Raw genomic sequence first — 144,179 nt, forward strand, 5'->3', positions numbered from 1 at the left:
TTGTGTTTGGGAAAGGGAGGAAAGTTATTTTAAGAAATGCTGAGGTAAGTTTTAAAGTTTAATTTTTTTTTTTAAAAACGGGTTTTCAGTACTGTAGGTAGAAGGAGCAATTGTGGCTGTGTGAATTGAATTTGCTGTGTTTATTAAATGTGAAAATGACTGTTCTAAAATGAATAATGTAACATTTCCAACATTTTTAAGAAAGAAACTTTTCATCAGTAATATATTCTTTTAAGTAATTATGTATGTATGTCCGTATATATTCCTTTACGTATATGTATATATTCCTTTACTTGTGTATGAATATATGTATTTAATTATGATTTTCCAATAAGTTACTTTCTCTGAAAGTCATAATTAAATACATACATACATACACATAAGTAAAGGAATATATACAGACATACATACATAATTACTTAAATGAATATATTACTGATGAAAAGTTTCTCTTAAAAATGTTGGAGTCATTTTCACATTTAATAAACACAGCAAATTCAATTCACAGCCACAATTGCTCCTTCTACCTACAGTACTGAAAACCCGTTTTAAAAAACAAAAATAAACTTTAAAACTTACCTCAGCATTTCTTAAAATAACTTTCCTCCCTTTCCCAAACAAAAATATTGCCTTTCAGAAGCTCCACGATAAAATATATCTTCCTCCGCAGCCTCTGGAGCAACTGTACTCATGTGTAAGTTGTAAGGACTTAACCTCACTGAAAGCGTGAATGAAACCGGCGAATTTTACTATGCACGCGCTGCCTGTGCAGTCGCACGCGTTCTGCCTCTGAACCCCTTCGTTCAGAGGACAGGAAATGCCGGTTTTCCCCGCATGCGCTGTGCATGCTGAAAACCGGCATTTCCTCCGGCCAGACGTGCGAGTACCCCGACCGTACTCACGCGTTTGGAACGGAATTACTGGGTCAACATTTCACATGTCAATAAAATGAAAAATTTAACAATTGCACGATTTGCCCCCTCGCATCTGCGACTGAGGGTCCAAGGAGGTGCATTGCGCAAGAGGTCATCGTCATACGTATCCTCACACTGTTCCCTTTCGGGAACTGTATGAAGTGGTGGAAGGATTTCTGGCCACGTTAACGCTCCTTCCGTGACCATAACCATCTTCATACCAGCCATTAGGGTGGTTAGTCCTATGGCGTGAGGGTTTTACGGGCTCCCACAACCCATCTGAGGGGGGGGCCACCCACACCCGCGGACGCAAGTATCCCGCTGGATGTCCACCCAGAATTTATAGTTGGAGCTCTGTGGTAAACCACTGTTTGTATTCCTGTTTGTCCTGTTTGTATTCCACTGTGTACATGCCTGGACATGCCTCGGCTGACTCCTCCCACAGGTCCTAGTATAAAGGTGACTGCTCCCCAGCCCTTAGTATCATGGACTTCTGTGGCCAGGCAAAACACCCCAGAGCGCGCTGCCCGGCGAAAAACGCGATCTACTCGGGCTGCGGGAAGAAGGGACACTACGCTAGCGTCTGCAGGGCCAAAGCCACCCCGAACCCCAGCAGCGCCGCGTGTGGGCCATGCGGGCCGCCATCTTGGACCTCCCCGGCCATGTGCGAATCACCGGTACAGCAGCCATTTTGGACGCCTCCAGCCACATGGGGATCATGGACGCCGCCATCTTGGACGACAGCCGGGACGCAGCAGGCCCCGACACCGCCTCATCTGATACCCGCAGCGACACACTGACCCCTACGCTGGCATCCGTTACACTGGACCAAGCGAGACCGCACCAACTGGCCAGTTCCACAATGGACATTAAGGTAAATGGTCACGATACAATCTGCCTTTTTGACTCTGGGAGCACGGAGAGCTTCATCCACCCCGACACGGTGCGGCGTTGCTCTCTCCCAGTCCTGCCTGCACAACAGCGGATTTCTATGGCCTCCGAGTCCCAGTCGGCGGACATCGGCGGCTACTGCGTGGTGACACTCGTAGTAGACGGGACCGTGTACGATCATTTTAAACTTCTGGTCCTGCCTGACCTCTGCGCTGCCGTCCTGCTGGGGTTAGATTTTCAGTGCCACCTTAAAAGTGTTACGATGGCGTACGGTGGACCCCTACCCCCACTCTCAGTCCGCAGCCAGCAGCTTCCAAATTGCCCGCCGCGCACCAGGTGCAACCTCTCCACACTCAGAGTCACCCCCCCACCACTGTTTGCTAACCTCACCCCCGACTGTAAGCCCATCGCCACAAAGAGCAGGCGATACAGTGCCGGGGACAGGGGTTTCATTAAAACCGAAGTGGAGCGGCTCCTGAAAGAAGGGATTATTGAGGGCAGCACCAGCCCCTGGCGAGCCCAGGTTGTGGTCGTTAAGACCGGCGAGAAGCAGCGCCTGGTCATCGACTACAGCCAGACAATAAATCGCTACACCCTGCTGGACGCCTACCCACTCCCCCGTATAGCTGATATGGTCAACCAGATCGCGCAGTACCGCGTCTTCTCGACCATTGACCTGAAATCAGCGTACCACCAGCTCCCCATCCGCCCTGAGGACCGCCAGTACACTGCCTTTGAGGCAAACGGCCGCCTCTATCACTTCCTTAGGGTTCCCTTTGGCGTCACCAACGGGGTCTCCGTCTTCCAAAGGGAGATGGACCGGATGGTAGATCAAAATGCGTTGCAGGCCACTTTCCCATATCTGGACAATGTGACCATCTGCGGCCGTGACTTGCAGGACCATGACGCAAACCTCGAAAAATTCCTCCGCACCGCCCAACTCCTAAACCTGACATATAACAAGGAGAAGTGCATATTCCGCACAAACCGCCTCGCCATCCTTGGCTGTGTTGTGGAACACGGAGTCATCGGCCCCGACCCCGAGCGGATGCGTCCCCTTATGGAACTTCCACTGCCCCACTGCCTCAAGGCCCTGAAGAGGTGCCTAGGGTTTTTCTCCTATTACGCCCAGTGGGTCCCCTACTATGCGGACAAGGCCCGTCCGCTGATCAAGTCCACCTCTTTTCCCTTGACGGCAGAGGCCCGCTTAGCCTTCCACCGTATCAAGGAGGACATTGCCAAAGCCACCATGCACGCAGTGGACGAATCCATCCCCTTCCAGGTGGAAAGCGACGCGTCTGACTTTGCCCTGGCCGCTACCCTCAATCAGGCAGGGAGACCCGTGGCCTTCTTTTCACGAACCCTCCAAGGCCCGGAGACCAGACACTCCGCTGTTGAGAAGGAGGCCCAGGCGATTGTGGAGGCTGTGCGTCATTGGAGGCACCACCTGGCCGGAAAACGATTTACCCTGCTCACTGACCAGCGTTCAGTTGCTTTTATGTTTAACAACAAGCAGAGGGGCAAAATCAAAAATGACAAGACCTTGAGGTGGAGAATCGAACTTTCCACCTACAACTACGAGATCTTGTACCGGCCCGGGAAGCTAAATGAACCCCCGGATGCGCTATCGCGTGGCACCTGCGCCAGCGCGCAGATCGATAGACTGCGGGCCCTCCACAATGACCTCTGCCACCCGGGGGTCACCAGGTTCTTCCACTTCATCAAGGCCCGCAACCTGCCTTACTCTATTGAGGTCAGGACCATGACCAGGAACTGCCAAGTCTGCGCTGAGTGCAAACCGCACTTTTATAGACCAGACAGGGCCCACCTGATAAAAGCCACTCGCCCCTTCGCGTCGATTTTAAAGGGCCTCTCCCCTCCTCCGACCGCAATGTGTACTTCCTCAATATTATTGATGAGTACTCCCGTTTCCCGTTCGCCTTCCCCTGCCCGGACATGACCAGTGCCACGGTCATTAAATGTCTGAACAACCTCTTCACCCTGTTCGGCTTCCCCAGCTATATCCATAGCGACCGGGGCTCATCGTTTATGAGCGACGAACTCCGTCAGTACCTGCTAACTAGGGGTATTGCCACAAGCAGGACCACCAGTTACAGCCCCCGGGGGAACGGACAGGTGGAAAGAGAAAATGCGACAGTTTGGAAGGCCGTCCTGCTAGCCTTAAAGTCTAGGGGCCTTCCAACCTCCCGCTGGCAGGATGTGCTTCCCGATGCGCTCCACTCTATTCGGTCACTGCTCTGCACTGCCACTAACGCCACCCCTCATGAGAAAATGTTTGTCTTCCCAAGGAAGTCCACATCGGGGACATCGCTACCGCCATGGCTGACGTCCCCAGGGCCGGTCCTACTGAGAAGACACGCGAGGACCCATAAAACGGACCCCCTGGTCGAGAGGGTCGACCTCCTCCACGCCAACCCCCAGTATGCTTACATCGCATACCCGGACGGGCGGGAGGACGCAGTCTCCATAAGAGACCTTGCACCCTCGGGGGCCGCAGTAACCCACTACCCACTACCACCCCCCCCCCACGATCCGATATCCAGCCCCAGCAGACGGCAGGCCTGGGCCCCGCGACCCGCTCGACATCTACGAGGACGACACGCCTGTGCCACAGCCTACGCTGGACTCGACGCCGGAAACTTCACTACCCCTGCCGTCGCCACGCAGATCACAGCGGCAGACAAGACCTCCGGAGAGACTCCAATACACTAACTTTTAATACACTTCACCCCGCCGGACTCAATTTTAAACAAGGGGTGAATGTGGTAAACCACTGTTTGTATTCCTGTTTGTCCTGTTTGTATTCCACTGTGTACATGCCTGGACATGCCTCGGCTGACTCCTCCCACAGGTCCTAGTATAAAGGTGACTGCTCCCCAGCCCTTAGTATCATGGACCGGTCGACCACGCGAGGCAGACCTCCATTCTGTTGTTAATAAAAGCCTTTAGTTACTCTTCTAACTCTCAGTCTTTTATGAGTAATTGATAGCGCATCACCACCCAGAATTTATAGTTGGAGCTCCGACTCCACTTGCCGGGACTGTCTGGAGCGGGGTTCGAAACCCTACTCCTTCTGGCCCAGCGGCGGGGATGCTTACCGCTACGCAAAAGGCCCACTCCGCGCAAAAGGTGACACCCATACGTTTCCTGCGCCTTTTCCCTCCCCGTGACTGGAGCCCTATGCTGCCACTTGAAAGACCAAGCTATCATCTGTCTTTTTTGCAGCGCCTTGGACTTCTCATTACCAATGATGAGCAGGCGCTGCGCCTCCACCCCGTTGAGGAGATTGCTGAAGTCATCATCAGTTCAATTGTGAGTTCTTTTAATGCCGTGAATTGTGCTCATTCCAGCCATTTCACGTTGCTAATCGGAGTGGGCCTTTGGCGTAGCGGTAGGATCCCCGCCGCTGGGCCAGACGGGGTAGGGTTTCAAACCCCGCTCCAGACAGTCCCGGCAAGTGGAGTCGGAGCTCCGGCTCTAAATTCTGGGTTGACATCCAGTGGGGTATTTGCGTCCGTGGGTGTGGGTGGCACCCCCCCTCCTCGTATAGCTTGTGGGAGCCCGTAAAACCCTCCCGCCATAGGACTAACCACCCTAATGGCTGGTACAAAGATGGTTACGGTCACGGAAGGAGCGTTAATCACGGCCATAAATCCTTCCACCACTTCATACAGTTCCCCAAAGGGAACAGTGTGAAGACACGTATGACGACGACGTTGCTAAATAAATAAATGGAATGAAAAAAATTCTCAGGGCTTTTAAAAGTCTTTAAATTGCTTTAATTCTGTTTAAAACTACTTCAGATTCTTCAAAATAATGTAAACGTTTTTAAAAGTTTATAAAAGTTACCAAAAGCTTCATAAAAATACCAAAAACCTATTTAAACTGCTGCTCGCCATGTAAAAATGCTTTGCAGCTTGTGAGAAACATTGGGGGCGTGTCCTATTAAACTGAGACCTCAAGGGGCGTGTCTCACTTGTACTGCGCGCTCCAGGCTTCGTGCTGGCTGCACTCCTGGGCGGCGTGGCGTCAGATGCTGCCCGGGATTCTTCTCTTTCAAAAAGGAATTCCAGGCGTCCCTGGAGGTGAACGGCAGGCGTGTCGGGTAAGTGCAGATCGGGGGCTTGCACGCGCGGCACGCCCCCGATCCGAATTTCTGCCCCATTGCTTTCTAACTGTGCACGAAGAAATACAGGACTATGGATCCATTTGACTTATTGAATTTTTCCCCCTCTCCTCCCATGGGACTAAAGCAGCTCACATTTTCTCAGCAACCCTTCTCCTTCCTTTAGACCAATTAGGCTAAACTCAGAAAATCATACGGTTCTTCCTACTACAACCAATAGACTGCTATGCTTTCAACTTAAAAAAAAAGTTAGTGATACCTCTCTCTCACTGATCCATGTGTGGTCATCTTGCCCAAGTGGTCGTTCTTCACGTGAGCCCGGACAGTGGAGGTCAGCAGGCTCTTTGACCACTGGGAGCACCAAAGCCGAGATGGATGTTGTCCTCACCGGTCAGATTCCCCCCCCCTCACAATTTCCAGCTGGCATTACTGCACAGCGATTAGTGGCGCGAACCCTGGCTGATTATCTACCCTCACCTCAGCCCACGGACACTCAAAGATATACGTTTATACAGCACCTTTCATAACCTCAGGACGCCCCAAAGCACTTCACAGCCAATGAAGCAGCTTAGAAGTGTAGTCAATGTTGTAGTGTAGGAAACGCGGCAGCCAATTTGCGCACAGCAAGGTCCCACAAACATCAATGCGATAATGACCAGCTTATCTGTTTTAGCGGTGTGGGTCGAGGGATAAATATTGGCCAGGCCACTGAGGAGAACTCGCCTGCTCCTCTTTGAAATATTGTCATACGATCTTTTGCGTTCACCCGAGAAAGGAGACAAGAGCCTCAGTTTAACGTCTCATCTGAAAGACGGCATCTCCTGACAGTGCAGCAGTCCCGCAGCCTAGATTTTTGTACTCAAGTCTCTGGAGCAGGACTTGAACTCACATCCTTCCAACACCGAGGCGAGAGCGCTACCAACTAAGCCACGGCTGACGGGAGAATTGTAGTGTCCTTGGAAAGATTAGATAACACAGCACAGCCTGGGAATCAAACCTGGGACTTTCTGGTCTTGAGACTGGGCTACATATGGCTTTTACGAAGCAAACCTTCAGGATATCTACAGATCTAAACATTAATGGTCACTTTCATTGCCTACCCAATGGAGGGACCAAAATACAATCCCAAAAGCCGGTTGAGGGCAGGAGGAGAAATCGGTCATAACTTCAGGAGAGCAAAACAAAATGGAAACACAATCAGATGTTATACAATATGTGGGTTTATTATGATTAAAATTCATTACAGTGATTAACTCTTTACAGTTCAGTACATGATTTGTAAATATTAACAAAGCTCTAGTCACAATTGACAGGTTATGTTACAGAAGGAAGATCTAATGAATTGGCAAGAACAGCAATCCCCTCTAACAAAATAAAAAATGTAAAGTATTAGCCTCCGTTCATTTTTAACACCAGCTCTACCATGTAAAATATTCTGTACACTTCCCATCCAGTGATTTTCCAACAAGGTTGTTTATATTTCTGGAATAGCTAACTTCATTGTTGCCAAATTCCTGACACAGATACTGCACTGCACGTTAGTGTACAGATATGCTGCATAGCAAGGCTCAGGATTAAGTGAATCTCATAAAATGATACAACACAGAAGGAGGCCTCCATTTGGCCCATCGTCCCTGTGCTGGCGCTTTGAAAGCTATCCCATTAGTCCCATTGCCCCCGCTCTTTACCCAGAGCCCTGCAAATGTTTCCTTTTCAAGTATTTATCCAATTCCCTTTTGAAAGTTACTACTGAATCTGCTTCCACCGCCCTTTCAGGCAGCGCATTCCAGATCACAACGTGATGAGGATAGTAGCAGACTTCAGGGAGGACATGGACTGACTGGTGAAGTGGGCAGATGAAATTTAAGGCAGTGAAGTCTGAAGTGACGCATTTGGAAAGAAGAACGCGGAGAGGCAATATAAACGAAATGGTACAATTTTAAAGGGTGTGCAGGAATCTAGGGGCTTGCAAACCTAGGGGTCAGTCGTGGCTCAGTCGGGAGCACTGTCGCCTCAGCGCTTTCCTGCTCACAGCTGGGCTAACTGCGAGAGGTAGCAGGTAAAAAGCAAACCTGAAAAATCGGAAATATAAACAAAACGCTGGAAACCAACAGCAAGTCAGACAGCATCTGAAGGAGAGAAAGAGGTGTCAATGTCAGATGGGACCCTTTAAGACACTTCACTTCAGCAGAGCTGGTGAAGGGTCTTGAAAGGTTCCACGTAACTTCATTTTCGCTTTCAGACACTGACTAATTGTGCATTTCCGACATTTTCTGTCCGTACCAGACAGAGGCTGGGATTGTTCTCCTTAAAGCATAAGGGGAGAGTTAATAGAGGTGTTGAAAATTATGAGTCAATTGGGAGAAACTGTTTCCACTGGCTCGAGGGTCAGTAATCAGATGAGACAGATTTAAGATCATTGGCAAAAGAACCAGAGGGGAGACGAGGAGAATTTATTTAACACGAGTTATGATGATCTGGAATGCGCTGCCTGAAAGGGCGGTGGAAGCAGATTCAACAGTAACTTTCAAAAAGGGAATTGGATAAATACTTGAAGGGGAAAAATGTGCAAAGCTACGGTGTGGGAATAATTGGATAGTTCTCTCAAAGGGCCGGCACAGGCACAATGGGCCAAATGGCCTCCTCTGTGCTGCATGATTCTATAAGTTCCCCTGTACCACATGTGCAACTGCTGCTGGGTGGCAACAGACTGGCATTCACAGGGGTCCGGGCGCAGGTCAATCAGCCGCCCTTTGGTTCTCCCATGAGGAAAACTAAAGAGGGAAGAAAGGGGGGGGGGGGGTTTGAAAACAAATTAAAATCAGTCAAAAAACATTGAATTTGCTTTGAGAAAAAAGAACTTGCATTCATATAGCGCCTTTCACAACCTCACAACTATCGACGTGCTTTACAGCCAAAGTACTTTTGAAGTGTAGTCACTGTTGTAATGTAGAAAACACAGCAGTCAATCTGCGCACAGAAAGCACCCACAAAAAGCAGAGACAAATTACCACAATCTGTTTTACTGATGTCAGTAGAGGGATAACTATTGTCCAGGACACTCCTGCTCTTCTTCGAAATGGCGCCATGCGATCTTTTACGCCCACCTGAGGGGGCAGACGGGGCCTCACAGTTTAACGTCTCACGCGAAAGACAGCTCCTCCGACAGTGCAGCACTCCCTCAGCACTGCGCTGGAGTGTCAGCCTAGACTATGAGCTCAAGTCCCTGGAGTGGGACTTGAACCCACAACCTTCTGACTCGGAGGCGAGTGTGCTACCCACTGAGCCACGGCCGACACTGTGTAGCGCATTACATTAGAAAATGAAGCACAAATGACTTTGAAAAGTTAATTGCAACTTTGTGGAATGACTAGTTAAAGGTACGGTGAATGAGATGGTAAAATGCACTTTTAAGGAGTCCATTTGGCAGTGGTAGAGGCGCACCAACATCAGTGTTCTCGCTCAGGCCAACATCGAAGCTTTGACCACGCTCGATCAGCTCCAATGGACGGATCACATCGTCCACATGCCCGATACGAGACTCCCAAAACAAGCGTTCTACTCGGAGCTCCGACATGGCAAGAGAGCCCCAGGTGGGCAGAGGAAACGCTTCAAGGACACACTCAAAGCCTCCTTGAAAAAGTGTAATATCCCCACCGACACCTGGGAATCCCTGGCCCAAGACCGCTCAAAGTGGAGGAGAAGCATCCGGGAAGGCGCTGAACACCTAGAGTCTCTTCGCTGGGAGCAAGCGGAAGCCAAGCGCAAACAGCGGAAGGAGCGTACGTCAATCCAAGCACCCCGCCCGCCCGCCCCTTCAACCACCGTCTGTCCCACCTGTGACAGAGACTGTAGGTCCTGCATTGGACTCATCAGTCACCTGAGAACTTATTTTTAATGTGGAAGCAAGTCATCCTCGGTTCCGAGGGACTGCCTAAGAAGATATTTGCCCTCAGTATCTCTGAGGCGGGGTGGAAGAGGGGAATAAACAGTCAAGATTCCCATTCCTATCACCACCCAGTGACCCCTGCGAGAAATTTTCTGCACGAGGGGCCAGAAAGAATTAGCTGTGATGCCCCACCACAGTTGAATGGCCTGCTAGTACTCACCATCTAGGACGGCATGAAGAACAGCCACTTGGCGTACCAGAGGCCTGCGGACACCTGTGGAACCATATACCAGCGGACAATGGTCCGAGCCAGGCCAGTAAATGGCAGGAGGGATAAAGCAGCAAATTGGCTAAGAGCAGCCGTCCCCACTCCATCGCATGTGCTTCAGGTGAACCAGTACGAAAAAGCAGCGACGAGTCGTAGAAAAATCTGCACCCACACCATCAGCATGTGACTTAAAAGGGAGGTCACAAATGAAACGAAGACTGGGGGGGGATGGGGAAAAAAAAAAAGAAAAACACAAATGTGTCCATTTCACTCGCATATGATGGAGTTTTTAGGGCAGTTAGTGCAATGTCGCTACCCAAACATATCCTCGATACTATTAAATATGAAGTTTTATTCTTGGGTGTGGTGGAAGGGTATTGACTTAGGAGTCCCTTCGGTTATCATTAGGCGCAAAGTGTAAAAGCCTTCTACTGACGCACATCTACGTCAACTAAACTATTATAAAAATATATACAGATACACACGCTTATGTTGCATGAGGTTTCACAGAAAATACTTCATAATTTATACGCATTTGAAAAATACAATTTATAACATTAGTTAACATGATATAGGAATTTCCTGGCAGCACTGATTTTGAGACAAACCTGCAGCGAAACTGCCACAATCCTGGCCGCCATGATTAAAAGCTCAGAGTGCACAGGCAGTCGGTGTCCACACTGCGGCTGCAAAACATCTTGAGATCTGAACTCACACACAGATATGTATTTCACCTCCGGATTTCATCTCCAATAATTAATTTAAACCACATTGATATAATTAAAAACATTAAACACCTCCAAACCTGTAATCTATTCTGAGAGTCTGGGTGAAGATTTTAACTCAATCTATTCTTGTTTTGTCAATTCTGGTTTTCAAATCCCTCCATGGCCTCGCCCCTCCCCATCTCTAATCTCTTCCAGCCCCACAATCCTCCGAGATCTCTGTACTCTTCCAATTCTGGCCTCTTGAGCATCCCCGATTATAAATCGCTCCACCATTGGTGGCCGTGCCTTCAGCTGCCTGGGCTCCAAGCTCTGGAATTCCCTCCCTAAACACCTCTCTCCTCCTTTAAGACGCTCCTTAAAACCTACTTCTTTGACCAAGCTTTTGGTCATCTACCCGAATATGTGGCTCGGTGTCAAATTTTGTTCTATAACGCTCCTGTGAAGCGCCTTGGGACGCGTTACTACATTAAAGGCGCTATATAAATACAAGTTGTTGTTGTGAATCAAGACACCAGACGCCTTCAATTACATTGCAATCACTCTCAGGTATTCTCTGTGCAAACCATCTGAACCCCTTGATTCAACAGCTTTCAAATTAATCTCCTTGATTCTATCGCCTGTGATCATTCCCAGACATCTCTCATTCCCTGTATAAACCAGCCAAACCCCTCGATTCGACAGCATCCGATTACGCGGGCTCGGTGTGAGAAGAGAAGTGACTCCGACTTTGTGGGAAAGTACGGAGCCCCTACGCAGTAAGAAAGAAAGACTTGCATTTATATAGCACCTCTCACAACCACCAGACGTCCCAGAACGCTTTACAGCCAACGAAGTAATATTATGATGGGGCTGTGGAAGTTGGAAAGTAATGCATAGGCGCAAAATGTGCCTCATCCACAATACATGATCACGCTACCCAAGATAAACAATTTTTTATTTGAGCTGTGCAAAAAAGGGAATTCTTCCTCAAAAGTGTATCCACTCAACAGACCGAGAAGCAAAACTTACCCTGCTGAAAACTGAGCAATCTTTGCCAGGTCCGAAACTGGACTGGAGATTTGGTTAATAAAAAAAGGTCATATGGCAAAACAATCCATAAACCTTATACTCACATTAGGTTTCCTGCTATACATAACAAAGGGAACGGGAGCACAGTGGCTACATTACTGGACTAGCGATCCAGAGGCCTGGACTGATGACCCAGAGACACGAGTTCTCAAATCCTACCACAACAGCAGCTGGGGAATTTAAATCTGGAATAACTACCAGATTGTCGTAAAAACCCATCTGGCTCACCAATGTCCTTTGGGGAAGGAAATCTGACCTATACACATGACTCTAGACCCACAGCAATGTAGCTGACTCTTAACAGCCCTCTGAAATGGCCAAGCAGGCCACTCAGTTAAGGGAATTAGAGATCGGCAATAAATGCTGGCTTTGCCAGTGACACCCACATCCCGTGAATTAATATTTTATTTTTATTTTTTTAAATGCAACGGAGTACAACTGTAAGAAGGATCAATATATTGAGCTTGGCCCGGCTGGATGCTGCAGAGAGAGAGAGAGAGAGAGAGAGAGAGAGAGAGACAGAGAGAGACAGAGAGAGACAGAGAGAGAGAGAGAGCATTCCTACATCAGCCTTTCCACCATCTGCAAGGCACAAGTCAGGAGTGTGATGGAATACTCTCCACTCGCCTGGATGAGTGCAGCTCCAACAACACTCAAGAAGCTCGACACCATCCAGGACAAAGCAGCCCGCTGATTGGCACCCCATTGACCACCTTAAACATGCACGCCCTCCACCACCGGCGTACCGTGGCTGCAGTGTGTGCCATCTACAAGATGCACTGCAGCAACTCGCCAAGGCTTCTTCGGCAGCACCTCCCCAACCCGCGACCTCTACCACCTAGAAGGACAAGGGCAGCAGGCACATGGGGAACACCACCACCTCCAAGTTCCCCTCCAAGTCACACACCACCCTGACTTGGAACTATATCGCCGGTCCTTCATCGTCGCTGGGTCAAAATCCTGGAACTCCCTCCCTAACAGCACTATGGGAGCACCTTCACCACACGGACTGCAGCGGTTCAAGAAGGTGGCTCGCCACCACCTTCGAGGGCAATTAGGGATGGGCAATACATGCTGGCCTTGCCAACGACGCCCAGATCCCACAAGTGAATTAAAAAAAAAAAAAAAAAATCTATATCTGCACCAGCAAATCAAGATTAACCCGGAAATAAAAACAGAAAATGATGGAAAACGCTCAGCGAGTCAGGCAGCGTCTGTGGAGAGAGAAGCAGAGTTAACATTTCAGGTCGTCACGTTTCTCTCTCCACAGACGCTGCTTGAGCTGCAAAGACGCCTTTCTGCCTCCCAAAAACTCGCTCACTAAAGCCTGGCAGCTGTACCTATCAATGAAGTTGCAAAGCTTGGCATTAACTTTTCTCTCTCCACAGATGCTGCTCGAGCACCTGCCTGAGCATTTTCTGTTTTCTAATCGGTATTAACTTATAGATTCTTTTAGTGCCGTCACAGTACAAACCTCTGGTGTGGTGATGTATTGGAGCTTCTGTGTACAGGGACACAGTTGCCGGCAACAGCATCTGGGAGAGTTCACAGGCAGAGTAAGGAGTTTCATTGCTGAGGACTGTTTGGATCAGGACAGAAAGTTACTGGGGCTATTCTCTCTCACAAACCTGACCACCCCCACACGCGCCCCCCCCCCCCCCCTTCAGTATCCGGTGCCCTTCGATCTCCTCCCCAATATGAACGATGGACATAATGGACGCACAGAATGTCCCAGGTTCAATTCCTAGTCGGTACTAAGTTAGCAAGTCTGAGCCAGGCCAGCAGTTGGCCTCAGCAACCCCGACTCAGTGTGGAGGGACAGAAAGAAACGACAGTATCATAGAATAGTACAGCACGGAAGGCAGCCATTCGGCTCATCGAGACTGCCCCGGCTCGTTCAAAGAGCAATCCACTTAGTCCCATTCCTCCCCACCGTCCCGCTCTTTCCCTATATCCCTGCAAATTTCTCTTTCAAGTTTTTCTTCAATCGCCCTTTGAAGGCTACTATTGAATCTGTTTCCACCACCCTAATCAATCAGGCAGAACACTCCAAATCCAACCACTCGTTGCGTAAAAAAGTTTTTCCTCATGTCGTCTCTGGGTCAGCCAGGGTTCCTGCTCCTAATTGCACCCCTGCTGCTGTGATGCCCTTTGAAGAGCCTGCGACAATTAATGACCAGGCAGCATGATGCGCTGTAGGGCTGCCAGCACAGCGTTACTGTACCCCAGCATGATTTATCCCCACCTTCAGGAGAGGAAGGGCAAATAATTACAATCAACCATTTCCAGGTAAACAGCTAAAAAAAAGTGCAAGTATTTAGTTTTAGTGTTTTTAGTGGTTAGAGTTTCAGTATATCCCCTGGCTGGAGAGAGTCTACAACCAGGGGGCATAATCTCAGGATAAGGGGCCGGCCATTGACCGAGGTGAGGAGAAATTTCTTCACTCGGATGGTTGTGAATCTTTGGAATTCTCTACCCCAGAGGGCTGTGGATGCTGAATCGTTGAGTATTTTCAAGGCCGAGATTGACAGATTTTTGGACTGTGAGGGAATCAAGGGATATGGGGATAGGGCGGGAAAGTGGAGTTGAGGTTGAAGATCAGCCATGATCTTATTGAATGGCAGAGCAGGCTTGACGGGCCGAATGGCCGACTCCTGCTCCTATTTCTTAGGTTCCTATGTAAACAGTTGAACAGCCTTAAAGCGGGAATAAAAGTTTGAAATAACGGTTAGCTAACACGGCAGGACAGCTGGGGCCTGTAACATGCGCATCCTGTGCCATGTGGGAACGCCCGAACATTCCGAGAGTCCCAGAAAGCCACATGTGCAAGACGTGCCGCCAACTGCTCAAGCTCACGGATAGCGCGTTTCAGGAGGTGGTCACCCTGCAGCTACACAGAGTGTTCAGGGGGAGAGGGAGTAGGTGACCGAGGAACAGGCAGGCAGTGCAGGAGCCCCGTGGGAGTGTGGAACTCACAAACAGGTATTCAGTGTTGACTACCAGCGAGGGTGGCGACACCTCAGGGGGGGGGTGCAGTCAGAAGCAAATCCACAGCACTGTGGGCGACTCGGCTGCACGAGAGAGCATCAGAAAGTGTAGAAATGCAGCTGGTAGAGGGGATTCGTTGGTCAGGGGGTTGGGGGGTGGGGAAGATAGTCAGTTGTTGCTGCAACCGTAGATACGAGTCCCAAATGGTGTGTTGCCTCCCTGGTGCCAGGGTAAAGGATATTTTTGAACGGCTGCAGGACATTCTCAGAGGGGAACGGAAACAGCCAGATCGTGGTCCATGTTGGAACCAATGAGTAAATGGGGAGAATCAGTTTCCTCTGGCAAGTGGGTCGATAACCAGAGGTCATAGATTTAAACTAACTGGCAAACGAACTAGAGGGGTAATGAGGAGAAATTATTTAACACAAGAGGGTTATGATGATCTGGAACGCACTACCTGAAAGGGGAGTGGGATCAGATTCCGCAGGAACTTTCAAAAAGGCAATTGGCCATGCATCTGAAGAGGACTAATTTGGAGGGTTATGGGGGAGAAAGCTGGGGTGTGGGAATAAATTGGACAGTGACATGAATCAGTCATTCATGAAAGAAAGACTTATGAAATTATACTGAGCGGCCTACAGGTGGCGCTGTCCAGGGAGAGTATAAATACTCGGGCACAGGCCCAGCTTGCACAGGTCATTCTTAACAGGAACTAGTGAAGGACACAACTAGATCTCCATGTTGTAAAACAGTTGATTAAAGCTTTGTTAACGCTTAGACCAAGTGCCCAGTAGTTTTCTTACGTCAGACAGTTCTTTCAAAGAGCCGGCACAGGCATGACAGGCCGAATGGCCTTCTGTGCTGTAAGGTTCTATGACTGCTTGGAATGAATATGTCACTCAGGTTATTAAGATCACAGCACATGTTCCCATTGTTGTATCTCACCACTTCAGGCCATTTTCTCTCTCTCTATTCTGCTCATTTTTCTTGCTTTAAAAAAATAAATAAATTGGCAACCAGTCCCAATTTATCAGAATTTTAAAGATCCACATGAGTTAGTATTTTCACACCTGGCTTAGGTTTCAGTTTCACAGAGTAAAATAATGAATTGGTCTCAAATCATACCACACAAAAAAAATCCAGGAATACAGCAAGGCTTCTAAAAATAGAGGAGCGTCACCTCGTACACCTCATCCCTTAAACTCTGATCTTTTGGGTAATCTTTTTAACTTCTTTTTGTAACCCAACCACCTCACTCACACCCTTGAGTTTTGCCCGTCAAAATATGGTTAAGGTGCAAAATAAATATATGCAACTCTGCTCCCCCTCCATGATCCAGTCAGCAAGGGTCTGGTGGACTATATCGAGCGATACAAGTTAATGCAGTTGCATTTATTAATGCACCAGACCTGGGATCCCCAAGGTTCGATCACTGCTTTATGCAGAGTTGGCCGATTTCAGCCAGGGCAGCAGCTCTAGGTTCCCTCAAATGCTGTCCGCACCACTGGGACAAGGAGGGGTAAGTAAATCCACCAGGGGCCCTGCCCCAATTGCTATCTAGCCGCACGTTGCTGCAAGGGGTGCGCGAGTGGATGGCGGGGGAGAAAACAATCTGCCTCGACTGCGCTGCCAACAAAGACTCGACAAAACAAATCATTCAGATGGCCAGCAATAAGAAAGAAAAAAAGGACTTGGATTTATACAACGCCTTTCACAACCACTGGACGTCCCAAAGCGTTTTACAGCCAATTAAGTACTTAAAAAAAAAAAAAAGTAGTCACTGTTGTAATATAGGAAACGCAGCAGCCAATTTGCACACAGCAAGCTCCCACAAACAGCAATGTGATAATGACCAGATAATCTGTTTTTAGTGATGTTGATTGAGGGATAAATATTGGCCCCAGGGCACTGGGGAGAACTTCCATGCTCTTCTTCGAAATAGTGCCACGGGGTCTTTTATGTTCACTTGAGCGCGCAAACGGGGCCTCAGTTTAACGTCGTATCTGAAAGACAGCACCTCTGATAGTGCAGCACTCCCTCAGCACTGCACGAGTGTCAGTCTAGATTTTTGTGCTCAAGTCTCTGGAGTGGGACTTGAAACCACAACCTTCTGACTCAGAGGCGAGAGCGCTGCTCACTGAGCCACAGGCGACACATGCAAAGGATGGGTAAAGGATGGTACGGGGAAAAAATGAGAGAGAGATTCCTGCTACTGACCACAAACAGTGGCACCACCTGGAATCTGCACTGCAGGGACAGTGGATGAGGCTGGGCTGCACCTTCAATTGCTCCTCTCTCCACCCCCCCACCCCACACAAGGTTAAATGGCCTGTCTCCACCCACATACAAAGAATGGCCACTTGGGTGTGATAGTGGGCAACAAGGGCCCATGAATCAGCACCTTCAAGAACGGAGGAAATCTCAGCTTAAATGCTATACAAGGGTTGTAAAATCAGCTGAAAGGAGACAGTGTTTTAACTGGATAATATACCAATGTTTTACAGAAATGCGACCCTCCCATACAGACTGTACTTTCTAAAACACATTCATAGGCCTCCTTCAGTCACTATATTTCTACCGGGCTCATTACTGCAGAACTCTTCTTACTGATTAATAAATCATAACTGTTTTTTTGGCAGGCTGGAATTAGTAACAAAAGAGCCCCACTGTATAATGCTGCTGTCGGCAGAATTCAGTCCCAGCCAAGTTTAACCCAGTCTGATCCACTCGACTGAGCTGCAGGTCTGGAGCTCCCAGCTGCAGTTTTCCTCCTCCAACACCAGTCCACAGACAGGGACACTTACAGGAGATCCAGAATTAGCCCGTTCACACTGCTGCCGGTGTCGAGGAGGGTGCCGGACTCGCTCAGTCCTCCAGTTCCTGTTTGATGTTTTCTACGGGGATCAGCAGGTTGCTGGGGTCCAGTGGCGTCGATAAGTCGACGGTCTCCTCCTTCACTTGCACTGCAATGACTGAGATAGAATTTGAAACAGAAAAAAATCCTTTTAATTGGGACCACATCCGTTAAAACCGTTGGACTGCCGTGTATCATTTTTTAAAATTAAAAAGCGGCTAAGGAAGAGGATCCCAGCCCACCCGCGCTCGCTCTCGACTCCCAGGGTTGCAGACAAATCTTCGACAGCACTGCTCCAGACAGGCAATGCAGCAGCAGAGCCAGGACATGTTGCTGTGATATTGGGAGCTGGAACAGCTGCCGAGAGACTTGCAAGCTATTTCAGTATTCTAGAAAGAGCTGCCCATTGGACAAGTTCCCTTGCCGTAACTGATGAGTTAAAAAAAAAAAATCTTATCCTTATATTCAAATCCCTCCATGGCCTCGCCCCCACCCTATCTCTGTAACCTCCAAGAGCTCTGCGTCGCTCCAACTCTGGCCTCTTGTGCACCGCACCCCCAGTTCCTTCGCCCCAACATTGGCGGCCGTGCCTTCAGCCATCTAGGTCCTAAGCTCTGGAATTCTCTCCCGAAACCTCCCCACCCTCCTTTAAGATGCTGCTTCAAATCTAAACTCTGACCAAGCATTTGATCACTTGTCCAAATGCCTCCTGGCCTTGGCTCGGCGTCAATTTTTTGTCCGATGACGTTCCGGTGAAGCGCCTTGTGGGGTGTTTTTGCCCTAGTTAAAAGGCGCTATACGAATGCAAGCTATTGTTGTTGTGCCCAAGTTCTCAACTGTGCTGCTAACATGCAGGTGGCAACATACTCCATTTGTGGGGGGGGCGGGGAAGAAAGGTGAAAGGACAGACAAAATGCCCATCTTCTGCAGCAGCACAGGCACCAGCCGCCAGGAAGCCATGGCCCAGAGCCACCTGCTGTACCTGCAGGATGACCACACAGGTCGGTGAGCAGTCTGGGAGGCAAGTAAAAAGAACCCCAGCCCCCAAAATGAAACAGAACGGAAGAAAATACAAAAACAATAAATTTGCAGACAAACCTATTTACAGGAAACTGAGATATCCGGCACCGACGGGACCGGCATGTTGCCGATCTATCAAAACTGTTAATGTTGAAGCATACGGAGGTTTTCATCTCCGTATCTGACAACAAACACTGTTGCTTAGCAACAGCTTCTAAAGAGTCGGCTGCAGCTGCAAACGCCTCTAGCTGAAGCTGTTGCTATAGCTACAGACCTTGTAGTGCCTGACTGGGGGGAAAAAAAAGAACGAGAACTAAAAAAACGGCTCCTGATTTTTGCCGTTAGATCGCGTATTCCGGACATACAACCTCCGGATAAACCAAAGTATCCTGTAAGTGGTTTAAGCAACAGAGTTTTTTTAAAAAACATTTTTATAACATTCTTCTTTTTGTGTTTGTCAATCTTTCAACTTCACAGCTGGAAGGACAGACAGAAAGATAAGACTTGCATTTCTATAGCATCTTTCATGACCATCGGATGTCCCAAAGCGCTTTACAGCCAGCGAAGTACTGTTCTTTGTTTGAAGTGTAGTCACTGTTGTAATGTAGGGAAACGCGGCAGCCAATTTGCGCACAGCAAGCTCCACCAAGCAGCAATGTGATAATGACCTGATAATCTGTTTTTTGTTATGTTGGTTGAGGGATTAAATATTGGCCCCAGGACACCAAGCAAAACTCACCTGCTCTTCTTCAAAATAGTGCCATGGGATCTTTTACGTTCACCTGAGAGGGCAGAAGGGGCCTCGGTTTAACGTCTCATCCGAAAGGCGGCACCTCCGACAGTGCAGCACTCCCCTGGAGTGTCAGCCTAGATTTTTGTGCTCAAGTCTCTGGAGTGAAATTTGAACCCACAACCTTCTGTCTTCTCATTAGGAGTACTTGTAAATGTACTCTTTATTTAGTTGTTGGGATGTGGGAGACGCTGACAAGTGCAGTGTTTATTATCCAGCTCTAGTTTCCCTAAGGATAATAAAGATTCAACCAGGTACTGTGGGACTGGAATCCCATGTAGGTCAGACCAGGTAGGGGATATTAGTGAACTAGTTGGATTTTTACAACAATCTGGCAACTTTCAGTCATTTTTCTGGTACCAGCCCATAAATTGCCAGATTTATTGAATTCAATTTCATAACTTGCACTGGTGGGATTTGAACTCAACCTCTGCACTGTTAGTCCAGTACCATAATCACTAGGCTACCATATCCTTAGCCAAGTAATAGCCAACAGCCGCAGCAATGTAGCAGGGAACAGAGGACAGCCAGGTTGCATTTGAAGATATTAAAAAACGTCGGGGCAGTGTGTGAGCTAACATCCTTGGCATGGTACAGGGGGAAGGCTACTATTAACATCCATTCAATCACAGCTACGGCCTGGCTTTCAGGTAACTTTCCCACTTACAAAGTGGTTATCCAAGTTCAACTCCAAGTGCAGAGCTCTCCGTGGTCACAGACGTCATTTTGTTTTTGGTGAGGGGCCGGGTGAGGTACCCAGTCAGTCGACACCCAGTTCCTTGTCACATCATCTAATGAGCGTGTTCTCCAATTCTGGCCGTACGCCATTTTCAATGCTGCACCATTGGCGGCCGTGCCTTCACAGAATCACAGGATCCCCACAGTGCAGATAGAGGCCATTTCGGCCCATCGAGCCTGCACCGACACATATCCCACCCTAGCCCCGTAACCCCACGTATTTAATCCCCTAACACTAATGGTCAATTTATCATGGCCAATCAACCTAACCCGCACATCTTTGGACTGTGGGAGGAAACCGGAGCACCAGGAGGAAACCCACGCAGACACAGGGAGAATGTGCAAACTCCACACAGACAGTCGCCCGAGGCCAGATTTGAACCCGGGTCCCTGGCACTGTGAGGCAACAGTGCTAACCACTATGCCACCGTGCCTTCAGCTGCATAGGCCCTAAACTCTGAAATTCCCTCCCTACACCTCTCCGTCTCCTTCAAGACGCTCCTTAAAACCTACCTCTCTGACCCCCAACTTTTGGTCACCTGACCCAATATCTCATGTGGCTCGTTGTCAAATTTTGTTCGATAACGCTCCCGTGGGACGTTTTGCTACGTTGAAGGCGCTGTCTAAATGCAAGTTGTTGTTGTTACATACTTCTAGCAGCTATTGGTGGAGAAGAGTCAGAAGCAGGAACTCTGGCTAATCCTTTCCCACCTCAATAACCAGTATCGCTGAGGCCAATTGTAGGACCCCCAACCATCGGTCCAGCTGCAATCTACGAACCCAAGTGCAGACTGGGGATTGAAGCCATGACATTCCTCGTCTTCATGGCTGGAGAAACTCATTGGGACAATGGGTTAGACCGGATGATCACAGAATCACAGAAACCCCACAGTGCAGATAGAGGCCATTTCGGCCCATCGAGCCTGCACCGACACATATCCCACCCGATCCCCGTAACCCCGACACCAACACATATCCCACCCTATCCCTGTAACCCCACGTATTTAATCCCCCTAACACTAAGGGTCAATTTTATCATAGCCAATCAACCTAACCCGCACATCTTTGGACTGTGGGAGGAAACCGGAGCACCCGGAGGAAACCCACGCAAACACGGGGAGAATGTGCAAACTCCACACAGACAGTCGCCCGAGGCCGGATTCGAACCCGGGTCCCTGGCGCTGTGAGGCAACAGTGCTAACCACTATGCCACCGATGATGCAGGCTGTACTGCGTCATGAGAAAGGCAAGGTCCTGTTGGTCTCACTACAACACGCAGTCAAAACAAAACCAGAGATCAAAACCAGATACACAAACACAGAAGTAGCCAACTACAAAGAACTCTCAGAAACAGCAACTCTCAGAAGATCCTTCTGGTATCATAACTTCTGATGTTTGTCAGGGCATTCACCACAGCACCGTTATAAACAATTATCAAGAAAAAAAAAAAATACAGGAACATAGATTCCGCTCCCACTCTGACTTCGGTCTCCTACACTGATCTAATGAAGCTCAACGTAAGCTCGAGGAACAGCACCTCATCTTTCGATTAGGCACTTTACAGCCTTCAACACCGAGTTCAACAATTTAAAATCATAACTCCTGCCCCCATTTTTTCGGAAAACAGCTGTTGGTAATGATTCTGCTGTTGCCATTTCCAGCTCCTCCAGACCCATCTCGTTTCTTTCCTTGTCCCATTAACATCCCCTTTTGCCTTGCCCCATAATCTCTCCTGCCTTCCACCCTATCACAGACCTTCGCTTTTGTTCTTTCCTTCCCTCTCCTTTGTACTTGCTTAAAACCTGTTACATCTCTAACTTTTTCCAGTTCTGATGAAAGGTCATCGACCTGAAACGTTAACTCTGTTCCTCTCTCCACAGGCGCTGCCTGACCTGCGGAGTATTTCCAGCATTTTCTGTTTTTATTTCCGATTCCCAGCATCCGCAAAATTTTGCTTTTGTATTCCGCTTATATATTCCGCTGGGGGTCAATTGAAAATCTATCAATCCCTGTTTAGAAATTTGTGTTAGGCAAGGGTATTGAGGGTTATAAAACCAAGACGGATAGTAAGAGTTAAGGTGCAGATCAGCCATGATCTAATTGAATGGCAGAACAGACTCAAGTGGCTGAGCGGTCTTCTCCTGTTCCTAGATCCCTTCAACCCTTCTTCCTTCATCCAGCTATCCAATCTAATCTTCAATGTTGATATAGTTCCAGGGTTCATGGTCGAGGTAGGAAGTGAATTCTGCATCCTCACAACTCTGTGTAAAGACGTTTCTCTTGCCCTCCGATCTAAAACTTACATTTAATCTTCTATCTACATCCCCACGTTCTTGACCCTTCACTGGAAACATTCCACTTCTATCTACCCTGTCCCATCATTTTAGAAACTTCTATCGCCCCATAATCTGCATTGTTCCAACGAAAAGAGACCCAAATTTTTCCATGTCGGTTTTTTTTGTATTTGTATTTTCTTATACCGGGCAACAGCCTAGGTGAAGGCAGTAGTGGTAAGAGACACACTTTGGACCGGATCTGAATCCCTCGGTCTATTCTGACTTGCAACTCCGCATCTACGTTGCAATATGGAGCATTTATAAAAGAGAGAGAATTAACCCTTAAATGACTGGCTATTCGCTAAGTTTGATAGAAAGGTATGCATGATGCATCTACTTTATTCATTATTAGTGAACAGCCGAAAACATGCCATAAAGTCTACAAACTCAGCTGTGTTTTGGTTTCCTTCCAAACAATAAGAAAACGAACTTCAATTGTTGTACAATCGCTGCAGCAAATCTTCTCACCTCCTTACAATCTTCCCCATCCTGCCCGTTATATGGGCCTTGTAGTGCGGTCACAGTATAGTGGCACGTGCCGAAAAGTTATCATAGAATAGTACAGCACAGAAGGAGGCCATTCGGCCCAGAGTCTGCGCCTTTTGAAGAGCAATCCAGTTAGTCCCACTCCCCTGAAATCCCTGCAATTTTTTCTCCTTCAAGTATTTATTCAATTCCCTTTTGAAGGCTACTATTGAATCTGTATCCACTACCCTATCAGGCAGTACATCCCAAATCCTAACCACTCATTGCGTAAAAAAGTTCTTCCTCACGTCATCTCTGGGTCGTTTGCCAATCACCTTAAATCTGTGCCCTCTGCTTATCGACCCTTCAGCCACTGGAAACAGTTTCTCTTTATTTACTCGATCTAAACCCTTCATGATTTTAAACACCTCGATCAAATCTCCTCAGCCTTCTCTGCTCCAAGGAGAACAACCCCAGCTTCTCCGGCCTATCCACGCAACTGTAACCCCTCATCCCAGGAACCATTCTAGTAAATCTCTTCTGCACCCTCTCCAAAGCCTTCTTCGTCCTTCCTAAAGTGCGGTGCCCAGAACTGGACAAAATACTCCAAGCTTTGTCTTTTCTATTCAGGTGCTGACTAACCTGCGGTGTGCTTCCAGCTGTTTTTATATCAGAATACATCATTAAGATCCTTCTTACTTTCATCTTTAGGTGGGTCCTCCTTTTTCTTCAGAGCGAGTAACGCTTCGGCTTTGCCTTTCGTTCCACGTTTTGCCAGCAGCAGTTTTTTCCCTGCAAGGTTTAAAATCAAACGCATGATTTTTGTTTGTTGCCCCACTTTGTAACGGGCAGTTTTTACACAATTGCAGGGCCAGCTAATCCCGATACATGGTCTTGCACAGTTCACAGCCAGTATCAAATATAAACCGACCTCTTGGTACTCAGTCACCTCGTTCTGGACACGCAGTTCCTGGGTTCCTGGAGCTACCTCGGGTGCTGAGCTCCCCTCGGTGACCTCGTTACAACATGGAGTCGCTTACATCGTGCTGCAACGTAGCCTTCTTACAAGTACTTGGCTGGCTCGGCACCCGTTAATCTTTTTTAAATTGAAGGATTTTTTTCATCCAGGAGGTATATGTTGTTCGGTATTTCTGCTTTCCTAAAGGCCATTGGAGGAGGCTTAGTCTAAAAATTAGAGCCAGGCCTTTCAGGAGTGAAATTAGGAAACACTTCTAAAGGGTGGTAGAAGTTTGGAACTCTCTTCCGCAAACGGCAATTGATGCTGGATCAACTCTTAATTTTAAATTGGAGATCGATAGGTTTTTGTTAACCAAAGGTATTAAGGAATATGGGGTTAGGTTGCAGATCAGCCATGATCTCACTGAATGGCGGGACAGACTCGAGGGGCTGAATGGCCTCCTCCTCTTCCTATGCTTCTACTCAGAAGAGAGAGCCAGTCCTCCAAATGTATGGAAAGACTCCATCTTCTGAAGTGACTTATAGCAGAGCAGAGACATTAGATAATATATAACATGGATCTACAGGATAGCACATAAACACATGTCTACAAGAGCTGAGGCATGGGACAGTATATAAATGAGAGACTGGAACATAGATCCCGGAAGGCAGCAGGACAGGTAGATAAGGTGGTTAAAAAGTCATATGGGATACTTATATTCTATGCCTCGGCTAATGAAGGCAAGAGCAGGGAGGTTATGATGGAGCTGTACAAAACGCTAGTTAGGCCACAGCTGGAATACTGTGTGCAGTTCTGGTCGCCACACTATAGGAAGGATGTGATTGCATTGGAGAGGGTGCAGAGGAGATTCACCAGGATGTTACCTGGGCTGGAGCGCTTCAGCTATGAAGAGAGACTGGACAGGCTGGGGTTGTTTTCCTTGGAGCAGAGAAGGCGGAGTGGGGACCTGATTGAGGTGTACAAAATTATGAGGGGCATAGATAGGGTAGATAGAAAGGAACTTTTCCCCTTAGTAGAGGGGTCAATAACCAGGGGGCATAGTTTCAAGGTAAGGGGCAGGAGGTTTAGAGGGGATTTGAGGAAAAACTTTTTCACCCAGAGGGTGGTTGGAATCTGAAACTCACTGCCTGAAAGGGTGGTAGAGGCAGGAACCCTCAACATTCAAGAAGCATTTAGATGAGCACTTGAAACGCCATAGCATACAAGGCTACGGACCAAGTGCTGGAAAATAGGATTAGGCTAGACAGGGCTTGATGGCCGGCACGGACACGATGGTCCGAAGGGCCTCTTTCTGTGCTGTATAGCTATGAGTCTATGGAGGCACCAGTTCGTACATAAAACACAGGACAGCAATGCATGGGGTCTGAAGTTGCCCTCCCAAATCCCAGGGAAAGTATAAAAGGTGTCTTTACTTTGACAGAGACCTACTCCATGCCCCAGATTACATTTTCTAAGCTATCCCTTTATATGGCTTCCCTTATGCTACTTGTCATCATCCTCCAAAACAACAAATGGGCAACCGATACCTGGATTTTCCCTCTCTGTTTCTCATGGCGAAGATCAGTAACTGTGGTCGGAGGACCCAAGGTGCTTCTCATGGCGAAGATCAGTAACTGTGGTTGGAGGACCGTAGGTGTTTCTCATGGCGAAGATCAGTAACTGTGGTCGGAGGACCCTAGGTGTTTCGCATGGCGAAGATCAGTAACCGTGGTCTGAAGACCGTAGGCAGGAACCCACGTCCTGCCACTTCATGATTCAGCACGTTGGGACTCCAACACACTGCAGAACTGTGCCACACACTACAACCACACAATCTTAAGAGGCAACTTCTTGCACAGCTCAATTAAAATACTAGCGGATTTCCTGTGGTGTTATTCACAGTAAATCAGATGACACATTGTTTTATAAGGACAGGAGCTTTATACCATGTAAAACACAATGTATTATTCTGCTACGGTGGAGCTGGGCCCCTTTAAACTCACAAAGTCTAATTGTTAAGTAAACACAAGTTCGGGGCATTTGGACTTTTCTGTTTGGTATGGGAATTTTGCAGGCTGGAATAGGAACAGGTGGAGGCCATTCAGCCCTTCGAGCTCGTTCCGCCATTCTATCAGATCATGGCTGATCTGTACCTTAACTCCGTTTACCCACCTTGGTTCCGTAACCCTTAACACCCTTGCCGAACAAAAATCTATCAGCTCATCGGTTTCAGGCTGTAGGTCAGAAGCGCCCAGCATGTTAAGGTTATTTTGCGTTTGCAAGAGTGCAACATCTGAAGTGAAATATCTGGATGGCCTAGACAAACCACTTTTTATATATTCATATAATATTTATCAATCAATGCCTTGTAGGCCAACAGTCACCAGCTGTTCAACAGTTCCACTGAAGTTACTCCATGCCCTGTAAACAGCGGGGACACTTGCTTTACTTCTTTTGCCGGGGTGGGGGCAGAAATCGGAAGCACAAAGTTAGTCCTTCTCGGAGAGCAGCCTGCAGCCCAGCAGTGGAAAAAGCGGTTTTATGGCCAGAAGCAAAGAATCTAAAAGCACCCAGGTGTATAGATGCTGAAGAACATTACGCCTGGAAGTATCGGATAATGACACTGATAGCTCCCCAAAGGAGGCTTAGAAATGAAGGTATGACTGGTGGTAAACAGCGAGAGACAGTTCCACTCCATAAAGCTCCAGGAACAGCTGACAGGTCAAAGCACAGATAAATAAAGACAACAACTTGCCGTTAAACATAGAAAAACATCCCAAGATGTATCACAGAAGCGTAATCAGACACAAATTGACAGAGTCAAAGGGGAGGTATTAGGAGAGGCAATCAAATGTTTGTTCAAAGAGGTAGATTTTAAGGAGGGTTTTAAAGGAGGCGAGAGAGGTAGAGGTGGAGAGGTTTAGGGAGGGAATTCCAGAGCTTGGGGCCAGATGGCTGAAAGCACAGCCGCCAACAGTGAGGCAAATAAACCAGCAGGGCCTCGGGGATAGAGCGGGGGGGGGGGGGGGGGGGATGGGACTGACTGGATTGCTCTAGAGAGCCGGCACAGACTCGATGGGCCGAATGGCCTCCTTCTGTGCTGTTATGACTCTGTGGGGGAAAAATTCAGTTGGTTGCACCTTCCGTTAGCGCCTTAAGAGGGCGCCAACGGGACGCAAACCAACTAGCGCCCAGGCGCGGCACTGCCCACGCCTCCCGCAAAATTCAGCAGGAGGTTAGTGGTGGCACTAACCAGTAACACCCTGCGGCGCTGGCGATGAAGTCATTGGCGTGCGCAGCGCCCCAGCCACGATCTTCGGGAGTGCCTCCTGACATACCGCCGGACGCTATGTCCAACAGGGTCAGGGGGGCGTAATTCAAAGGCGAGGTGCGGGGCGGCCATTTTTGTTGCTGGCCGCCTGCCAGCACCTGCCTGCGCCCCCGTCCCAGACCTCCTGAAACGCCCCCCACCGCGGAGTGCTGGCTGCGCTCCTAGAGCCCAGCACTTCCCTCGAGTGCCGGGCTCTTTTGCCTGCACTCCAGATCCCCGGGGGCCCAGCTGGGCCCCAGGTCGCGCTGCACAAGGCCCCTCCCCTTTAAGAAGGGGAGGAAGGCTTGCAACACCGCAGCGCGACGTGCGGCGCTGTGGCACATAACGCCGCAATATTGACTCACAGCACCCCAAGAGGGATGCGGGGTGCTTCCAGTAGCACCCCACTTCCCTCTTGGGGCGCAACCACTCATTTTCCGGCGTGGAAACGCTAATTTTTCTGCCCAGCGAAGTTAGCGCCCCAATTGGGGCACTGCTCAATTTTTAGCCCTATGACTCAAAGGAATTTTAGGATGCACAAGAGGCCAGAGATGGAGGAACGCAGAGTTCTCCGAGGGTTGTAGGACTGGAAAGTTTTGGATAAGAGGACGTTTAGAGGGTGGAAGATGGGAGGCTGACCAGGAGAGCATTGGAATAGTTCACTCTGGGAGGTGACAAAGGCACGGATAAAGGTTTTGGCAGCAGATGGGTTGAGGCAGGGGCAGGGGCAGAGGTGGGCAATGTTATGGAAGTGGAAGTAGGTGGTCTTTGTGACGGAGAGGATAGGGGAATCAGAAGCTCACCTTAGGGTCAACTAGGACGCCGAGGTTGCGAACAGTCGGCACCAACCTGAAACAGTGGCCGGGGAGGGGGGGGGGGATGGAATCGGTGGCGAGGATACAGAGTTTTTGGCAGGGACCAAAGATGATGGCTTCAGTTTTCCTAATGTTTAATTGTAGATTACAGAGCAACTGTTGTTGTAGGGGATTCCTGACTCTGGAACATAGATATTGATGTTGCTGGAAAGACCCACAGGATGGAGAGCTGTCTACCTGGAGCTAGAGCAGTAACACACTGAGAAAAGATTAGAAGGGATGCTGAAAGGGTTAGGACCAGGCCTTGTGGCGGTAGCCCACACAGGGGTAAACAACACAAAGCTAAATAATATCAAAGAGTCTTATAATACATGACATAAACAAAGATGGCCTCAAAACTGAGATAGGGGATACAAAGTAGTGTTCTCCAGTATACTTCCAGTATTTAGGAGAGTTCACTAATTAAATGAAGGATGCAAATGAATAGCTAGCAACCTGGCGTCAAAAGCAACAATTACTAAAAGAAAGACTTGCATTTATATAGCGCCTTTCATGACCACCAGACGTCTCAAAGCGCTTTACAGCCAATGAGGTACTTTTTGAAGTGTAGTCACTGTTGTAAGGTGGGAAACGCGGCAGCCAATTTGCGCACAGCAAGCTCCCACAAACAGCAATGTGATAATGACCAGATAATCTGTTTTTGTTATGTTGGTTGAGGGATAAATATTGGCCCCAGGACACCGGGGAGAACACCCCTGCTCTTCTTCGAAATAGTGCTATGGGATATTTTACGTCCACCTGAGAGAGCAGACAAGGCCTTGGTTTAACATCTCATCTGAAAGACGGCACCTCCGACAGTGCAGTGCTCCCTCAGCACTGCACTCAGTACTACCTGCCTAGCTTGCTGCACAAAGGGATACAAAGGGTCTGCGTGAACAGGAAAGTTATTTTAATGGGAGTTTCAATCAACCCAATATAAATTGGGAAAAAAACCCGAGTGGGCTAGCGTCAAGAGTTGGCAAATGACTGCTTCATGATTCATAGCGTGAGGAAAGCTACGAGACGCAGTGACCTGGCATTCGTAAATGACCTAGATAATGTACAGGAAATGGAAGTCATTGCACCCCTGGGTGGATAGTGACCACAGAATGATCAAGGTTAACATGATCTGGGATCCAATTAAACCCAAGACCAAGAGCAAGCTTTATAAACTTTAAACGGGCTAAATTCAAAGATGAGAGAAGATTTAAAACAAATGGATTATAAGACAATGTTTAGTAACATTTCAGTAGAAGACAAGTTGAACACGGTTTTAAAAATGTGTACAGACACGACAAAAGATCAGAAAGCTTAAACTTTTAAAATATTAACTCGAGATTTTTTGGAGTGATTGAGGCGAATAGCATAGATGCATTTACAGGGAAACTAGATAAGTACATGAGGGAGAAAGTAATAGAAAAGATAAGGATATGTTGAAGGGGTTCGATGAAGTAGGGTGGGAGGAGGCTCGTGTAGAGCATAAACACTGGCAGGGACCAGTTGGGCCGAATGGCCTGTTTCGGTGCCGTCTCTATGCAGCACCTGCAGGAAGGTGAGAAAACAAAAGAAAATAGATTCCAATAAAGCAAGACTACCTCCAGCCCGATTTTGTTTCTCCGCCCGAGCCCTGTTCTGCAGGGGCTAGTTGTGGCACCTCAACATGCAATCAAACTCCAAGAACCTCCAGGCCTGGATGGCTCATCTACCCAACGTAGGGAAGCTACCTCAATCTATTTCTGTTGATATTTAATGATTGCAGCTTCCCTCTACCCCATGTAGGGAAGCTTACTTCACAGTTACAGAATCCAGTTTATTAATGATCACACCCCACCCCCCCCCTGCCAATGTTCACTCAGCTCATCTGCACTGTATATAAAGTCCAATGCTTGTAACTTTTTAAAAATTCATTGGATGTGGGCGTCGTGGGCAAGGCCAGCATTTATTGCCCAAACCTAATTGTGGTGGTGGTGAGTGGCTCGCTGGCCATTTCAGAGGGCAGTTAAGAGTTAACCACATTGCTGTGGGTCTGGAGTCCCATATAGGCCAGACCGGGTAAGGGCGGCAGATTTCCTTCCCTAAAAGGACATTAGTGGATCTGATGGGTTTTACGACAATCTGATAGTAATAGTGACCATAAAACTGATACTGGCTTTTTATTCCAGATTTATTTAATTAACTGAATTTAAATTCACCAGCAGTCGTGGTGGGATTTGAACTCATATCTCCAGATCATTAGTCCAGGTCTCTTGATTACTAATCCAGTAACATAACCTGTAATCTAGCCAAGATGCTGGCTTTCTTTGAGTTGGAAGAGTAGCTTCGCGAACACGAGATACTGCAGAATCTTACTAGTTCAGTAACAAATACTATGCTATCGTACCCCATGTTTAAATTATAAAATACAACAGTCAAAGTTGCCAAACTAATTTCATTATGGGAAAATGTCTGTATGAAAAAAGGGAAAGGTTCGTTATTAACAGCGCCAGTGTGTGGCCTGGGACACCAGGAAAGGTTGGGATGAGAGGGTTGTCCTATGAGGAGGTGGCGTGGATTGGGCCGATACTCTCTGGAGTTTAGAAGAATCAGCGGTGATTTCATTGAAGCATACAGGATTCTGAGGGGGATTGACAGGGTAGATGCTGAGAGGTTGTTTCCCCTGGTTGGAGAGTCTAGAACTAGGAGGCATAGTCTCAGGATAAGGGGTCGGCCATTTAAGACTGAAATGAGGAGGAAGAGGGTTGTGAATCTTTGGAATTCTCTACCTCAAAGGGCTGTGGATGCTGAATCGTTGAGTATATTTAAGGATGAGACAGAGAGATTTCTGGACTGATGGGGAAATCAAAGGATATGGAGATCGGGTGGGAAAGTGGAGTCGAGGTCAAAGATCAGCCATGATCTTATTGAATGGCTCGAGAGGCCGTATGGCCTACTCCTGCTTCTCATGTTCAGTATTAGCAGAGTGTGACCTGGGACACAGGGAAAGGTTCATTATTAGCAGTGTCAGTGTGTCACCTATCGGCACAAGGGGGGAAAATAATTCAGGCAGAAATTTGCAGGGCTACAGGGAAAGGGCGGGGGAGTGAGACGAGCTGAAGTGCTCTTGCAAAGAGCCGGCATGGGCTCGACGGGCCGAATGGCCTCCTTCTGTGCTGTAACCATTCTATGATTCTATAAAAAATAGACCTTGCAAAACAATTAACCCTCATCACCAAACTAATATTCCTTGAAGTGCTAAGCTAGAGACGCCGATGTCATTGTAGCCACCTTGACCGCGATCAGCGAACTCAGCACGGACCGGGGATTGCACCTGGGTTTTATGGCTCATTTTCGGAGCCATTAGCGAAGCCCAGGTGAGGCAGGGTCTTCTGGTCTCCGAGCAACATGCAGGCCCTCGATGATGTAATCTTAAATATGGCGACGTCCGGTTACATACTTCGACACAAAGAAAAATGCATTTCACGAGAAAAATGCAGACGACAATTTCAACACAACAGGGGTAATTTTCTGGAGGACTCACTGGCGCGGGGAACCTCAACCCCCTGGCAATGCAAGGTGGGAAATCGCGGATGCGCTACTGCCTGCAATTGATAATCCCAGGGCTCAAACGTTGAACATCAACATTAAGGGAATCAAGGGATATGGGGATAGCGCAGTAAATGAGGTCGAAGATCAGCCACGATCTTATTGAATGGCGGAGCAGGTTAGAGGGGCCGAATGGCCGATTCCTGCTCCTATTTCTTATGTTTGAGTTTCTCCTTTGCCGTCTAAGGTATAGTTAGAAATCCCTTCAAATGGACTATCTGACCTGTGTTACCTCGAGGATTGAGAGCTGTTTAATTCGCCACCATAACCAGATATTGCACATGGTTCTACGTCACATCCATTAGTGGTGAATCATAGAAAGTTACAGCACGGAAGGAGGCCATTTCGGCCCATCGTGTCCGCGCCGACCAACAAAGAGCTATCCAGCCTAATCCCACTTCCCAGCTCTTGGTCCGTAGCCCTGCAGGTTACAGCATCCCAAGTGCACATCCAAGTACTTTTTAAATGTGGTTAGGGTTCCTGCCACTACCACCCTTTCAGGCAGTGAGTTCCAGACCCCCACAACCCTCTGGGTGAAGAAATATCCCCTCAAATCCCCTCTAAACCTTCCACCAATTACTTTAAATCTGTGCCCCCTGGTTTTTGACCCCTCTGCTAAGGGAAATAGGTCCTTTCTATCCACTTTATCTAGGCCCCTCATAATTTTATACACCTCAATAAGGTCTCCCTTCAGCCTCCTCTGTTCCAAGGAAAACAGACCCAGCCTATCCAGTCTTTCCTCATAGCCAAGATTCTCTATATTCAAGGTTAGATCATTGATATATACCACAAAAAGCAAGGAACCTAGTACTGAGCCCTGCAGAACCCCACTGGAAACAGCCTTCCAGTCACAAAAACACCCATCAACCATTACCCTCTGCTTCCTGCTTCCGAGCCAGTTTTGAATCCAACTTGACACTTTGCCCTGGGTCCCATGGGCTTTTAACTTCGTGACCAGTCTGCCGTGTGGAACCTTATCAAAAGCCTTGCTAGAGGAATAACCGCAATTACAACAAACGAGCATATTTTTTGAAAACACATTCAGATGGGTCAGGATTAACACCATAACCTTAAAGCTCAGTTAACAAATAAAACAGTAACGCACGAGCCCCTTTAATTTGAAAGATGTCTTAAAAAACATGCTGCATTATACTGGATATCCTCCTATCCAGGCTATTATACGGAATGATCGGAGGGTAAAGGTGGTTTGATAACTTAGCTGTTCATTTCTGATCCCCTTATTTGAGGGGGTGCGGAAATGGAGGCTCATATTTCTGGTCAACTCTATGCACCTAAAGGAGCACTCAATTTTGCTCCTTCATTCTGGAAAAAAACCCCACCATGTTAGGACTTACTTTTCTTCCCAAAGGGCTTTCTCTTTGGCTTGGTGGCTTCTGTCGGTTTACTGACGGGTTTTTCAGGAGCTGTGGACAAAGTAAAACAGAAAGAAATATTGATATGCTATGAATGAGATAAACACACACCTAATCCAAAGCAACATAACAAAAACAGTTTTCTCTGGTCATTGTCACATTGCTGTTTGAGAGAGTTTGCTGTGCGCAAATTGGCTGCCGAGTTTCCCACATTGCAACAGTGACTACATTCCAAAAATACTTCATTGGCTGTAAAGCACATTGAGACGTCCGGTGGTCGTGAAAGGCGCTATAGAAATGCAAGTCTTTTTTTTTTCTTTCAATCTGAGATGACAGTACATGCCCATTAGGACTACTAGTAAAAGAAAAAAAGGACAAGAGCTTTCGTTCCTCTACTCATGTCCATTGGTGTACAGCAGCCAATGGACCATATACAGAAAACTTTTTTTTAATCCGGCACCGACGGGACCGACGTGGTGCCGGTTCATCAACAATTCCGGATAACCGAAAGCTATAGTAAAAGATACGGAGCTGAGGGCTCCGTATAAAGCAACAAACCCTGTTGCTTAGCAACAGGTTCAGAACAATGGCCACAAGTTCCAAGCGTCTCTGTAGCTTAGCAACAGCCACACCCTTGCACAGCAACAGATGGAGGAAGGTAAGTAATAAAACTTACCTGAACCTACTCCTGAATTTTGCCGGTTAACCGAGATTTCCGGTTATTTTAGGTGCCGGTAAATCGAAAGTTTCCTGTACAAGGTTAGCATTATTTATCCATGATCGGTTCACACTTAAGACTCTTTTGCTTGAAAGTTTGACTTGCTCTTTTCAGGCATTTCCCCCCCACCTCCGTCCCACCAAGAGGGTGGTTGATGACTTGCATTGGGTTTCTGCTGCAGTCGGTAATGGCACGATTCAGAGTGCAATCACGTGGCGTTTTTATTCCGTTCTTCTTTTCCTTGCACTGCTCGCCACTCAGGATAGTGAGCAGGCAACATGCGCCCTGTGTTCGAGAAGTGGTGTTCTGCTGATATTTCGGAGTGATCCATGGCTGATTTTACCTATGGATCCAGTGTGCTTTACCAAAAATCTCAACTTGTCATGCCATACATGCACCCCCAGGTGTCTCTGCTCCTGCACCCCCCCTTTAAAATTGTACCGTTTAGTTCGTATTGCCTCTCCCCATTCTTCCTATCAGAATGCCTCACCTCACACTTCTCTGCGTTAAATTTCACCTGCCAAGTGTCTGCCCATTTTACCAGTCTTTTGAAGTTAATAATTTGAAATTATGCCCTGTATACCCAAGTACAGGTCATTAATATACAGGTACATCAAAAAGAGCAGTGGTCCTAATATCGACCTGTGGGGACCACCACTGTATACCTCCCTCCAGTTTGAAAAGCAACCGCTCACCACTACTCTCTGCTTTCTATTCCTCAGTCAATTTTGTATCCACGGTGCCAGTGTCCCTTTAATCCCATGGAATTTTGCTAACAAATCTATTATGTGGTACTTTGTCAAACGCCTTTTGAAAGTCCATATACACAACATCAACCGCACTACCCTCATCAACCCTCTCCGTTACTTCATCCAAGAACTCGATCAAGTTAGTCAAACACTATTTGCCTTTAGCAAATCCATGCTGACTTTCATTTATCAGCCTATACTTTTCCAAATGCCAATTAATTTTGTCCCGGATTATTGCCTCTGAAAATTTCCCCACCACCGACGTTAGGCTGACTGGCCTGCAGTTGCCGGGTTTATCCCTCTCCCCTTTTTTGAACAGGGGTGTAACATTTACAATCCTCCAGTCCTCTGGCACCACCCCCATATCCAAGGAGGATTGGAAGATTGTGGCCAGAGGCTCCGCAATTTCCACCCTTACTTCCCTCAGTAACCTAGGATGCATCCCATCCGGACCGGGTGACTTTTCTACTTTGAGAACTGCCAACCTTTTAAGTATATCCTCTTTATTTTTATCCTATGTAATATCGCTACTGCCGCCTGCTTTACTGCGACATTGCATCTGTCTTCACTTGAGAAGAGGATGCTGCCAAAGTAATTTAGTATCTCAGTCTCCACAAGATCATCCCTTTTTTGGTCTCCAATCAGCCCCAGGCTTCCTTTAACTATTTATATGTTCATAAAAGACATTCGGGTTCTCTTTTATATAAGCCGTTAATCTATTCTCATACTCACTCTTTGCCCCTGTTTAGATCGCCTCTAGCTCCTATATCCAGCTTGGTTCACTACTACATTATGAACTTTACAATTGTCATAAGTCTCCTCTTACTGTCTCATTTTAACCTCTATACCTTTAGTCACCCAGGGAGCTCTAGATTTTGGAGGCCCTTCCTTTCCCGCTCATAGGAATGCGTCTACTCTGTACCCAAACCATCTCCTCTTTAACAGCCTCCCATTGTGCAATTCCTACAAACAAATGGGCCCAGAAATTCGGCTCTCCACGGATGAGTCCGCACGGGGTACTCACCCGTAGGTCCAACGGAAGTGCCGGTTTCGTGCATGCACTGCGCATGCGCGGGAAACCGGAACTTCCATTCCCTTAAAGGAAGGGGTTCAGAGGTCGAATTTCTGGGCCATGATTGCAATCCACCTGAGCCAGATCCCTTTTCAACTCACTGACGTTAGCCCTCCTCCAATTAAGTATTTTTACACTTGATTGGTTATGGACAAGGTACATTCTAAACCTGATATTATGATCACAGTTCCCCAACTGGAGGCACTTCCTGCACGTGGGCCATGGAGAGCCAATGGTAGCAGGGAATGCCCATTCATAAAATTGAGAGGCAGCGCATACGCCTGGAACTTCTGTTTTTTTCCCCAGGTTTCTACGGGAGGGTAAGTCTCCAGGAGTTACACATGTAAAAAGCAGGCACAAGGTACTGTAAGTGGTGAATTAATTAAAATTAAAACTTTTTTTCCCCCACAGGTTTATTATTTTTAAATACTTTAAAGAAAGGTAAGTTTATTTTTAACCCTGTTAGAAAATGTAATTAATTTTTTCAAAAATTTAAATTGTTTAAAAGTTATTTTATGTAATTTATAGTTATTTTAAAAATGTGATAAAAAAATTATTTGAAGTTTTAGTGATGTTTTGGGGCTTATAGTATTTATAGTTTAGACAGCTCTTCCTGTCAATTTTATGAATGGGCATTCCCTGCTACCATTGGCTCTCCATGGCCCACGTGATCCCAGGGGACGCATCGAACTAACTGCGCCCCTGGGATACGCAAGCACTGCGCACTGGCAGTTGGAGCAGGCCCAGGATCGGAATTCCACGCGGGCCCACAGCACAACGGCCGGCGCACTAGTTAAGTGCAGGTCGGAGGCTTGCACCCGCGGGAAGCTCCCGACCCGAATTTCTGGGCCATGATTGCAATCCACCTGAGCCAGATCCCTTTTCAACTCACTGACGTTAGCCCTCCTCCAATTAAGTATTTTTACACTTGATTGGTTATGGACAAGGTACATTCTAAACCTGATATTATGATCACAGTTCCCCAACTGGAGGCACTTCCTGCACATGTGGTTATCCAGGACACATAAGCAATGTTCCCTATAAGCTGCACAGCCAAACGGCTCTCTGCTGGTCCCGTGCAGCCCGGGACCAGCTCTTTCAATGTTAAGTTTCGTGCATACGCGAAACTATGAATGGGCCGCGCACCCAAGAAAAATAAGAAGGAACATTGCACACAAGTGTCCCGAAGTTCCCACATGGTGCAGGAATTGCAGGCAATGGGTCTCAGCTGTCCCATCATTTTTCTTTAAAAAAAAAAAAAATTCCTTTAGATCCAATTAATTACTGACCATTTATATATTTACTGTTGCCCCTTGGTTTAAAATATTTCCTGTAACGGCTTCTCTTCCCTCCCCTGCATAACTATCTATGGTTCCATCCTTGGCCTCCTCGTCTTCTTTTCTGGCCACCAAGGGACAGCAGGTAGACATCATCTGTAGAAATGGGGTCAGCTTTCACACACATGCTGATCGCATCCAACTCTACCTCTCTGTCCCCTTGACCCCTCAATCACCAGTGCGTTGACCAACTGCTTTGGTGACATCAAGTCCTGCATGACCAAGAACTATATCAGCATAATAACCAGCTAGACTGAACCCACTCTGTTTGGCTCCCATCAAAAACTGCACATCAACTCCCAATTCCATCCCTCTCCCTAGCAGATCACTCCTGACCTGACTGGACGTGCATTGTGCAGTGGTTAGGAGCGACAACCCTGGATGATTTCTCTCATCCCTAGTCACGTGGCACTGAAAACAGTTTAGTGCGCTAACTGCTCGCTCAGCTAGGGTCAGCAGAATCCGGGGGGGGTCAAGCATGGGACCTTCTGGTTTGCCTAATTCAAACCACTTTACATCGTGCCTTTAACTTAAAGAACAGTGCAAGACTCTTCACAAATAAAAGGAAAGAACGACTTAAGAGGTGATTTTTAATCGAGGTTTATAAGACGATAAAGGGATTAGATTGTGTTTGTGAACACAGTTTAATTAGGTTAACAGGTTAAGGTGGACCAGGGGGTCACAATCTCATGTTTTAGAAGATCAGATCTCATTAAGATGTCAGATGATTCTTTTCCCAGAGAATAGTGGACCTGTGGAACAGGCTGCCGGCTCGTGCAATGGACACCAATTCGCTAAATTCCTTTAAGCGAGAGCTGAACCTGTTTCTGGCTGGGGCCGAGCTCACCTCATACAAGAAAGGTGGGTCAGAGATGGGTTTTGAGGAGGTTTTTCTTATATAAAAAGATATAGGTGGAGAGCCTGAAATTCGCAGTAGTTCCAAAGAGCAGGATGGAGGCAGCGGAAAGCTGGATTACCAATCGTGGGCCGAAGGGAGGCGGGCTACACAGATAGCCGGAATCAAAGTAACAGAGCTTTGCGCAGAGCACATAGGGCTGAAGGAGACTGCAGAGAATGGTGGGTCAAGGCTATGGAGATATTTAGAGGTGAGAAAGATTTTGATTTTAATGCATGGGACAGACTGGGAGCCAGTTGTAGGTTGGAAAGGACCACGAGGAATGGGCAAGCAGGACAAAATGTGGAAGAGTTTATATGTGGCAGAGTTTTGAACAGGTTGTACTTTATGGAGGGTGGAAGTCAGCAGGCCAGCAAGGAACACATTAGAGTAATTCAGTCTGGAGGTAATGAAAGCAAAGTATAGTGGTTTTAGTAGCAGAAGGGTGGAGGGGAGTCTGAGACGTTCAACTAGCACATTTTTTATGGCGAAGCCAACCCCATGGAGGCGGCATTCTTCTTCAGGTTTGCCTTTCCAGAAGGTGGTGTAACCACCGCCTTGCTCCTTGAGCTGGCCTTCCCCTGCCCGTCGGATCGCACTTAGGGCGGCGATATCTATGTCGAAACGTCTGAGCTCCCGGGCAACGATAGCAGTATGGTGTTCCGGCCTGTCGCTGTTGGGTTTGTCCATGAGGGTCCTGACGTTCCAGGTCCCGAACTTCATTTTAAAAAGAGAGTGGAAGATGCCTGTGCGTGAATTCTTTTAACGTGGGGTGGCCGTTGCACACCAGCCATCACACGGGCTTGACAGAGCAAGGTCTTGGTCCAATGGCAAGGGGATCCAAGACGATTGGAGACCAGGCTCTGCTACATCGGCCTAGCACACACACACACACAAACATACTGCTACGGTCCTCCTCCCTCCTTCCCGCAGGTCCTCTCTGCCTGGGTTTCATAGGCTGCAGTGTGGTCCTCTCGACCCCGCTGCTGGTCCACGCTGCGCCACTCCTGTGCCTCGACCTCGCTGCTGGGCTCGTCCTCACTCCTGGGCGCCGTCCTCGCTCCTGGGTACTCTGTCATCGAATTACAGTATGCAGACGATGCTTGCGTCTGCGCACACTGAGGCCGAACTCCAAACCATCGTCAACACCTTCACCGAAGCGTACAAGAGCATGGGCCTTACATTAAACATCCGTAAGACAAAGGTCAGCTACCAACCGGTCCCCGCCACACAGTACTGCTCCCCGATTATCAAAATCCACGACGAGGCCTTGGACAACGTGGACCACTTTCCATACCTCGGGAGCCTACTGTCAACAAGGGCAGACGTCGATGATGAAGTCCAATACCACCTTCAGTGTGCCAGTGCAGCCTTCGGTCGCCTGAGGAAGAGAGTGTTTGAAGACCAGGACCTCAAACCCAGCACCAAGCTCATGGTCTACAGAGCAGTAGTGATACCCGCCCTCCTGTATGCTTCAGAGATATGGACATTGTACAGCAGGCACCTCAAAAGCACTGGAGAGGTACCAACGCTGCCTCCGCAAGATCCTGCAAATCCATTGGCAGGATAGGCGCACCAACGTTAGTGTTCTTGCTCAGGCCAACATCCCCAGCATCGAAGCTCTGACCACGGTCAATCAGCTCCGATGGACGGGTCACATCATCTGCATGCCCGATACGAGACTCCCAAAACAAACGCTCTACTCGGAGCTCCGGCACGGCAAGAGAGCCCCAGGTGGGTAGAGGAAACGCTTCAAGGACATCCTCAAAGCCTCCTTGAAAAGGTGCAACATCCCCACCGACACCTGGGAATTCCTGGCCCAAGACCGCACAAAAAGTGGAGCAGAAGCATCCAGGAAGGCGGCGAACACAGTCTCTTCGCTGGGAGCAAGCGGAAGCAGCGCACGTCAACCCAAGCGGCGGCGGCGGAGGCGGAGAAGGGTGGAGGTAGGGGCAGAGGAAGGCAATGTTTCAGAAGTAGGAAGGAGATCTTGGTGAAGGATAGGATGTGGGTTTAAAGCTTAGTTCAGTGTCAAGCCAAGATTACAAACTGCCTGGTTTAATCTGAAGGAGTAGCTAGGGATGGGTATGGAAACAGTGGCAAAGGAGCAGAATTTGCAGTGGAGGTTTTGAAGATGATTTTGATGGTAGTGAGAAGTCACAAAATGTGGTGGAGAGGCCAAGCTGGGTATCATCAGCACACATGAAAGCTGACCCCATGTCTGTGGATGACATTGCTCAGGATCAGCAGATAGATAAGGTGCTCTCCTTGGGAGATCCCAGAGGTGACAGCATGGGGAAAAGAAGACTGCCTTGCATTTATGTAGCGCCTTTCACGAACACAGGATGTCCCAAAGTGCTTTACAGCCAATGAGCTACTTTTGAAGTGCAGTCACTGTTGTAATCTAGAAAACGCAGCTGCCAATTTGCGCACAGCAAGCTCCCACAAACAGCAATGTGATAATGGTCAGACAATCTTTTTTTTTTTTTTTTTTTTTAAAAAGTGATGCTGATTGAGGGATAAATATTGAGCCAGGACACCAGGGGTAACTCCCCTGCTCTTCTTCGAAATGGTGCCATGGGATCGTTTACGCCCAGCTGAGAGAGCAGACACATCTCATCTGAAAGACAGCACGTCCAACAGTGCAGCACTCCCTCAATACTGTATTGGAATGTCAGCCTGGATTTTTGTGGTCAAGTCTCTGGAGTGGGACTTGAAACCACAACCTTCTGACTCAGAGGCGAGAGCGCTGCTCACTGAGCCCACAGCTGGAAAAGATGGGAAACCAATGCTGACGATGCGTTGGCTGCATTTAGATAGGTAGCAATGGAACCACACAAGAGGAGTCCCGTGAAGCTAGACACCACTATTAACTTAAGTTACCATGGGAGTAACAAAAATAATTCTTAAAATAAAACATATTCTTCCCTTCTCTGAACGGCACAAGTGGCAATTTTTAAAATCTTACCTGGAACGACAGGTGCTTGGAGCTGATAGCCAGTCAGTTCACACCAGCCCACTGGATAGATATCTGGTGACTCGCAGTCTACCCACTGATCATACTCGTCGTCCCACCCATCGAAATGGATCCGCAACAGACGGTTCACCACACGCGTCACTGTGGCAGCGCAGATTAGACGAGGCTCCATCAGGTCGACAGCCTCGAGTTTCATTCCAGATTCAAAACCATGATATGGAATGTCCTGAGAATCAATCAGAGCTCTTTATATCCATATACTGCAGGTCTCTTAACATTACCTTCCCTTTTGCAAATCAGGTCACATGTATCCTCTCCTTTTGCTCTGTAGCACTTTAGCCTATCTCGCAAACTATAAACCCCAAGAAGCAAGGTGGGCAATTTGACACATCAAGCCTGCTCCGCCATTTTGATAGCTATGGCAATTCTACCGTTTAAAATCCTAATTTCTCATCATTTCTCCGTATCCTTTAATACTTCTAACTCTCAAAGCAAGTACCTTTTGTTCAATTTATTCTGCCTTGAGGCAGTGCATTCCACATAACCCTAACCATTCGTTTGAAGAATATTTCCCTCGATTCACTTTTAACCGTCTTAGTTCTCACTTAGTGTCAGCTGTGGCTCAGTGGGCGGCACACTCTCCTCCGAGTCAGAAGGTTGTGGGTTCAAGTCCCACTCCAGGGACTTGAGCATATAAATCTAGGCCGACACTCCAGTGCAGTGCTGAGGGAGTGCTGCCGTCTTTCGGATGAGACGTTAAACCGAGGCCCCGTCTGCTCTCAGGTGGACGTAAAAGATCCCATGGCACTATTTCAAAGAAGAGCAGGGGAGTTATCCCCGGTGTCCTGGCCAATATTTATCTCTCAATCAACATTTAAAAAAAAAAAACCAGATTATCTGGTCATTATCACATTGCTGTTTGTGGGAGCTTGCTGTGTGCAAATTGGCTGCCGCGTTTCCCACATTACAACGGTGACTACACTCCAAAAAAGTACTTCATTGGCTGTAAAGCGCTTTGAGACGTCCGGTGGTCGTGAAAGGCGCTATATAAATGCAAGTCTTTCTTTTCACTAAGATTACGTCCCTTGTTCTGGATAACCCATTAGTGGAAAGTTATTCCCCATCAGCCTCATCAATTCCCTTCATTATTTTAAACACCTCAATCAGATCATCCTTTAACCTCCTGGGGCTAGAAATCCATTATAGCCCAAGAATGCACGGCGTCAGTAGAAAAGTTGGAGAATTAGCGCCAGGCGCAAATGCTTTAGACTGCACGAAAAATTCGTGCTCACTGCTCAATAAAATGATTGGAGCCCTAAATCAAGTCTTAAAACCCAAGCTCATTGGCGTTAGACTTAAAGGGTGGACCAATATGGGGTGCAGTCCAATCGCAACTCATCATTGCCACAGGCTTTTTTCACTACTTAAAAGGGGAGGTTCATTGATGCTGCAGCACCTCATTCGCAGCATTGCTGGCTGTGCAGCTGCCTCAGCAAGCAGAAGCAGAACAAGGAGGAGCCGGAGGACTGAACCAAGCTGTGCTCATGGCAGGTCCACGCCCCAGGGAGAGAGCCCGCAGATTTTCCGATAAAGCACTGCAGGCATTGGTTTTCACTGTGGAGAGATGGAGGGCGGTGCTCTACTCAACAAGTGGCAGGAGGCCCTCGCCACAAGTCTTCCACACCCTGTGGAGGGAGGGAACGCAGCACGTCTCAGGCAACACTGTGGTGCCGAGGACCCACACACAGTGCAGGAAGAAATTTAACGACCTCACTCAGGTGGTCAGGATGAGTGAATGCTTCAACAAATGCTACATACCACCATCTGCACACACTGCCCAAAGCACCACACCCCCAGCACTCACCCACCAACAATCTCTACCTACCAACACACACACACATCTCACACATTGCACACAATGACAGTTATTCAACTATGGCAGGCACAAGGGTCATTAGTTATTAGAATTCATGTGATATGTTTATAGGTAAAATTATTAATGGTCTTTGGAATATTTTGTGATCTCTCTCATTTCACCTTTGCACCCAGGAGGAGGCTGTGATACACCATGAGACAGGCAATGTATGATGGGGATGTGGTGAGCAATGGGGATCTGGGGTTTCATTCATGTGAATCGGAGTCTGATGAGCCGGTCACAGACAGCCCGTCAGAAGGCCAATTGTCTCGCTGCCTCCTCCCTCCCTCCTGTTCCTCCTCCTCTTCGCCCTCTGCCTCGTCCTCCTCCTGAGGTGGTCCTACAATCCATGCTGGCAAGGGCTGCGCCCTCATGATGGCTAAGTTGTGGAGCATACAGCAGACCACCACGAAATGGGACACCCGCTCAGCCGAGTACTGGAGGGCTCCTTCAGAGCAGTCAAGGCAGTGGAACCGTTGCTTCAATAAGTCGATGGTCTGCTTGATGATGTTCCTGGTGGCGGCATGGCTCTCATTATATATGAGTGCTGGGCAGGAGTGTTGGGGTTGCGGAGGGGAGTCATGAGCCAGGTGGAGAGCCGATAGCCCTCGTTTCTGAGCAGCCACCCTCGAGCTTGACGTGGTGGCTGGAAGAGTGCTGGCACACCGGTCTGGCACAGGATGAAGGCATCATGGCTGCTGCCAGGATAGTGGGCATTGACATTAAGGATTCGCTGTCTGTGGTCTCATACCAACTGCACATTAAGGGAGTGGTGGCCTTTGTGGTTACGGAAGATTACAGGATTGTTATGCGGTGCCCGCAAAGCCACATGGGTGCAGTCGATGGCGCCCTGCACCATGGGGAAGCCCGCTATCCTGGCAAAGCCACATGCACACTCATCCTGCTTCTCTCTGGTGAGCGGGAAGCCAACGTAGTCCCTTTTCCTGCTGTAGAGAGCCTCAGTGACCTCCCGGATGCAGCGATGGATGGCGAACTGTGAAATATTAGCTATGTCTCCTGCTGCTGGCAAAGAAATTGAGGGCCACAGTGACCTTGACTGCCACTGGGAGAGCTGTGGTCGCCCTGGTCTGAGGCTGGAGGTCAGGTTGCAGGAGGTGGTAGAGTTGTATGACCACCTCCTTGGTGAAACAGAGCCTTCCAATACACAGCTCCTCACTTAATTGAAGGTAGGAGAAGTGCTCTCTGAATACCCTCTGAGGGTAAGGCCTCCTGTCGAGAGCCCTGATGGCCCTCCTCCTCCCTCTGCACACATGTTCCCATATTTCTCGCTGCCTACGCTCCCGTAGATCCTGGAGGGCAAGGTGGCATTCCAGTACAGCCCCCATTAATGTTAACAAGTGTAGCAGTTTGAATCTTTGAAGAATAAATGTAGCTACTTTTTAGTTGCCACAAGACTCCTCATACAAAATAACTTTGAAATTAAATGAATGAAACTGTTGCAGTGGGTGAAACTAACAAAAAAACACTAACTGCACTAACCTGACAGCTGCGAGTGATTACTAATGATCCCTTTAGATAACATCCCTGGAGCCGGCTTCCTGGTGCTGCACACCAGCTCTCCCCGTCGGTGTTTACTCCAGGCGGTAAGGTAAGTGGCAAGAATCAATTTTGCAAATCAGGCGGTCAGTGAGCGTTGCACACTGATGCCACGATCTACCTGGTGTTGACGTACCCGGCGATACCTCCGTGCTACGGCAGGGGGCAGGATTTGGCGTGCGCCGCTGGATTTGTCTTGCCCTGGTGATACTTGTCTAGCACCCCATTAGTGCCATCTACTGGCGCTAAAGGGAGGTGCTAAGGGGGCAAATTTAACCCCCCCCGATCTCTAGAGAATACAACCCAAGTTTGCTTAGTATTATGTCCGTGTGTAATTGAGACACGGACTGCAGGAGTTGGTTACAACAGGTCTTTACTGAGTGGAGACAAAACTGGAACTACTATGCAAAGTTACTACACAGGCTTATATACAAGGGTGGTCACTACCGGTACGGCAGTATACAGGGGCTGCAGAATATAGTTCCTTCTGCAAAGCACATACACTACAATTCCTCCCCTTTTAGCTAAACAGTACATAACATTCGATTAATAACTAAATAACATATTTACAATTACAGTCGCTATACATTAGCTGAAGTTAAGCAATTATAAGTTCAGTCTTTAAGGAGGCTTCCTGATTCTGTCTGGATAACGCCTCTTTGGGGTATCAGGTTCTTCTGGCAAAGTTGATTCGGAATCAACGTCGTTGTTTGGTTCGTCTGCTTCCAATATCACCGATTCCGAGGTAGATGCAATTGGTACTTCGGTTTCATCACCAGGTGTATAGGATCGTGGTGTGGAATTGACTTTTTCCAGCGACTCTAGAATCTGGTCAGCGTGGCGTCTTACAATGCTCTCTCCAACGTCCACGGTATACATTAGAGGTCCTTGCCGTGTGCAGATCGTTCCTGGCTGCCATTTCTCTGTGCGGTAGTCCCGGGCCAAAACTGGTTGACCTATCTTAAAACTCCTGGTCGGCCTTTCATTCATATTCTGAAACTGCCTGTTCTCCACATCTCTTCGGACGTTTCGCTTAACCAAATCCAAGCGGCATCGTAGTCTTCGATTGAAGAACATCATGGCTGGAGTTTGGTTGGTAACCGCATGTGTCGCATTCCGGTAGGCAAACAAGAAGTTATCCACCTTGTGTTGTAGGGGTATGTCTTCATTACACATTGCCTTGATAGCCTTCTTGAATGTTTGAACGAACCGCTCAGCCAATCCATTGGTGGCTGGATGATATGGGGCGGATGTGTAATGCTGAACACCATTGTTCTTTAAGAACCTCCGGAACTCTTCAGACACAAACTGTGGTCCATTGTCGGAGCAAATCTGTTCAGGCAGCCCATTCCTGGCGAATATGGTTCGTAAGACTGTGATAGTTTTTTCTGTGGTGGTTGAGGACATTTTTATTACCTCTGGCCACTTTGAATGTGCATCCACCGCAATTAAAAACATCGAGTCCATAAATGGACCAGCAAAATCAATGTGCACCCTTTGCCATGGAGATGAGGGCCACTCCCATGGCTGTAGAGGGGCTTGTGGTGGGGCGTTTTGGACCTTCTGGCATCCTGTACAGCTCTTGGTCATCTCGTCACTGTTAAATCATAGACCCTGGAGTGTGTCGGGTCATTTCGTGTTTCCTTTTCTATGTTTGCATTCGTCACAGGTAGACATTCGACTATGGTCGAGTGGAATATCTCCACAGGATCCACTGCAGGCGCTTCTTCCACCGTCGGCAACGGTAGGCGCGACAATCCATCAGCATTCCCATGCTAATAACAACAGAAAATGCTGGAAAAACTCAGCAAGTCAGGCAACATCCGTGGAGAGAAATTTGAGTTGACGTTTCGGGTTTGACCCTTCTTCAAAACTGGAGAGAAAAGGAACTAGATCGAAGGCAGGGCTGTTTAGTTCCTTTGTACTCGATGTCATATTGGTGTGCCCCTAGGAAAAGGGACCACCTCTGTAGCCATTGTGCTGTCATTATCGGGACCCTTCTGAGGGTTGAAAATGGAGACAAGAGGTTGATGATCAGTTAGTAAAGTAAATTTCTGACCATGCAGGTAGTGATTGAACTTCTTCACCCCCCACACCAGGCTGAGGGCCTCTGTCAATCTGGGCGTAATTACGCTCGGCTGAAGTTAACGAGCGTGACGCAAAAGCTATCGGCCTCTCTGAACCATCAAGGAATTTATGTGACAGTACCGCTCCAATGCCTTAGGGAGACGCATCACACGCCAGTCTGATCGGTAGTGATGGGTTGTAGTGAGCCAATACTTCTCTTGAAGTGATTAGGTCCTTACTCTTCTGAAAGGCCCGCTTACATTCATCGCTCCATTTCCATGCTACTCCAGTTTGTAGTAGGGCATTCAGTGGGTGCAGAATTGTGGACAAATTCGGCAAAAACTTATGGTAGTAATTCACCAATCCGAGGAATGACCTCAGTTGCGACACATTTTCAGGCGCTGGAGCCTTAACTACCGCTTCAATTTTGTCAGGGGACTTACGTAACCCCGCTTCATCAATCACGTGGCCACAATACGATATCTGTTTCTTAAAAAACTCGCACTTGGGGCGATTGGCTCGTAGCCCATGTTCTCTTAGTCTAGTGAGCACCTGCTCTAGGTTGGCAAGGTGTTCACTGTCATCTTCACCTGTCACTAGGATGTCGTCCAAGTAACACTGAGTCCCCGGAATCCCTTGCAGGACTTGTTCCATCGCTCTTTGCCATATCGCCGGAGCTGATGCTACTCCGAATACCAGTCGATTATACTGGTAAAGTCCTTTGTGAGTGTTTATCGTGAGATACTTCCTAGAGGATTCTTCAACCTCCATCTGCAAATATGCTTGTGCTAGGTCAATTTTTGTAAAACGCTTCCCTCCAGATAGGGAGGCGAAAATATCTTCTATCCTTGGGAGAGGATACTGTACTGTGTGAAGGACTGGGTTCACCGTCACCTTGAAGTCCCCACAAATGCGAACCTTCCTTGGTTCCTCAGGCTTATTGTTTAACGTTTTCTTCATGACAGGAACGATGGGTGTCGCCCACTCGCTCCAGTCCACCTTAGATAACACGCCTGCATTCTCCAGATTCTCTAGCTCTGCCTCGACGGCTGGGCGAATTGCATACAGTACCGGTCTTGCTTTGAAAAACTTGGGAATTGCATTCTCTTCTATTTTTATCGAGGCGGTTACGCCTTTAAGAGTTCCCAGTTCTTGTTGAAATGCCTCTTTGGCGTTAGCTAAGATTTTTGACAATCGTCCAGGTGCGACGTCGTCATCCTTTCATTCAGGCACTGACTGTGGCTGGTAAGAGTGCCAGTCTAAACTTATCTTTCTGATCCATTCACGTCCCAATAACGGTGGTCCACCATCTTGCAGTATGTACAGATACAATTTCTGTATTTCCTTGCCGTTGTATTCGACAGGCACCCTTATTTTCCCTCTGGGGTATACTTTCTGCCCCGTATATGTCTTCAAGACAATGGATGTCTCTTTCAAGGGTATGCTTGAGAATAGCCGCTCGCAGTCTCGTCGATTCATGACGGTCAGGGCTGATCCTGTATCCAATTCCATTTTGACTTGGAACCCTGCTATCGTGAGGGTGACCCAAATGGTTCGGTGATCCTCTTTTGCGATTACGTTGTGAAGTTTGAGACAGCTTAGTCTCTTGTTCCCGGATTCACTATTGCTCTTCTGGTCTTCGGAACTACTATCCGTCATCTTTTGTACTTTCCTGTACTGTTCCTTAGTAGCCTTTTTGTTGTCGTTAGTCTTCTTTCCAGACCTGCAAACTCGTGCAATGTGTCCCATCTTTCCGCATTGCCTGCATATTTTGTCCTTGGACCAGCAGTCCTTCTGGTCATGGGTTGTTCTGCCGCAGCGATAACATTTTTCAAATTCCCGTGTCATTTCATGGGTACCGTATTCCTGTGGCTTTTGCTGTATTTCCGCAGCTCCCCTTTGTGGTGTATGTAACCTGTTCCACCTTAAGAGAACTACCTTAAGAGATGTACTACTTTCTCTTGGCTGCTGTATACTGTAATACTGTAATACCGGTGGTGACCACACCGGTATATAAGTGTTGTGCAAGGATTTGCTGGGCAGTTCAGCCCTGACCTTCGAATAGTAAAGACCTGTTAAAAGTTATTCTTGTTGTCTGTGTCCAGTGATTGATCCTAAACCTAACTGGGACATACAGACTCAACACCCTTGCTGCTGCTTCGTACGATACTGCCACGCTGAAAGCCTTATCTAGCGTCAGCTCTTTCTCTGAGAGTAACCTCTTCTGGGTTCCTTCACTCAGGAGTCCACAGACAAATTTGTCCCGTAGGGTATCTGCCAGTCCTGCTCCGAACTGGCAGTGCTTTGATAGCTTGCGTAGTTCCATAAGGTAATCAGCATTGCTCTCATCTTTATGCTGATTTCTCCTGTGGAATTTAAATCTTTCTGCTATCAGCAGCGGTGTAGGATTTAGATGTTCCTGTAGGATATCAACAATTTCGTTAAAACTCTTCGCCATCGGTTTGGCTGGAGTAATCAGGTTCCGCAATAGGCCGTACGTTCTTGCGCCCATTAAGTTTAGTAGTACCAATGCCTTTTTCTCTTCGGCTACTTCGGTTGCCTCGCAATATACTTCGACTCTTTCCACATACGTGGTCCAGTCTTCTATTGCATTATCAAAGGCAGTGATATTGCCAGTCTTCGGCATCTTGGAAATCTAAGATGGCGCCTCCCGCGCTTTGCCTTCTTCCCCGATTGAACAAAATGGCGCCTCCCGCGCTTTGCCTTCTTCCCCGCTGGATTAAGATGGCGCCTCCCGCACTCTGTCTTCTCCGCTGCTGCTGGCGTTTTTATGCCTTGATGGAGACGCCCTATGGTCTTCCACCCCCCCCCCCCCCACACGCTGCTGCTAACGCTGCTCTCCGCGGTCCCCGTGGCAAACTGCAGCTCCTCGTGGCTTTCTGCGCTTCTAATTTCTTTTATTTTCCCGTCGTCAGAGCAAACCCTACGGGACACTTTCCTCCCTCTTCTCGGGTCTGTACGCTGCCCGGCTTCGTAGCACCGGCCGCGCCCTGTGTGCTCCACCCTCTCTCTCTCTCTCTCTCTCTCTCTCTCCTCTTCCCGACAATGCTGCTCGGCCCCGTTGAAAAGCCACCCAATCGAGCTCTAGCCCGCCGCAGCCCAGGAAGGATCAGTGTACTACCTGCCACCAGCCCGATTAGCTGTAACACCATAGACAGGATAACCAAGCCCCGCTCTCGACAGCCTCTCCTGCAATCTTCAAATCCGATGAATCAGAGGCGGTTGCCCACGGTCGACACCCGTTTCTTCTGTTTTTTGTTGTTGTTTTTTTTCCCTTTCTTCCTTCTGGCCTCGACCTCTAACAACTTCGCTTCAGGGATGGATCCCCATGAGGTGGTGCAGAACTGTAGGTAAGTTCGGATCTGCTCGTCACCAGTATTATGTCCATGTGTAATTGAGACACGGACTGCAGGAGTTGGTTACAACAGGTCTTTACTGAGTGGAGAGAAAACTGGAAGTACTATGTAAAGTTACTACACAGGCTTATATACAGGGGTGGTCACTACCGGTACTGCAGTATACAGGGGCTGCAGAATATAGTTCCTTCTGCAAAGCACATGCACTACACTTAGCATCTCTTTGGCACCAGAAATGAGGGGGGAAAAACAGACAGGCAACCTGCTCCCAAAACTCTGACAATGTTGCTCTGTAACCAGCCACAAAAGGAGGTAGGTAACAGGCCCCGACGATCTCATCCTCCATTTTACCTCCTTCCTTCCCTAGCAGAAAGAAACTGTCCGGCTGAGATAGGGGCCTTGAAGATAATTAGCATGAGAACCTACAACCTCCACATTCTCAAAATTTTCCACTTAGAATGATATAGCACAGAGGGAGGCCATTTGGCCCATCATGCCTGTGCCGGCTCTTTGAAGGAGCTCTCCAATTAGTCCAACTACCCCGCTCTTTCCCACAGCCTTGCAAATTGTTCCTTTTTTTGTACCCCTGTGGGTAGCGGAGCGGGCCCAGGGGCCGTGTAGCCTGATCCTGCTCCTATTTCGTGTGTCTAATTCTGTTAGATTCAGGAGATGGTTCTGTGATAGTGGATTGGCGGTTAGGATCAGATCAGCCATGATCTTATTGAATGGCGGAGCAGGCTCGAGGGGCCGATTGGCCTACTCCTGCTCCTATTTCTTATGTTCTTATGTATAAATCCAATTCCCTTTTGAAAGTTACTATTGAATCTGCTCCCACCACCCTTTCAGGCAGTGCTTTCCAGATCATAACAGATGGTTAAAATTCTCAGCTCTCCTGTTTTTGTTGCCAATTATTTTAAATCTGTGTCCTCTGGTGACCGACCCTCCCGCCAAAGGAAACAGTTTCTCCCCAGCTACTCCATCAAAACTCAATTTTGAACACCTCTATTAAATCTCCCCTCAACTTTCTCTGCTCCAAAAAGAACAACCCCAGCTTCTCCAGTCTCCCCAGATAAGTAAAACCCCTCATCCCAGGTACCATGCTGGTAAACCTACTCTGCACCCTCTCCAAGGCCCTGTAAAGATAAAATTGGTCGCCGTTAAAATTTTGCAAATGCTCATTTTGGTATGCAATTAAAATTGCCACAGCACCATCAAACACCTTCTGGTGGCATGGCGAGAGGAGAGTCTACAGACTGTTGCACCATGTCACTGGCAGCAGGGGCAGTAAGAGAGAGTTACTATTCACTCGGTTTCCCCACAAGAGAAGTTTGCTTCCTCCAATGCTTCGGTCAAAATGGCAATGTGGAGAGATAGGAAGAAAGACTTGCATTTATGTAGCGCCTTTCACGTCTTCAGGACGGCTCAAAACACTTTACAGCCTCTGAAGTACTTTTTGAAGCATAGTCACTGTTGTAATGTAGGAAACGCAGCAGCCAATTTGCGCACAGCAAGCTCCCACAAACAGCAATGTGATCATTACCAAATAATCTGATTTAGTGATGTTGGTTCTCACTCAGAGGTGAGTGCTACCCACTGAACCACGGCTGGGAAGGATAAGTGCATGTTCAGCATGGGGATGGGGCGGGGAACACAGGTGAAGGGAATGTCAACCCTACCTTTAGCCGCCTCCTAGCGGCCTCTTTCATAGCACAATTAACAAAAAGCAGGGATTAATTTGCCTACCCACTTTCATTGGGCAGGTAACAGTATATGGCACAAGAAAATCTCAAAGGGAGACAAAAAAGTCATTCAATAATGATATAATCACAATATATAGCAAAAAGTACAATAGGTCATTGACAGCATTCCCTTTTCCAATGTCATTCTTTCTTCTCCTGAAGGCAATAACTAATGTGGGTTTGCATACGTGCTAACCATCCTCTGACACTTCTCCAAGTGGCCATTCTTCAGGTGCAAGTCGGCTATTCAACCATAGAGAGAATCACATGCCTGATCTTGCCCGCATCCAACATTCACACACATGCCAGGAGTCACAGTATAGCAATCGGACTGGGAAGCCTGAAAGATTTCGCCCTCCACCCCACAAAACCATGACTGAGTTCGACTGTAGTATCCCCACCACTGCCCTATCGGAGATCAGGACATAGGAACAGGAGTAGGCAATTCACCACTCAAGTCTCTTCCACTATTCAATGAGCTCATGGCTGAGCTCAACTCCTTTTATCTGTCATTTCTCCATATCTCTTATAGGCCTTCCCTAACAAAAATCTATTGATCACAGTCTTGAAAATGTCAATTGGCCCAGCATCCACAGCTTATTGGGGGGGTGAGAGTTCCAGATTCCGACTATGCTTTGTATGAAAAAGTGCTTCCTGATTTCACTCCTAACTAGCCTAGCTCTAATTTTAAGATTATCCCTCTTATTCTCCATTCCCGCAAAGAAATCGTTTCTCTGTATCTACCAACAACATCTTGCATTTATATAGCAAAATGTCCCAAGGCGCTTCACAGGGGCTTTGTCAACACCGAGCCGCATAGAGATATTGGGACAGGCGAAGAGAAAGGTTTTAAGGAGCGTCTTAAAGGAGGAGAGGTAGAGAAGTAGAGAGGAGGAGATTTTAGGGAGGGAATCCCAGAGTTTAGGGCCTCGGTAGCTGAAGGCACGGTCGCCAGTGGTGGAGCGATTAAAATCGGGCGATGCGCAAGAGGCCAGAACTGGAGGAGCGCAGAGATCCAAGAGGGTTGTCGGAGGTTAAAAAGATAGTGAGGGGCGAGGCCATGAAGGGATTTGAAAACAAGGGAGAACATTTTTAAAATCAAGGCATTGCCGGACCGGTATCCAATGATGGTCAGCAAGCACAGGGGTGATGGGTAAATGGGACTTGGTGCGAGTTAGGGCACGGGTAGCAGAGTTTTGGATGTACCCTACTAAACACCTCAATTAGATTTGGTTTACAGCGCATGAGTTTGGCATGCCTGAAACTGGCATTTTCAATGTTCCTACGGGTGTGCACACAGCGCGTACACACCAGTAGGGATCGGAATCGGAATGTACGGCCCTAAAAATCTATATTAGTGGGGAAATGTGGTACTGAACCATCCTAATCAGGAGGATCTCAGTTTTCATGTCGGGTGCATGTGGAGCTAACCGATTTCAGCCAGTGCGGTAGCGATGCAGGTACGACAATTATCCCTGGGCTCGGGAGACAGAGAACAATATATCAACTAGGGTCCTCAATGGTATTCCATAGCCAGTGGCCACTGCTATAAAATCATGGAGGAAAAAAATCCTTGTTACTCACCCTAATGAATAGACTTGCAGGGGCCGCCATGGAACCAGTCTCAGTTAAATACATCTCCCAGTCAAAGGACTTCTCAGAACCTGGAAGCAGAAAATACAAAAGCTCCCATGAGCAGGAACCAACTCTTGCAGAAAACTTGACGCGAGGATAATATGGTACGATTGAGCCACTTGAACAAGGTGCTCATTTATCGATGCCTTTACAACAAGGTGCCCATTAAATGATGTCCCTTCATGGAGGCTCTGCTAGCATTAGAGCAGCAGGTTTTCAAAGCTCCAATGGAAGAGGGGGTTGAAGATGAAGTAGGAACATGGGAACAGGAGTAGGTCATTCAGCCCCTCGAGCCGGTTCCGCCAGTCAGAGATCACGGCTGATCTGTATCCTAACTACATCCACCCACCTTGGCTCCATATCCCATAATATCCTTGGCTAACAAAAAGCTATCATTCTCAGTATGCAGACGATGCTTGCGTCTCCGCTCACTCGGAGATCGAACTCCAAACCATCGTCAACACCTTCACCGAAGCGTACAAGAGCTTGGGCCTTACACTAAACATCCGTAAGACAAAGGTCCTCTACCAACCTGCCCCCTGATTATCAAAATCCACAACAAGGCCTTGGACAACGTGGACCACTTTCCATACCTCGGGAGCCTACTGTCAACAAGGGCAGACGTCGACGACGAAGTCCAACACTGTCTTCAGTGTGCCAGTGCAGCCTTCGGTCGCCTGAGGGAGAGAGATTTTGAAGACCAGGACCTCAAACCCAACACTAAGCTCATGGTCTACAGAGCAGGAGTGATACCCGCCCTACTGTATGCCTCAGAGACATGGCCCATGTACAACAGGCACCTCAAAGCACTGGAGAGGTACTGACGTAAGAAAACTACTAGGCACTTGGTCTACGCGATAAACAAAGCTTTAATCAACTGTTTACAACATGGAGGTCTAGTTGTGTCCTTCACTAGTTCCTGTTAAGAATGTCCTGCGCAAGCTGGGCCCGTGCCAAAGTATTTATACTCTCCCTGGACAGCGCCACCCGCAGGCCGCTCAGTATTATTTCATAAGTCTCTCTTTCATGAATGACCGATTCATGTTAGGTACCACCAACGCTGCCTCCGCAAAATCCTGCAAATCCATTGGCAGGATAGGCGCACCAACGTCAGTGTTCTTGCTCAGGCCAACATCGAAGCTCTGACCACGCTCAATCAGCTCCGATGGACGGGTCACATACGATACTCCCAAAACAAGCGCTCTACTCGGAGCTCCAGCACGGCAAGAGAGCCCCAGGTGGGCAGAGGAAACACTTCAAGGACACCCTCAAAGCCTCCTTGAAAAAGGTGTAACATCCCCATCGACACCTGGGAATCCCTGGCGCAAGACCGCGCAAAGTGGAAGAGAAGCATCCGGGAAGGCGCCGAACGCCTCGAGTCTTTTCGCTGGGAGCAAGCGGAAGCCAAGTGCAGGCAGTGCAAGGAGCGCACGTCAACCCAAGCACCCCACCCACCCGCCCCTTCAACCACTGTCTGCCCAACCTGTGACAGAGACTGTCGGCCCCACATTGGACTCATCAGTCACCTGCAAACTCATTTTTAATGTGGAAGCAAGTCATCCTCGGTTCCGAGGGACTGCCCAAGAAGAAGTCACTCAGATTTAAAATTATTAATTGAGCTAGCATATACTGCGTTTTGAAAGAGAACGCTCCAGACTTCTACCACCATTTGTGTGAAGAAGTGTTTCCTAACTTCTCTCCTGAATGGCTTGGCTCGGATTTTAAGATTTTGTCCCCTTGCCCTAGACTCCCCAACCAGCAGAAAAAGTTCCTCTCTAGCTACCCTATCAATTCCGTTCAAAATCCTAAAAAGTTCAATCACATAACCCCTTAACCTTCTACATTCCAGGAAATACAAGCCTAGTTTATGTAATTTCTACTTATAATCTAACCTTTGGAGTCCCGATAACTTTCTGGTGAATCTGCACTGCACTCCTTCCAAGGCCAATATATACTTCCTAAGGTGCGGTGCCCAGAACTGCAGAAAGTACTTGAAGTGTGGATAACCAGGGCTTTGTATAGCTGTAGCAAAACTTCCTTCCCTTTATATTCCAGTCCTCTAGTTATTCAGGCTAACAATCCATACATTTTTTTGATTATTCTTCGTACCTGACTACTACATTTCAGTGATCTGTGTACTTGAGCCCCTTAATCTCTCTGGGCTTCCACTGTTCCTAGCTTTTCACCATTTAAAAAATACTCAGATCTATCCTTTTTTTGGTCCAAAATGGATGACCTCACACAGACCTGCATGGAAATCCATCTACCACACTTCTGTCCACTCATTTAATGTTTCAATGTCTCTTTATAATTTTATGCTCCTGTCTACACTACTATGTCACCAATCTTTGGGTCATCAGCAAACTTGGATATGGCCCAATATTAAGTTATCTAAATCATTAATAAATATAGTGACTAGTTGAGGTCCCAGCACAGATCCTTGTGGGACACCACTAGTCACTTCCTTCCAATTATAATGCAAACCCATGCTTCCTTACTCTCTGGCCGCAATTTTATCAGCGGTGTCGGGAGAGCTGGTTTCCGGGTTCCAGTCACGATCCTGGCTGCAGCCGCTCTGTCAAAGGGATTTTCCCTTGATTGGCCTTGTTAAGCCCGCCCTGTGAACCTGGCACATCACTTGACGCTGTAAACCCTGGCTGCCACATGAAGTAAATCTGGCCATGGTGATGCCATCGCTGGTCTCCCGGGCAGCAATGTTGTCAGGGGATGATGCAGTGTCCCCGGTGCAGCATCAGGTGATGGCGGAGAAGGTTGGTGATATTGGTGTGCCTGGTGATGTTGGTGTTGGGGCTGACCGTGGAAGGATTCGGAGGACCAAGGTCTGATTTTTTCAAGGGCACCGATGTTGCCGCAATAGATGGCAGCTGCAGGTGAGATGACAGATCTAGTGATCTGTCATTGGTGAGAGGTTGTTCCAATGAGGTGGCACTGGACATACAGTTGCCTCTAAACACTTGCAAGCCAAAGAAATCTCTATATGTATAACAAATGAAGTAACCAACAGTTTCTGTGCTCTGAAACTGACCATCTGCAACATGGCATCCTTTACACCACTTCTGCAGCTGTCAGCTTATCAGAAACATCAGAGCAGACTCAAATCACGCCAGGGTGAGCTGGCATGTTCCCCGAACAGCGGGTAACTTGTGGGGGAGAACGTAAAATTGGAAGGAAGCCTCAAAATTGTATTAAAATGGCTGTTAACAAGTCATTTAATGAGCTCAATTGTATCCCCCACTGCTTGGTGTTGGGTCAGCTCTCCGCTGACAGACTCGACACCCGGGTGACTCGCGTGGAGGCGGGTTGACAGCGGGTTTCCTACCCGCCGTCAACCTTTGCTATTTTGACAGCAGACCCGCCTCCAAACCCACCTTCTGAGCACCGGCAAAATTACGGCCTCTAGCTTCTACCACCTAACCAATCTCTTTAACAGGGCAATAATTTGCCTTCAATTCCATGAGCTTTAATTTTAGCCAACAGCCTCTTATGTGGAACCTTATCAAATGCCTTCTGGAAGTCCATATAAAACTACATCCACAGACATCCCCCTGGCTACTTTAGTTACTTCCTCAAAAAATTCAAATAGGTTCGTTAGATATGGCCTACCCTTTACAAATCCATGTTGGCTCTCTCTATTCAGCTCAAATTTCTCTAAGTGCTCAGACACTCTGTCCTTAATTATAGATTCCAATAACTTCCCACAACAGATGTTGGACTAACAGGTCTATGATTTCCTGGTTTCGCTCACTCACCTCAAATATTGGAATTACATTTGCAATTTTCCAATCTAAAAAAAGGGATAATTCCTGAACCGAGAGCGCTTTAGAAAATTATGACTAACGCATCTAGCTTTAGTAGGCAGCGGCAAAAGAAAAAGAAATAAAGTTAGCGAATGGTAATAATTAGCTTGCTGTATACCAGTTAATGGAAGATAGCAGACAGATGAGTTTAACTGCCCCCCTCTCCCCAGTAAACAACAGGCTGCTGTCAACACTGGACAATATTCAGTCAAAATAAAAAGGAAAGTGCAGTTTGAACAGAGTGCTGAGAGTTGGGTGAGTCAGGGAGTTAGGTGAGGCAAGGCCTCAGAGCTTCGGCGGGTGCTTCAGCGGTAGAGCGGGCCTACAAAGGGCTCCAGAGACCAGGTAAGGCTTACTTTACTGGTGGTATTGAATTAATTAATTTAAATTGATTAAAGGGGTAGGTCATGCCAGGAGAGCCCAGCCCCGTGATATGCTCTTCTTGCTCTATGTGGGAATTCAGGGACGCTGCCAGTGTCCCTGACCAACACGTGTGCCAGAAATGCATCCAGCTGCAGCTACTAACGGGCCGTCTTGGGGCGCTGGAGCTACGGGTGGATGGGTTGTGGAGCATTCACGATGCCGAGAGGGTCGCGAATTACTCGTACAGCGAGTTGGTCACACCGCAGGGTAGGGCTGCACAGGCAGAAGGGAAATGGGTGACCACCAGGCAGAACAATAGAAGCAGGCAGGTAGTGCAGGAGACCCCTGTGGCCATCCCCCTTTCAACCAGGTATACCGCTTTGGATACTGTTGGGGGGCATGACTTACCAGGGGAAGGCAACAGCAGCCAACTTCCTGGCACTGGGGATGCTCCTGCTGCCCAGGAAGGGAGGAAAAAGAGTGGGAGAGCAATAGTGGTAGGGGATTCTATAGTAAGGGGGAACAGATAGGCGTTTCTGTGGCCGTAGACATGAATCCAGGATGGTTTGTTGCCTCCCTGGTGCCAGGGTCAAGGATGTTACTGAGCGGCTGCAGGGCATTCTGGAGGGGGAGGGCGAACAGCCAGAGGTCGTGGTCCACATTGGTACCAACGACATAGGTAAAAAGAGGGATGAGGTCCTGCAGCAAGAATTTAGGGAGCTAGGTAGAAGATTAAAGAGCAGGACCTCAAAGGTTGTAATCTCTGGATTACTCCCAGTGCCACGTGCTAGAGAGTATAGGAATAGGAAGATAGAACAGATGAATGCGTGGCTAAAGGGATGGTGCAGGAGGGAGGGCTTTAGTTTCCTGGATCACTGGGTCTGCTTCTGGGAAAGGTGGGACTTGTACAAGTCGGACGGTTTACACCTGAACCAGAGGGGGACCAATATCCTTGCGGGGAGGTTTGCTAGCACTGTTGGGGGGGGGGGGGGGGGGGGGGGGGGGGGGGGTTTAAACTAACTTGGCAGGGGGATGGGATACAGAGTGGAGCTATAGTAGGGGGTGATTTACAGCCAAATACGGAGGGAAAAAAAAAGTCAGCTGGGAAGGCAAAAGGGAATATGGCAAGGCTGGAAAGCATTTATTTTAATGCAAGGAGTCTTGCAAATAAGGTGGATGAACTGAAGTTGTTGTTGAACACATGGGAGTACGATATTGTTGCTATCACAGAGACATGGCTGAGGGAGGGTCAGGACTGGCAGCTCAATATTCCGGGGTATAGAATCTTCAGGCGAGACAGAGGGGGGTGTAAAAGGGGAGGGGGTGTTGCAATATTAATTAAGGAGTCAATTACTGCTGTAAGGAGGGATGATATATTAGCGGGTTCCTCTAATGAGGCCATATGGGTAGAACTTAAAAACAAAAAGGGGGCAAGCACTTTGCTGGGAGTGTACTATAGGCCCCCAAAGAGTCAGGGGGAGATAGAGGAACAGATATGTAGGCAAATCTCAGAAAAGTGCGAAAATAATAGGGTAATAATAGTGGGGGATTTCAACTTCCCCAATATTAATTGGGATAGTCAGAGTGTGAAAGGCTTAGAGGGTGGAGAATTCTTAAAGTGCATCCAGGAGAGCTTTTTGAGCCAACATGTAGAAAGTCCTACAAGAGAGGGGGCGGTACTGGACCTAATTCTAGGGAATGTAGCCAGGCAAGTGGTGGAAGTGTCAGTAGGAGAGCATTTTGGCGACAGTGACCATAATTCGGTGAGATTTAAGGTGGTCATGGAAAAAGACAAAGACGGCCCGGAAATAAGGGTTCTAAATTGGGGGAAGGCCGATTTTAATATGATAAGGCAGGATCTGGCCAAAGTGGACTGGGAGCAGCTACTTATAGGAAAATCCACATCAAAGCAGTGGGAGACTTTCAGAAGGGAAATAGAGAGAGTACAACGCCAACATGTTCCCGTAAAGGTCAAGGGTGGGACCAACAAGCAAAGGGAACCTTGGATGACAAGGGATATACAAAAATGCATTAGGGAAAAAAAGGGGGGCTTTTGGCAGTTACAGAAGACTAAAGACAGAGGAAGCCCTAGAGGAGTATAAAAAGTGCAGGGACATACTTAAAAAAGAAATTAGGAGAGCGAGGAGGGGCCATGAAATAACACTGGCGAGCAAAATAAAAGGAAAATCCGAAGATGTTTTATAAGTATATTAAGGGCAAGAGGATAGCCAGGGAAAGGGTAGGGCCCATTAGGGACCAAAGTGGCAATCTGTGTGTAGAGCCAGATGATGTAGGCGGGGTTTTAAATGAATTTTTTGCATCTGTGTTCACTATGGAGAAAGACGATGTAGACATAGAAATCGGGCAAGGGGACTGTGATATACTTGAACATATTAGCATCGAGAGGGAGGAGGTACTAGCGGTTTTAGCAGGCCAAAAAGTGGATAAATCCCCAGGCCCGGACGAGATGTATCCCAGGCTGCTGTGTGAGGCAAAGGAGGAGATTGCAGGGGCTCTGACACAAATTTTCAGAACCTCTCTGGCCACAGGGAATGTACCAGAGGACTGGAGAACAGCTAACATAGTACCATTATTCAAGAAGGGTAGCAGGGATAAACCAGGGAATTACAGGCCAGTGAGCCTAACATCTGTGGTAAGGAAATTATTGGAAAAAATTCTGAGGGACAGAATTAGTCTCCACTTGGAGAGGCAAGGATTAATCGGGGATAGTCAGCATGGCTTTGTCAAGGGTAAATCATGTCTGACCAATCCGATTGAATTTTTCGAGGGGGTGACTAGGTGTGTGGATGAGGGAAATGCTGTGGATGTGGTATACATGGACTTCAGTAAGGCTTTTGACAAAGTCCCACATAGGAGACTGGTCAAGAAGGTAAGAGCCCATGGGATCCAGGGTGCCTTGGCACGTTGGATCCTAAACTGGCTGAGTGGCAGGAGGCAGAGGGTGATGGTCGAAGGTTGCTTTTGTGACTGGAAGCCTGTGTCCAGTGGGGTACCTCAGGGATTGGTGCTGGGTCCCTTGCTGTTTGTGATCTACATAAATGATTTGGATGAGAATGTAAAAGGTATGATCAGTAAGTTCGCAGATGACACGAAAATTGGTGGGGTGGTAAATTGCGAGGAGGAAAGCCTCAGGCTACAGGACGATATAAACGGGTTGGTCAGATGGGCGGAAAAGTGGCAAATGGAATTTAACCCTGAAAAGTGCGAGGTGATGCATTTTGGACGGACAAATAAGGCAAGGGAATACACAATGAGTGGTAGGACCCTAGGAAGTACAGAGGGACCTTGGTGTACATGTACATAGATCCCTGAAGGCAGCAGAACAGGTAGATAAGGTGGTTAAAAAGGCATATGGGATACTTGCCTTCATTAGCCGAGGCATAGAATATAAGAGCAGGGAGGTTATGATGGAGCTGTACAAAACGCTGGTAAGGCCACAGCTGGAGTACTGTGCGCAGTTCTGGTCGCCTCACTACAGGAAGGATGTGATTGCTTTGGAGAGGGTGCAGAGAAGATTCACCAGGATGTTACCTGGGATGGAGCACCTCAGCTATGAAGAAAGACTAAACAGGCTGGGGTTGTTTTCCTTGGAGCAAAGAAGGCTGAGGGGGGACCTGATTGAGGTGTACAAAATGATGAGGGGCATAGATAGGGTAGACAAAGAGGAACTTTTCCCCTTAGTAGGGGGGTCAATAACAAGGGGGCATAGATTCAAGGTAAGGGGCAGGAGGTTTAGAGGGGATTTGAGGAGGAACTTTTTCACCCAGAGGGTGGTTGGAGTCTGGAACTCACTGCCTGAAAGGGTGGTAGAGGCAGGAACCCTCACAACATTCAAGAAGCATTTGGATGAGCACTTGAAATGCCATTGCATACAAGGCTATGGACCAAATGCTGGAAAATGGGATTAGATTGGACAGGGCTTGATGGACGGCGCAGACACGATGGGCCGAAGGGCCTCTTTCTGTGCTGTATGACTCTATGAAAGGCCAAATAATTCAGCTTCACAACGCGTATGAGAATGATCCAACATGTAGTCCTGGATTTGGCCCCCAATCTATGCTGATTTAAGCTGAGGGTTGGGGCACTATGATTGACCTCCGCAACCCCCGAACTAGTGAGGGGATGCTTTGGGGGTTTCCACTCCTGATCACTATCCAGGGTCTCCTCTTGGGGCGAGTCAGGAGCACGAGGGGCGAGTGTGCACATGCATGGAATCGCCAGGCGATACGCCAGACCTCTGGGGTCAAATAGCCCGCTGACGCTCACCATCTAGGTTTGCACATTCAGAATGACAACTCGGGTGAGATAGCGGAAGGCTGCTGACACTAATGGAACTATGTCTCGGCCAACATTCTTGGGGGGTCGGAACAAACTCTCACTTTTTATCCCAAGTTCTGAACCCAGTTAACACACACTCTTCTCAATTAAAGATAAGTGCATGGCACTCCCACTCAGGAGGTTGAATCAACGTTGGCACCCATGGTATCATTGTGGGCACTGCCTTTGTTAGATTTGAAAACGTATTCACAATCAAAGCAATTTAGTTCCAACAGGTAACTTACCTCGAGGAAGCGTTAATTCAATGTCATTCTTCTTGCAGAATCCCACAGGAAAGATGCAATAGGAGGAAGCATGGTAACAGAACCAGTCTGTGCCATCGGCCGCCTCAGACCCATCAATTCCAATCATCAGATATCCATCCAACAACACCTGTCATTCCACAGGATACAAAAACAATGCATCACATCTGCTGCTCTTGTGCAACGGCTGGTGTCTGTTTCAACGTACGCTGCTCGTCCGGCATCCCGTATTGGATAAGCAGACATTTCCTCCAATTAAATATTGGACTGGTTCGCAAAATTGAAGCCCTTGGGATACGAAATTGGCTAAGAGACAGAAAGCAGAGCAAGTAGCGGTGAACGGTTATTTTTCCACAGACTGGAGGGAAGTGTGCAGTGGTGTCCCCCGAGGTTCAGTGTTGAGACCACTGCTCTTTTTGATGCATATTAATGACCTAGACTTGGGTATACAGGGCATAATTTCAAAGTTTGCAGAAGACGCGAAACTTGGAAATGTAGAGCATAGCAACAGACTCTAGGAAGCCACAGACTGGTGAAATGGGCAGACGGAATTTAACACAGATGTGTGAAGTGATTCATTTTGGTAGGAAGAATGAGGAGAGGCAATATAAACTGAATGGTACAATTTTAAAGTGGGGTGCAGGAACAGAGGTGTACATACATTCTGAAGGTGCCAGGACAAGTTGAGAAAGCTGTTAAAAAGGCATATGGGAACTTTGGCTTTTATAAATTGATGCAGAGTGTACAAAAGCAAGGAAGTTATGCTAAATCTTCACAAAACACTGGTTTGGCCCCAGCTGGCGCATTCTGGGCAACACATTTTAGGAGGATGTCGAGGTCTTAGACAAGGTGCAGAGATTATTTACCAGGGATGAAAGACTTCAGTTACGTGAAGAGACTAGAATTGTTCCCTTAGAGCAGAGAAGGTTAAGGGGAGTTTTTAAAATAGAGTCCAAAATCTTGGAAGGGTTTTGATAAAGTAAATAAGGAGAAACTGTTTCCAGAGGCAGAAGGATCAGTATCCAGGGGGACATCGATTTAAAGTTAATTGGCAAAAGAACCAAAGGCGACAAGAAAAAATATATATATAATCATAGAATGGTAAATGTTTACGCAGCGAGTCATTGTGATCTGGAATGCACTGCCTGAAATAGTAACTTAAAAACGGAATTGGATAAATACTTGAAAATGAAAAATTTGCTGGGATATGGGGAAAGAACAGGGGAGTGAGACAAATTGGATGTTCTTTCAAAGGGCTGGCACAGGCACAATGGGCTGAATGACCACCATCTGTGCTGTATCATTCTATGAAGACCAAAGCCATCATCTTCAGACCCTGCCACAAACTCCGTTCCCTAGCCACCGACTCCATCCCCCTCCACAGCCACAGTCTGAGGCTGAACCAGATGCTCGCAACCTCAGTGTCGTATTTGATGCGGAGCTCAGTTTCCATCCATTCCATCGCCAAGACCAGCTACTTCGACCTCCGCTTATCGCCCGTCTCCACCCTGCCTCAGTTCATCTGCTGCTGAAACCCTCATCCATGTTTTTGTTACCGCCAGGCTCAACTATTCCAACATTCTCCTGGCTGGCCTACCACCTACCACCCTCCGTCAACTTGAGCTCATCTGGAACTCTGCTGCCCGTATCCTCACTCGCACCAAATCCCATTCACTATTCACCCGTGTTCACTGTCCTACATTGGCTCCCGGTCCAGCAACGCCTCAATTTTAAAATTCTCATCTGTGTGTTCAAGTCCCTCTATGGCCTCGCCTCGCCCCTCCCCATCGCTAACCTCCTCCAGCCCTACAACCCTCCAGGAACTCTTGCCACCAATTCTGGCCTCTAACGCATCATCGATTTCCATCTCCCCACCATTGGCGGCCGTGCCTTCAGCTGCCTAGGCGCGAAGCTCTGGAATTCCCTCCCAACTTCTCTGCCCTCCTTTAAGATGTTCCTTAAAACCAAGCTTTTGGTCACCTGTCCTCATTTCTCCCTATGTGGCTTGGCGTCAAGTTTAGTTTGATAACGTTACTATGAAGCGCCTTGGGATGTTTTACTATGTTAAAAGGCGCTGTATAAATGCAAGTTGTTGTTATTTTACTGCTGAAAGAGAAGAGGTGGAGACCTCTCGGACTTGTACCAATATACTCCCTTAGACAGTCGGCAGACGACATGAAGTACCACCCAAGAATCAAGAAACACCCGGGCAATATGCCTCTGTCCAATTTTCCCCCAGCAATGAGACAACACAGCTTCCCTTCAACATTGGAGCTCAGATTTATAATCAGTGGGGGAACTTGAACCTGCAAAGAGCACCATTCCACTGACCACTACAGCACCAGCTGTCAAGTGGGAAGTATTTTGGTCAGGGCAGTCTGATTAGATTTATCCGTCACTTATTGCAAAGCTCTGTGGAAATCTAGAAAGATTTCTTGGGCAGGCATGCAATGGAATACTCCTGGAATGGGGCAGCCTCGACAAAACTCAACAGTCAACACTATCCAGGACAGAGCAGTTCACTTGATCTACACCCCTGCCACTGGATCAACATCTACCCACTCCACCAGTGGCACACCATGACTGCCACATATGCCATCTACAGGATGCACTGCAGTAACTCGGTGACCCCCTCCCTGCAACTTCTAACAAAATGGACAAGAGCAGCAATGTTGAGGAAACACACCATCCTGACTTGGACACATATCGCTGTTCCTTCATTGTCACTGGGTCGATATCCTGGCAATCACTACCAAACAACATTTTGGAGCACCATTGCTACAACGTCTGCAGTGGTTCAAGGCCCAGCACCACCTATGCAGGGCAAAGAAATACGGCCTTATCATCACCCACATCCCAAGAACATAAGAATTAGGAGCAGGAGTCGGCCATTCGGCCCCTCGAGCCTGCTCCGCCATTCAATAAGATCATGGCTGATCTTCGACCTCAACTCCACTTTCCTGCACAATCCCCATATCTCTTCATTCCCAGAGTGCAAAAATCTATCTATCTCAGCCTTGAATACACTCAACGACTCAGCATCCACAGCCCTCTGGGGTAGAAAATGCCAAAGAATCACAACTCTCCGAGAACAAATAAAATAATAAAAACTAAAACCCCTTGCTCTTTATAATTTCATCTTAACACAAAGAATAGTACAAACAACCACTGCCACTCCCATCACCTATACAACGTGCAGTAATATGGTGCCCATTCAACAACAAGAGTTGACCCAAAGCTTCTATATGGAGCTGGATAAAGAAAGTTCAGAACTGGATCTGAACTCAATTCCTCAGATGGGAGTTGATCTCACAACCTTCCGATTCAGAGGTAAACAGAACACCCCGAAATTTTGATAAATCAAAATCCTTATACAGATGGTTTTAAAAAAAAAGTATCCATCTTGAAAGCCGGTTCCAATTTGATTTAAGTTTATTTTGGGAGTAAAGCGGTTTGCATCAGCAACTCGCTGTGGACCAATCCCGATCTCAGTCATTTTGCCCGAGGAAGTACTGTAGCAAGCAGAGGCGAGACATTTCTCTGCAAGGCGGCAGAGAAAAATCAGAAGGAAAGTTAACAACGGTCACTCTTGTGCAATTCCTTGCAGCAATTTAGGAGCAATGTTGTCGGAGAGCAGGATGCTTTAACTGGGAATGGTACAGGAGACACGGGAAGGCAAGAAACCCCATACTATTCCTATTCAAGATTATTGTTCCTTTGTCAATACCGTCCTGACCTGACCACCACAGCAGGACTGCCATCACTTCACAGTTAAAGATTTAATTTTTATTTTAAATGATGTTAGGAAAGATTACTGAACCCCCCCCCCCACCTCCTGCTGAATAAGGGAGCAATCCTATCATCCGCGCGGGTTAGTTCTGGATGTTTTGGTTTTCTTTATTACTGAGAAATGCGGATGAAGAGCTGAGCCTATAGTGCAGGGCCCCACCAAGGCTGAGAAGAATTTTAAAATGATGATAAATCAGGAGGTAGTGATTAAGTGACAAAAGTTCGAGACACTGATTATAATGGGACAGGAATCAGAGGCCAGGGAAGTGCCAAATTGGTTGATCTCAGCAGGGGGAGCATTAGGGTCGATACATTGGCCTCAGTGTCCCTACTTTACAGAGGAGAAAAATCAGCCAGGATTCGAGCTTCTGACTGCTATGCAGATGCACGAGTAGAAGCTGGTCAAGGACAAGCATTGGGTGGATCTGTGCTCAAATTACCTATGTGTGAACAATGGCAATACGGGCAATGTACAGGAAATTCTTTTTTATCCGGCACCGACGAGATCGGCGTGGTGCCGGTTTATCAAAAAGTCCGGATTACAGAGAGGCATAGTTAAAAGGTACGAGAGCTCCGTACACAGCAACAAATACAGGCTTCCCAACAAGTGCAGGAACCCCGGCCACAGACCAAGCGTCCCTGTTGCTTAGCAACAAGTGCAGGAACCCCGATTACACAGCCACAGATCCAGGAACGGCCACTAATATGAAGTAAAACTTACCTGAACCTACTCCTGAATTTTGCCGGTTAACAGAGATTTCCGGTCATTTAGGTGCCGGTAAATCGAGAGTTTCCTGTACTGGAAGGTACGCAGCACTTATGACACCAGACCCCAAAAGGAGGGAAGGCTATTGATACAAAGAGGGGAAAAATCCATCCATTTAAAAAAAAAAAGAGACAGGGATAGACAGAGGGAAAGATTGCAAAATGAAATGCTGTGTTTTCAGCTGTATATCTTAAATTAATTAAGCCAATATATCCAATGATGTTGTCAACCCCATTTAAAATTACATTACAAGAATCATAGAATGGTTACAGCACAGAAGGAGGCCATTTGGCCCGTCGAGCCCGTGCCGGCTCTCTGCAAGAGCACTTCAGTTAGTCCCACTCCACCACCCTTTTCCCATAGCCCTGCAAATTGTTTTCCTTCAGGTTCTTATCCAACTCCCTTTTGAAAGCCACGATTGAGTCTGCCTCCATCACCCCCTCAGGCAGTGCATTCCAGATCCTAACCACTCGCTGCGTAAAAAAGTTTTTCCTCATGTTGCCTTTGGTTCTTCTGCCAATCACTTTAAATCTGTGTCCTCTGGTTCTCGACCCTTCCGCCAATGGGAACAGTTTCTCTCAATCTACTCTGTCTAGACCCCTTATGATTTTGAACACCTCGATCAAATCTCCTCTCAACCTTCTCTGCTCCAAGGAGAACAACCCCAGCTTCTCCAGTCTATCCGCTAAGGGGATAAAAGGCACAGTTAGTTATAGTTAATCTTATTTAAAAGGATGATGGGGAAACTAAACTCCCTCTTTAACGGCTAAATCTCCGAGGATTGCTTAACCACATTGATCAAAGTGAAACAGTGAAGTAACATTTATCTGCCCTCGCTCTCACCTTTTCTCTGTTCCTTGCACAAAGATACCAAATTGCACTGGGCAGTTCACTGGTGCTGCTGCTCTTCAGTACCTCACCTACATGGCCATACTTCACATGAGCTATGAGACCATCACAGCCAAAATGAATCCCGCTCTGACCTGGCTCATGTAGTTTCCAGCAGGAGTCATTGAGTATAACAACAATAACTTGCATTTATATAGTGCCTTTAGTGTAGTGAAAATGTCCCAAGGCGCTTCACAGGAGCACTCCTCTCAGCAAGAAAGGAGCAGGTGGTTTGGTTGGTTCGTTCCCTCCCAAGCCCAGGAGCACCAAGGCCAACAGAAGAGCTTGTCCGTCTGCCCGCGCTGAGATTTGGTAACTCAAGTGTAGATTGAGAATTAAAGTAGGGACAATCTGCCAGTGTTCTGTACACCTCAGCACCACAGTGGGCAGTACAGTTAACCACTAAGCCATTGGGAGAGCTGCACATGATTTAGGAGCATAGGAACAGGAGTGGGCCATTAAGCCCCTCGAGCCTGTTCCGCCACTCAATGAGATCATGGCTGATCTGTGACCTAACTCCATATACCCGCCTCTGCCCCATATCCCTTAATACCTTTGGTTAACAGAAATCTATCAATCTCCGATTTAAAATTAACAATTGATCTAGCATCAATTGCCATTTGCAGAAGAGAGTTCCAAACTTCTACCACGCTGTGTGTGTAGATGTGTTTCCTAATTTCACTCCTGAAAGGTCTGGCTCTAATTTTTAGACTCTGCCCCCTAGTCCTAGACTCCCCAACCAGTGGAAACAGTGTCACTCCATCTACCCTATCTGTTCCCCTTAATATCTTGAAAACTTTGAAGATTTCTTTCCTCTATGCCTCCTTTTCTCCAGTTGCAGATTGCTTCCCACTAAGCATCCGCCTTAAACTCGGAGGAAAGGTGGTCCAGTCCGGATTTACTGTCAACTCCCATCAAGGTCTTTCTGTAATTAACAGAACAATGGCATAGTGATGGTTTTCCTTCTGACAGCCAACCCATCTTAGCAGTGCCAGGTGGCACCCTGTGTGCACGTGATATAGAGCTAAGACTATGATTGCAACAGTACCTCAAGTCCCAATTTAACCACAAAAAAATATTCACCTTACCTTTCGGACACTAGCAACACAAATGGTGGATAAATTCAGTGGATCGATGGCCTCCAGTTTCATCCCCTCTTCAAACCAATCATCATTAGTATAAACTGCTCGTACCTAGGAATCAGGAGGGTTTTCAAAAGAAATGAAGTTTAGTAAACACTAATTTCTTACAACAAAAAACAGCAGACGCTGGAAATCTGCAAGAACAGAAAATATTTAAACCACTCAGCAAGTCCGTCAATACCGGTGGAGAAAACAGATGCGTCAGCGTTTCAGATAGAAACACTGTCCTGACAAAAGGCCCGTCTCTGCAATGTTAACATAACTACAGATGCTGACTAGCCTACCAAGTGTTTCCGACACTTTGTTTCTGTTACCAAATTCTTACACCAAGCCGACTTCTGCACTACATCCAAATATTCTCAACTTGTGCGTCAGTTTGGCTCAGTGATAGCACTCTACAAGCCATTGTACTTTGCTTGTGCATTATCGCTGTAGATTGCTTGCTGTGTTTGTGAATGTATTCAAATAGAGACTCAAAGACATCGCGGTTGGCCTCTAGCTCAGATCATAAGAACATAATTAGGAGCAAGATTAGGGCATACGGCCCTTCGAGCCTGCTCCGCCATTCAATAAGATCATGACTGATCTTCGACCTCAACTCCACTTTCCCGCTTGATCTTCCCCAATTCCCCTAGAGTCCAAAAATCTATCCATCTCAGCCTTGAATATATTCAATGACTCAGCATCCACAGCCCTCTGGGGTAAAGGATTTCATAGATTCACAACCCTCAGTGAAGAAATTCCTCATCTCAGCCTTAAATGGCCGACCTCTTATCCTGAGACTATGCCCCCTAGTTCGAGACTCTCCAGCCAGGGGAAACAACCTCTCAGCATCTACCCTGTCAATCCCCCTCAAAATCTGGTATGTTTCAATGAGATCACCTCTCATTCTTCTAAACGCCAGAGTGTATCGGCCCAGTCTGCTCAATTTCTCCTCATAGGAGAACCCTCTCATCCCAGATCGACAGTGATATGGAGTCAACATGCTCCACGCAGGTGCATTTGTCTAATACTCCAGCACATTCGCTCATGGAGGCTCCACCAAGGAACCCTATAAGGAGATTTGGAAGAACAAAGAGAAAATTTAAAAAGAGAGCGAAAGAGATTATTTGTATGACCCTTGCAATCCTGCCCCAATGATTTAGGGTGCAAATTAATTAAACCCTCTGGACCAGGAAGGTGACAAATTTGGTTCCTGATTTGTTCCGAGTTAGTTGATCTCGATTAGGGCTGCAGTAGACATTACGGTAACCAGATAGTAGTAGGTGCAAGAGTCGGAGGTGTTTCTGTCTATGGAGAAATGATTGGCATTTAATTGATCTCTCCTCAGTGTTCTATCAGAGTTTGGAAACCCCACCATTTTGGGGAAATTATGGGCATGAATTTGCATGCTGCCAATCCAAGGCAGAGTTTGTTGGGAGTTTTAATACAGTGCCAGAGTATTGCCCCATAAAAGCAAAATATTTTAAAACAGAGGACGAAACCAGTTTGCAGTATCACCGCAAGACATTCATCAATTCCAGGTATGTTGGAGGTGCCATTTTTTAGATAATTTACATCAAGTCCTGGATTGCCTGTTCCAAGTCTTTGGAATTCTCGGCACCAGAGGGCTGTGGATGCTCAGTCGTTGAGTATCTTCAAGGCGGAGAGCGATAGATTTTTGGACACCAAGGAAATCGAGGGATATGGGGATCGGGCAGGAAAGTGGAATTGAGGTCGAAAATCAGCCATGATCTTATTGAATGGTGGAGCAGGCTCGAGGGGCCGTATGGCCCACTCCTGCTCCTATCACTGTATGGTATGGCAGCTGTAGCTACTATGACCGGAAAGCCCTGCAGCGGGTAGTCAAAACTGCCCAACGCATTACCGGCACCCGGCTACCAACCATAGAGCACATATACCAGAAACGCTGTTTACGGAGGTCACGGACCATCATCAAAGACCCTACCCACCCCAGCCACAGTCTGTTCGCCCCCCTGCCATCTGGGAGACGCTACAGATGCATTCGCACCCGAACGACCAGATTTAGGAACAGCTTCTTTCCCAGGGCTGTCATCCTACTGAACTCCACAAATAAACTCTAAAGCCTACACATCTGCCAATGCACTTTATTATGTTTATGTATTACAAGCCAAATGAATGTTGAATGTTTAAATGTCTTAATCTAAATGTACACTCTCAGGAGCCGCAAGCCTACATTTCGTTGTACTGCACTTGTGCACTAACAATGACAATAAAGTTGATTATGATTATGATTTCTCACTGTCTTGTGTTCTTATGAGTGGACGCAAGAGATCTTACGACAGGAAAGTTCTCCCGGTGCCCTAGCCAATATTTATCCCTCAACCAACACCTACAGTACAGATCGATTGGCCATTTACCTCACTGCTGTTTGTGGGACTTGCTATGCACAAATTGGCTGTGAAGGTTTTGGGATGTCCCGAGGAAGTGAGAGGTGTGATATAAATGCCAAGATTTTTCCCTCTTTTTTTCTTACTTGCCGCCAGAGCACTCCTGACCTAGCTGCCCTTACTCCCAACAAGGATGTCTGCACTTGCACTACTAAAGAAACTGCCCATTTTTAGCTGCACCACACTAGTACAGAACAGTATTAGTAATCAGCACCATCAGTGGTAAACTGCCTTACATTTATTTTTGGTTCCTTCCAGTAAGGAAGTTATAACTAATATGGCGTATGATAGTGCAGTAATACTCGTGACTCCTGGCCGGCCTCCTTAGTTCTACCCTCCGTAAACTTGAGGTCATCCAAAACTCTACTGCCCGGGTCCCAAATTCAGAATAAGGGAGCACCCATTTAAAACGGAAATGAGGAGGAATTTCTTCTCTCAGAGGGTCGTGAATCTTTGGAATTCTCTTCCCCAGAGAGCTGTGGAGGCTGGGTCATTGAATATATTGAAGGTGGAGATAGACAGATTTTTGAATGGTAAGGGAGTCAAGGGTTATGGGGAGCGGGCAGGGATGTGGAGTTGAGGCCATGATCTTATTGAATGGTGGAGCAGGCTCGAGGGGCCAAATGACCGACTCCTGCGTCTTGTGTTCTTATGTTCTAACTCGCACCAAGTCCTGCTCACCCGTCTCCCCTGTGCTCGCTAACCTACATGGGCTCCCGGTTAAGCAACGCATCGATTTTAAAATTCTCATCCTTGTTTTCAAATCACTCCAAGGTCTCGCCCCTCTCTAGCTTTAATCTCCTCCAGCACTACATCCCCCCCCACCCCGGGATCTCTACTTTCCGCCAATTCTGGTCTTTTGAGCATCCCCGATTTTAATCGCTCCACCACTGGCGGTGGCGCCTTCAGCTGCCTAGGTCCTAAGCTCTGGAATTTCCTCCCTAAACCTCTCCGCCTCTCTACCTCCATTAAGACGCTCCTTAAAACTCACCTCTTTGACCAAGCTTTTGGTCATCTGTCCTAATATCGCATGTGGCTCGCTGGCAAATTTTGTTTGATAACGCTCCTGTGAAAGGTGCTATATAAATGCAAGATGTTGTTGTTAACTGCCCTCTGAAGAGGCCTAGCAAGCCACTCAGTTGTATCAAACCGCTATTTGAGCAACTAGGGATGGTCATTGAATGCCAGCCTTACTAGCGACGCCCACAACCTGAGAATGAAGGAAAAAAATGTAAAATATTATCCCTTACCTTTTTGAAGAGATGGGGTACAGCATCACAGTAGATTTTCCTGAATGTTGGGTGCGAGCTCAAGTCTGCTCGAATTCCTTCTTGGGAAAAGAGGGATAAAATTTTAGTTTCAAGTCACACAGACCAAGCTTAGATCTCGGTTACAAACGTCCGGTCTGCACCATTCATTTTGCTGCTACTCACGGTGGCAAGTTAACAATTCACATGCCGAAATGAAACTATCGATTATCATCTTCCTCTTTAAAACTTGGAATCAGATTTGACCATTCAAAATTATGGGCTAAGCGTTCCACAGCTTCACTTCCCCGACTCACTGTGGGTGCAACCCTTCAGTCAGTTCAAGAGCGCGATGACATTCTCTCGTTCTTGGGTGGTGTTCCCCTCTTTTCTTCCCATCTACACGGCGATTCTCCCTGCTTACCCTGGCCGTTTCTCGGCTTCTAATTTCAACATTTCTAACCCAACGTCCTTTCTTTGTCTTTCATCCGCAGCTAATCAAGCCAACTCAAAACTTCTTTGTCTGCCTCTTTTGATCTTGTTGATTTTTTTTTTTTTTTTGGGAGTCGCCGTTTCTGTTCAGTCCAATGGTTTTAACTCTCCTTCATGGCACCAGTGCCAGCCAGTATCCCAGGCAGCTGCCACCAATTGTTAAACTTTTTTTGGGGGCCAGCACTAGATATTCTCAGGTGCCAACGCGAGTGGTCTCTGCTGCAAGCAGACTGCAAACCCTCGGGCGTTTACCTTTACTGCTCAATATCTAGTCATACAATAGCTTGACCCAGCAAGCCTCAACAATGAGACTCCTCGTCGTGCTGACCAGATACTGTAATCTTCCCTGCTCGCGATGTGGTCTCCTCTACATTGGGGAGACCAAACGCAGATTGGGTGACTGCTTTGTGGAACACCTCCGTTCGATCCGTAAGGGTGACCCCGAGCTTCCGGTCGCCTGTCATTTTAATTCACCGCCCCATTCCCACTCAGACCTCACCGCCCTCGGGCTCTTGCACTGTTCCACGGAAGCTCAGCCTAAGCTCGAGGAACAGCACCTCATCTTCCGATTAGGCACTTTACAGCCTTCCGGACTCAATATCGAGTTCAACAATTTCAGATCATAACCTCGGCCCCGATTACATTTTTACTTATTTTTTATCCACACCTTTGTTTTGGCCCTTTCCACCCCCCCCCTCCTTTTTTTCTCCCACATGGCAGCTGTCTCCCATTCTGCCAGCGCATTTCACACCTAATCTAGAGCCGTCTTTTGTCTCCACTAGTCCTATCACCATCTCGTCTCGTTTTGAATACCTCTTAATGTCTCTTCACTTCTCTTTTGTTCTCTCCCAGCCTGGCCTCAATCTATTTCATTTCCTGTGCTTTTTCAGTCTTGACAAAGGGTTTGACCTGAAATGTTGACTTTATTTTCTCTCCACGGATGTTGCCTGGCCTGCTGAGTTTTTCCAGCATTTTCTGTTGTTATTTCGGATTTCCAGCATCTGCAGTATTTTGCCATCGTACTGTAACCTTCCCTATGGGTTCCTAGCTATCTTCTAGAAGGCGAACTGATTAAATTACTAGAGAGACTAGTACAAATTTTTTTCTTAATTCAACCACGAGAAGTGGGCATCACCGGCTCTAGGTGTCCAGAGAAGGTGGTGGTGAGCCACTGCCTTGAACCGCTGTAGTCCATGTGGTGAAGGTACTCCCACAGTGCTGTTTGGTAAAGTAAAAAGACTTGCATTTATACAGCACCTTTCATAACCACCGGACCTCAAAGCACTTTACAGCCAATGAAGTACTTTTGAAGTGGAGTCACTGCTGTAATGTAGGAAACGCGGCAGCCAATTTGCGCACAGCAAGCTCCCACAAACAGCAATGTGCTAATGACCAGATAATCTGTTTTTGTAATGTTGATTGAGATAGGGAATTGTAAACCAATAAGCTGGTCTATTTTACTTAGACTACATGGACAAACAGAATACAAATTTTCAGTGAAATGCCACCTATTCCTTATTGCTCCTTGCAATGCCAACATTGTGCAAACTTAGCCCCTCATACGGGCCTGCCTTCACTTTTATAATTCAGCATTTACTGAACTGACTGGTTGTAATCTCCAGCAGAGAGAGTTCTTTCCCCGGTGTCTGTTTCTAAACTGCCTCCATCCCATCTAGATAGGAAGCCAAACACTTCACCTCTGACCCACCTCTAGCTCCATGTCGGGGATCAGTTAGTTAGAATCATAAAATCAGACAGCAAATAGGATGCCATGAGCCTGCTCTTTGGTAGAGCTATCCAATTAGTCCCATCCCCCTGCTCTTTCCCCATAGACCAGCAAATGTTTTCCCCTTCAAGTATACTTCCAATTCCCTTTTGAAAGTTACTATTGAATCTGCTTCCACCACCCTTTCAGGCAGCGCATTCCAGATCATAACAACTCACTGTCTACCACTTTTTGGGTGTAGGTATCTGGCAGCTGCCTCCCACTGGGCTCAAATGAATGAGGTCATTCCAACATCCTAGGCGTGACCATCACTAGGATATACTAATGACCCTCCCCCCTCGTCTCAAACTGATACGGTATGCGGACCGGTGTGGGAAGCAGAGGCCGCGGCGGAGCGGCTATAAAAGCGACCCCGAGGACCAGGTAGGCCCCAGAGCGGAGTCGGACCTGTGTGGGAAGCAGAGGCGACGGCGGAGCGGCTATAAAAGCGACCCCGAGGGCCAGGTAGGCTTACCAATCTCCAATCTCAGAGCTCCGAGAGCGGGAGAGAGGTAAAAAGTCATTGAAGTGCGACGTCACCAGAAAGCAGGTAAGTGATTGGTTGGTGAGTATTTTCTCTCTTTTTTTTTAAACAAGCTTAAATTCTGCGGTTTATATTTTCTAGGGTCTCTGTGGTGTAGTGGGGACAGTTGGTAAATAAGCGCCCTAGAGTATATCTTTAATTGGTGGTATTGATTTAATTAAATTAATTGGTAAGTCATGTCAGGACAGCCCAGCCCCGTGTTATGCTCCTCGTGGGAATTCAGGGATGCTGCCCCTGACGACCATGTGTGCCAGAAATGCATCCAGCTGCAGCTACTAGCGGACTGTATTGAGGCGCTGGAGCTGCAGATGGATGAGTTTTGGAGCATTCGCGATGCTGAGAGGGTCGTGGATTACACGTTTAGTGAGTTGGTCACACTGCAGGTTAGGGCTGCACAGGCAGAAGGGAAATGGGTGACCATCAGGCAGAGCAGTAGAGGCAGGCAGGTAGTGCAGGGGACCCCTGTGGCCATCCCCCTTTCAAACAGGTATACCGCTTTGGATACTGTTGAGGGGGATGACTTACCAGGGGAAGGCAGCAGCAGCCAACTTCCTGGCACCAGGGGTACTTCTGCTGCTCAGGAAGGGAGGAAAAAGAGTGGGAGAGCAATAGTGGTAGGGGATTCTATCGTAAGGGGAACAGATAGGCGTTTCTGTGGCCGTAGACGTGACTCCAGGATGGTTTGTTGCCTCCCTGGTGCCAGGGTCAAGGATGTCACTGAACGGCTGCAGGGCATTCTGAAGGGGGAGGGTGAACAGTCAGAGGTCGTGGTTCACATTGGGACCAATGACATGGGTAAGAAGAGGGATGAGGTCCTGCAGCAAGAATTTAGGGAGCTAGGTAGCAGATTAAAGAGCAGGACCTCAAAGGTTGAAATCTCTGGATTACTCCCGGTGCTACGTGCTAGTGAGTATAGGAATAGGAGGATAGAGCAGATGAATGCGCGGCTAAAGAGTTGGTGCAGGAGGGAGGGCTTTAGTTTCCTGGATCACTGGGCCTGCTTCTGGGGAAGGTGGGACTTGTACAAGTCAGACGGGTTGCACTTGAACCAGAGCGGGACAAATATCCTTGCGGGGAGGTTTGCTAGCACTGTTCGGGGGGGTTTAAACTAAAATGGCAGGGGGTTGGGAACCTGAGCAGGGAGACAGAGGAAAGGGAAACAGGGATAAAAGCAAAAGATAGGAAGGAGAAAAACAAAAGTGGCAGTCAGAGAAATCAACGGTTTAAATCAAACGTGGCCACAGTAAATAATAATTCTAATAGGTCTAAGAGCGTTAAAAAAACAAGCCTGAAGGCTTTGTGTCTAAATGCGAGGAGCATTTGTAATAAGGTGGACGAATTGGCTGCGCAGAGGTAAACGAATATGATTTGGTTGGGATTACGGAAACGTGGCTCAAGGATGGCCAAGACTGGGAACTCAACATCCAGGGGTATTCGATATTCAGGAAAGATAGGCAAAAAGGAAAGGGAGGTGCGGTAGCATTACTGGTTAAAGAAGGGATTAATACAATTGTAATGAAGGATATTAGCTCTGATGATGTGGAATCTGTATGGGTAGAATTGAGAAATACTAAGGGGAAAAAAACATTAGTGGGAGTGGTATATAGACCTCCAAACAGTAAGGTGGAGGTTGGGGATGGCATTAAAAGGGAAATTAAAGAAGCGTGCAATAAGGACACAGCAGTCATCATGGGTGACTTTAATCTACATATAGATTGGGCCAACCAAATTAGTAACAATATTGTGGAGGAATTATTTCTGGAGTGTTTACGGGATGGTTTCCTGGACCAATATGTCGAGGAACCAACCAGAGATCAGGCCATCTTAGACTGGGTATTATGTAACGAGAAAGGATTCATTAGCAATCTTGTTGTACGAGGCCCCTTGGGTCGGAGCGATCATAATATGATCGAATTCTTCATTAAGATGGAGAATGAAGTAGTTGACTCAGACAAGGGTCTTCAATTTAAATAAAGGAAACTACGATGGTCTGAGGAGCGAGTTGGGTAGGATTGATTGGGGAATGGCACTCAAAGGGTTGATGGTGGATAGGCAATGGCAAACATTCAAAGATCGCATGGATGAGCTACAGAATTTGTTCATCCCAGTTTGGCATAAAAATAAAACAAAAAAGGTGACTCAACCGTGGCTAATAAGGGAAATTAGGGATAGCATAAGATCCAAGGAGAGGACATATAAATTGGCCAGAAAAAGCAATAATCCTGAGGATTGGGAGCAGTTTAGGATTCAACAAAGGAGGACAAAGGGATTAATTAAGAAAAGGGAAAATAGAATATGAGTGTAAGCTAGCAGGGAACATAAAAACTGACTGTAAAAGCTTTTATAGATATGTGAAGAGAAAGAGATTGGTGAAGTCAAGCGTAGGTCCCTTGCAGTCAGAATCAGGGGAATTTATAATGGGAAACAGAGAAATGGCAGACCAACTAAATTCATACTTTGGTTCTGTCTTCACAAAGGAGGACACAAATAACCTCCCAGAGATGCCGGGGGACATAGGGTCTGATGAAAGGGTGGAACTGAAAGAAATCAGTATTTGTAGGGAAATGGTGTTAGGAAAATTGATGGGACTGAAGGCCGATAAATCCCCAGGGCCTGATAATCTACATCCCAGGGTACTTAAGGAAGTGGCCCTAGAAATAGTAGATGCATTGCTGGTCATCTTCCAGAACTCGATAGACTCTGGAACAGTACCCATGGATTGGAGGGTAGCTAATGTTACCCCACTATTCAAAAAAGGTGGTAGAGAAAAAGCGGGGAATTATAGACCGGTAAGCCCGACATCGGTAGTGGGGAAAATGCTAGAGTCTATTATAAAAGATGTAATAGAGCACTTGGAAAGCAGCGACAGGATCGGACAAAGTCAACATGGATTTACAAAAGGTAAATCATGCTTGACTAATCTACTGGAATTTTTTGAGGATGTAACTGGTAAAATAGATAAGGGAGAACCAGTGGATGTGGTGTATTTGGACTTTCAGAAGGCTTTCGATAAGGTCCCGCATAAGAGATTAGCGTGCAAAATTAAGGCACATGGGATTGGGGGCAAGGTATTGACTTGGATAGAGAACTGGTTGGCGGACAGAAAGCAAAGAGTTGGAATAAATGGGTCGTTTTCCGAGTGGCAGGCAGTGACTAGTGGGGTACCGCAAGGATCGGTCCTAGGACCCCAGCTGTTCACAATATATATTAATGATCTGGACGAGGGAATTGGATGTAATATCTCCAAATTTGCAGACGACACAAAGCTGGGTGGGAGGGTAAGCTGTGAGGAGGATGTCGTGAAACTCCAGTACGATTTGGACAGGTTGGGTGATTATAGTGCATTTGCCATGTTTCTGCCCAATGTGGATAAATGTGAGGTTATCCACTTTGGTGGCAAAAACAGGAAGGCAGATTATTATTTGAATGGCAATAGATTGGGAGAAGGGGAAGTGCAAAGAGACCTGGGTGTTCTTGTGCACCAGTCGCTGAAGGTAAGCATGCAGGTGCAGCAGGCGGTTAAGAAGGCAAATGGTATGTTGGCCTTCGTAGCAAGAGGGTTCGAGTACAGGAACAAGGATGTCTTGCTACAGTTGTACAGGGCCTTGGTGAGACCGCACCTTGAGTATTGTGTGCAGTTTTGGTCGCCTTACCTGGGGAAGGACGTTCTTGCCATGGAAGGAGTGCAGCGAAGATTCACCAGGCTGATACCTGGGATGGCAGGAATGACGTATGAGGAGAGATTGTGTCGATTGGGCTTATACTCGCTGGAGTTTAGAAGATTGAGAGGGGATCTCATCGAAACCTATAAAATTCTGGTCAGGCCTGGACAGACTAGATGCAGGAAGGATGTTTCTGATGGCCGGGGATAAGGGGTAAGCCATTTAGGACTGAAATGAGGAGGAATTTCTTCACCCAGAGAGTGGTGAACCTGTGGAATTCTCTGCCACAGAGGGCGGTGGAGGCCAGTTCATTAAATATATTCAAGAAAGAGTTGGATATATTTCTTAAGGCTAAAGGGATCAAGGGATATGGGGAGAAGGCAGGGACAGGGTACTGAATTTGGATGATCAGCCATGATCTCATTGAATGGCGGAGCAGGCTCAAAGGGCCTACTCCTGCTCCTATCTTCTATGTTTCTAAGTTTCTACCAGACACTTCAACTAATGACAGCTACTGGTTCAAAAATGCTTTCCCAGATAGCTTGCGTGTTGTGTGGACATAACCCGCTATGCATTGAATTTAACTTAATAGCAACAGCTTGATGTCAATTAAACTGAAATTCCTCCTGGGCCAGTGTCATAAATTTCAATACTTGGCAGCCTGGAGGTGGCGGTCTTCAGTAGGCTGGCCTCCAGTCAAGCCGCAGTTAGTGTGTTAGAACTCTTTAGGCAGTCCCTCGGAACTGAGGATGACTTGCTTCCACATTAAAAAATGAGTTCTCAGGTGACTGAGGAGTCCAATGCGGGTCCTACAATCTCGGTCACAGGTGGGGCAGACAGTGGTTTAAGGGGCGGGTGGGTGGGTTGACATGCGCGCCTTCCGCTGTTTGCGCTTGGCTTCCGCTTGCTCCCGGCGAAGAGACTCGAGGTGTTCGCTGCCTTCCCGGATGCTTCTCCTCCACTTTGGTGCGGTCTTGGGCCAGGGATTCCCAGGTGTCGGTGGGGATGGTGCACTTTTTCAAAAGGAGGCTTTGAGGGTGTCCTTGAAGCGTTTGCTCTGCCCACCTGGGGCTCTCTTGCCATGTCGGAGCTCCGAGTAGAGCGCTTGTTTTGGGAGTCTTGTATCGGGCATGCGGACGACGTGACCCGTCGATTGGAGCTGATCGAGTGTGGTCAAAGCTTTGACGTTGGCCTGAGCGAGAACACAGACGTTGGTGCGCCTATCCTGCCAATGGATTTGCAGGATCTTGCGGAGGCAGCGTTGGTGGTACCTCTCCAGTGTTAGGCTAGTTTTAACAGCCTCTGGACTAGGGATGGGATCTTTTAAAAATGAAGTCAGCCAGGTTTCCAACTCTAAATTCCCAGTGCCATTGCTTTACACTAACTGATCAAGGCAACTTGCATTCTTAATCACAAGGTGATGTAAGAAAACTACTAAGCACTTGGTCGGAGTATAAAACAAGGCTTTAATCAACTGTTTCACAACCATGAGTTCTAGTTACATCACTAGTTCCTGGTTACAGAAACATCCTGAGCAAGCTGGGCCCACGCACGAGTATTTATACTTACCCTGGACGGCGCCACCAGCTGGCCGCCCAGTGTTATCTCATGAGTCATTTCTACATGAATGGTAAGATTCATGACACAGGGGATTCTTATCCATAGTTCAGAAGGATCACTTTCCAAATAAATGAAAACCAGTGGCCTTGTCAATTGCTATCTAGCGAGTTATACTGGATAGGGAGCGGGAGGAAGAATGAAAGAGGAGGGGAAATAGGCTTGGTTGTTGTGATGCCTTCCATGGAAAATATCCCACCTGTTGAGTCTGTGTTTTCAAATGCAGTTATACTGAATAACAGGACACAGACTACAGAAGTAAGTAAACAGGTCTTTAGTGATTGAGGGTCAGGGCTGAACTGAGATACACTTTGCTCCGCAGGGTTTATATACCGGTGTGGTCACCACCGGTACTACAATGTACAGGAGCCATCAAAAAGTAGCCCATCACCTTAAGGTATCCTCTTAAGGTAGTACAGGTTACATACACTACACCACCAACACTCATGAAGAATGGCACTTGGGTGAGAGTCAGCATATTCAGGAGAGGAGAAAAGAGGAGTAAAGAAAGACACCTCCGTTTAAGATTTAAAGGAGCCCATCAGAAAGCTGGCTCACAGATTGGGATATTTTGGATTCAGTTCCTCAAGTCACGCAATATTTCCAGACTGACGAGTAAGCTATCTGCTTCCAGAATTGTGTTAACGGTCCTACATAAAGCAACCACTAAAAAGGTGAAGCTCAGGTGATCTTATCTTCCATTTTGTATACCCTCTACTCTTGTACAAAACTGCCTTGCTTCTTTTCAGCAGCTCCATGTAAAAAGGAACTTGCCGCATGGGGAGTGTCATGGAGCTCAAATTCTATCCATGCTGTGTTCACTCATCTTATTCAGGCAGCTGATGGGATGCTACGATTCACTTCAGCACCGCTGGGAAAGACATGAACACCACCTGCTGGGTTACACTCCCACTCACTACTTGGTGCCCCTTACTGGAAAATACTTGGCATGGAGATCAAATAAGGACAGGATCTGGCTCAATTATCCACAGTCAAATAACTCCAGGCAGTCACAACTGAGTGAGTGAGTGAGTGAGTGAGGTGCCAAAGGCCTGCCAGGACCTCTGGAACTGGGCAAGAGTCAGAGCAAATAAGAGAGTGGCAACTCAGTAGAGTAGGAAAACTGAAGACAGGGATACACATCTTAAAATTCTATGGTTTATCAGTATGTTAGAGTTCTAACATGTCACTGGCAGTATCATGCGCGCTTGTATAGAACAAGTGGGAACATAGGAACAGGAGTAGACCATTCAGCCCCTCGAGCCTGTTCCGCCATTCAATCAGATCATGGCTGATCTGTACCTTAACTCCATCTGCCCGCCTTAGTGTCAGCTGTGGCTCAGTTGGTAGCACTTTCGCCTGAGTCAGAAGGTCGTGGGCTCAAGTTCCACTCCGGAGACCTATGCACAAAAATCCAGGCCGACAATCCAGTGCAGTACTGAAGGAGTGCTGCACTGTCGGAGGTGCCGTCTTTCGGACGAGACGTTAAACCAAGGCCCCGTCTGCTCTCTCGGGTGGACGGAAAAGATCCGATGGCACTATTTTGAGTTCTCCCTGGTGCCCTGGCCAATATTTATCCCTCAATCAACGTCTAAAGTAGATACAATAGCAAAATATTGAGGTTGCTGGAAATCTGAAATAACAACAGAAAATGCTGGAAGCACTCAGCAGGCCAGGCAGCATCCGTGGAGAGGGAAACAGAGTTAACGATTCAGGTCTGGGACCCTTCATCAGAACTGGAAAAGGCTGGAGGTGTAACAGATATTAAGCAGGTGCAGAGGCAGGGAAAGGGTGAGGGGAGGAACATTCTGTGCTAGGGTAGGAGGCACGAGAGATTAAATGTTGCAAATGGGGATGGCAGAATCATAAACAGCCTGAAAAATGGGGGCAGGGGTTATAGTCTGAAATTGCTGAAACTCTATGTTGAGTCCAGAAGGCTGTAAAGTGCTTAATCGAAAGATGAGGTGCTGTTCCTCGAGCTTACGTCGAGCTTCATTGGAACAGTGCAAGAGGCCGAGGGCGGAGAGATCAGAGTGGGAGTGGAGAGGAAAATTAAAGTGACGGGCGACCGGCAGCTCGGGGGTCACCCTTACAGACTGAACGGAGGTGTTCCGCAAAGCGGTCGCCCAATCTGCGTTTGGTCGCCCCAATGATTATCTGGCAATTATCACATCGCTGTTTGTGGGATCTTGCTGTGCGCAAATTGGCTGCCGCGTTGCCCACATTACAACAGTAACTACACTTCAAGATGTACTTCATTGGCTGTAAAGCGCTTTGGGACATCCAGTGGTTGTGAAAGGTGCTATATAAATGCAAGTCTTTCTTTCTTTAGTTCCGTAACAAAGAGGAACTGTTTCCTCTGGTGATGTCCGGAAGCACTTATTCACACAAAGGTTAGTGGAAATCTGGAACTCTCGCTTCTGAAATTTTCTGAAACACTCTGCCTCAAAAAAGCTGTTGAGGCTGGTGGTCAATTGAAAATGTCAAAACGGAGAGAGTTCCAGATTTCCACTACCCTTTGTGTGAAGAAGTGCTTCCTGACATCACCCCGAACAGCTTAGCTCTAATTTTAAGGTTACGGCCCCTTATTCTGGATTCCCCAACCAGAGGAAACAGATTCTCTCTATCTACCCTATTACAGGAAACTGTGCGCTATCCGGCACCGACGGGACCGAGCTGTTGCCGTCCCATCAAAACTGCCGGACAAACCAGCGCTAATGTTGAAACATACGGAGATTTTGAGCTCCGTATCTGGCAATAAACCCTGTTGCTTCTAAACAGTCGGCCGTACCTTGCAAGCGTCTCTGTAGCTTAGCAACAGCTTCAGCGAGACCTTGCAGAGCCTGACTGGTGGAAAAAAAGCAACGAAAAGAAAAAAAAACTAACGAAACAGCTCCTGATTTTTGCCGGTGGCTCGAGCATTCCGGACAGTTAACCTCCGGATAAACCAAAGTTTCCTGTAACTCCTTTAATCAGCTTCAGGGGTGCCTCGATTAGATCACCCCTTAATCTTCTATACACAAGGGAATGACCAAGGGCTCACCTGTGCGTTTCAGTTTGTGGCCCACCCGCTTGGACCAGCCCACCGAATGGATGAGGGGACTCCACATGTGGCACCAGAAATCATCATCTTCCTCACAATCTTCATACAACAGCCGCAGGCGCCCGCCAATCACGCTATCAACAACGGCGGTCCTTGTACGCGAGATCTGCGTCTTATCGACGACCTCCACCCGCATTCCTGGTCGGAAAGGGTATTTCATGCTCTCCACCATCTGGGCAGGAAACACACAAAATAAAAACCAACTTTCTTCTCAAACATAAGCATCATCTGAAGAAAGGGAAAATACCCCCTCCTCCCACCACCCCCATTTCTTTTGAAGGAGACGTCGCTTGCCGACTTGCAATTCCACAGTTATCCAGTAGTTCTTGCAGTGGCCTTTCTTTATGTGCGAGTTTAAACATTGAATGTTGGCAACAACAACAGAGAACACTGGAAAAACTCAGCAGGCCAGGGCAGCATCCGTGGAGAGAGAAACGGAGTTCACGTTTCAGGTCGATGACCCACCAGTTCTGACCAGGCACTGAGGACAATTACAGCACCCCAACTGCTGCTGGAATCAGCCAGCTCAGCAATCAAAGATTGGGATCTTTCTGGTCTACTTCAGGCTAAAGAAAATCCACATTTTAAAAACAATACAACTCTCAGGGCTGGAAAACGCTACTGCCAAGCAACCAAAAATGGGTTATTTTCCAGCTGCACTAATATCTCTGTGCATCCTACCTCTCCGTGTTTCTTCCTTACCCCTCTTTCTGCCTCCAATACTCTTTTGCCCCATTGCAGCTCTACCCTACACCCCTGACTAGTTCTTCAGCTATACCAAGATCGGTCCTTTTAAAAACTGTGGCAACAAGAGGTCAGGGGCTGGGTATTCTGCGGCGAGTTTCTCACCTCCTGACTCCCCAAAACCTATCCACCATCTACAAGGCACAAGTCAGGAGTGTGATGGAATACTCTCCACTTGCCTGGATGAGTGCAGCTCCAACAACACTCAAGAAGCTCGACACCATCCAGGACAAAGCAGCCCACTTGATTGGCACCCCATCCACCACCTTAAACATTCGCTCCCTCCACCACCGGCACACTGTGTCTGCAGTGTGTACCATCTACAAGATGCACTGCAGCAACTCGCCAAGACTTCTTCGGCAGCACCTCCCAAACCCGCAACCTCTTCCACCTGAAGGACAAGGGCAGCAGGCGCATCACCACCGCCTCCAAGTCACTTAGAAGTATTTCGCTGATCCTTCATCGTTGCTGGGTCAAAATCCTGGAACTCCCACCCTAACAGCACTGTGGGAGTACCTTCACCACACGGACTGCAGCGGTTCAAGGCGGCGGCTTACCACCACCTTCGAGGGCAACTAGGGATGGGCAATAAATGCTGGCCTTGCTAGTGACGCCCACATCCCATGAACGAATAAAAAAAAAAATCCACAACTGCTGTCTAGATACATTTCAAACAGTTTGGGGTGAATAAATGTAGGATAAACTTCCCTCCCTCGCTACGGAAAACACCAGCAGAAGCCGGGTCCTGCACCAACAGTGGTGCGGAGATCAGCACTCTCCCACCAAGCACCACCTGGGAGAAACAACCTTACAGTACAAGGCTGTTTGCAAATAGTACCAGCCTAGTAAACCAGCCTCCTTATGCTTAGTTCAGGAAACCATCCCAAGAGCGACCTGGTAGGACAGCCAGCTAGTGCACCAACTCACTTCACCTGGACCCATGCTGATCCCAAGATTATCCTAAATATGGAGTTTCTCATTGGAGTTGGAGTCATCTTGGGAGCCTGAAAGTGAGGAAAGTGTCGCTATTGGGGGGAAGTGGTAATGGTGTTAACAAAATTGAAGGACAAACACAGATTTAGAATTTACTGACTCTCGAGAAAAGAAAACACTCTTCAGAGGTAGGAGGGCTTGGTGTCTCGCACACATGGTCATGGACTTGCGAGTACATAAGAAGTTACATGTGCCCTCTGTCCTCGCTTACACAATATACCAAGCTACACAGATCAGGAGGGATCTAGGTTCTGTTGCTAGTCTGAGTTACCTGATCGTAGCCAGGACAGCCACTGGGCTGGTTCACCAGGCCTCGGAGTCCTGGAGTTAGGGAGGGAAAAATATCAGACAGGGTTCCTGCTATTGAACACTGTCGGGTGACCCCTGCTGGACAGGGTCGGGCTGGGCGATGATGAGCCCACCCCCCTTTAGTCAAATCGCTCAATGCTCAGGCTCACACGTTAAGAATGGTCACTTGGTGAGGTATCGGACGCTCATGGAATCAAACTCTAGAAGCTGTCCTCAGATAGCGATGAGAAGCAGGAACCCGCGCTGATTTTTCCTCTCCCTGGCTCAGGTTCACTGCATTGCTAAGATCAACTAATTCAGCACAGACGAGGGGATCAAAGCTGGGACATTCCTGGTTGGTACGACTGTGCCATAAAGAAGAAAGACTTGCACTTATACAGCACCTTTCATGACCACCAAACATTCCAAAGCGCTTTACAGCCAATTAAGTACTTTTTGAAGTGTAGTCACTGCTGTAATGGAAGAAACGCAATGACCAGATAATCTGTTTTAATGATGTTGGTTGAGGGATAAATATTGGCCAGGACACCAGGAGTAACACCCTTGCTCTTCATCGAAGTAGCACCATAGGATCTTTTACGTCCACCCAAGAAAGCTGACGGGGCCTCGGTTTAACGTCTCATTCGAAAGACGGCACCTCCGACAGTGCAGCGCTCCCTCAGCACTGCACTGGAGTGTCAGCCTAGATTTTTGTGCTCAAGTCTCTGGAGCGGGACTTGAACCCACAACCTTCTGACTCAGTGGTGAGAGTGCTTCCCACTGAGCCACGGCTGACACCTGTTGCAACGTGTAATGGTTGTAGACCTCAGGCGCTTTCATTTGGACTTCATCATCTGATTAGCTCTGCCTCTGGGCTGGACAGAAACTTGGAGTGGGAGGGGGAGGATCCAGTTGTCGTGGTCCATGTTGGTACCAACGACATAGATAGGACAAGGAAGGAGGTTCTGCTGAGGGAGTTTGAGCAGCTAGGGGCCAAATTAAAAAGCAGAACCACAAGGGTAATAATCTCTGGATTATTACCTGAGCCACGAGCAAATTTGGCTAGGACAAATAAAATAAGAGAGTTAAATGCGTGGCTCAAAGACTGGTGTGGGAGAAATGGGTTTTGCTTCCTGGGACACTGGCACCAGTACTGGGACAGGAGGGAGCTGTTCCGTTGGGACGGGCTTCACTTGGCCAGTGCTGGGACTAGAGTCCTGGCGGATCATATAACTAGGGCTGTAGAGAGGGCTTTAAACTAACTAGTGGGGGGGGGGGGAGGTTCCCAGAGAGCAAATAATACAAATGACAACAGAGAAGGTCATAGACTTAGGTAGCAGTGGGGAAATTAAAAACCAGAGCATGTCAGGAAGGGGTAGAAGGTGTGGAGTAAAAGGTAAAGTAATAAAAAGGGCAATAGCAGGAACTAAGTGTCACAAAACATATTTGAAAGTTCTCTATCTAAATGCACATAGCATTCGTAACAAAATAGATGAGTTAAAGGCACAAATAGCTACATATGGGTATGATCTTGTGGCCATTACAGAAACATGGCTGCAGGGTGACAATGCCTGGGAATTAAACATACCAGGTTATTTAACAATCAGGAAGGACAGGCAGGAAGGAAGGGGAGGTGGGGTGGCTATGTTAATAAAGGAAGGAATCACTGTAATACAGAGAAATGATATTGGGTCAAAGGATCAGGATAATGAAACAGTTTGGGTGGAGATAAGGAATAATAAGGGGAAAAAAACACTAGTGGGTGTAGTATATAGGCCTCCGAACAGTCGCAACTCGGTTGGACGGAGTATCAATCAGGAAATAGTTGAGGCTTGTAATAAGGGAACATCTATAATTATGGGGGATTTTAACTATCATATAAATTGGACGAATCAAATTGGGCTGGGCTGCCTTGAGGATGAGTTCATTGAGTGTATTAGGGATGGGTTTCTTGAGCAGTATGTAACTGAACCAACCAGGGGGCAAGCAACCTTAGATCTGGTCCTGTGTAACGAGACACAATTAATTAAAAATGTCCTAGTAAAGGATCCCCTTGGAATGAGTGACCATAACATGGTTGAATTCCATATTCAGTTAGAGGGTGAGGAGGCTGTATCTCAAACAAGCGTGCTAAGCTTGAATAAAGGAGACTATGAAGGTATGAGAGCGGAATTGAGTAAAGTGGATTGGGAAAATAGGTTAAAGGATAAGACGATACATGATCAGTGGTGTACATTTAAGGAGTTATTTTACAAATTCCAAAAAAAGTATATTCCACTGAGAAAAAAAGGGTGTAAAAGAAAAGACAGCCATCCGTGGCTAAGTAAAGAAATTAAGGATAGTATTCGACTAAAAACAAGGGCATATAAGGTAGCCAAATCTAGTGGGAGGATAGAGGATTGGGAAAACTTTAAAAGACAGCAAAAAATAACAAAAAGATTGATTAAGAAAGGGAAGATACATTATGAAAGTAAATTAGCAAAAAATATAAAGACAGATAGTAAGAGTTTTTATAGTTATATAAAAAGAAAAAGGGTGGCTAAAGTAAATGTTGGTCCCTTAGAGGATGAGACCGGGAAATTAATGGTGGGAAATATGGAGATGGCAAAAACACTGAATGAATATTTTACATCAGTCTTTACAGTAGAGGACACCAAGAATATCCCAACACTTGACAAGCAGGGGGCTATAGGGGGGGGGGGGGGAGGAGCTAAATACGATTAAAATCACTAAGGAAGTAGTACTTGGTAAAATAATGGGACTCAAGGCGGATAAATCACCTGGACCTGATGGCTTACATCCCAGGGTCTTGAGGGAAGTGGCGGTAGGGATTGTGGATGCATTGGTAATAATCTTCCAAAACTCACTGGACTCAGCAAAGGTCCCGGCAGACTGGAAAACTGCTAATGTAACACCCTTATTTAAAAAGGGCAGTAGACAGAAGGCTGGAAACTATAGACCGGTTAGCCTAACATCTGTGGTAGGTAAAATTTTGGAGTCCATTATTAAGGAGACAGTAACAGGACATTTGGATAATCATAATTTAATAAGACAAAGTCAGCATGGTTTTATGAAGGGGAAGTCATGTTTGACAAATTTGCTGGAGTTCTTTGAGGAAGTAACATATAGGGTGGATAAAGGTGAACCAGTGGACGTAGTGTATTTAGACTTCCAAAAGGCATTTGACAAGGTGCCACACAAAAGATTATTGCTTAAGATAAAAAATCACGGGATTGGGGGTAATATTCTGGCATGGATAGAGGATTGGCTATCTAACAGAAGGCAGAGAGTTGGGATAAATGGTTCATATTCAGACTGGCAATCAGTAACCAGTGGTGTTCCGCAGGGGTCAGTGCTGGGTCCCCAACTCTTTACAATCTATATTAACGATTTGGAGGAGGGGACCGAGTGTAACATATCAAAGTTTGCAGATGATACTAAGATGGGAGGGAAAGTAGTGAGTGAGGAGGACATAAAAAACCTGCAAGGGGACATAGACAGGCTAAGTAAGTGGGCAGAGATTTGGCAGATGGAATACAATACTGGAAAGTGTGAGGTTATGCACTTTGGCAGGAAAAATCGTAGAGCAAGTTATTATCTTAATGGCAAGAAACTGGAAAGTACTGAAGTACAAAGGGATCTGGGGGTCCTGGTGCACGAAACTCAAAAGGTTAGTATGCAGGTGCAGCAAGTGATTAAGAAGGCCAATGGAATGTTGGCTTTCATTGCTAGGGGGATAGAATATAAAAATAGGGAGGTATTGCTTCAGTTGTACAAGGTATTGGTGAGACCGCACCTGGAATACTGCATACAGTTTTGGTGTCCATACTTAAGAAAAGACATACTTGCTCTCGAGTCAGTACAAAGAAGGTTCACTCGGTTAATCCCGGGGATGAGGGGATGGACATATGAGGAGAGGTTGAGTAGATTGGGACTCTACTCATTGGAGTTCAGGAGAATGAGAGGCGATCTTATTGAAACATATAAGATTATGAAGGGGTTGGATCGGGTGGATGCAGGGAGGATGTTCCAGATGATGGGTGAAACTAGAACTAGGGGGCATAGTCTTAGAATAAGGGGCTGCTCTTTCAAAACTGAGATGAGGAGGAACTACTTCACTCAGAGGGTGGTAGGTCCATGGAATATGCTGCCCCAAAAAGCTGTCGAAGTTACATCATTACATAAATTTAAAACAGAAATAGACAGTTTCCTAGTAGAAAAGGGAATTAAGGGTTACGGGGAGCGGGCAGGAATTTGGACATGAGTCTAGGTTCGGATAGGTCATGGCCCTGTGGGTAGCGGAGCGGGCCCAGGGGCCGTGTAGCCTGATCCTGCTCCTGTTTTCGTGTGCCTAATGCTGTTAGATTCAGGAGATAGTCCTGTCATAGTGGATTGGCGGTTAGGATCAGATCAGCCATGATCTTATTGAATGGCGGAGCAGGCTCGAGGGGCCAATTGGCCTACTCCTGCTCCTATTTCTTATGTTCTTATGTTCTTATGTAAGATGCAACCATTTACCCTGGGCTAGGCTGTAGATTGGTTCCCATACCTTATAATGGAAGTCGGCCGGTAGGGTCTTTGATCCAATTAGTTTCCTTAACAGATAGGCTCTCCAGTCAGTGGTCTTAGTTTGCACAGCTGCACAGAGAGCATCATGAATTAGCACAAAATGACTTCACAACTGCATACATTTCTATCAAATCCTTAACACATTATGCAGTCTGTCTACACTCAATGTTAGTCTGTCTGCGATGGAGACTGGTCGATGGAACATCAAACTAATAAATTTGCCGCTGCAAGATCAGATGTTGTAGCAGTGACTGCAAGGAGAACAACAACAACTTGCATTTATGTTGCACCTTTAATGTTGTTCGGAGATTATGGAACTATTTACTAATCACAACGAAATTCTCCGCTTAGAAATACAGCAAAAGAAATAATGATGTTAAAATTTTCATTCATTGTATTGTTTTATTGCAGGTTTTTCAGCAAACAGCCGGGGAAGAGTTAAACTTAGGGACTACAACTTTGTGGGCTGTAACAGGGCTATTTAAGAATATAAGAAATAGGAGCAGGAGTGGTCCATATGGCCCCTCGAGCCAGCTCCGCTATTCAATAAGATCATGGCTGAACTTCTACATCAACTCCACTTCCCACCCCATCCCCATATCCCTTGATTCAGACCAGTTAGCCCGACATCAGTAGCAGGGGAAATCCCAGAATTTATTATTAAGGACATGGCAACAGAGCACTTAGAAAATAATAATAGAATTGGGCAGAGTCAACACAGATTTATGAAAGGGAAATCGTGTTTGACAAATCTATTAGAGTGTTTTGAGGTTGTAACAAGCAGAATAGATAAGGGGGAACCAGTGGATGTGGTGCCTTTGGATTTTCAGAAGACATTCGATAAGGTGCCACACAAGAGGTTATTAAACAAGATTAGGGCTCATGGGATTGGGAGTAATATACTAGCATGGATTGAGGATTGGTTAACGGACAGAAAACAGAGAGTAGGAATAAATGGGTCATTTTCAGGTTGGCAGGCTGTAAGTAGTGGGGTACCACAAGGATCAGTGCTTGGGCCTCAGCTATTCACAATCTACATCAATGATTTGGATGAGGGGACCAAATGTAATGGCCCAGAAATTCAGGTCCCCACAAGTGAGTACGCACGGGGTACTCACCCGTAGGCCCAACGAAAGTGCCGGTTTCGTGCATGCACTGCGCATGCGCAGGAAACCGGAACTTCCGTTCCCTTAAAGGAAGGGGTTCCGAGGTCGAATGCGTGCGCCGGAGAGGCAGTGCGTGCGCATCGAACTTACGTTTTTTTTGCAGGTTTCTCCGGGAGGATAAGTCTCCAGAAGCTACACATGTAAAAAGCAGGCGCAAGGTCTGCTTTTAACAAGGTAAGTGGTGAATTAATTAAAATAAAAACATTTTTTCCACAGGTTTATTATTTTTAAATACTTTAAAGAAAGGTAAGTTTATTTTTAACCCTGTTAGAAAATGTAATTAATTTTTTCAAAAATTTAAATTGTTTAAAATAGTTATGTAATTTATAGTTATTTTAAAAATGTGATTTTTTTATTTTTTTATTTATTTGAAATTTGTGATTTTTGGGGCTTATAGTATTTATAGTTTTGACAGCTCTTCCTGCCAATTTTATGAATGAAGCATTTCCTGCTACCATTGGCTCTCCATGGCCCACGTGATACTGATGGGGGGGGGATGGCTTACCAGGGGAAGGCAGCAGCAGCCAACTTCCTGGCACCAGGGGTGGTTCTGCTGCACAGGACGGGAGGAAAAAAAAGAGGGGGAGAGCTATAGTAATAGGGGATTCTATCGCAAGGGGAAGAGATAGGCGTTTCTGCAGCCGCAAACGAGACTCCAGGATGGTGTGTTGCCTCCCTGGTGCAAGGGTCAAGGATGTCTCAGAGCGGCTGCAGAACATTTTGGAAGGGGAGGGTGAACAGCCAGTTGTCGTGGTGCATATAGGTACCAATGATATAGGTACCAATGATATAGGTACCAATGATATAGGTAAAAACCGGGATGAGGTCCTAAAAGCTGAATATAGGGAATTAGGAGGTAAATTAAAAAATAGGACCTCAAAAAAGGTAGTAATCTCAGGATTGCTACCAGTGCCACGTGCTAGTCAGAGTAGAAATAGAAAGATATTTCAGATGAATACGTGGCTAGAGGAATGGTGCAAGGGGGAGGGATTCAAATTCCTGGGACATTGGAACCGGTTCTGGGGAAGGTGGGACCAGTACAAAACAGACGGTTTGCACCTGGGCAGGGCTGGGACCGATGTCCTAGGGGGAGTGTTTGCTTATGCTCTGGGGGAGGGTTTAAACTAAAATGGCAGGGGGTTGGGAACCTGAGCAGGGAGACAGAGGAAAGGGAAACAAGGATAAAAGCAAAAGACAGGAAGGAGAAAAACCAAAAGTGGCAGTCAGAGAAATCAAGGGTTTAAATCAAACATGGCCACAGTAAATAATAATTCTAAAAGATCTAAGAGCGTTAAAAAAAGCCTGAAGGCTTTGTGTCTTAATGCGAGGAGCATTCGTAATAAGGTAGATGAATTAGCTGCGCAAACAGAGGTAAACGAATATGATATGATTGGGATTACGGAAACATGGCTCCAGGATGGCCAAGGCTGGGAACTCAACATCCAGGGGTATTCAATATTCAGGAAAGATAGGCAAAAAGGGAAAGGGGGTGGGGTAGCATTGCTGGTTAAAGAGGGGATTAACACAATTGAAAGGAAGGATATTAGCTCTGATGATGTAGAATCTGTATGGGTAGAACTGAGAAATACCAAGGGGCAAAAAACGTTAGTGGGAGTGGTATATAGACCTCCAAACAGCAATGCGGAGGTCGGGGATGGCATTAAATGGGAAATTAGAGAAGCGTGCAATAAGGGCACTGCAGTTATCATGGGTGACTAATCTACATATAGATTGGGCTAACCAAATTAGTAACAATACTGTGGGAGGAGGAATTCCTGGTGTGTATACGGGATGGTTTCCTGGACCAATATGTCGAGGAACCAACTAGAGATCAGGCCATCTTAGACTGGGTATTATGTAATGAGAAAGGATTAATTAGCAATCTTGTTGTGCGAGGCCCCTTGGGTCAGAGCGATCATAATATGATCGAATTCTGCATTAAGATGGAGAGTGAAATAGTTGACTCAGAGACTAGGGTCCTGAATTTAAATAAAGGAGACTACGATGGTATGAGGTGCGAGTTGGGTAGGATTGATTGGAGAATGTCACTCAAAGGGTTGACAGTGGATGGGCAATGACAAACATTCAAAGGTCGCATGGATGAACTACAGAATTTGTTCATCACAGTTTGGCATAAAAATAAAACAAAAAAGGTGACTCAACCGTAGCTAACAAGGGAAATTAGGAATAGCATAAGATCCAAGGAGAGGACATATAAATTGGCCAGAAAAAGCAGTAAACCTGAGGATTGGGAGCAGTTTAGGATTCAACAAAGGAGGACAAAGGGATTAATTAAGAGGGGGGAAATAGAGTATGAGAGTAAGCTTGCAGGGAACATAAAAACTGACTGTAAAAGCTTTTATAGATATGTGAAGAGAAAAAGATTGGTGAAGTCAAGCGTAGGTCCCTTGCAGTCAGAATCAGGGGAATTTATAATGGGGAACAAAGAAATGGCAGACCAATTAAATACATACTTTGGTTCTGTCTTCACAAAGGAGGACACAAATAACCTCCCAAAAATGCCAGGGAACATAGGGTCTAATGAAAGGGAGGAACTGATAGAAATCAGTATTTGTAGGGAAATGGTGTTAGGGAAATTGATGGGATTGAGGGCCGATAAATCCCCAGGGCCTGATAATCTACATCCAAGGGCACTTAAGGAAGTGGCCCTAGAAATAGTAGATGCATTGCTGATCATCTTCCAAAATTCGATAGACTCTGGAACAGTACCCATGTATTGGCGGGTAGCTAATGTTACCCCACTGTTCAAAAAGGGTGGTAGAGAGAAAACGGGGAATTACAGACCGGTAAGCCTGACATCGGTAGTGGGGAAAATGCTAGAGTCCATTATAAAAGGATGTAAAAGCAGAGCACTTGGAAAACAGTGACAGGATCGGACAAAGTCAACATGGATTTACAAAAGGTAAATCGTGCTTGACTAATCTACTGGAATTTTGAGGATGTAACTGGTAAAATAGATAAGGGAGAACCAGTGGATGTGGTGTATTTGGATTTTCAAAAGGCTTTCGATAAGGTCCTGCATAAGAGATTAGCGTGTAAAATTAAGGCAGGTGGGATTGGGGGCAAGGTATTGACTTGGATAGAGAACTGGTTGGCAGACAGAAAGCAAAGAGTTGGAATAAACGGCTCTTTTTCCGAGTGGCAGGCAGTGACTAGTGGGGTACTGCAGGGATCGGTCCTTGGACCCTAGCTATTCACAATATATATTCATGATCTGGATGAGGGAACTAGAGGTAATGGCCCAGAAATTCGGGTCCCAACGCATGAGTACGGACGGAGTACTCACGTGTGGACCCGATGGAAGTGCCGGTTTCTTGCAAGCACTACGCATGCGCGGGAAACCAGCATTTCTGATCCTCTGAACCAAGGGGTTCAGAGGTCAAACGCGTGCGCGCAGGAGTCTGCGCGTGCGCGTTGAACTTCCTCTTTTTTAAATTTTTTTTATTACAGGTTTGCCCGTGCATGAAGGCCTCTACTTTTTGCACATTTAAAAACCAGGCGTTAAGGACTTCATTTTAAAAGGTAAGTGGTCAATTAATTAAAATTAGAACATTTTTTTCCACAGGTTTATTATTTTTAAATACTTTACAGTAATGTAAGTATTTTTAGCCCCGATTTTTAATAAAATTATTTTTCAAAAATTTAAATTATTGTTTAAAATAGTTATTTAATGTTATTTATAGTTGATTTAAATAGTGTGATTTTTTTTCAAATTTATTTTAAGGTTAAGTACTGTTTTGTGCACCCGGAGTTTTCATGAGTTTGACAGTTCTTTCTGTCAAACTCATGAATGGACTTTTCCCTCCTCCGATTGGTTGCCCAGTGCTCATGTGATCCCAGCCGAAGCATCGCACTAAGTACGCCGCTGGATCACGCAAGCACAGCGCGCCGGGAGCTGGACCGGGCCACAGACAGGAAATCCACGCAGGCCCAGGCCTCAACTGCCGGCGCACTAGGTAAGTGTAGGTCGGGGGCTTGCACCCGCGGGAAGCCCCCGACACGAATTTCTGGGCCAATATCTCCAAGTTTGCAGATGACACAAAGCTGGGTGGGCATGTGTGCTGTGAGGAGAATGCCGAGAAACTCCAGTATGATTTGGACAGGTTGGGTGATTGGGCAGATGCAGTATAATGTGGATAAATGCGAGGTTATCCACTTTGGTGGCAAAAACAGGAAGGCAGATTATTATCTGAACGGCAATAGATTGGGAGAAGGGGAAGTGCAACGAGACCTGGGTGCCCTTGTGCACCAGTCGCTGAAGGTAAGTATGCAGGTGCAGCAGGCAGTTAAGAAGGCAAATGGTATGTTGGCCTTCATAGCGAGAGGGTTCGAGTACAGGAACAAGGATCTCTTGCTGCAGTTGTACAGGGCCTTGATGAGACCACACCTTGAGTATTGTGTGCAGTTTTGGTCGCCTTATCTGAGGAAGGATGTTCTTGCAATGGAAGGAGTGCAGCAAAGATTCACCAGGCTGATACCTGGGATGGCAGGAATGACGTATGAGGAGAGATTGGGTCGATTGGGCTTATACTCGCTGGAGTTTAGAAGAATGAGAGAGGGGATCTCATTGAAACTTATAAAATTCTAACAGGCCTGGACAGACTGGATGCTGGAAGGATGTCCCTGATGGTCAGGGAGTCCAGAACCAGGGGTCACAGTCTAAGGATAAGGGGTAAGCCATTTAGGACAGAGATGAGGAATTTCTTCACCCAGAGAGTGGTGAACCTGTGGAATTCTCTACCAAAGAAGGCAGTAGAGGCCAATTCATTAAATATATTCAAGAAGGAGTTGAATATATTTCTTAAGGCTAAAGGGATCAAGGGATATGGAGAGAAGGCAGGAACAGGGTACTGAATTTGGATGATCAGCCATGATCTCACTGAATAGCGGAGCAGGCTCGAGGGGCTGAATGGCCTACTCCTGCTCCTATCTTCTATGTTTCTATGTGATCCCAGGGGACGCATTGAACTAACTGCGCCCCTGGGATACACAAGCACTGCGCGCCAGCAGCTGGAGGAGGCCCAGGATCGGAATCCCACGCGGGCCCACAGCACAACGGCCGGTGTGCTAGGTAAGTGCATGTCGGAGGCTTGCACCCGTGGGAAGCCTCCGACCCGAATTTCTGGGCCAATATATCCAAGTTTGCTGATGATACAAAGCTGGATATGAATGTAAGTTGTGAGGAGGATGCAAGGAGGCTTCAAGGGGATATAGACAGGCTAAGTGAATGGGCAAGAACATGGCAAATGGAATATAACATGGAGAAATGTGAAGTTATCCACTTTGATAGGAAAAATAGAAAAGCAGAGTATTTTTTAAATGGTGAGAGATTGGGAAATGTTGGTGTTCAGAGGGACTGGGTGTCCTTGTACACGAATCACTGAAAGTTAACATGCAGGTACAGCAAGCAATTAGGAAAGCAAATGGTATGTTGGCCTTTATTACAAGAGGATTTGAGTATAAGAGTAAAGACGTCTTACTGCAATTATATAGGGCCCTGGTGAGACCACACCTGGAGTATTGTGTACAGTTTTGGTCTCCTTACCTAAGGAAGGATATACTTGCCATAGAGGGAGTGCAACAAAGGTTCACCAGACTGGTTCCTGGGATGGGGGGATTGTCCTATGAGGAGAGATTGAGTAGACTAGGCCTATATTCTCTGGAGTTTAGAAGAATGAGAGGTGATCTCATTGAAACATACAAAATTCTTACAGGGCTTGACAGGGTAGATGCAGGGAGGATGTTTCCCCTGGCTGGGGAGTCTAGAACCAGGGGTCACAGTCTCAGAATAAGGGGTCGGCCATTTAGGACTGAGATGAGGAGAAATTTCTTCACTCAGAGGATGGTGAATCTTTGGAATTCTCTACCCCAGAGGGCTGTGGGGGCTCAGTCGTTGAGGATATTCAAGACAGCCCCCCCCACCCCGTCGCCAGCCATATTCCCCCCCAAACCAGCCATTCCCCCCATATCGCTAGCCAATTGCCCCCCAACTCGCTCGCCATTCCCCGCCCCCCACCACTAGCCATTCCCCGCTCCCTCCCAGGACTAGCCAATCCCCCCTCCGACGCGCTCGCCAATCCCCCCCCCTCTCGCTCGCCATTCCCCACCCCCCCACCACTAGCTATTCCCCGCTCCCTCCCACCACTAGCCAATCCCCCCCAACTCACCAGCCATTCCCCCCTGCACGCGCTCACCATTCCCCTCCCCAACCGCTAGCCATTCCCCCACCCAGTGAACGGTCAGCAAGGTGACCTCCCTCGAAGTCGCCTCCAATTCTTGCCTTCAGCTGCCCGTTTAGCGATGCACAAAAGCAGCAAGGCCAATGGGGAAACATTTTATCCCCTCACTTCCTAGGGAAGCACCTCACGCCTTCTTAGGGCCTCACTCCAACAGCACAGGGTCGGGGAGGAGTCATGATAGTATACGACATTAAAAAGAAAAAATTGTGGATAGTGATCCAAGAACTTACTCTGAGGCGGCACCAGAGGTTTCCCAATTGTTGCACACCAGCCGATTGGATGGATATCTAGAGTTCCGAAATTATACCAAAAATCCTGTTGAGAGTTATTTTCAAATCCTTCATACCTCAGCAATGACTTGTAACCTAGAAGAGAAAACAAAAAGGTGAAAAGAAATACTTAACCAAGTTATAACTGAAGCCCCTGTAATCAGATCATGAGACCCTTTTTAAAAAAAAAGACATTAAAAATGCAATTTTTATTAGTCGATATCCTGTGCGTTGCATACAGGGGGATATAGTCTTCAGGTGAAACAGGCCTCGATGCCGGGTGATAAATCTGACCAGGACATGCAGATGCAATTCTGTCCTCATTTTAAAATCATGCAGTCTGCCCATATTTTTATGTATTTCCATTATGTTTCTGTGGCCTAGAAATTCAGTGCCCTTAGCGCCGATTTTGCGGCGCTAGAGGGCCTAGCGCTGCAATTGGCGCCGGCGCCTAAATTGCCTGGGGCCCTTCCGCCGCGGTAGACCGGTAGCGCTGCGCCGGCACCGATGACGTCATCGGTGTGCGCAGCGTCCCGGTTGCCATGGTAACCCGCCCGAACTGGGAAATTGACTTGCGGCCGCCTCGCCCGTGGCAGCCGCAAGCAACGTTCTGGCAGAGGTGCCTTGCACAAGTTTGCGCCGGCGCATTAAAGGCCCCGCGGCGGCCGGCCGCTTTCCGCCTGGCCGCAGCTCCCCCCCCCCCCCCCCCCCCTCCCCTCCCCCGGAACAGAAGCAAGCCCGGCACTTGTCCGAGGTGCCGGGCTCATTTTTAACAAGATTATCGCGGGCCGCGGCCGGGTGCAGGCAGGTCCTCCTTAAGGGAAGGAGGAGGCCTGCACTTCCCGAACCTGCCGCACCGCCGGAATAGCGCCGAAATTCAGCGCATAGCGCCAGTTTTCAGGCGCTAACAGCTTTCAGCAGCGCCGGCAGCCGTTTGGGCGCAGAAGTAGTGAATTTTTGGCCCGACCAGCGCGACTTAGCTCCGGCACTAACTTCCGGCGCTAAAGCCGTTGCTGCGCCAAAACCCAATTTCTAGGCCTATGTCTCCTTATCTGAGGAAAGACATACTTGGCTTTAAAGGCGGTGCAACAAAGGTTCACTAGATTGATCCCTGGGATGAGAGGATTGTCCTATGAGGAAAGATTGAATAGATTGGGCCTATACTCTGTGGCGTTTAGAAGAATAAGAGGTGATCTCATTGAAACATACAAGATTCTGAAGGGGATTGACAGGGTAGATACCGAGAGGTTGTTTCCCCTGGCTGGAGTGTCTAGAACTAAGGGGCATAGACTCAGGATAAGGAGTCGGCCATTTAGGACAGAGATGAGGAGGAATTTCTTCACTCAGAGGGTTGTGAATCTTTGGAATTCTCTGCCCCAGAGGGCTGTGAATGCTGATTCGTTGTGTATATTCAAGGCTGAGATCGATAATTTTTGGACTCCAAGGCAATCTTCTTCTTAGGCAGACCCTCAGAACCGAAGATGACTTGCTTCCACATTAAGAATGAGTGAGTTTGCAGGTGACCGATCAGTCCAATGCGGGACCTACAGTCTCGGTCACGGGTGGAGCACTGCCTTTGACTTACCCCGCTTCTCCTTTAACTGCATTACATAACCTTTTAAAAAAAATATAATTTACTTTCTTCCTCTTCTCATGTCACAGTGACGTGTTCTCCTAAATTTTCCCTCTTGGGATCTAAATGCCATTGCTCTCAGATGCAGAATCCAGTACACCGTGTGACGCTGCCGTTGGCGATTATGGGATGAAGCCAACGGGACCTACCTGCTAATTTGACGACATATGCAATCCAGTAGACTTTATTAGGAAGATTATAGTTACGATTCAAAACTTCCACCTTCATCCCTTCCGTAACGTCTTCCCACTGGTCAAATAGTGGAGCCTATATGGGAAAATACCAGGCTTTGCATTAGTCCTCATCTCTAACCATTTGTAAGATCGGCGAGACGGAGAGGGAGTAACAGCGAAAAGGAGAGAGAGAAATGGAAAAAGAGAGATGGAGAAAAGGAGTGAGAGAGATAGAGAGTGTAACAGAGAGAAAGGATGCTCAGTGTCACGTGAAGCTGGATGAGAGACACAGAGATTGAAAGAGACAGAAAAAGGGAGCGATGAAGAGAAACAAAAGCAGACAGGGAGGCAAAGAGTCAGGGGTAGAGAGAGAGAGATAGGGGAGAAAGAGCGCGACAAAATGATCTGGATTGCACTACCTGAAAGGGTGGTGAAAGCAGATTCAATGATGACTTAGAAAAGGGAATTGGATAAATACCTGAAAAGAAAAAAAAAACTGCAGGGCTATGGGGAAAGAGCATGGGAGTGGGACTAATTGGATCGCTCTTTCAGAGAGCCGACATAGGCACGATGGGCCAAATGGCCTCCTTCTGTGTTGCATCATTCTGAGTCTCTGATTTCTGCTCTGAAAATGACCATTTGTGGAACCTTGCTGAGCTAATTGGACGCCACGCTTTCCATCAAAACAGTGGCTGCACTTCAAAAGAAATTAATTGGCTAGGAAATATTTTGGGACTTCCTGAGGACACCAAAAGGTACCATATAAGAAAAAGATCTTGCATTTCTATCGCGCCTTTCATGACCGCAGGATATTCCAAAGTGCTTTACAGCCAATGAAGTACTTTAGAAGTATAAAAACAGAAAATGCTGGAAATACTCAGCGCCTGTGGAGAGAGAAACAGAGTTAACGTTTCAGGCCGATGACCTTTCCTCAGGACTGGAAGAAGTTAGAGATGCAACAGATTTTTAAGCAAGTACAGAGGCAGAGAAAGAGGGAGGGCAGGGAAGAACAAAAGGGAAGGTCTGTGATAGGGTGGGAGGCAGGAGAGATTAAAAGACAAAAGGGATGATGGTGCGAGGCAAAAGGAGATGGTAATGGGACAAGTAAAGAAACAAAAGATGGGTCTAGAGGAGCTGGAAATGGCAACAGCAGAATCATTACCAGCGCCTGCTGTCCGAAAAAAATGGGAGCAGTGGTTATGATCCGAAATTGTTGAACTCGGTGTCGAGTCCGGGAGGCTGTAAAGTGCCGAAGTGAACGATGAGGTACTGTTCCACGAGCTTACGTTGAGCTTCATTGGAAGAACGTAGGAGGCCGAGGACAGAGCAGTCAGAGAATTAAAATGGCAAGCAACCGGAAGCTCAGGGTCACGCTTGCGGACCGAATGGAGGTGTTCAGCAAAACGATCACCCAATCTGCGTTTAGTCTCCCCAATGTAGAGGAGACCGCATCGTGAGTGGCGAATACAGCTTACTAAATGCTGGACACTTCCCTCTGGCCCCTTACTGATGCTCAAACTTTCTTTGTGTAGGGGATTAGAGGGTGCAGAGTGTGGCATTGCTTGGCTATGATTTTGTTCCTCCACTTCAGCCCATGAAAACTATATATTTTCTTAAGTCTCAAATTTTGTTGAAAATACATTACAGGCAAAGCAGATCATCTACTCCCGTAACAGATCATCACCCGTGAAGTCAAACTGCATAAACCCACTGGCACAGTGTGTATTGACAAATCTTTTTAAATTATGCACTCACTGACAGCAGATGCTTGGCACAATAATGAAAACTCTTTTCTGTCATATGACTCAGTCAGGCTATTGCACATCAGGATTCAGCCCAAGAATTTCATTAAACCTATAGGGTAGCACAGAGACACAGTATGTCCAGGTACCAACAGACAGTGCCATGAATTTCAGAAGCACAAGTCCAAACCCAGAGTTTGGAGAGTTACTGATCTCAGCCACGCTGCAGTGGGGAGATGCCCAGCAGAGAACAAGTACTTCCCCTCCAGTAGAGAGGGGATCCCCCCTGGGCTCGTCTTCATCCCAGAGTATCAAAGCAATGAACACAAGCCTGGGAACTGAACAATGACTAACCTCTTGGCCAGGAATGGTGAACAGGGTGAGAGAGAGAGGGAAGGGGGGGCAGGGGGGAGAAACAACACCACCACAAAACGTGTCTTATATTACTCACATGTTTGAAGCAGCTGACGGAGGCAGCTTTGCAGTTTTGCTCCTCAATGTACTTTCCCCATTCAAACCCTTGGTTAAAAGCTTGAAGGAGATAAACAAACAGAGTCATTTGGGAAAGCTTGATTTTAAAAAATGGTACAATTTTGTGCCCAGTTCAAAGCAGATCCAGGCTCCAACATATGGCAGCGTGCAATGGGCAGATGTGCGCACAGGCTGCTATTCTATTGGCTTGTTAGTACTAGCAATTCTGCTTTGTGAAGACAGCAGAGGTTGGGCAAATTCAGAGGCAACAGGTCTCCAAGGTGCTCTTGTGCAACCCCTGGTGGCCGCTTCAACAGCAGGTTATAAGAACACAACGGGAGCAGGAGGTGGTCATTCGGCCCCTCGAGCCTGCTCCGCCATTCAATAAGATCATGGCTGATCTTCCATATCAACTCCACTTTCCCGCCCTATCAATTCAATTCAATTCAAATCGCTTTATTGGCATGATAAGGTACATCTTATGTTGCCAAAGCATCGAAAAACATTTATGGTTGAACACATAAACGCAGATCTATTCATAGTGTATAAACAGATATATCCCTGAGTGTATAAATATACGTTCGTATAATTTGTATATACTCTTTTCTTAGGTTTACTGGTTGTCCCTCTGTTTATGGCAAGCTGTAACAGTGTGCCGCTAAGGTTACACAGTTTCTCTGTTCCCCTAGTAGGTATGGGAGTTTTTGGTCGTCATTCAAATTTCTGAATTCAGGGCATATTTGTGTGAATTTTTGGTAGAAATTCTCCCCGATGCCCTGATATTTTCCACAAGCTGTGAGGAAGTGCATCTCTGTCTCCACTACTCCCTGACTGCAGTGAGAGCATATCCTGTCCTCTCTCAACAGCCGGGTCTGTCTGTGTCTGCCTTTTTCGATCGCCAGGCTATGTTCACTAAGTCTGTACCTTGTCAAGGTTTTTCTCAGTTTGCTATCCTTTACCATGGTCAGGTATTCAGCCAAGTTGTATTGTCTGTTTAGGGCCAAGTAGCAATTGAGTTTGTTTTGGGTTTTTGTTGTTTCTGCCCAATATGACAGGTATTTTTCCTTTTGCTTAGTGACAATTGTGTTGGGTCGAATTCTCTGTGCTACGATGTCATTGTCCTGGGGCTGCTATCACTTAGTGCCCAAAAATCTATAGATCTCAGTCTTGAATATACTCATCGACTGAGCATCCACAAGATTTCTTATTCCCCTGCTCTCAGCCTAGTAAAGAGTAGTAGTCAGGGAGCCCTGATAACGCAACTGAGTCAGGGTCGACTGCTAGCCCAGTTCCCTGGTTCCCAATGCGATGCCCTTATTGTAACCCTGGCTGAGCTAGCTAACAATAGGGGCTTTACAACCGGCCACAGGGTCCTTGGGCTCAGGAGGGGGGCAAAGGGGGGGGGGGGGGGGGGGGGGGGAAAAGTCATCCAATGTTCTCATTTCTAACTGATATTCAATGACACAACTAGAAAGTGCGTTTGTGCATGCTCAGCGAGGATAGGACCACCCTGAGCTGTGATTCCTCCCACGTTTGATCCACCTCCCGACACTCTCAGCCGAGGCTCATTGCTGAAGAATGGCCAACTGGTGGGGTATTGAAGAGCTGCCAGTAATCTTGGAAGCATGCCCGGGCGTGGGCAGGCGAGGGCAGCAAGAAGAAAAAGGGGCAGTAACAATCCAAGACTCGAAGAAAGCAACTGATCCACAGTTTGCTAATCTGTAACAAGATACCGCGGGTCTCACCAGGATTGCTCTTCTGAGTGCCTTCCGTTCCCTGCCCACTGGACTGTTGCTGCAGAAATGCCCCCAGTTTAGCAGCCCATGAAGCCTTGTTTAACACCTTTGCTTTCTTTGTAGGCGGTTTTCCCTGTGGATTAACAAACAGACTTTAATCTTTATATGAAAATGTAACTAGCAATGAAAAAAAATTCGTTTTCTACGGGATGGAGAAGGAAGTCAAGTTTTAGGGACATTTGTTTCAGAAATCTGGGGTAAGAAATATAAAACGCACACACTTCTGATCGCTATGCAGTAATTCCTGCTTGATAGTCTATCTCTGGACATTAAGGGAGGATAAGTGCAGACTTGTCTGGCATCTAACACATACTTTAAAATATTAAGAGAAAGAAACTGGGTAATTTCTTGTGATCTAGTGCCACAAATTTACAGGCACCTGGAAACCTGAAAATCTTCTTCACCAACATCACCTCTGGAACAGGCCGCCGGCTCGTGCGGTGGACGCGGACTCACTGAATTCCTTCAAGTGAGAGCTGGGCCTGTTTCTGGCTGGGGCGGAGATCACCTCTTACAGAAGGGAGGGAATTCAGGGCAGAGTGAGTCCTGGACTAGTTTCGATCTCCTAGATGGGTCGGAGAGGAATTGCCCAGATTTCCCCCCCCCAAATTGGCCTGGGTTTTTTTTTTTTAATCTGATTTTCCGACTCTCCCAGGAGATCACAGGGTTTCGGGTGGGGTGGGGAGTGTATATATTGTGTGAGACACAGGCTGGGTGGATCAGAGGGTCCGTCATTGTTCGCATGTAACCCAAGGGTGTGCCGATACACAATCAGACTTTGTGACCTTAGACAAACCAATTTAAACAGAGCTCAACCTTTGCACCAGTGCAATGCATTCTATGTTACATGACAGAATGTTCCCATCATTATAAAACAGTACTACATAGAGTTTACAGCACAGAAACAGGCCATTCGGCCCAACTGGTCTGTGCCGGTGTCCATGCTCCACACGAGCCTCCTCCCACCTCGCTTCATCTAACCCCATCAACATACCCTTCTATTCCTTTCTCCCTCATGCATTTCTCTAACTTTCCCTTAAATGCATCGATACTATTTGCCTCAACCACTCCCTGTGGTAGCGAGTTCCACATTCTCACCACTCTCTGGGTAAAGAAGTTTCTCCTGAATTCTTGCTTGGATTTATTAGTGACTATCTTATATTTATGGCCTCTAGTTTTGGATTCCCCGCAAGTGGAAACATCTTCTCTGTTTAAACTTATGAAGGCATTTGATAGGGTAAAGACCTCTATCAGGTCACCCTTCTTGAGGAAAAAAAGCCCCCGCCTGTTCAGTCTTTCATGATAGTTATAACCTCTCACTTCTGGTAACATCCTTGTGAATTTCCCCCCCCCCCCACCCTACTTTTTCCAGTGCCCCAGTTCCCGTTTTGTTATAACGGAGACCAGAACTGTGCACAGTACTCTAGATTCTAAAAGGAGATCCTCTTGTTGCCTAAATGATAACTGGGGAAGTGATCTGTTCCAGCACAAAAGGCTGAAAAATCTCAGGCAGGGCTTTACTGAATTGGTGTCTCTCTTCACTTCCCCCAACCCCGCCACTCTCCACGTTCGCCATCCAATCAGCCGAAGCTGCATCTTGGCCGAACTAACTGTCCCATCGCTACAATTTTTTTTTTTTTTTTAAAAAGCAAAACTGCACCACTGAGGCAGCAAGTCACAGTGCGCGGCAAATGGAGACGTTTTCAGGATATCACACTGCGACTGGCCACTTATACAGGAAATTCTTTTTTTATCCGGCACCAATGGGACCGGCGTGGTGCCGGTTAGTCAAAAAGTCCGGATTACAGAGAGGTATAGTTACCAAGGTACGAGAGCCCCGTACACGGCCACAGGTACAGGAGCCCCGGTTACACGGCACTTGTGCAGGAGTCCCGGTTACACGGCCACAGATCCGGGAACCCTGGTTACACGGCCACAGATCCAGGAGTCCCTGTTGCACGGCCACAGATCCAGGAGTCCCGGTTACACGGCCACAGATCCAGGAGTCCCAGTTACACGGCCACAGATCCAGGAGTCCCTGTTGCACAGCCACAGATATGGGAACCCCGGTTACACGGCCACAGATCCAGGAGTCCCTGTTGCACGGCCACAGATACGGGAACCCCGGTTACACGGCCACAGATCCAGGAGTCCCTGTTGCACGGCCACAGGTGCAGGAGTCCCTGTTGCACGGCCACAGGTGCAGGAACCCCGGTTACACGGCCACAGGTCCGGGAACCCCGGTTACACGGCCACAGATCCAGGAGTCCCTGTTGCACGGCCACAGGTGCAGGAACCCCGGTTACACGGCCACAGATCCGGGAACCCCGGTTACATGGCCACAGGTGCAGGAACCCCGGTTACACGGCCACAGGTGCAGGAACCCTGGTTACACGGCCACAGGTGCAGGAACCCCGGTTACATGGCCACAGGTGCAGGAGCCCCGGTTACACGGCCACAGATCCAGGAGTCCCTGTTGCACGGCCACAGGTGCAGGAACCCCGGTTACACGGCCACAGATCCAGGAGTCCCGGTTACACGGCCACAGGTGCAGGAACCCCAGTTACACGGCCACAGGTGCAGGAGCCCCGGTTGCAAGGCCACTAATATATAGTAAAACTTTCCTGAACCTACTCCTGAATTTTGCTGGTTAAGAGAGATTTCCGGATATTTAGGTGCCGGTTAAAAGAGAGTTTCCTTATATATTTTTTTTAATTCATTCACGGGATGTGGGCGTCGCTGGCAAGGCCCAGCATTTATTGCCCGTCCCTAATTGCCCTCGAGAAGGTGGTGGTGAGCCGCCTTCCTGACAATGGAGTGGCTTGCCAGGTCATTTCTGAAGGGCAGTTAAGAGTCAACCACATTGCTGTGAATCTGGAGTCACACAGAGGCCCAGACCGGGTAAGGATGGCAGGCTGGTTTCCTTTCCTAATGTACATTAGTGAACCAGATGGGTTTTACAACAATCTGGTAGTTTTGTGGTCACCGTTACTGATACTAGCTTTTTATTCCAGATTTATTTAACTAACTGAATTTAAATTCCCCAGCTGCCGTGGTGGGGTTTGAACTCCCGTCCCTGGATCATTAGTCCAGGCCTCTAGCTCACTAATCCAGTAACATAACTTGTAACTAACCTGTAATCTAGCCAAGATGCTGGCTTTCTTTGAGTTGGAAGAGTAGCTTCGCGAACACGAGACACTGCAGAATCTTTTAGTCTTGGAAAAGAAGGTTTCTCGTGCTCCCGTAATCCCGCACATTTCACAGGCAGCTTAGAAGATCCAAAAAAAAACTTTTTTTTTTTTTTTTTAATTAAAAAGGCACAAGGAGAAATGAAAGTTAGGATCAATGCAACTTTTAACAACAGAATTTTAAAAAGGGTGAATCGGTCAAAAGAAATGTTGGAAATCTTAAATGAAAACAGAAAATGCTGGCAGTGCTTAGAAAAGAAAGAACTGCATTTCTATAGCATTTCGAAGAAGAGCAGGGGCGTTCTCCTGGGTGTCCAAGCCAATATTTATCCCTCAAATCAACATCACAAACAGATTATCTGGTCATTATCACGTTGCTGTTTGTGGGAGCTTGCTGTCCGCAATCTGGCTGCCGCGTTTCCTACATTACAACACTTCAAAAGTACTTCATTGGCTGTAAATCGCTTCGGGACATCCTGAGGTCGTAAAAGGCGTTTTATAAATGCAAGTCTTTCTTTTTGAACAACCCTTTCTAGTTAAGTGTTGGCAAGGACCAAGACTTTGTTGGTTCCTAGTTCCAAGCATTTTTCCTGAGAAAGGCTCATTTTGCATTCGTATGACTTTGCACTGTCCCACCTAGCTCAAAAAGGAGGGCCGCCAGTTTCCAGGCTAAATTCCTAAAGGTGTCGGAGGCAAGTTGGGGGTGAGGGGGGACCACAACTCTCTTGAGCAATAATGCCGGGGGGGGGGGGGGGCAGGGACTGCCAACCTGCCTTGGAGCTGCCCGCCTGATGGTGGAAAAGATTTTTGTTTGAGGTGAGCATACCTTCAGTGTTTGAGTGCAGTTGTGATTATGCACAAGAAGGGGGAACGTATTGATCCTGAAAATCATCACAGAATGCCGTTAACATCAGCGGCTCTGTGGGCTGTCACAGCACGCAAATCAGACGTTTGGGAGGATAGCATGGCGAGGAGAGGGGAACAGGCAGGATTTTGCTCTTGTAAGGAACGTGCAGCAAGTGTAGCTTTATACGAGATTGGAGAACATCAGAAGGCCAAGGGGAGCCCTGCTTACAACAATTTTCATAAGGCCACATGAAAACACTGGAAGCTATGGAAGTACAAGGCCAGCTCTTGGATTTGAATCAAGGTATGTAGTCCAGCTTCACGATGCACTTCTGGTCACCACATTACAGGAAGGATGTGATTGCACTAGAGGGTACAGAGGAGATTTACGAGGAGGTTGCCTGGGCTGGGGAATTTTAGCTATGAGGAAAGATTGGATAGGCTGGGGTTGTTTTCCTTGGAACAGAGGAGGCTGAGGGGAGACTTGATTGAGGTGTATAAAATTATGAGGGGCCTAGATAGAGTGGATAGGAAGGGCCTATTTCCCTTAGCAGAGAGGTCAATAACCAGGGGGCATAGATTTAAAGTAATTGGTAGAGGGGATTAGAGGGGAGTTGAGGAGAACTTTTTTCACCCAGAGGGTGGTGGGGGTCTGGAACTCACTGCCTGAAAGGGTGGTAGAGGCAGAAACCCTCACCACATTTAAACAGTACTTGGATGTGCACCTGAAGTGCCGTAACCTACAGGGCTACCGACCAAGTGCTGGAAAGTGGGATTAGACTGGATAGCTCTTTTTTCGGCTGGCGTGGACATGATGGGCCGAATGGCCTTCTTCTGTGCCATAAATTTCTATGATTCTATGCACATTAGGGCGGATGGGAGAGTCACTAACTCCGTCGCTCTCGAAAGGGGAGTAAAGCAAGGCTGTTCACCGCCACACATTCAATTTGATGGCCAACGGTGGACGGCATAAAGCATGTGGGATTGGAATGTCTGTTCCAGGCATTCCACAAGGGATGCATTTAATGACAACAGCGTTATCAAAAGCATTGCCAATAGTGGTTTCAAACCCGAGCCACTAACCCCCAATCTTAAACCCAACCCCCTAACCGTCCATGTTGTCAATAGCCCCTCCATTCTGAAAATATTGCAGGTGATAGTGTTGTTGGCAGAATCACTTTTGATATTGAGAACATCAAAGCAGCTAGCATATTCCAAGCTGTCCTGCATAGGGTGTTCCAACACCCTATGCAGGATGTATCGCAGATTGGAAACCCGAGGCTTAGCAACACAGTTGCTGGAAGGGGCTCAGTGGAAGTAGGGTCGGAAGCCAAGCCAACTAAGGTTTGGTGCCTGGCTTGAATAGGGGACAGAGCAGCAAGGAGCTGCTGCTGAAGCTTTGCATCTCCAACTGGTGGAACCTTCATTCAGTTGGATATTGTGTGTGTCCATTCTGTGGTCAGGAGAACAGTGCCAATGCACTCATGTATCTCACGTGAGTTGTGCTCTCCATGCCACTCATGAGGTGCTTCCAGGATGTGCTGTCCACCTAATAAGAGCTCAAACCCATCCCTGTCGGTTGTCTGATGACCAACTAGTCACAAGCCTCTTTGCTGCAGGTCAACAGGAAAGCACCCATTTCACATCAAGATGGCTCCTAGATGACACACCTGAAAATGGAAGCATGGAACCCAGTTAACCATCTAAGGAAGATCCAGTAATTGGATACCTTAGACAGGCAGGTACTCTGTACTTCAGGGCACTCACCATTAGTGATTGGCCAACCAGCCTGCCCCACTGATGGAACCTGGAGAGATAGACCGGTCACTGGGGGGCCAGGATTCTTCCCACTCAGCTCCATATCACCCAGCTTCCAATGCCCCAGCTGAACAGACAGTGGAAAGCTCATTCATGCTCTGTGCTGTAACCAGAGCATTCCTCGCAATAGGTTTTCTGCCCACCCTTGCATGACCACCTCCAGAGTCCCCCCAAGGATCCATTCTTGACCCCATCCTTTTCCTCATCTACATGCTACTCCTTGGCAACAGCAGCTGCAGATAGGAGGTCAGTTTCTACATGCCGCTGATGACACCCACCTCTACTTAACAATTACCTCTGACCCTTCCACAGCCTCTATGCTGTCAAATGGTTTGTCAAACATCCAGTCTTGGATGAGCCACAACTTCCTCCAGACAAACACCGGGAAGACCAAAGCCATTTTATTTGGCTCCGCCACAAACATGGCCCCACCACCGACTCTATCCCCTTCCCTGGCCGGTGTCTCAGGCTGAGCCAGACTGCTCCCAACCTCAGTGTGCTATTCCAATATGGTCTCCATCACACAGACCATCTCTGTAACTTCACCCACCTCCATCCCTAACTTAGCTAACCTTCTGAAGCTCTCACTGATACTTTTGTCACTTCCAGATTCAATTACTCCAACGTGCCCCTGCCCAGCCTCCCACCCTCCATAATCTTCAGCTATTCAAAACCCTTTCTTCCCCAGATCAAGTCATCCCCCATCAAACCCATTCTTACTAATCTATATTAGGCCCCAGGTTCCGCAAAATCTCAAATTTAAAATTTTAATTCTTGTGTTTCAGAGAAATTAAGGTGTCCTCATACAGGAAACACAAAGCTAGCATGCAGATTCAGCAAGCAGTTAGGAAGGCAAACGGCATGTTGGCCTTTATTGCAAGGGGATTGGAGTACAACAGTAAGGAAGTCTTACTACAATTGTACAGGGCTTTGGCAAAACCACACCTGGAGTACATAGTGCACAGTTTTGGTCTCCTTATCCGAGGAGGGACATACTTGCCTTAGAGGCAGTGCAACAAAAGGTTCACTAGATTGATCCCTGGGATGAGATGGTTACCCTAGGAGGAGAGATTGAGCCTATATGTTCTGGAATTTAGAAGAATGAGAGGTGATCTCATTGCATCATATAAGATTCTGAAGGGGATTGACAGGGTAAATGATGAGAGGTTGCTTCCCCTGGCTGGAGAGTCTAGAACCAGGGGGGCATAGTCTCAGGATAAGGGATCGGCCATTTAAGACTGAGATGAGGAGGAATTTCTTCACTCAAGAGGATTGCGAATCTTTGGAATTCTCTACCCCAGAGGGCTGTGGATGCTGAATAGTTGAGTATATTCAAGGCTGAGATAGATAGATTTTTGGACTCTTGGCAAATCAAGGGATATGGAGATCGGGCAGGAAAGTGGAGTGGAGGTCGAAGATCAGCCATGATCTTATTGAATGGCGGAGCAGGCTCGATGGGCTGTATGGCCTACTCCTGCTCCTAATTCTTGTTATGTTCTCAAAGCTTCCATGGCCTCGCCCCTCTCCATAACCTCCTTCAGAGCCAGCCCTACAATTCCTCCAACCGCCATACTGTCCATTTCTGACTCTGACCTCTTTTGCATCACCCACTCCTTTTGCCCCACCATTTGGCACCCAGGGCTTTAGCTGCCTAGGTTCCAGCCTCTCGAATTAAACCCCCGCCCCCCCCAAACCAATCTTTCTATCTCCTTCTGCTCCTTTAAGACCCTCCTTAAAACCCACCTCTTTCACCCCTTCTAATCGCTCCTTTGGCTCAACATCTGTTTTCTTGACACCTTTTTAAGCATCATGGGATGCTTTTAAAGGTTATACATTATTAAATAAATATGTTTCTTCTATCTTGTCTTCTTCTGATTTTAGCTGGCTAAACTCCAGCCATTGGGGGTTTCTAAGTCATAGCTCTTGCCAACCTGTGTCTAAGCTCTCTGGATTTGGGTAAGTGGCCGGTGTCCCTACAAGGAGACGTGCGTACTCCACATGGGGCAAACAGAAACTCTACGATCAAACGTAGGCTTTGCAGTAGCTCAATGTGGAAACTTAAATATGGTGATGGGCTTTGCACACATCAGACACCTTGCTGAGCAAAGAAAAATGCTCATTTCCAACATCATAACATAGGAACAGGAGTAGATCACTCAGCCCGTCGAGCCTGTTCTGCCATTTCATTTGCTCATGGCTGATCGGAATCTTAACTCCATTTACCAGCCTTTGATACCAACGTTCCCTCTAAGCTGCGCAGCCCCATGGCTCTCTGCCGGTCCCGGGACCGGCTTTTCCAATGCTATGTTTTGCGCATGCGCCGCGCACAGCCCCTTAAAGGAGCAGCGCACCCAAATAAAATTAGGGGGAAACATTGCTCAATACCCCTTACCTACTAAAAATTTGTTGAGCTCAATCTTGAAAATTTCAATTGATATAGCATCCACGTCCTTCTGTGGAAGAGAATTCCACATTTCCTCTACCCTTTGAGTGAAAAAGTGCTTCCCGACATCACTCCCGAATGGCCGAACTCTAATTTTATTATGCCTCTTTATTAGGGGGATTAAATACGTGGGGTTACAGGGATAGGGTGGGATATGTGTTGGTGTAGGGGTTACAGGGATCGGGTGGGATATGTGTCGGTGCAGGCTCGAAGGGCCGAAATGGCCTCTATCTGCATTGTGGGGTTTCTGTGATTCTGTGATATTCTGGCTTTCCCCCAACCAGGAGAAACAGCTTCTCTGTATATCATAGCCTTTGATCATTTTAAACAACCTCAATTAGATCAACCTTCAACTAGCTAGATTCAATGGCATTCAAATGCAACATGCCCTCATAATTTAGCACTTTAACCATCATAATATAAAAGCCAACATTTCATTAGCCTTTTTGATTACTTTGTGGAGCTGTGCAATCGCTTTTAGTGATTGCTGTACCTTGACACCCAAATCCCTTTACTCCTCCACAGTTTCTAGTCTCGCGCCATTTATAAAAAATTCCGATTTCTCTCTCTTGGATCCAAAGTGGATGGCCTCACACGTCCACACAATGAACTCTTATCGGTTTTGATAGAGTAGATGGAGAGGGACTTTCCACTGGCAGGAGGGTTGGTAACCAGAGGACACAGATTTAAGATAATTGGCAAAAGAACCAAGGGGGCCGGGGGGGGGGGGGGTGAAGTGAAAATGAGGAGAATTTTTTTTTTTAAATAAAACAAAGCGAGTTGTTGTGATCTGGAACGCGCTGCCTGAAAGGGTGGTGGAAGCAGGTTCAATAATAACTTTCAAAAGAAATTTGCAGGGCTGTGGGGAAAGAGCAGGGGGAGTGAGACTAATTGGAGAGCTCGTTCAAAGAGCCAGCGCAGGCACGATGGGCCGAATGGCGGCCTCCTGTCAGACACCTTGCCGAGCAAAGAAAAATGCTCATTTCCCACTTTATAACAAGAACAGGAGTAGATCACTCAGCCCTTCGAGCCTGTTCTGCCATTTAATTTGCTCATGGCTGATCTGAATCTTAACTCCATTTACCAGCCTTTGATACCAACGTTCCCGCTAAGCTGCGCGGCCCCATGGCTCTCTTGCCAGTCCCATGCAGCCCGGGACCGGCTTTTCCAATGCTAACTCCACCACCTTCCCCCCCCCCCCCCCAAACCAATCTTTCTACAGGAAACTTTTTTTAAAATCCGGCACGGACAGGACCGACGTGGTGCCGGCTCATCAACAATTCCGGATAACCGAAAGCTATAGTAAAAGATACGGAGCTGAGAGCGCCGTATAAAGCAACAAACCCTGTTGCTTAGCAACAGGTTCAAAACAATGGCCACAAGTTCCAAGCGTCTCTGTAGCTTAGCAACAGTTGCAGCCACACCCTTGCACAGCAACACATGGAGGAAGGCAAGTAATAAAAGTTACTTGAACCTACTCCTGAATTTTGCCGGTTAACTGACATTTCCGGTTATTTAGGTGCCGGTTAATCGAAAGTTTCCTGTACCTCCTTCGCCTCCTTTAATGATCCTTGTATGATTCTGCAATCTGCCAGGTTGCGTCCACTCACTTAATCTGTCTATGTCTCTCTGTAACTGCCTACTCCCATCTACACAACTTACTGTTCCTCCCAACTTAGTGATTGCATTCACTGGATCCTTACTAGTAGCAAGCTTCACCTCCCCTGATTTAGTTTCTGGCTCAGACTTAGATTGGCCCCTATCCGTGCCAAGCTACCATTTTGATTCAGCAGCCACAGCGTTAGGACTCCAGCATAAACAAACAATGATTCAAATCTTTGCGACCCCCCCACCGCCAACACTCAAACTGTGTTACACATGAACAGATATAAAATGTAAAAAGTGTGTACCCATTCCAAGCTTTCCATCGATCGATGAGTCATCATCATTCATCACTCCTAATGCTGACTCAGGCTCCAAGTCCTGCTGCTGCTGGCCACCTTCCTCATCTTCAGTGCTGTCATCACTTGATTCCTCTGTGATGTAGTTTTCATCGCTGCTGCTGCCGCCATGGTCTTCCAGACTATCATATCCATCAAACAGGCCATAGTCATCATCGCCAACACCGTCAAAGGCCATTTCTGTATCATTCTACAGGTATAAAAAAAAAAAAATAGGAGCACTTGGGTCAGAGTACAAACTAAACCATCAAAATAAAAACAGAAAATGCTGGGAATACTCAGGTGGTCAGGCAGCATCTGTGGAGAGAGAAACAGAGTTAACATCTCAGGTCAATGACCTTCATCAGAACTGGAAAAGGTTCTCAGCAAGTAGAGGCAGGGAAAGGGGGGGGGGGGGGGGGAAGGGGAGGAAAGGACAAAAGGGAAAGTCTGTGATAGGGTGGGAGGCAGGAGAGATTAAATGACAAAAGGGATGATGGTGCAAGGCGAAAGGAGATGGTAATGGGACAAGTTAAGAAACAAAAATTGGGTCTTGAGGAGGTGTAAAGGAGAATAGCAGAATCATCAGCAACAGCTGCCGTCTGAAAAAATAGGGGCCGCGGTTATGATTTGAAATTGTTGAACTCGATGTTGAGTCCAGAAGGCTGTAAAGTGCCTAATCAAAAGATGAGGTGCTGTTCCTCGAGCTTACGTTGAGCTTCATTGAAACAGTGTAGGAGACCGAGGAAGGCGCTATAAACATGCAAGTTGTTCTTGCCCATGGCCCATTATTTCTAACAGTCAAACTTAGCACACTCATTCTTTTTACAACAACATGTAATTATATAGCACCTTAAACATAGTAAAATGTCCCAAGGCACTTCACAGGAGTGTTATAAACCAAAATTTGACTCCGAGCCACATAAGGAGATATTAGGGCAGATGACCAAAAGTTTGGTCAAAGAAGGTTTTAAGAAACATCTTAAAGGAGAGAGAGGCAGAGAGATTTAGGGAGGGAATTCCAGAGCTTAAGGCAAGTACAGAGGCAGGGAAAGGGGGGAGGGAAGGAAAGGACACAAGGGAAGGTCTGTGATAGGCAGGAGAGATTAAATGACAAAAGGGATGCTGGTGCAAGGCAAAAGGAGATGGTAGGCAGTAGAAGGCACGGCCACCAATGGAGGAGCGATTGTAATCAGGTATGCTCAGGAGGAGTGCAGAGATCTCGGAGGGTTGTGGGGCTGGAGGAGGTTACAGAGATAGGGAGGGGCGAGGTCATGGAGGGATTTGAAAGCAAGGATGAGGAATTTTGAAAATCGAGGCGTTGCTTAACCGGGAGCCAATGTAGGTGTCAGTGAGCACAGGGCTGATGGGTGAATGGGATTTGGTGCGAGTTAAGACACGGGTGTCAGAGTTTGGGATGACCTCAAGTTTACATAGGGTGGAACATGGGAAGCCAGCCAGGAGTGCATTGGAATAGTCAAGTCTAGCGGTAACAAAAGCATGGATGATGAGGATCTCAGCAATAGAGAACAAGGTACTTATTGAATTCTGGTAAATGGTGACAAAGCATTTATGCCTGCACCAGCACATTAATAGGACAAGCCACGCTTACACTACCAGAGCAATGGTATCCATTGCACTCGAACACAGCATCCCGCTCAACCGCTCCCTCCACAGTTAGCATAAAACTGTAGATTGGCTTTAATCACAACCCTCCCACTCCCAAATCAAATGAACAGTAAATCCCTTCCTGGCACTTATTACACTAACAATGGATCAACCCCACAATGCCCCCAGTGAGCATAACATTCTATCTTGACATTTGTCACACAATGGAAGCAGATTTAATAATAACTTTCAAAAGAGAATTGGCTAAATGAAGGGGAAAAGATTGCAGGGCTATGGGAAAAGAGCAGGGGGGAGTTGGACTAATCGATCGCTCTTTCAATGAGCCAGCACAGGCACGATGGGCCGAATGGCCGCCTCCTGTGCTGTATCATTCCACGATCCTGCTGCACTTCAGCACAGAACAGATCCTCAACGTTATTCACGTGTCCAACACTAGATTTTGTCTGTTATACTGTGTAATACACAATCAGTTGGGAGTCCACCAGCCCATGCCTGGGAACTTTGAACACAATTTGAAACATGGTTCCATCATAAGGTAAATGCTGATCATTTAAATGAGAAGCATTGCAAGAGGGAGGAAACACCGTCAGCCATGATTCAGTTGGTAGCACTCCCACCTCGGAGTCAGAAGGTTATCTCTCATTCCAGAGACTTTAGCACAAAAATCTAGGCTGACACTCCAGTGCAGTGCTGAGGGAGTGCTGCACTGTTGGAGGTGCCGTCTTTTGGATGAGACGTTAAACCGAGGCCCCGTCTGCTCTCTCAGCTGGGCGTAAACGATCCCATGGCACCATTTCGAAGAGGAGCTGGGGAGTTCTCCCCGGTGTCCTGGGGCCAATATTTATCCCTCAATCAACATCACTAAAACAGATTATCTGGTCATTATTACACTGCTGTTTGTGGGAGCTTGCTGTGCGCAAATTGGCTGCCGCGTTTCCCACATTACAACAGTGACTACACTTCAAAAAGTACTTCATTGGTTGTAAAGTGCTTTGGGATGTCCCGAGGTTATGAATGGCGTTATGTAAATGCAAGTCTTTCTTTTTTTGAGAGAGGACATTTAGAAAGAATCAGAGATAAAGAGGGTAATTTTATCCTAACCCGCCCATTGGGAAACTAACGGGATCGAGCGCAACACTGGTTTTACACCAGTCGTTACTTTACTCTCCAGTGAAGTAAACAGAGAGCAATATTGGACGGGGTGTAAAACCAATATTGGACGGGGTCCCACCCAATCCCGTCAGTTTCTCGCCCGGGCAGGTTAGCATAAAATTACCCTCACATAGTAAGTATTGCTTAACCTTTCCCCGACTGCTTATTGTTGCTGTTTTGTATTGCTTTGATTCATAGTGTAGGTGGACAGAGACCATGTCTTCCTGCATGGAAATGGGGTGGTGGTGGAAAGGGAGGAACGCCTCTTCTCTCCAATAAAAATCTCCTCCAAATCAGTCTCTTCCACCAAATACAAAAAGGCAAAATACTGCGGATACTGGAAATCTGAAATGTGAACAGAAAATGCTGGAAACACTCAGCAGGTCAGGCAGCATCTGTGGAGAGAGAAACAGAGTTAACGTTTCAGGTCGATGACCCTTTGTCAGAACTGGAAAAGGTTGGAGATATAGCAGGTTTTACGCAAGTGTAGGGGCTGGGAACGGGGAGGAAAGAACAAAAGGGAAGGTCTGAGATAGGGTGGAAGGCAGGAGAGATTAAATGACAAAAGGTATTGTAAAGTCCACGCCTCAATAATACACGGACTGCGGGAGAACAATTAAACAGGTATTTTACTGAACAGAGGGTACCGTCAGACTGAAGTACAGAAGCCTGCTAGGGCCTTTTAGACAGGGGTGGTCACTGCCGGTACTGCAGTATAAAATCAGTTCTTCTCTTAAAAAAGGTACATACACAACAGGTATGATTGTACAAAGCAAAAGGAGATGGTAATGGGACAAGCAAAGAAACAAAAAGATGGGTCTAGAAGAGGTGTAAATGTACCAAATGTTTGGTCACCCCTTTTAATATCTCCTTTCCATGCTTGGCCTCCATCTTCCATATGCTTAATCTATGAAGCCACTTGGGGCAGTTCTTTTTTAAAAACGCTGTATAAATGGAACCTGCTGTTGGCTGTCTCCTCTGGTTTTACCCACTCTCCACGTGGCCTCCGACAGCACAGCTGAGACCGACCCTGCCCCAACTGACTGCGAGTTGCTGTGTGTAGAGATTGGGGCGAGCACAGGTTCAGCCTCAAATGCTGCGCAGCTAGTCTGTCAACACTCACTGTTTAGGCTCAAACTGCCAGAGGACTGCCGTTAAAACAAAAGCCCCACTTTTGCCGGTGTCAAACTCATCAACTTTATTCCAATTTTTCAAATGAAACATTTCAAAAGTTACAATCCTTTTTTTCCAAAATAATCATGTTATACAACACAAGAACATAAAGAAATAGGAGCAGGAGTAGGCCACTTGGCCCTTCGAGCCTGCTCCGCCATTCAATAAGATCATGGCTGATCTTGGGCTCAAAGCCACTTCCCCGCCCGCTCCCCATAACCCTTCACTCCCTTATCTTGTAAAAATCTGTCTGTCTATCTCCACCTTAAATGTATTTAATGACCCAGCCTCCACGGCTCTCTGGGGCAGAGAATTCCACAGATTTACGACCCATTGAGAGAAGAAATTCCTCCTCATCTCAGTTCTAAAAGGGCGACCCTTTATTCTGAAACTGTGTCCCCGAGTTCTAGATTTCCCCACGAGGGGAAACATCCTCTCTGCATCTACCTTGTTGATCCCCCTCAGTATCTGATATGTTTCAATAAGATCACCTCTCATTCTTCTAAATTCCATGAGTATAGGCCCAGAATGACCAGACATTATCCAGTACGGGCTCGACGGGCCGAATGGCCTCTTTCTGTGCTGTAACCATTCTATGATTCTAAATTAATTTGCTATCGAGAAAGTATTCCAGTTATAATTATCAACTAACAGCAGATGATTCCACGACAAATTCTATGATTTTCGGTATGGCAATTTTGCATAAAAAGTCCTGGAAACAGTGAAAATTATTGAGGGGGGGGGGGGAAAGAGTCTGAACAAATAAGACATTTGTTGCAGCAATCACTTGCTTTACCTGTTAACCATTGAACAGAGCAAACAAGAGGACTGCACAATAGATTACTAAATCTGATAACATTGTTGCGAGATGACTGCCTTGTCTAGGACATTAGAATTCAACCATAACTACTTTGCTCACAATGTAGGACATCAGACACAAACATTTAGCAACAATGACAACACCCTCGAGACCCACTATCTCTCACTCGGACCGTATATTATCTTGGCAACAATATCTCGCTGTTTGCTTCCAAAGTACTCAGCTGGAAACAAACAAACTAACTTAAAAACAAGCAGTGAAATCATTGCAAACACAATCTGTGGGTGAGGGAACATCAACTTTTAAATAGTCATTCATTGTGAGAGACAAGACTCGGAACCGTCATACAACTAACTGGCAGCTCGCCTCTTTTGTTCTTAAGCTACACAAAACGTTCTTATTTTTAATTCATTCGGTGCACTTTTTAAAAAGAACTCACAATCTTTTCCCCCATCTGCTCGGGCTCTGTGCAACTTGATGTTTAAACTCAGGAACTCATTGCATCCAATACTGCCATCTTAGGAAGGGCCAGCTCCTTAATAACGTGCTCTCTTACTGGAGGGGACCATCGTCCTCCTTAGCCAATGGAAAGTGCTCGTACTGAATAGCTGCTGGGTTTGCAAAGCACTCTGGGAGATGTAGTCCATCAGAAGTGGTGTTCCATTAACTCCATTATAGGCTGCTCCTGATCATTTGAAGCTTTTTATCCCACTGAAACAAATTCAGTTGTCCAATAATAAAAAAACAGAAAATGCTGGAAATACTCAGCAGGTCAGGCTGCATCTGTGGAGAGAGAAACAGAGTTAACGTTTCAGGTCGAAGACCCTTCGTCAGAACTGGAAAAAGTTAGAGATGTAACAGATTTTTAAGCAAGTGAAGGGGCAGGGAAGGGGTTGGGGCAGGGAAGAACAAAAGGGAAGGTCTGTGATAGGGTGGAAGGCAGGAGAGATTAAGAGACACAAGGGATGATGGTGCAAGGCAAAAGAAGATGGTAATGGGACAAGTAAAAGAAAGAAAGACTTGCATTTATATAAGTAAAGAAACAAAAGACGACTCTGTTAGATCCGTGTATCTTGATGTTGTGTCCTTCAATAATTAGACAAGAGACTGCAGGGAACGATCAACAGGTGTTTACTGAATGAGGGTTACTCTAGAACTAACTATCCAGATCCCTACTCAGGGTTTATATACAGGTGTGGTCACTGCCGGTACTACAGTATACAGGAGCTGTAAAAAGTAGTTCTCTCCCTTATAAAAGGTACATACATTACAATTCCTCCCCTTTTAGATTAACAGTACCATAACACTCATTTAACAATTGAATATCAACTAATTACAATTAACACTTTTAACATGCAACATTAGCTGAAAATAGTCTATTTATAAATTCCGTCTTTGGGGAGGCTTCCTGATCCTTTCTGGATAGCGCCTTTCCCGAGTGTCTTGCTCTTGGTGCGGAGGCGATTCTGGCCCGCTGTCGTCGGTTGGTTCATCAGCTTCCGATGCTACTGTTTCTGGGGTAGATGCGACCTGTATGTCGGGTTCCTCACCAGGTACGTGGCATAGTGGTTAGCACTGTTGCCTCACAGCGCCAGGGACCCGGGTTCGAATCCGGCCTCGGGTGACTGTCTGTGTGGAGTTTGCACATTCTCCCCGTGTTTGCGTGGGTTTCCTCCGGGTGCTCCGGTTTCCTCCCACAGTCCAAAGATGTGCGGGTTAGGTTGATTGGCTATGATAAAAAAATTTAAAAATTGACCCTTAGTGTTAGGGGGATTAAATACGTGGGGTTTGGGGATAGGGTGGGATATGTGTTGGTGTAGGGGTCACAGGGATCGGGTGGGATATGTGTCGGTGCAGGCTCGATGGGCTGAAATGGCCTCTATCTGCACTGTGGGGTTTCTGTGGTTCTGTGGTTTCTGTGGTACGTATGGGGTTGACTCGTTCCTGTGACTCTAGGATCTGGTCAGCATGGCATCTCACAATGTTCTCCCCAACATCCACTGTGTACATTAGTGGGCCCTGCCGTGTGCATATCGTTCCTGGTTGCCATTTCTCTGTTCGGTAGTCGCGGGCCAAGACTGGTTGCCCTACATTGAAGCTCCTTGTCGGCTTCTCATTGATGTGCTGGAATTGCTTATTCTCAACATCTCTTCGTACATTTGGTCTGAGCAAATCCAGATGAGACCTCAACCTTCGGTTAAAGAACATCATGGCCGGGGCCTGGTTGGTGACTGCATGTGTCGCATTTCTGTAGGCTAACGGGAAATTGTCCACCTTATGCTGCAGTGGAATGTCGTCATCGCACATGGCCTTTACTGCTTTTTTAAAGGTTTGTACGAACCTCTCAGCCAATCCATTTGTGGCTGGATGATACGGGGCGGATGTGTAATGCCTTACCCCATTCCTTTTCATAAATCTTCGAAACTCTTCGGACACAAACTGTGGTCCATTATCAGAGCAAATCTGCTCTGGCAAGCCGTTCCTGGCAAAAATGGTCCGTAGGACTGCAATAGTTTTCTCCGTGGTGGTGGAGGACATTTTGATCACCTCAGGCCATTTCGAGTGCGCATCCACGGCTATTAAAAACATTGAGTCCATGAATGGACCAGCAAAATCAATATGCACCCGTTGCCATGGAGATGAGAGCCACTCCCATGGGTGTAGAGGGGCCTGTGGTGGTGCATTTTGGACCTTCTGGCATCCTGAGCAGCTCTTTGACAGGTCCTCGATTTGTTGATCGATCCCCGGCCACCACACATAAGCCCTAGCAAGGCTTTTCATTTTCACCCCTCCCAGATGACCTTCGTGAAGCTCATTGAGCACTCTCTCCCTTAACTTGGGTGGAATTACCACTCGGGATCCACACATCAAGGTCCCCTGGCATATTGACAGCTGTTCTCTTCTGGATGAGAATGCTGGCAACAGTGAGTCGCCATGTGCTGGCCATCCCTTCACCGTCAAATCATATACCCGAGACAGTGTCGGGTCATTTCGGGTCTCCTTCTCTATACCAGCGTTAGTTACTGGCAAGCATTCAATTATAGTCGAATGAAATATTTCGACAGGATCCACTGCTGGAGCTTCCTCCGCAGTAGGCAGTGGCAGGCGTGATAGCCCATCAGCGTTTCCATGCTGTTTCGTGCCCTTATACTCAATTTCATATTGGTGCGCCCCTAGAAAAAGGGACCATCTTTGTAGCCGTTGCGCAGTCATCACCGGAATGCCCTTCTTTGGATTAAAGATGGAGACAAGTGGTTGGTGGTCAGTCAGCAAGGTGAACTTCTGCCCGTGCAGATAGTGATTGAACTTTTTCACTCCCCACACTAGGCTGAGGGCCTCCCTGTCAATCTGGGCGTAGTTACGCTCGGCTGAGGTTAGTGGCCGAGACGCAAAGGCTACTGGCCTCTCCGAGCCATCCGGGAATTTGTGCAACAGCACCGCTCCAATGCCATAGGGTGATGCATCACACGCCAACCGAATTGGTAGTGCTGGGTTGAAATGAGCCAACACCTCTTTTGATGTGATCAATGCTTTGCTCTTCTGGAAAGCTCGTTTACATTCGTCACTCCACTTCCATGGTACCCCCGTTTGCAGTAGGGTGTTCAGTGGGTGTAGTACTGTAGACAAATTCGGCAAGAACTTATGGTAGTAGTTCACCAGCCCGAGGAACGACCTCAGTTGTGACACATTTTCCGGTGCCGGAGCCTTGACTACTGCCTCAATCTTTTCAGGGGACTTATGTAACCCCTCTTTATCAATGACGTGGCCACAATACGAGATCTGCTTCTGGAAAAACTCGCATTTGTGGCGATTAGCTCGGAGCCAATATTCCTTCAATCTAGTGAGCACCTGCTCCAGGTTGGCGAGGTGATCACTGTCATTTTCGCCCGTGACCAGGATGTCGTCCAAATAACACTGGGTCCCTGGAATCCCTTGCAGGACTTGATCCATTGCCCTTTGCCAAATAGCCGGAGCTGATGCTACCCCGAACACCAGCCGGTTGTATTGGTAAAGACCTTTATGAGTGTTGATCGTGAGGTACTGTTTCGAGGCTTCTTCTACCTCCATTTGCAGGTACACCTGGGCCAGATCAATCTTAGTGAAGCGTTTCCCTCCAGATAGCGAGGCGAAAATATCTTCAATCCGCGGAAGCGGATATTACACAGTGTGAAGGACTGGGTTCACTGTCACCTTAAAGTACCCACAGATGCAAACCTTCTTTGGTTCCCCAGGCGTATTACTCAACGACCTCTTCATTACAGGAACGATGGGTGTAGCCCACTCACTCCAGTCCACTTTGGACAGTACTCCTGAACATTCCAAACCTTCCAGCTCTGCTTCGACGGCTGGGCGGGTCACATAAGGTATCAGTCTGGCCTTAAAAAACTTTGGGCTTGCATTTTCCTCTATTTTGATCGTCGCTGTTATGCCTTTTAGTGTTCCGAGTCCCTGCTGGAACACTTCTTGTGCGTCAGTTAGCATTTTTGACAGTCGTCCAGGTGTGACGTCATCATCCTTTTTGGCATCTACAGTCAGTGCTTGTATGGAATGCCAATCTAGCTGTATCTTCCGGATCCATTGACGTCCTAGTAGTGGTGGTCCTCCATCTGGCAATACATATAGGTCCATTTTTGGTGTTTCCTTGCCGTTATATATAACGTTCACCCTTATTTTTCCTTTGGGGTAGACTTTTTGCCCCGTGTACGTCTTCAAGACAATCTTTGTATCTCTCATGGGTATATGTGAGAATAGCCGCTTGTAGTCCCTTCGGTTTATGACTGTTAGGGCTGATCCTGTGTCCAATTCCATTTTCACTTGGACTCCTGCTATCTTGAGCGTGACCCAGATAGTTTGGTGATCCTCCGTTTTGATCACATTATGTAGTTTCAGACAACCCAGCTCCTTGATTCCGGAGTCTGTATCACTTTTCTGTTCGTCTGAACTACTCTCCGTCACCTTATGTACCTTCTTGTACTTCTCCTGTGGAGATTTCTTGCTGCTGGTTTTCTTTCCCGACCTGCAGACTCTTGCTATGTGTCCTACTTTTCCACACTGTCTGCACACTTTGTCCTTGAACCAGCAATCATTATGGTCGTGTGTTGTTCTGCCGCAGCGATAGCATTTCACTGTTCCGTATGACATTTCATTTGTGCCATATTCTTGCGGTCTCCGTTGTATCTCTGCAGCGCCCCGTGCTGCTGCTTCGTGTGATACTGCAATGCTGAAAGCCTTGTCCAGCGTAAGATCCTTTTCTGATAGAAGCCGTTTCTGGGTTCCTTCACTTTGAAGCCCACACACAAACTTGTCCCTTAAAGTATCTGCTAGTCCCATTCCAAACTGGCAGTGTTTCGATAGCTTGCGCAGTTCCGTTAAATACTCAGCATTACTTTCGTCTTTACGCTGGTTCCTTTTGTGAAACTTAAATCTTTCTGCTATCAGCAGCAGTGTGGGGTTTAAGTGGTCCTGTAGGATTGACACTATGTTTTCAAAATCCTTTTCTACTGGCTTCTCTGGGGTTACTAGGTTTCATAGTAAGCCATACGTTTTTGCACCCATTGAATTCAACAATACCAGCGCTTTCTTGTCATCTGGCACTTCATTCGCCTTGCAGTATACTTCTATGCGTTCGACATATGGCGTCCAATCTTCAACTTCGTTGTCGAACGCTGTGATACTGCCACTCTTCGGCATTTTTGGGTGTGGTTAGACTGGCTTAAAATGGCGTCTCCCGCACTTTCCTTTCTTCCCCGCTGCGGCTTAAAATGGCGTCTCCCGCGCTTTCCTTTCTTCCCCGCTGACGCTGCTCGGCCCTTGAACACCGGCTGCGCTCTGCGCGTTTTCCTGCGCGCCTCTCTCTCCCGTTGACACTGCTCGGCCCTTGAACACCGGCTGCGCTCTGCTCTCTCTCGCCTCTCTCCCCCGTTGACGCCGCTCGGTCCTGAACACCGGCTGCGCCCTGTGCACTCTACCCTCTCTCTCTCCCCCGTCGACGCTGCTCGGCCTTTTTCTGTGCCGTCGGTCGGCTCTAGCCGCCGCTGTCCGGGAAGGGTCTGCGCAGTACCTGTTGCCAGCCCGTTTCGCTGGACCACCGTGACTGGAAAGCCAAGCCTGGCTCTCGACAGCCTCCCCTGCGATGCTCAAATCTCCGCTGGATGACTGGGGGGTTTCCCGCGGTCGACACCCGTGCTTCTGGACTCGGCCTTCTACCACTGTTCTCCAGGAGCGAATCCCTGGGAGGTGATGCAGAGTTGCAGGTCAGTTTGAATCTGCTCGTCGCCAATGTTAGATCCGTGTATCTTGATGTTGTGTCCTTCAATAATTAGGCAAGAGACTGCAGGGAACGATCAACAGGTGTTTACTGAATGAGGGTTACTCTAGAACTAACTATCCAGATCCCTACTCAGGGTTTATATACAGGTGTGGTCACTGCCGGTACTACAGTATACAGGAGCTGTAAAAAGTAGTTCTCTCCCTTAAAGGTACATACATTACAGACTCTAGATGAGGTGTAAATGGAAATGGCTGAATCATCAACAGCTGCCATGTGAAAAAATAGGGGCCGAGGTTATGATCGGAAATTGTTGAACTCGATATTGAGTCCAGAAGGCTGTAAAGTGCCTAATCGAAAGATGAGGTGCTGTTCCTTGAGCTTACGTTGAGCTTCCGTGGAACAGTGCAAGAGGCCGAGGACGGAGAGGTCAGAGTGGGAGTGAAGCGGAGAATTAAAGTGACAGGCGACTGGAAGCTCAGGGTCACCCTTACGGACTGAATAGAGATGTTTCGCAAAGCGATCACCCAATCTGTGTTTAGTCTCCCCAATATAGAGACCACATCGTGAGCAGCGAATACAGTATACTAAATTGCAAGAAGTACAAGTAAATTGCTGTTTCACCTGGAAGGAGTATTTGGGGCCCTGGACAGTGAGAAGGGAGGAGGTAAAAGGGCAGGTGTTGCATCTCCTGTGCTTGCACAGGAAGGGGAGGGGGTGTTGGGGGGTCATTAAGGAGTGGACCAGGGTGTCGCGGAGGGAGCGGTCCTTTCGGAAGGCTGAAAGGGGAGGGGAAGGGAGGATGTGTTTGGAGGTGGCAGAAATGGCGGAGGATGATACGTTGAATGTGGAGGCTGGTGGGGTGAAAGGGTAGGACAAGGGGAACCTTATCGTGGTTCTGGGAGGGAGGCGAAGGGGTGACAGCAGAAGTGCGGGAAATGGAACGGACACGGTCGAGGGCCGTGTCAACCACAGTAGAGGGGAATCCTCGGTTGAGGAAAAAGGAAGACATATCAGAAGCATTGGTATGGAACGTGGCATCGTCAGAGCAGATGTGACGGAGACGGAGAAACTGGGAGAATGGAATAGAGTCCTTACAGGAAGCAGGGTGGGAGGAAGCGGGGTGGGAGGAAGTGTAGTCCAGGTAGTTGTGGGTGTCAGTGGACTTATAATGGATGTTCGTCGATAGCCTATCCCCAGAAATGTGAAGGTCCATCTCCGACTCTTCCCTGTCTCCAGTTCTGGGGATAGGCTACCGACAAACGTCCACTATAAGTAACCTCAAACTAGAAACATAATGCTAAAAAGATTTTTTAAAAGACTTGCATTTATATAGCGCCTTTCGCGACCACCGGACGTCGCAAAGTGCTTTACAGCCAAATGAAGTACTGTTTGAAGTGTTGTAATGTGGGAAACATGGCAGCCAATTTGCACACAGCAAGCTCCCACAAACAGCATTGTGACAATGACAAGATAATCTGTTTTAGTGATGTTGGTTGAGGGATAAATATTGGCCAGGACACCAGGGATAACTCCCCTGCTCTTCTTCGAAATAGTGCCATGGGATCGTTTATGGCCTCGGTTTAACGTCTCATCCGAAAGTCGGCACCTCTGACAGTGCAGCACTCCCTCAGTACAAATTAATTAAGTAATCAGATATTTTGAATGATGTGGCTTTGAATTAAGAATAGAACGTATCAGGTGTTTGAAGGAATACTGCAGAATGAGACTCAATATTGGCATTAGCCGCAAGTAGTCATTTATTTAAAAAAAGGCAGCCCTGTATAACTTAAAAGAAAACTTACTCCACCTTCAATTGGGGCCGTCATATATCACACATTTCTGCAGATTTGAGCGAATAGTTGGGATTAGCCTCAGCGCCCAGCACTCTCTGAATTTTTAAGTACCTGATTTTTGCGGCCAGGAAGAATCCACATTTCACGTGTACATGTGTACGAGAGGCTCCAGGTCCCTGTACAGCTGTCTGAAGGGGCTGCTCCTCAACTTCTGGCTGCACTTCAGCCGTACGCTCCTGATCTTTGGCCTGGTGCGGACGGTAAGTCGGAGGACCTTCTTGTGGTTCTGCTGCTGGGCCTAGGCGAGATGGCGACTTACAGGTCCAGGGTGGGTGCGGCCCATGGGAGGGGTTACTCTGGCTTCCTGATTCTCTTCCGCGGTACTGTCCTTGCCCAGGTGGCCTTGCAGGTGGTGCACACAGTCTCCACTGGTACGCTTGAAGCCTTCTGCGATCAGTGGCCACCACAGGGTACGGCAGGGTGACACCAATAATAATATTGCCATTTAATTGGATACGTTGTGTTTTTTGCTTTTGTTGCTTTATTAAAGCATGTCAGTTTGATTAGACCGTATGTATGTTATATTAGTGGTGCCCTTAAAGGGGCAATTGTGCTGATTCTTGTTAGGTGACACTGGAGCCTCAATGTCACTCTTATTGGTCAATCAAAATAGGCCCAGCGATCCCTACTCTTGCACTAAAAGCAATGAGCAGCAGGGGGTGCTGAGCGCATGGGAATCGAGTCTAAGTAAAGTTCCATTACCCCTTAGCTCAGAAATGCTGCAAACTGGACGGCCTCACTGGGATAACAGTCCCATTTGTGGCAAACAAATTGAAAAAACATAAAGAAGAAAAACTTGCATTTCTATAGCGCCTTTCACGACCTCAGGATGTCCCAAAGCGCTTTTCAGCCAATGAAGTACTTTTTGAAGTGTGGTCACTGTTGTAATGGACACACAGCAGCCAATTTGTGCACAGCAAGCTCCCACAAACAGCAATGTGGCAATGACCAGTTAAAATGTTTTAGTGATGTTGATTGAGGGATAAATACTGGCCAGGACACTTCCCCTGCTCTTCTTCGAAATAGTGGCCATAGGATCTTTGACATCCACCTCAGAGGGCAGATTGGGCCTCTGTTTAATGTCTCATCTGAAAGACAGCACCTCAGACAGTGCAGCACTCCCTCACTACTGCACTGGAGTGTCAGTCTAGATTCTTGTGCTCAAGTCTCTGGAGTGGGACATGAACTCACAACCTTCTGACTCAGAGGCAAGGGTGCTACCCACTGAGCCACGGTGATTTTGTATGATTTGCAGACAAAAACCTTTGAATTAAGTCCAAGGGTCGCAGGCTCAAACGGGTATGGCAGACAACTGGTTTAGCCATTCACCGCCAGATCTGGCTGGACCACATAAAGCTTTATCGGGTCCTGCTCTCGTCTGCCAAAATTGTTCACTATTCCAGAATCATTCTGGAATGCAAAGAGAAGCCCCGGCTTCTATTCTCCACTGCTAACCGTCTTATTAAACCACTCTCCCCTGTCTCCTCCACCCTCACCTCCAACAAGTGTGAGGAGCTCATGGACTTCTTTGTCTCTAAGATTGAGACCATCCGTTCAGCTGCCTCTGCCACTTTCCTTCCTTCCCCTAGCCCACCAGGCCAAACTTCCTCTAAGGTTCCCCCCTGCCCTAGCCCTGAACTCACATCTTTCTCCAGTTTTTCTCCGATCTCCGCTCATGACTTCTCCGCGCTCATCTTGTCCATGAGACCCACTTCCTGCTCCCTCGACCCTATTCCCACCAAACTGCTGACCACCCAGCTTCCCTTTCTGGCTCCCATGTTAGCTGACATTGTTAACAGTTCTCTCTCCTCAGGTACTGTCCCCCTCTCCCTCAAATCTGCCGTCATCACCCCTCTCCTCAAAAAAACAACCCTTGATCCCTTCCGTTCTTGCAAACTACCGCCCCATCTCCAACCTCACTTTCCTCTACAAAGTCCTTGAACGTGTTGTCGCCTCCCAAATCCGTGCCATCTTTCCCGCAATTCCATGTTTAAATCCCTCCAATCAGGTTTCCGCCCCTGCCACAGTACCGAAACGGCTCTCATCAAAGTCACAAATGACATCCTTTGTGAATGTGACAAAGGTAAACTATTGCTCCTCGTCCTTCTTGACTTGTCTGCAGCCTTTGACATGGTTGACCACTCCATCCTTCTCCAACGCCTCTCCACCATCGTTCAGCTGGGTGGGACTGCACTCATCTGGTTCCATTCTTAGCTATCTAATCGTAACCAGAGAATCACCTGCAACGGCTTCTCTTCCCACTCATTACCTCAGGTGTCCCCCAAGGATCTATCCTTGACCCCCCTCCTATTTCATAGAAACATAGAAGATAGGAGCAGGAGTAGGCCATTCGGCCCCTCGAGCCTGCTCCGCCATTTAATGAGATCATGGCTGATCATCCAAATTCAGTACCCTGTCCCTGCTTTCTCCCCATATCCCTTGATCACTTTAGCCTTGAGAAATATATCCAACTCCTTCTTGAATATATTTAATGAATTGGCCTCTACTGCCTTCTGTGGTAGAGAATTCCACAGGTTCACCACTCTCTGGGTGAAGAAATTCCTCCTCATTTCTGTCCTAAATGGCCTACCCCTTATCCTTAGACTGTGACCCCTGGTTCTGGACTCCCCGACCATCAGGAACATTCTTCCTGCATCTAGTCTGTCCAGTCCTGTCAGAATTTTGTAAGTTTCAATGAGATCCCCTCTCATTCTTCTAAACTCCAGCGAGTACAAGCCCAATTGACCCAATCTCTCCTCATACGTCATTCCTGCCATCCCAGGTATCAGCCTGGTGAAACTTCGCTGAACTCCTTCCATGGCAAGAACATCCTTCCTCAGATAAGGCGACCAAAACTGCACACAATACTCAAGATGTGGTCTCACCAAGGCCCTGTACAACTGCAGCAAGACATCCTTGTTCCTGTACTCAAACCCTCTCGCTACAAAGGCCAACATACCATTTGCCTTCTTAACCGCCTGCTGCACCTGCATGCTTACCTTCAGCAACTGGTGCACAAGGACACCCAGGTCTCGTTGCACTTCCCCTTCTCCCAATCTATTGCCATTCAGATAATAATCTGCCTTCCTGTTTTTGCTACCAAAGTGGATAACCTCACATTTATCCACGTTATATTGCATCTGCCATGCTTCTGCCCAATCACCCAACCTGTCCAAATCATCCTGGAGTTTCTTGGCATCCTCCTCACAGCACACACGCCCACCCAGCTTTGTGTCGTCTGCAAATTTGGAGATATTACATCTAGTTCCCTTGTCTAGATCTTTAATATATATTGTGAATAGCTGGGGTCCAAGGACCGATCCCTGCGGTACCCCACTAGTCACTGCCTGCCACTCGGAAAAAGACCCGTTTATTCCAACTCTTTGCTCTCTGTCTGCCAACCAGTTCTCTATCCAAGTCAGTACCTTGCCCCCAATCCCATGTGCCTTAACTTTACATGCTAATCTCTTATGCGGGACCTTATCGAAAGCCTTCTGAAAGTCCAAATACACCACATCCACTGGTTCTCCCTTATCTATTTCACCAGTTACATCCTCAAAAAATTCCAGTAGATTAGTCAAGCATGATTTACCCTTTGTAAATCCATGTTGACTTTGTCCGATCCTGTCACTGTTTTCCCAAGTGCTCTGCTATTACATCTTTTATAATGGACTCTAGCATTTTCCCCACTACCGATGTCAGGCTTACCGGTCTGTAATTCCCCGTTTTCTCTCTACCACCTTTTTTGAATAGTGGGGTAACATTAGCTACCCTCCAATCCATGGGTACTGTTCCAGATTCCATCGAATGTTGGAAGATGATCAGCAATGCATCTACTATTTCTAGGGCCACTTCCTTAAGTACCCTAGGATGTAGATTATCAGGCCCTGGGGATTTATCGGCCTTCAATCCCATCAATTTCCTTAACACCATTTCCCTACAAATACTGATTTCTTTCAGTTCCTCCCTTTCATCAGACCCTATGTTCCCCGACATCTCTGGGAAGTTATTTGTGTCCTCCTTTGTGAAGACAGAACCAAAATATATATTTAATTGGTCTGCCATTTCTTTGTTCCCCATTATAATTTCCCCTGATTCTGACTGCAAGGGACCTACGCTTGACTTCACCAATCTTTTTCTCTTCACATATCTATAAAAGCTTTTACAGTCAGTTTTTATGTTCCCTGAAAGCTTACTCTCATATTCTATTTTCCCCTTCTTAATTAATCCCTTTGTCCTCCTTTGTTGAATCCTAAACTGCTCCCAATCCTCAGGTTTACTGCTTTTTCTGGCCAATTTATATGTCCTCTCCTTGGATCTTATGCTATCCCTAATTTCTCTTGTTAGCCACGGTTGAGTCACCTTTTTTGTTTTATTTTTAGCCAAACTGGGATGAACAAATTCTGTAGCTCATCCATTCGGTCTTTGAATGTTTGCCATTGCCTATCCACCATCACCCCTTTGAGTGCCATTTCCCAATCAATCCTACCCAACTCGCTCCTCAGACCATCGTAGTTTCCTTTATTTAAATTGAAGACCCTTGTCTCTGAGTCAACTACTTCATTCTCCATCTTAACGAAGAATTCAATCATATTATGATCGCTCCGACCCAAGGGGCCTTGTACAACAAGATTGCTAATTAATCCTTTCTCGTTACATAATACCCAGTCTAAGATGGCCTGATCTCTGGTTGGTTCCTCGACATATTGGTCCAGGAAACCATCCCGTAAACACTCCAGGAATTCCTCCTCCACAATATTGTTACTAATTTGGTTAGCCCAATTTATATGTAGATTAAAGTCACCCATGATGACTGCTGTGCCCTTATTGCATGCTTCTCTAATTTCCCTTTTAATGCCACCCCCAACCTCCGCATTACTGTTTGGAGTTCTATATACCACTCCCACTAACATTTTCTGCCCCTTGGTATTTCTCAGTTCTACCCATACGGATTCCACATCATCCTTCCTTACAATTGTGTTAATCGCTTCTTTAACCAGCAATGCTACCCAACCTCCCTTTCCTTTTTGCCTATCTTTCCTGAATATTGAATACCCCTGGATGTTGAGTTCCCAGCCTTGGCCACCCTGGAGCCATGTTTCCGTAATCCCAATCAAATCATAATCGTTTACCTCTATTTGTGCAGCTAATTCATCCACCTTATTACAAATGCTCCTCGCATTAAGACACAAAGCCTTCAGGCTTGTTTTTTTAATGCTCTTAGACCTATTAGAATTATTATTTACTGTGGCCATGTTTGATTTAAACTGTTGATTTCTCTGACTGCCACTTTTGTTTTTCTCCTTCCTATCTTTTTCTTTTATCCTTGTTTCCCTTTCCTCTGTCTCCCTGCCAATTTCTCATCTACATGCTGCCCCTTGGCGACATCATCCAAAAACACAGCATCATTTTCCACATGTACACTGACGACACCCAGCCCTGCCTCACCACCACTTCTCTCGACCCCGCCACGGTCTCTAAATTGTCAGGCTGCTTGTCCGACAGCCAGTTCTGGATGAGCAGAAATTTTCTCCAATTAAATATTGGGAAGACTGAAGCCATTGTTTTCGGTCCCAGCCACAAACTCCATTCTCTAGCCGCTGACTCCATCCCTCTCCCTAACATCTGTCTGAGGCTGAACCACACGGTTTGCAACAGAGAGACAGAGAGGTTTACAGAGGGAATTCCAGAGCTTAGGGCCTAGACGGCTGTAGATGTTTTATAAAACATCTTTGGGTTTTCCTTGATTTTACTTGCCAATATTTTTTCATGCCCTCTGTTTCCTTTCCTAATTTCCTTTTTAATTTCACCCCTGCACTTTCTAGACTCCTCTAGGCTTTCTACAGTATTTAGCTCTCGGTATCTGACATAAGCTTCCCCTTTTTGCCTTATCCTACCCTATATGCCCTTTGACATCTGGGGGCTTTAGATTTGGGAGTGCCGCCCTTTTTCTTTGTGGGAACATATTTGCTCTGAACCCTCATTATCTCCTCTCTGAATGCCTCCCATTGCTCGGACACTGATTTACCTTCAAGTAGCTGTTTCCAGTCCACTTTTGCTAAATCATATCTCAGCTTCGGAAAATTGGCCTTTCCCCAATCGAGAACTTTTATTCCTGATCTATCTTTGTCCTTTTCCATAACTACGCTAAATCTAGCTGAGTTATGATCACTACCACCAAAATGCTCTCCCACTGATACCCCTTCCACCTGCCCAGCTTCATTCCCTAAAACTAAGTCCAGAACTGCCCCCTCTCTTGTTGGGCTTGCTACATACTGGCTAAAAAAGTTCTCCTGAATGCATTTTAAGAATTTTGCACCCGCTATATCTTTTACACTGATTCTAACCCAGTTACTATTAGGGTAGTTGAAATCCCCTACTATTACTGCCCTATTGTTTTTGCACTTCTCAGAAATGTGCCTACGAATTTGCTCTTCTATATTCCTCTGACTGGGGGTCTAGAGTACACTCCCAGCAGTGTAATTGCCCCTTTTTTGTTCTTCAGTTCAACCCATATGGCCTCATTTGATGATCCTTCTAACATATCATCCCTCCTCACAGCTGTAATTGTTTCTTTAACCAATATTGCGACCCCCTCCTCCTTTTTTATCTCCCTCTCTATCTCATCTGAAAACCCTGTAACCAGGAATGTTGAGCTGCCATTCCTGCCCTTCTTTCAGCCACGTTTCAGTAATAGCTATGATATCATACTTCCACGTGTCTATCTGTACCCTCAGCTCATCTGCCTTATTCACTAGGGGAGCTAAATTCGGTTGATTTGCCCCTTGGCGACATCATCCAAAAACACAGCATAATTTTCCACATGTACGCTGACGACACCCTAACAGGGCGCTAAGGGGGCTTAAATCAACTAGTGCCTGGGCGCAGCGCCACTAACACCTCCCGCGAAATTCAGCAGGAGGTTAGCGGCGGCGCTAACTGTTAGCACCGCACCGCCGGCGATGACAGCATCGCCGTGCACAGCGCCCCGCTCGCACCCCGGCTGTAATATTGGGTAGCGCCCCCCGACTTACCGCCGGACACTACGTCCGCCGGGGTCAGGGGGGCCTACCTGCGGCCGGGGCGGCGCTAGTTAAAGGGGAGGTGGCGGGCAGCCATTTTTGTTGCTGGCTGCCTGCCAGCACCTGCCCCGGCCTCCATGAAGCCCCCCGCGGGGTGCCGGCTGCTCTCCGTGAGCCCGGCACTCTTCTTGAGTGCCGGGCTCGTTTGCCGGTACTCCCAATCCCTGGTGGCCCAGCTGGGCGCTGGGATGCGCTGCACCAGGTCCCTCCCCTTTAATAAGGGGAGGAAGGCCTGCAGTACCGCAGCGCTACGTGGCACTGCGGTACAACGCGCCGCGATATTGGCTCGCAGCGCCCCAAGAGGGACGCGGGGCGCTTCCATTAGTGCCTTCAGTAGTGCCTCCCTCTCGGGGCGCTAAAGTTAGCGACCCGGCGAATTTTTATCCCTAGATTCCTTACATTGAAGTATATACCATTTAGTACTGCCAAACCCCTTTGTTGTCTATTTTCTCGCATTTGTTTCCTCTGCCTTCCAAATTCATTTACTAATTTACTGCCTTCCATTTCCTGCTTTGCTTCTCTCCCTTCTGAATCTATGCACAGGTTCCCAACCCCCTGCCAAGCTAGTTTAAACCATCTCCAACAGCATTAGCAAACACCCCCCCGCCCCACGAGAATATTGGTCCCAGCCCTGTTGAGGTGCAACCCGTCCGGCTTGTATAGGTTCCACCTCCCCCAGAATCAGTCCCAATGTCTTAGGAATCTAAATCCTGCAGCATCTCTCCAGCCACGCATTCATCTGCTCTATCCTCCTATTTCTGTACTCACTGGCGCGTGGCACCGGGAGTAATCCGGAGATTACTACCTTTGAGGATCCCGCTTATTAATCTCTTTCTTAACTCCCTAAAATCTGCCTGCAGGACCTCATCCCTCTTTCTACCTACGTCATTGGTACCGATAGGGACCACAACCTCCGGATGTTCACCCTCCCCACCCCCACCTCAGAAAATCCTGCAGCCGCTCAGTGACATCCTTGACCCTGGCACCAGGGAGGCTAGCTGGAGTACTGCATTCAGTTTTGGGCACTGAACCGCAGGAAAGTTACATTGGCCTACAGGGGATACAGCGCACAATCACCAAAATGATACCAGGGCTTAAACGATTAAATTATGAGGACAGGTTGCATAAACTTGGTTTGCATTCCCTTGAGTTTACACGGTTGAGCTGTGAGCCAATCGAGGTATTTAAAACTAAAGAGGGATTTTATAGGGTAGATACAAAGGAGCTATTTCCACCCAAATAGGCCGTGAATACAGGGTCAATTGAAATTTTCAATACTGAGGTTTTCGTTAGGTAAGAATATCAAGGGGTATGGATCAAAGGTGGATAGATGGAGTTAATTGAATGGTGGAAGAGGCCCAAGGGGCTGAATGGCCTACTCCTGTTCTTATCTTTTTAAGTATTTCTTTTGTCCATCACTGCAGTTACATGCAGCAGACAACAGGTCTTTTTAAAAATTAGTTACGAGTTTATTTCATTTTAAAATGTTCTCCTTTAGGTCTCCCTGGGCAATGCATCATTTCCTGGCTCCACAAACAAGATCACGTCAGAATAGATGGCTGACTACCCCAGGCCACTGCCGAGACCAGGTTTGAATCAGGACTCCAAGGGGGAAAATTTCAGTTGTTTGCGCCTCCCGTTAGCACTTTAAGAGGGTGCCAATTGGGGCGCAAAGCAACTAGCGCCCGGGCGCGGCGATGTTTGTGCCGCTTGCGAAATTAACTAGATATTTTGCAGATCGTGACGTCAGTCGAGTGCGCGACGCCCCGTTAGCGCCCCAGACCGGATATTGAGTGACGCCCCCTGCCTTACTGCCTGCCGCTACCAATGACAGGTTGAGGGGAGCATTTTGCTGTCAGAAAGGGACTGGGGGAGCGCTATTTAAAGGCGACCGCTTCCTGCCTTTTTTTGTCGGTGACATTTTTGTACCACGCATTCTGAGAGAGAGAGAGCCTTCTGGAGAGATTCAACGCTGTGTGAAGGAGTTTTGAGTACTGAGCCGCACTTTGCAGGTTTATTTTGATTTGCCCTTCCTTGCTTCGCCAGCGCTCTGAGGTAGCGCCTCGCTCCTCGGCCTTTGCGCCTTAAGACAGGTGTGAAGCGCCTGATTTAGTGCTCCAATCTCCTCCGGGGCGATAAAAGCCAAGTTTGCTGTCGGAGGCGATAATTAGCGCCAGGCACTAAACTTTGCCCATGGCCGATAATGGCGCCCTGAACGGGGCGATACAGAATTTTTCCCCCCAAGAGTTTCGGCTTGGCTCAGTCGGTACTGTTATGTTCATTAATAACTAGACATTCTTATTATGAACACAGCTAGCTTCTAGCTAGTTATTTATTCAGTACACGTTCTCTAGGTACAGTATCTGTAGAGGCTTCCATGTGTGCTCCTGTGTGCAGGCTGCCATCTTGACTGTTGCCTTCTGGGTAGCCTAGTGCCTCATGGGTAATGTAGTCTTAAACATACAGCTATATACAGCTCTACACAGCTCCACCTAGTGTCCACTATAGAATGACATGCTATTGATCACTACATCCCCCTTTCTTTGAGGTTTAACAAAATCAATATCAATCAACTTTCAAGAAAACAATAAAGATAATATCAGTAACACTTTTGTTAGTGCTCTATAAACAAACATTTTCAAAACAGTCAACACATTTTCAAAGCTTTACATTGTACTCAAAGATTAAGTCTATCAGGCTCTTTTACTTCACGTGGGGATCTTCTCAACACGGGTAAGTCTGATGTGTCTTCATGAGATTGTTCTGGCGATGAATGACGATGCAGTTGCGGCATTGTCATCAATCTGGTCTTGAATAGTCTCTTGTGTTTTTAGGAGGGAACGGCGGTTCCTCCTGAGAATCTGTCCTTCCTCAGTTCTAACAGTGTATGACCTTGGTCCTACTTCCTCAAGAACTGTAGCTTTCCTGTTCCATGCATCTGGATCCTCAATCCTGACAACATCATCCTTTGTCAATGGTTTTAGAGTTTTGGATGACTTGTCATAGTATGATTTCTGTTTCAGCTTTAACAGTTGAAGTCTCTGTCTCAGTTCCTCACTTTGCTGTTCTTTTACACAGCAGGGTAGCATGGTGCACAACTTGCGACCCATTAGTAGTTCAGCAGGTGAAGAACCACAGTCTAAAGGTGAGGCTCGGTAGCTCAACAGGGCGAGATAAGGATCAGACTTGCTTTCTGTCGCTTTCTTCAGTAGCTGCTTGAGAACTTGAACACCTTTCTCTGCCTTACCATTTGACTGAGCATACAAAGGACTGGATGTGATGTGCTGAAAGTCATAATGTGCTGCAAACTGTTGCCACTCCTTACAGTTGAAGCACGGACCATTGTCGCTAACGGCAATCCTGGGAATTCCATGTCTGGCGAAGATGGATTTCACATGCATTATGACACTGCTTGCTGTGGTGCTTGAGAGCAGCGCCATCTCAGGATAGTTAGAATAGTAGTCAATCACTATTAGATAGTCTTTACCATTTAAATGAAAAAGGTCCATACCAACCTTTTGCCATGCTGCTGTTGGTATGTCAGCTACTATCATTGGTTCCTTTGCTTGTTTGCTTTGGTGTTTCTGACATGTCTCACATTTGCCTATCATGTTCTCAATGTCCTTATTTATGCCAGGCCAATAAACAGTGTCTCTTGCTCTCCTTTTGCATTTTTCAATTCCGAGGTGTCCCTCATGAATCCTTTTGAGCATGTCTTGACGTAGAGCCTGTGGAATGACTATTCTGTTCCGTTTTAGTAATAGTCCACTTGCGACACTCAATTCTGACCTTATGTGAAAATATTTTGGACAGGAACCTTTTGGCCAACCATGATGAATGTTCTCTATTACTGTTTGTAATACTGTATCTTTTACTGTTTCTTCTGCTATTTGCTTTGATTTTGTGTCTGACACGGGCAGCGCAGCAGTGACCATACTCACATGAACATCCACGTCTTCTTCAGTAGAGCTCACATGACTTATTGTGGGTGCTAGGGATAGTGCATCTGCTAACACTATGTATTTGCCTGGTGTGTAGATCAGTTCAAAGTCATATCTTTGCAGCTTCATCATGAGTCATTGAATCCTTGGAGACATCTCATTCAGGTTTTTTTTTTATGATGGCAACCAGAGGGCTGTGGTCTGTCTCAACTGTGAAGGTGGGAAGTCCATATATGTAGCCATGAAACTTTTCTAGTCCAACTACCAAGCCTAGACATTCCTTTTCAATCTGGGCGTATCAACACTCAGTATCAGTCATAGACCTGGAGGCATAGGCAACAGGCTTCCAATCTTCACCATCTGCTTGTAGCAAGACCGCACCTAGGCCATCTTTTGATGCATCCGTTGACACTTTGATTCTTTTGGTTGGGTCAAAGAAGGTGAGTACAGGTGTGGTTGTCAGCACTGTTTTGAGGTTTATCCACTCTTGTTCATGTCTTTCTGCCCATGCGAACTCATTTGTTTATTGTAGCAGGTCTCGCAGACAGGCTGTCTTGGCTGACAAGTTAGGAATGAACTTTCCAATGAAGTTTATCATCCCCATGATGCGTAGCACTCCTTTTTTGTCAGTGGGTTGGGGCATTTTGAGTATGGCGTTTACTTTTTCCATATCTGGCTCTATTCCTTTACCAGATAGATTATCTCCTAGGAAAGTGACTTCCTGGATGCCAAACTGACACTTGGCTTTGTTGAGCTTCAGTCCATTCCAGCGTATGCTCTGTAGCACTTTAGTCAGTCTCTCATTGTGTTCTTTCAGTGTGGAGCCCCAGATGATGATGTCATCAACATAGACCCGAACTCCTTCCAGACCTTCAATTATGTGTTCCATCGCTCTATGAAAGATTTCAGATGCAGATATTATCCCGAAAGGCATTCTGAGGAAACAATACCTGCCAAATGGTGTGTTGAAGGTACAGTATTTGGTGCTCTCTTCATCCAGTTTTAGTTGCCAAAATCCTTGTGAGGCATCGAGCTTTGTAAAGTATCTGGCACCTGACATTTCACTGGTGATTTCTTCTCGCTTGGGAATCTGGTAGTGTTCACGTTTTATGTTTGCATTTAAGTCCTTTGGATCCATGCATATTCTTAGATCATTGTTCTTTTTCTTTACACATACCATGGAGTTAACCCAGTCTGTTGGCTCTTCGACTTTCCTGATGACTCCTAGTGTGGCCATTCTGTCCAGTTCATTCTTGAGCCGGTCACGCAGGGGTGCTGGAACTCTTCGTGGAGCATGTACCACTGGCTGAGCATCCTGCTTTAGCTGGATCTTGTAAGTGAATGGTAGAACTCCAAATCCTTTGAACACATCCTGGAAATTATTCACTACAGAATCCACCGAGTCATCTGGTCTGCTTATGGCACAGTTTATACGGTAGACTCTTTTGACCAGTTCTAAGTCCTCACAAGCTTTGTCACCTAGTATCGAATCAAGTCTTTCAGCCACAACAGAAAACATGAGATGATGCACTTTGTCTTTGACTGTCACTTTAAGTCTGCATACACCTAAGCTATCTATTTTCTGTCCATTATAGTCCTTCAGTAGTACTGACTTTTTCTGTATTTTGGGCCTTTCTTTCATATTGTTAATGTCACTCATACTGATTAAGTTTACTTTTGCCCCAGTGTCCAGTTTCAATGTAATTAATGCTCCATTTATCTGCAGTGGGATCATCCATTTGTCCTCTTTTACTGCATTAACTTTATGGTCAGCATTGTCTATTTCTGAGGGCTGCACATTTTCTGTATCTTTTTTGATATCGTCATATGACACTATTCCTACAAAAAATGTCTCACTTAAATCAGTGTCCTCAATCACATTAACTTGTTGCCCTTTCGTTGTTTTTACTTTTGAAAAGCATTGTTTGGCAAAGTGATTCTTTCCATTACACTTTGTGCACATTTTTCCAAATGCTGGGCATTGTCTTAACTGGTGTTTGTAACCACAGCGTTTACAATTAAAAATGTCATCCTCCGATTGCTTTTCATTTCTGTTCTGCCCACGTTTCTTCCCCTTGTAGGACACAGCACCGACAGCAGCATTATCACTCATTACATTCGCATCATTATTGATTTCACTGAAAGTCTTCGCGTGATTTCGAGCTAGCTCGCTGGCTTGGCATATTTTCACCGCATTTTCCAAATTTAGTTCGGTTTCTCTCAACAGACGTTCCCTGACTTTTTTATCATGAATACCAAACACAATCTGGTCACGAATCATGGATACTTTGAGCTCAGAGAAATTACATGTCTGTGCTTTCAGTTTCAGATCAGTTATAAAGCTATCAAAAGTCTATTTTGTTGCTGTGTCCGAGAACAGAAGATGTATCTTTCATAGGTCTCATTCTTTTTGGGAGAGCAATGTGCATCAAATTTTTTTAGCACATCTTCTAATTTTTCTCTGTTCTCCACTGGATTAAATACAAATGTATTAAATACCTCTATCGCCTGTGGGCCTGCAACCGTAAGCAACAATGCTATCTTCCTTGCGTCTGGCTTCGTACCGAATCCGATGGCTGCAATGTAGAGTTCGAATTGTTGTTTAAAAATCCGCCAATTGTAGTCGACATTTCCCTCGAGATTCAAACCTCCTGGTGGCTTCAAATTCTCCATGTCGCTTTTCACAATTTTCAGCAGATCTTCACCACCCTGGTACCATGTTATGTTCATTAATAACTAGACATTCTTATTATGAACACAGCTAGCTTCTAGCTAGTTATTTATTCAGTACACGTTCTCTAGGTACAGTATCTGTAGAGGCTTCCATGTGTGCTCCTATGTGCAGGCTGCCATCTTGACTGTTGCCTTCTGGGTAGCCTAGTGCCTCATGGGTAATGTAGTCTTAAACATACAGCTATATACAGCTCTACACAGCTCCACCTAGTGTCCACTATAGAATGACATGCTATTGATCACTACAGGTACCACTCCCATTCACCTCATAGCCAGAAGGTTGTGGGTTCAAGTCCCAAACCATGACATTTTTAAAAATTTGTTTACGGGATGTGGGTGTCGCTGGCAAGGCCAGCATGTATTGCCCATCCCTAATTGACCCTTGAGAAGGTGGTGGCGAGCTGCCTTCTTGAACTGTTGCAGTCCGTGTGGTGAAGATACTCCCACAGTGCTGTTAGGGAGGGAGTTCCAGGATTTTGACCTAGTGACGATGAAGGAACGGCCGATATACTTCTAAGTCAGGATGGTGTGTGACTTGGAGGGGAACTTGGAAGTGGTGCTGTTCCCATGATGACTTGATGACCTAACCTAGGCTGAAATACCAGTGCAGTACTGACTGCTGCGTTGTTGACTTTGCTATCCTCGCGATAACAGAGTGAACTGATTACAGCTTCAGCTGGATGGTAAAAATCCCACGGTAGGGAAGAAAGGCAGCAAGTTTTCCGTCCCACTCCCTTGCTGTCCTCGGCCTCCTACACAGTTCCAATGAAGCTCAACGGAAGCTCGAGGAACAGCACCTCATCTTTCAATTGGGCACTTTACAGCCTTCTGGACTCAACATCGAGTTCAACAATTTCAGACTATAACCACTGCTCCCATTTTTTCAGCCAGCGGGTGCTGGTAATGGTTCGGCTGTTGCCATTTACAGCTCCTCTAAACCCATCTTTTGTTTCTTTACCTGTCCCATGACCGCCCCCTTTTGCCATTTAATCTCTCCTGCCTTCCACCCTATCGCATCACAGGCCTTCCCTTTTGTTCTTTCCTCCAATCCCCCCTTTCTCGGCCTCTGCACTTGCTTAATACCTGTTACAGCTATAACATTTTCCACTTCTGACGAAAGGGTCATCGACCTGAAACGTTAATTCTGTTTCCCTCCCTCCACCTGCCGAGTATTTCCAGCATTTTCTGTTAATATATTTCAGATTTCCAGCATCCGCAGCAGTTCGCTTTTGTATTAAGTTCTCCTGATTGCCTGGCCCACATTACTATCACTAAAAGAAAATGAACTGGCCTTTTCTGATCAGTTTGAATGAAAGGTCATCGACCTGAAATATTGGGCTGGATTTTCATTGGGCCGCGGAGTCGGGATTGGAGGCGTGTGAGAGTTTAAAATCCCGAAATCAGGGGTCCTGACTCCATCCCGCCTCCATGCCAGTTTCAAAGGAGGCGGGTACCCGCCCCGCACTGGGACCCGCCTCCCCGAGACGGGAAGGGGCTTAGTGCCAATTTTAACTGCCTGTTAACAGGCAGTTTTTAGCCTAATCCCTATTTTCATTGTTGAAATATGGGATTCCCGACGGCTCCAAACCACGCCAAGTTAGCGAGGCGGCCGTCGGGATGAAGGGCTTGGAGGGGGTCGAGATGTCCAGTGTTCAGGTGAGTGATGGGTGCATGAGTGCAGAGGTAAGCGTGTTTGGTCTGTGTAAAGTGTTTAAAGAAGTTCTACTTACCTATACAGCCTTGCCTTCCTTCAGGTCTCAGGAGTCCCTCATCTCACCGGCATAAAAAGTAGAATGGCCGCCAGCTGTCAAAATCTGCAGCCTCTGCTTTCTATTCCGGGGAGATCTCTAAATCATCCTGAGAGGAAGGAATTAACCTGGACTACAGATTGTCAGTGTTTGACAGCTTCAAACAGCTGTGAAACACTGATATTTCATCTGTCAAAAGGTCTTGACAGATGAAATTTCAATCTGTGACGTCACCTGTTGCCGGGTGGCCCTTAATTGGCCTGCTGAGCCCGCTGGGCGGGCTCAACAAGGTCAATCAAGTCAAAATCGCGTGGGTTGGCTAGAACTCGATGGAGGCGGGATACAACCCCAAAGGTTGTAGTCCCGCCTCCTCAATGAAAATCCAGCCCAGTAATTCTGTTTCTCTCTCCACACACGTTGTCTGACCTGCTGAGTGTTTTGCAGGATTTTTCTGTTCTTATGACACATTTCCAGTATCTTGCTTTTGTTTAACTGGTCAATCATCCGTTTGTGGCAGAGTCGATTCCATGCTTACCTACGTAACAAGTCACTATATGCAAAAGTAATTAATTGTGTGACATACTTTGGCAAAGCGATAAGGGACTCTATAGAAAGAAATATTATTTTTATTTGCAAGAGAAGGCCTATATGTGGAGGAAGGAGGTCATAACACCCAAAGGGTTGAACACAAATAGTTTCAAGAGTGCACTGTGCACCTGGGATTATACAAATTGCCCCTCAGTTAATTTTCTGTGCAACATGGCTGACGTAAGAAAACTACTAGGCACTTGGTCTGAGCGTTAAACAAAGCTTTAATGAACTGTTTTACAACATGGAGGTCTAGTTGTGTCCTTCACTAGTTCCTGTTAAGAATGTCCTGCGCAAGCTGGGCCCGTATACTCTCCCTGGACAGCGCCACCCGTAGGCCACTCAGTATTATTTCATAAGTCTTTCTTTCATGAATGACTGATTCATGTCACTGGCTTTATTTGTACAAACAGAGAGATAAGGGCTTCTTCGCACAATCTCCAAAATGGAAATACATTTAAAATCCACCTTTCACCAACCAACATTTTCCAGTGACCTCGTAAGGTGATTGGCAAAAGAACCAGAGGCGGCACAAGGAAACTTTTTTTTTTACGCAGCGAGTTGTTGTGATCTGGAACGTGCTGCCTGAAAGGGCAGTAGAAGCAGATTCAACAGTAACTCTCAAAAGGGAATTCGATCAATACTTGAAGGGGAAAAAAATCTACAGGGCTATGGAGGAAGAGCAGGGGAATAGCATTATTGAATAGCTCTACCAAAGAGCCGGCACAGGCACGATGGGCCGAATGGCCTCCTTCTGTGCTGTATCATTGTGTGATTCTGTATACCTTCCTGCCATATGGAAAAAATTAAGATTATGCAAGTGTGATGGAGTTTAGGGTTTTTAATCCACCCATGGTGATGGAGTTTAGGGTTTTTATCCCCTCATGGTGATGGAGTTTAGGGTTTTTATCCATTCATGGTGATGGAGTTTAGGGTTTTTATCCCCTCACGGTGATAGAGTTTAGGGTTTTTATCCCCTCATGGTGATGGAGTTTAGGGTTTTTAGCCCCTCATGGTGATGGAGTTTAGGGTTTTTAGCCCCTCACGGTGATGGAGTTTAGGGTTTTTAGCCCCTCACGGTGATGGAGTTTAGGGTTTTTAGCCCCTCACGGTGATAGAGTTTAGGGTTTTTATCCCCTCATGGTGATGGAGTTTAGGGTTTTTATCCCCTCACGGTGATGGAGTTTAGGGTTTTTAGCCCCTCATGGTGATGGAGTTTAGGGTTTTTAGCCCCTCACGGTGATGGAGTTTAGGGTTTTTAGCCCCTCACGGTGATGGAGTTTAGGGTTTTTATCCACTCATGGTGACGGAGTTTAGGGTTTTCTCTTTTTGTTTTGCAATTTTTTCTGTTTCACTTACTTTCTTTTTTTCCCCTGGTTTTCACCTCAAGTCTTTCTTTGGCCCGCCTCTGAGCTTCAATCTGCCGACAGG

General features: G+C 47.0%; 1 protein-coding gene across 1 annotated transcript; it reads right to left on the reverse strand.

Annotated features, from left to right (window-relative positions):
* Positions 1-7,154: 7,154 nt before the first annotated feature.
* l3mbtl2 (L3MBTL histone methyl-lysine binding protein 2) lies at positions 7,155-119,070 on the reverse strand. The gene is made up of 17 exons (XM_085969521.1): positions 118,972-119,070; positions 113,729-113,969; positions 106,658-106,791; positions 103,473-103,596; positions 101,708-101,787; positions 99,491-99,608; positions 97,670-97,804; positions 89,994-90,082; positions 83,360-83,591; positions 72,240-72,316; positions 68,525-68,629; positions 61,976-62,123; positions 53,161-53,240; positions 40,913-41,147; positions 33,156-33,224; positions 23,796-23,888; positions 7,155-17,865 (listed from the first exon to the last, which is right to left on the reverse strand). The coding sequence occupies exons 1-17, from the start codon at positions 118,984-118,986 to the stop codon at positions 17,759-17,761; spliced, it is 2,082 nt and encodes a 693-aa protein (XP_085825647.1). The 5' UTR covers positions 118,987-119,070; the 3' UTR covers positions 7,155-17,758.
* Between the last annotated feature and the right edge of the window lie 25,109 nt (positions 119,071-144,179).

Source organism: Somniosus microcephalus, chromosome 28, assembly GCF_052327205.1.
Source record: "Somniosus microcephalus isolate GS21.2 chromosome 28, FLI_Smic_1.0, whole genome shotgun sequence".
NCBI lineage: Eukaryota > Metazoa > Chordata > Chondrichthyes > Squaliformes > Somniosidae > Somniosus > Somniosus microcephalus.

What these genes read in the sequence shown, in the direction of transcription:
- l3mbtl2 (XM_085969521.1), bottom strand. An exon ending in CGGCCGACTTCCATTATAAG is followed by an intron (nt 83,592 to 89,993) that starts GTATGGGAACCA and finishes TTTCCTGCCCAG; the next exon opens with ATGGTGGAGAGCATGAAATA. An exon ending in GTGTTGCTAGTGTCCGAAAG is followed by an intron (nt 62,124 to 68,524) that starts GTAAGGTGAATA and finishes GTGGAATGACAG; the next exon opens with GTGTTGTTGGATGGATATCT.